The 130,144-nt window shown below is 38.9% G+C and overlaps 2 protein-coding genes across 2 annotated transcripts; both read right to left on the bottom strand.

The window, feature by feature from the left end:
• Nucleotides 1-8,530: 8,530 nt before the first annotated feature.
• On the bottom strand, nt 8,531-26,128 carry KCNMB4 (potassium calcium-activated channel subfamily M regulatory beta subunit 4). Its single transcript, XM_015626949.3, has 3 exons — nt 25,733-26,128; nt 16,536-16,663; nt 8,531-8,916 (listed from the first exon to the last, which is right to left on the bottom strand). Exons 1-3 carry the CDS (start codon nt 26,069-26,071, stop codon nt 8,748-8,750), a joined length of 636 nt encoding a protein of 211 aa, XP_015482435.1. The 5' UTR covers nt 26,072-26,128; the 3' UTR covers nt 8,531-8,747.
• Nucleotides 26,129-31,977: 5,849 nt separating this feature from the next.
• On the bottom strand, nt 31,978-114,886 carry CNOT2 (CCR4-NOT transcription complex subunit 2). The gene is made up of 15 exons (XM_015628405.3): nt 114,762-114,886; nt 67,452-67,574; nt 56,179-56,245; nt 52,717-52,864; nt 51,919-52,101; nt 49,421-49,500; nt 48,154-48,279; nt 45,511-45,635; nt 43,899-44,019; nt 43,631-43,787; nt 41,807-41,868; nt 41,661-41,710; nt 40,752-40,852; nt 40,029-40,173; nt 31,978-33,120 (listed from the first exon to the last, which is right to left on the bottom strand). Exons 2-15 carry the CDS (start codon nt 67,560-67,562, stop codon nt 33,034-33,036), a joined length of 1,563 nt encoding a protein of 520 aa, XP_015483891.1. The 5' UTR covers nt 67,563-67,574; nt 114,762-114,886; the 3' UTR covers nt 31,978-33,033.
• Nucleotides 114,887-130,144: the final 15,258 nt, after the last annotated feature.

Below are 130,144 nucleotides of genomic sequence, written 5' to 3'. Positions count from 1 at the left end.
AACGGTGGAGGTCGCCTCGTAATGGAATCCATCACAAGAGGAGCTGGGGAGCCCTGCGGCTGTTTCCACTGCTGAACATATTTCCACACAAAGCTGGAGGTAATTCTCAGAGAGACCAATAAATCTAACATAAAGAGTTTAACCCATCCAGATAAATAATGGCAGATGTTTAGGGATGGAATAGCAGGCAGAAGTATAAGTTATGCAGTGGCTGCAGTTCAAAGAAAATGAGTTCAAACTGCAAGGGCATTGTTCAGAGGAACAGTAAGGGATAAAGCAATGGGGGGAAGGAGGAAAAGGCAGGAAAAGCTGTCTCACTCCCCCTCAGATGTGTGAGTACCAACCCCAGCCAACATGGAGAACTGCATCTTTATTGTCATGCTAGCATCCAGTGGAAGCAGCAACAAGCACTGCCACTCAGCCTCACACCCTGGCCTGCACAGCCAGTTTCCCAGAGCATTTTTAGCATTCAACTGGGCTGCTGATGTGCAAAAACATTGAATTGCTCCATGAAACCTGCACCTTCCCACAGATGTCTCCAGCAAAGGACAGGAACCAGGCTAGTCTCTGAGGCAGGGTTTGAGGAACCAGGATCCCTGCAGTTCGTATCTGTCTCTGTTTCACTGTCCAGCCTTTCATAAAAAATCTAACCTCTGCATGTAGTAGTTCAGCTTCTTGTAAAAGAAATTCTTGCTTCCTGGAGTTCTGAGGAGACCTCACTTCAATTAATAACTCTACTGCCAGCCCTCTTCCTCATCCAAGGACAGAGTACATTTTAATATGATACATTTGCCAGAAATTTACTCTTGTGAAAGATGCTTCTTTTTTCTACTCTTGTGAAAAATGCTTCACTGTCAACAAGACTGCAGCTCTTATGTGGTTTGTTTTTTTTCCCTCAAATGTCATAGGGTATAAAAGGTATAGTTTAAACGAAGAGGGACAAACTATCGTAACACTTTTGGACTACAGAATGAGTATTGCTAATAGCAATGCTTGATTTGGCAGCACAGACTTCAAGGTTATTCAGCAAAGCACAGAATGTACATCAAACAAAATTAAAAGTTCATTTTAATATGTCTTTGCAAAAGAAATATAAAAGTAATAAATTTGGCTTTTCATTTTTAATGTTTACCTTTTTGTTTTAGCTATCAATAAAAGCAACCTTGAAAATGTAACATAAGAAGAGTTAGGAGTGATGGAGGAACAATAAAATGAGGAGGAATGCAAGAGAGTACAGAATGTCTTTGATCATTACAAAGCTAATTATTGAGAAAGACAGCTCAGTGTGCATGAATGCAGAATTATGATGAGTTTGGTAAACACTTACTGCACAATACATATGTATTTGTGTGCCTGGAGAGAGGTTGCTTAACAAGGAAGCAACGGAGGGAAATGAAAGCGTGTGTGCATCACTCCAACAGCAGGATGCAGGGAAGGAAGAACTTCCAATCCATCTTACTTTGAGGCACTTAGTGCTGCAATGAGCTTCCACTATGCAGCCATACATTAGTTATTCTATTCCTACCAAACAGGCTGTAAATCTGTATAGGTATTATAAACAAAACCAAGTAATTCCCACAAATTTTCAATAGAGGTCAAGGCATTATTTAAAAACTGACTTGAAATATGGAGTATTGCCTAAACCATTTTCAATCTTGCTTTGCTTGGCATAGCAAGAATTCTGTGGTCACAAGTACATGCCCTGTCAGTGGGGAAGACAGGTTACTGTTAAGTAACTTGTGTGACTGAAAATACGGCTTTTGCCCAAAAGAAGTCTGGAGTTCCCCAAACCAGATGTTGACATTGACACCAGTGAGCATTGAGATGTTCATCCCCAGAAATGTTCTGCTTGCTGCATCCAGTTGTGCAAACTTCCTTCCCCTGGCAAGAGTTTAGGCAGGGGTCCTCTGGTCATGCATGGGTTTGCAGCAGAACTGTGTTGCTTTTTGGAAACAAAAATCCACGTGATGGTTCTGATGCTGCATTGGCAGAGCTTGAAGCTGGCAGTAGAATTTGCTACTCTGCTTTACCTGGACCCAGACAAGGTGGGGCTATTTCCATTGGGCTCTGCCTGCTTCAGATCCTTCCTCAGGCACCAGAACACATTCAAATTGCTGTAAACAATGCCATGCAACACTGCTCTCAACTTCTCAGAAATTTCGGCACAAAGAAAAGAGTGGGAAATACATTGCTCTGAGCAAAACAGGTGAAAAAAAATAGGTTGAAACAGGTTAAAAAAACATGGTACCCCCACATGTCCCCATAATGTCACCTAGTGACAGCTACTGGAGAAAAGGCTACAGTTTCAGCCCCGAAACATCAGCTAAATGCCATCAAAACCCAAGGTTAGCTAGCACCAGAGTGTTTTTTAGCAGCTATCAGAAGGCTTTACAGGCAAAGTTTTCCTTGCTGAGATGTTTCCTTCCACCAAAAATTTTGATCTGTATATTTTATCTTTATTTATTACCTTATATTTTCCAAGAATGGACAAGATATTTTATTCTTCTGCTAGTATTCTTAGTTCCTTATATTTGTTGCTGAATCATCTGCCCAACAAACTGAAGCTCATAAATCTCCTGATCTGGCATATTTTTAAAAATGCAATTAATTTGCCCTTTATCTTGCCATTTAATATAATGAAAAAAGTTACTGAGATGCCTCATCCCACACCTGTGCTTGATAGCTCACTCTTCATTATTGCTTAGTGCTGACAATTCTGCAGCCCATTTTCAGTCTCCTCTCTGTTGCTGCCAGCCTGAACTAAATTAACTTTATCAATAAGATCTTGAGCTAATATTTTAAATGCTCCTTATGATGTATTGCTTCCCATATATATCCCCATTAGCAAAAAAAACCAGGGAAGTTCACAGGGCACTGTTTATGTTCAATACAACAGAATCATTTACTGCCTGTGATTCACTTGTCCAGATACTTGCAGATTCATAACATATGCTCTGTATTTTTGCTAAGGATTTAAAATTACTCCATTAAAAGCAAGAGACACTAGCTAACTCCATAATTTCCATATATTTTTCCCTTTTGTATCAGACCCATTTTTCATGATTTTTCAGAAAGAAACAGTAAGGATCGAGGCTACCTGCTGTTTAGGTGTGCTGACTGTTGTATATTTGGTCCTTCCAAACTACTCTTCCCCCTGCCTAAGAACAGATTTGCTGAAATTTTTACAGTCATTTTTAATAGTCTCAAACATTATTCTTCAGAGGGTTAGTGCAGGAAAATATAGCTCAGCCCTTTGGATTCCACGGAAGATTTCATTCTTTGCCAAACCCATGCCCCTTCCAACGCTTCCCACTTGCCTGAGGTGGGAGCTCTCTCCCTGCTGCCCCTGGGTCATGCCCCTGGGTCATGCTTCCCTCCCCACAGCCCCACAGCCTGGCAGTGCTCCTGAAATCCAGGCCCCTGGAAATTGCCAGATATTACATCCTGGAGATGCTGCTGGATGGACACAGAGGTTGGATGGAGATCGGGTGGCTGCCCCACTCCCTCTCCTGTGGGTACCATGAGACAAACCAGCCTGCTGCAAGAGGGGAAAGGAATTGGTTCTGCTGTATGGGGTCCAAATATTTGAAGTACTTTGTCCAGAAACCCTCAGTTGCTGAACAAGCAATTATGTGAAAGAGCTTACTGGTTGGGGTTTTTTTCCAACTGCTTTTAGTGAATGGCAATTGGCATGCAAATAAAAATAAGGATAGAACTTATGCTAGCTGAAACATTATGAAAAAGTTATATTATTAAAAGTAAAGTCTGACGCTCCATTAGCTCATTAAATTAAATTACAGAGTTTGCTTTTTTTCTTCTCTTAATTTAATGCAGTGTCAGAAGTAGTACTGAATTTCTGGGAGAGTTATTTTTGATTGATTGCTGTATTTGCTGTTTGGGGATTGTGTACTGTAGGTGTGTATGCAATTTTACAGCTATGCCAGCATATTTTATAATATAATTTTACAGGCAAATTACAGCTATATAGTGTAATAAGCTATTCTTTTTTTCTTTTGATAACATCTCCAGCCATGCATGCACTGCACACAGAGTGATTTTTTTGGCTTACCAGACTTCAAACCAAAGAGCTGTGAATTAAACACCGTGCAAGCAATGGCAGCGTTCGGGCTCGCGCATCAAACCAGAGCGAGGATTGCGCAGCCTCTCACGTATCAAACTTTGGGGCTGATTCATTCAGCGGGTCTGTGACCTGACAAGGCAGTATGATTAATTGCACACATATTCCCTCAGAGGTTTTCCTGCTCATGCTTTCTGCAGCAAAGATTGTTAGCTTGACAGATCAGCATAGCAGCCTCTTAAGATGCCAGAAAGGGAAGCAGTTGGTTTCTGAGTGACAATTAATGGAGCAACAGCAGCTGTTCCACACTGAGGGGAAAAAAATCCCAAATCAAACAGGCTTTGATTCTCAGAGAAAACCACACACAGGAATAAGCTGATTTTTCGATAACTCTGGCTATGGGATTTCAGTCAGGGATTGAAAGACCACATTTGCATGATATAATAGATGTCATAATTAGAAATTCATTTATGCTTCCTCTCATCTGATTATTGAAATGTAAGCCATGGCATGAGTGTTTCTCTTTTCTTATTAAACACTGTTCTAGGTGTCTCCTCTTCCGTGTGTTTTCTCTTTATACTTTGGCCATTTAGGCTAAAGTTTGCAGAAACCCTGATTTGGCTGGCAGCTCCCATGTTTGCAGTGCTGAGCAAAGATGCTTGCACAGCACTTCCCTTCTGTTCACAGGCAATCCACATCGTCCCACTGTCACCCCAGCCCCACTGCCAATTTTAAATAGTTTTCCTTTCTCAAGTAAGCCTTAGCAAATTGCATTAGACACTTCCTCAAGAATACTGAAGCCCTACCACTTTATCTATTAAAAGTATTTAAACATTGACCAGCATTTCCCCTTCCACATTTCCCAGCTGGACTCTGGCTAACACACACTTGATGGATGATTTTGTGTTGTGTGTGAAATGAGCTGAGCTGTGTGGCATACCTGCTCCTGTGACACACCTGGCTCAGCGAGAAGAGCTCCCACAAGAAAACTGCAGACAGGGAAACCAGGAAATCCAGGCAGCAGCACCAGGGCTGGGGTGGGCACAGCAGGCTGAGCCAGGGCAGCAGCAGCATGGAGAGCTCTGCACTCTCACACCTCGCAGATGTCTTTGTTCTGTCCTAGGACAAATCCCTCAAAACACACTTGGAAGTGCAAGTCTGGAAACTGAGACCTGTTCTACCCCCTCCACTGCACCTGCCAACCTGCATCCTGCAGCACCCACTGGAGCTGAGCTGAAAAAATCCTTCAAATCCAGCAGTCTGGGCTGGACCCTGTCAAAGGGCTGTGTTTATAGCAAAGATTGTGGGTAATGATCTTCTAAAATGCCCCTGGACTCTCCCATGACACCCCTCATCTGCTCAGAGTTTGAATTATGCTGTTCATTCAACAGATAAATTTTACAACTTTCTGAAATCTTGTCTCTTACTGGCAACACAGAAAGACATAAGCAAGAAAAAGGCAACAAAAAATGCTTCTTTAAAGAAGAATTCAACTTTAAAAATGAGCATAAGGAACTAACAGAGAAAGATACTGTATAAACAAATTGATTTAATTGCACTACATGAAAGAGAAGGCAGGTCTTGCTGAAGCAGAGCAGCAGACAGCATGCCAGAACAAAATTCCTCAAAGCAATGACATATAAATATTGAATAAAATGCAAAAGCCAACTCTGCAGATGGCTTTGGGAAAAGCAGCCGCTCTGGCTGCAAATATGTTTCAGAGAATACACCACAGAACCTGGAAATCTGCAAAGCCAAGGAGGAAATCAGTGAATAATCCGCTAGAGGGAAATCCCCAGCTTCCACAATCAAGTACAGGGAATGCAAAGACATTTCTAAATCAGTGAGGGATGGGATGAGACAGAAGACTGAATGTTAGGATTTTGAATTTTCCCCTTAGCGTCGCTTACTGCCATGCCAGGAATATACCTAAAGCTGGTCTTTGGACATCAGTTTAGATATTTAGCTTGGCCTGCTAATCTCCCAGAAAAATAATTTAACATTACCTTGGTAGCCATTACTTTCTTCCACAGGCCTTTGCAAAAGGCATTTCCAACAGATTTAAATATATGATTGGCAATCAAGTGAGCTGCATCCACTCAATTTCCTTCTTGCCTTTTGCTCAGAGATCCAGCTGTACAATTCCCTCACAAAAGCTTCTGGAGCAAAGCAAGAGAGGATTTTGTTAATCTGGATTTGTGAACCCCAAGCTACTGGTTTAAAATTTCATGACGAATCTGTGTCACCGTGTATTTCCTTCTCCTTTGGGAAAACAAAGGATGGATGAATATAGAAAATCAGGCTTATTCCTCTTAACTGTAAGAAGCTACCAAAGAGAAATAAATGAAGAGAATTTGGCATCACCTTACTCAGATAACCAAACCACCCCACACCAGTGGCTTTATGTGATTTGCAGAGTGGGAATAAGCAATATATATATTAAAAAATAGCAACCAAACCCCCAAATCAGACACACAATGCAGTGTTTCTGTGGGTTGCTGAGGCAAGAGAGTTGCAATATATGCAAACCAGGCCACAGCAGTGAGACATGAGTGAAACAAAACACAGTGTCCTTTGCTGGACAGCTCTTTCAGAAGTTTGCAGGCTTTCCTCTGAGAGTCTGGGAGCTCACAACCTCTCTGCACTCAATATATCCAGCACTGCTCTTTTCAGTAGGCTGAGACAGAAGGTACCAGTGTGAGCTGAACACCAGGCACCTTCAAAGTGGTGATGCTTAACACATAGAATTGGAAATTTCTCTTACAAGAGGTGTTTTTCACCTACAGGATTGGAGGTGCTTGAACATATGCAACCAATCCCAACTTTCATACAGAGTAATGTGCCAAGAAGCATCAAGTTCCTGCCCCTAAAAACGTATTTCCTTAACTTGCCTTGAAGGAACAGCTATTCCAGTGTGGACTGGGACCAGAGGACACTTCAAAAGTCACAGGGAAGCAGTGAATGACCTCCAGTCATTCTGCTGCCTTTGCCATGCATCACCTTCATCACTGGGCACCACAGTGTGTCCAAGAGTTCTTATGGAAATCAGTTCTAAAACACACAACACAATTAATCTGAAAAGGACACTGGGCAATACAAGCAGGTTTGTTATCATGCTTTTGTGCCAACTAAGCTTTCAGGCTTTCAAATCTAGCACTTTTCTCATCCTCAGGAAATTTTTCTGCTATGTGTTAAAATCACAAAAAACCCCAAGGTATTTACACATAATACTAAGAATATCAGAGATTAGCACAGTGCACAGTATGTTCAGAATTGCAGAATTGTTAATGTAGATTAAAGTGCTTTGCCAGTAATCATTCACTTTCCTGCCCGAGCCACATGGTTTTTCTTTTTTGCTGCACGCCAGCGCTGCCAAGCTGCACAGCTGGTCCCGGGGGGGGCAGCCCTGTGGGGACAATGACAAGTGCCATGAAACTGCTCTGGCCCCAGCCCCTGACTATGGCACACAAAAATGTGCTCTGGGAGACTGCCAGGAATATGGAACTCTCTGTGCTGAGCAAGTGGACTAGAGCTGGTACTCCCATCACAAACAGCAAGGAGCTGGGCAAGCAGAGAAAGCAGACCCAGCAGGACTCCAGGGCCACGCTGCCGAGTGTTTCCTGGAGCATCCCCACAAAAGAGCCTTCGTGGAGCTGCTGTGACTGGGATAGGCAGTTCAGCAGCAAACACCCACAGCCCTACAAGGAGTTGATGTCCTCCTCTGGTGGCGTGAGCCACAGCAAGAACACACAGGCTCTCCTCAGCAAGCACTCAGGCACTCCACTATTTGGGCAAGATGCTGCTAAAACATATTCATGTAAAACCATCACCTGTAAAATCCTTGCACCTGGAGCATTCGTGAAGAGGATATCTGAGAGGGGACAAGAAAAACTGTAGGGACTGAATACCACTGAGGCAATAAAGTTAGATCCAGTATTTAATCATCTTTTCCAATAATGTTTCATTTTTTTTAGAAGTAGTATTTCTGAGAGATTTCTACATTTCATCACAGTGAATGGGCAATGATGAAAGATTTTGTCTAAACAGAAAGTAAAGTTTGAATTTTAAAATTAAGTTCTACACAGCAGAAAAAAAACCCCAAATCAGCACAATATTACGTTTGCCTTACAGCTTAAAAAAAAAAAAAAAAGAAAAAAAAAGAAAAAACCCCACAAAAACGACAACCAAAAAAAACCCCACAAAAACCCCAAAAGTTAAAAGCCCACAAAAAATCAAATTTTATTATTTTGGAAATACATTCTATCTAAAGTAAATATTTTAAATATTTATTATTAAACATTAGCAAAGATCACTTTGTGGAGATGAAAGTAACATCATCAGGGAGTTTTATAAACTGTCTCAATTTCTGGGTAGCTGCTCTTCAGCACTAACAGCACACAGGATATTTGGTGCAGTGTACAGCATATTTGATGCATGTAGATTTTCTCTTGGTTTTTGGTAGAATATACTTATTGAGTGCCATAGCAGAAGAAGCATTTAGCTGGCATTTTCATGGGGAAATCTCCCAAGAACAATCCTGAGACAAGAGCAACTCCACCACAGATCAGGCCCTGGAAGGAGATGCAGCCGGGTGCCCCTGCAGGGGTGTCAGGTTGCCCCACCTGAGACCATCTTGCAGGTTTTTCTTTTCCATGAGCAGCCTTGCCACTCACAAATGCTTCTTCTTTTTTATTGCCTCTGCCCTGACAGCCAAGCTCTTGGCACAGATGGTCAGGACCACAATGAGGACTCCAACCAGGAAAGTCACCACAGGCCAGAGGAAGCAGTGCAAGAGAACAGTCTCATCATGGGTGCGCTTCAGCATCACATCATCCGGCCTGTGAAGAGGAGGAACAGAAGATGGAGAAAATAGAAATCAATATAATATCATCAATTCATCATAAGTGGGAGTCATCTAACATGGTAAGAGTAAAGGTGCTTTATTTGCCAAAGTGTTAGAAAATGGTTAAGTGGACCATTTCGTTCACTGCTTGCATATGACTTTTGCCACCAGTATTCATGCCAGATTGTGAGAGCTTTCCACTTGTAGTGTTTACAGGCTAACAAGTTCATCTGGATTAAAAAAATAAAAATAAAAAAAAAATGTTGGTGCTTTACATCTTCCAGGGAATGAGGTCATTACAGACAGCCATGAGAAATACAGTGTCACAGTGACCATGGATTGCAAAACCACTCTGGCTAACACAGTACCAGGCAGCATTTATACATTTATACAGCATTTCTACCTCAAATGTTATTGGCCCCGTGAAATGGATTTAAACAGTAATTAAAGCTTTGCTTTTAGCTTTGAGCACTGCTGTGTCCATGGGCTACATGGAGGCTCCTGAGGAAGCAAGCCCTGGCTGTGGTTTGGGTCTGGGCGGGGAGCTGGTGGCCCAGGCTAGCCCAGCTGCACTTGCAGGCAGCAGCCTGCACAAATTCTATCCCCACAAGGACTGCAGCCTGCCCCAGGGTGTCCAAGGCTCCCCACTCAGCTCCTTCCCAGCAGTGGCTGTTTTGGCAATGAGCTGTGATTTGGGGCTGCAGACAGCAGTGCCTCAGGAGACTCTGCAGCTCCTACAGGGACAGCTTAGCAAGACTCCCACGAAGGTCTGAACCTCCTTGCCTCCACCAGCAGCATCTAATACACAGTCCTGGTGGGGTCTGTGACAGGTTTATGCATTTCCAAAGGGAAACAGAGGGAGCAGGAGAATTGCAGGTGGACGCATCTCGAGACATTTGGAAATTTATCTGTGCCACGTGTCTGAAAGGTGTGCTGTCCATCTGCCTCTTCCAAGTCTGGGGTGTTGTTTGGGAAATGTGATGGCATGTTTTCCTCAGCTCTGGCTCTTTCTGCTCTCCCTTGCAGTTTGATAGTTATTAAATTAATCTTGCAGCATTTGCATTTTGCTCTTGCTTTCCCATCTACAGCCAGAGACACGCAGTCTGCTGGAAAACTATCTGTAAAGGAGAGAAACAGACTTTCTCCAACTATGAAAATATCTACAGTCTTGACTCATGTTGGTCCTCACTTATATTGATCATTCCCATTGCATGTCGCTTGGCCAGCACCAGCTGACTCAACAAACCTCACAGCCTGAAATCCTGGCAACCCAGGCTCATCCAAAATGTCCAGGGAATCAAGGTCTCCTAGCAGAGTGGCACATGGGAGCAGATACCTGTTCAATGACTGTGCTGTCTCTCTCACGATAGCTTTGTCCTGACCAGAAAGTAGCACTAAGAAATAACTCTCTGGGATAAAAAACTCTTTTTCTTCAGTGAGACATTGAATGGAGATGCTTGCAAATATAGTTTTATCCATCCTTAAGGAGCTACTGGAGCCAGACTGACAAAGCTATGTCTGATGCCAGATTTAATTACACCTGCGTTTGCATTTGGGGGTCTCTCACCCAAAATTGCTGAGTGGAGAATCCTCTGCACTGTGCCAGCCTGAAAGTCCCCAAGGCCAGCACCATGCATCTCTCTTTGTTTCTGTAGTTAGGAGCAGAATAAAACTCTGATTGTGAGCAGCTCTGCTATATAAAATTTGAAATTCAGCAGCATAAAAAGATATCAAAAGAATCTCAGGTGTATTCAGAAGTTGAATGCATGAATTCTGCATAACCAAAATCCTCCAGATATATAAGCAGGCACAGGTGCAGACTATAAATTGAATAAAGCAATATTCATTTTATGGGTGCAAACTCACTAACCTGTGCACCTGAACAGAGAAATCCTTTCACAGGAGGTCTGAGCCTGCTCCCTCACAGTTACTGTGTCATCACCTGTGAATAACACAGTGCGAATTGGCAAGGAGGCCATAAGTAGGCAACACTCAGTCTTCACAGCTCTGAACTTATTAGTGACATTGAATTTTAAGTATTGTTTTTAAAGCAGATGTTAGTTCAAAAATAAGGGACAAACAAAAACCTAGAGAACTGGATTCAATTAAAGGAAAGAAAGTGTGATTGGAGAAAGGAAGACATCCTTTTGACTGAATCTTAAATGTTTTGAAAACCATAGGTACCAAAGGTAGCAGTGATGGATGTCAAACACCCATTATAGATGTGATTGTGACTTAGCAATTTAAAAAAGTTTCCGCTGTGGAAAAGAATCAAAGACAAAGCCCTTAAGTAAGTCTTGAGCTGAGGTTTCACTTTAGATGGGTATTACTGCTATTTTTAGGTACAGCAAGAGTCCCTGCACACTGGTGTGGCCTCACCTTGATTGCTGTGGGCAGTTTTGGGTGCCACAATATAAGAAAGATGTTAAGGTGTTGGAGAGAGTCCAAAGGAGGGACATGAGGACGGTGAAGGGCCTTGAGGGGAAGCCTTGTGAGGAGTGGCTGAGGTCACTTTGTTCAGTGTGGAGAAGATTGAGGAGAGACCTCATTGTAGTTCCTCTCAAGGGGAAGAGGAGGGGCAGGCACTGATCTCTTCTCTGTGGTGTCCAGTGACAGAACCCAAGGGAATGGCCTCAGGTTGTCAGGGGAGGTTCAGGTTGGATATCAGAAAAAGGTTCTTCACCCAGAGTGTGGCTGGGCACTGGAACAGGCTCCCCAGGGAAGTGTCACAGCACCAAACCTGACTGAGTTGAAGAAGCAATTGGAGAATGCTCTTGGGCACACAGTGTTTGTGTCCCATCCACATCTTGGGGATGGTGCTGTGCAGGGTCATTAGCTGGATTCAGTGATCCCTGTCCGTGCCTTCCAATTCAGAGTGTTCTGTGATTCTGGCACTTGAAACACAGTAATGTAACTACTTTCAGTTTGCTTGGCAAAGCTAGAAGTTTTGACTTTTCATGCTACTTTTTTAAAGGAGACCTGCCTGCTCCCACAGTCTGAAGGCTTGTTGTTTTACTTGGAAATGGAAAAGAAAAGGTGCTCTGTCCCCAGGGGAAGACTTCTCATGGCAAAGGCCTGTCTTAGGAAGGCCTAAGAGCATTGGTCCCCTGGTGCTGAGTCAGTGACCTTGAAACCAAAGGAGGTACATCATGCCTAGAAACATGTTTCTTTTCCCTGTGAAAATCAGCAGATATAATTAAATTGGTTGCCTTGCTCCTGTAAGTAGTGTCTTTAAAAAATTTATAGATGCTCTGTGACTTTATATAGTACTTCAGTTCAAAGATGTTGGCAGAGGGGTTGTGCATATTCCCCCTAAGCTTGATTGTTGGCAGTCTTCTTTCTAGCAATGCTGCCATTCAGGTTTTTAGTAAATACAAAGCCTCTTGAGGGGATGCACCCAAAATCCTAACACTAATTATCTGTGCATAAAACTGCAACAGAGGCAAGAGCGAGACCTAGTGGGACAAAAGGGGGGAAACCCCCAATGATTGCAAGCCATGCTCAGGCACTCAGACCTGGTTCTTGCTGCAAACAGTGATGGCCACTGTGCTGCACCACCACTGCCCGGCAGCAGTCCCAGGGTGAAACAATAAACAAACTGAAAAAAAAATAAATCCTGGAGAAGCCTTTACCTTAACCCTGAAAACACAGCTTTCCCTTTCACTGTACAGACCAGGAAGAAGGAATTTTGTTTTCATTCGTAAAAGGTGAGACCAGGACTTATTTTTAGCAGGACTTTGATCTCGGGGCTAGACCCTTGTGGAGCTTTGAGCAGGGCTAACTGGATTAGTTGTTGTGTAATACAACACACCCCTGTAAGGTTCTGCCAGGTAGCTCAAGCAGACACCAGGTAACACAGGCCTCCATCAGAGCCTTCAGAGCAGTTACTGAACACCATGGGGAGAACTCCAGTGCAGGGATTTTCAAAAGGTCATATAGGATCAAAAAGTTACAAGCACATAAACATTTCAGTCATCACTAATGAACCACACTGTGAACCTTCTGCCACACAACAATAACTGACAGAGGTTCAGGCACAGGATAGGGAAACCTAACAAATATTTTTGTATTCAAACAATCTGTATTTAAAGATGTTTGCAATACACTGATATTTTCCCCAGGGATATTTGCATCCTTTTGCTCTGACAAGCAGTCATTTTTTCCCTTAACGTTGCAAGATGCAGAGATCCTCAGCTGGATGGCTGCCTGCAGAGGCAGCACCGTGTCTTACTGACAGTAAAGTCCTCTCCTCCTCAGGCCCAAGCACTGCTCCACAGGAGGAGGGAATTAATTTAGAAGTAACAGAGTAACAGAGCAAACCAAGATTTATGTTCCAACATTTTACAGATGAGCAGCCCTACTACCAGGGCACCCTTGGCTTACACACATAATTATTCTGAGATAAGTGGGGACCCTGCAGGGCACCCAAAAAACATACAGGTTGTCACTAATCACTTGACAGGGTTTGCTTTCCAAACCCCTGATGAATTTGTGTACGGCATTCTGCAGCAAGCACAGAGGAGGCTGAAGTATGGCTAGCTCACCTGCTGTGCCACAGCAAAGGAAACACAGAGTGTTCTTGCATGTGGCACAAACTCAGAGTTAACAAGCAATACCACCACATAAATCAGACACTAAGGAGAAATTACTTGACACAGCTTGTTCTGCCTGTCTCTGCATGGCGTGAGACAATGAGGTCTGAGCTCATGGCAATCTTAGTTTCTGTCTTTTTGTTCTTGCCATGGATGTCAATGAGAACATGAAAAACTAAATCAACAGGATCTCCCCCATCCTGCCTGTTCCCACAGGCCGGGCGCTTCAGGGCATGCAGCTGTGGCCCTTGTTTGCATGAGGTCATGATGGCAGACCCCTGGGTCACTTGGTGTGAGATCCAGAGCACCAAAACCCTGGAGCTCAGAGCCTTCTCAAACCTTTGGCAACAGCCTGAGAACTTTGTCTGAATTTGTCCTTTAGAGTCAGAAACACTGAAGGCTGGATTTTGCTGTGCTGGGTTTCCTTCACACTGGGGTATCACCATGTCAACAGACAGACACCTTCCCAGAGATCCAGAAAGGCAACTTCCCCATGCAGCTTGAACACCTTGTCCCAAAGCTCATCAGAGAAGAGTGGGACAGTAAAGTTGAGTGCCTGCAGTGGCAAAGCAAAACCTCACTCTTCAGCTAAGCACTGAGCTCCAGGATAAGCTGCACTTTGGTTCCCTAAGGCAAATGTCAGGCAGCTAATTTTGCTGGGCAGTTTCATATACAGTAAGTAAGAATGGTTGAAATTGTTGAGTCTGCTTCTCATCCCTTTTGTATAACTTTGAACTGTAAGAATGGCACCCCTTTTCTACACCTTTTCAAAGTAACCTGTTGAAACCACCAAAGTGAAAGGGAGATGTTACCTAACAGTACACTCTGCGTGCAGCAGTAGTTCTGACCATGAAGTAAATTTGATGAAGAGGAGATGATGTTCATTCATTCCCTGTATATTTACCTAAATTTTATTCTGCTGTTTCAAAAGAGGGAGTATTAATATTACAAATACCACATTCTCTAAGGAACTATTTACTACATGTTTTATACAGACTGACAGAGAACAGTTAGCTTATCTATATAGTGAAAAAAATACTGTCAGAAAATATGCACACTTCTGTTTTGAAGGGAACAGATTTCTCCCTCAGTTTGTTATGGTTTCTTTTTACTGCTTTGCAAGCTGCTTAGTCATCATTGCTCCAAAAGTATACCCAAGCAAGCACATTCCTAGTCAGCAGAACTTATCTCCCAAAGCTCATTGCTATCTCCAGAAGAAAATAGATGGTGTACACATTTTGGCTTAGACTATCTTCTGGTATCTCTGGCAGCAAGCCTCTCTTATGCTGTGTATGAATTGTTGTATGATCAGCAAAAGGCAATGTTTCAAGGCAGCCATTGTACTGGCAAGAACTTTTAGCAGTATAGGATTCAGCATCTTTAGGGAAAAAAAAAAACCTTCCTGAGTGCTGCACAATTCCTCAGTGCCAGCTTACATAAATGTCAGACACTAGGCAGCATGCAGCCTTAGAAAAGCTTTGTCTTTGCTTCACCAAAATGTAATGTGAGAATCAGCTCACACAGCTCTGGACACCTACCACCCTGCACTCCTTTACAGGAGAGAAATAAACATCTCTGGGCATCTGACCTATATCAGGTATTTACTTCGGGGTAACATATAAGGCTCCTGTATCTCTCCACTGACTAAAAAAGTTAATTTTCACTTTCCACACCAGTTTAGATGTATCCTAGCCATGACTTCTCCTGCAGACAATCCCATGTTTCTGAATCTCCTGCTCACTTGGGCAGTGGGTGCTGCAAGTCCCAATTCTCAGGAGTACAAGGAACAGGCAACACCTGCCTGCCCAGAAAAACCAAAATCATGACTCAACTCCTGGTTACCAGCTGCAAACATTAGCATCTCGTGGACCAAAGGACTCCCAAAAAGGTCCCTGACAGGTCTGATGTCATCACACAGAGTACCCTAAATTTTAACCTCTGCATGCTGTAAGCAATGCCTCTTTCCCCTCTAAAGGAAAAAAATTAGCTACAAATTCTTGGTGGTGTCCCTCTGCAAAGAGTTAACCAGGGACAACGAACTGGGCATCCTGGGCATGCTGACTGGGTCTACAGTCTCTCCAAGGAGACAACTATTATAGCCAGCCTAAGACAAACCTGAAGCCCCCAGGGTACTCAGCAGGACACCCACAAGAGAGTCAGGCATTTCTCCACCTGCCATCCGTTTTCCTCCTGTTTGTCTTTCCGAACTGAAATATCTGGTGCCAACACTCCCACGCTGAGCCCTGAACTGCACCTGCAAGTCATGAGCTATTCCCTCATTCATTTAACTTCCAAGTGTTTGTGGGATAGGACTAACCTCCTGCAGCCACATTACCTTTTATTTCCTGGTTTATCACCATCAGAAAGAGACAGGAAAAAGGACTCCCTCCCCTTTCTGTTTAGTGAAGGAAGGAAACCACACATCACCCTCACACACATGGAAGTCACATCAACACTGGCAATAAAAGTAAGAACTGAAATAGATGGGGAGATGCTTTAGGTTACAGCTTTCTACTCTGCAAGCATGCATGAAACCTGGAAGTTCTGTTGCTGTTTACTACACATATCTGACCCATTAATGCTCTATGAACACAATTACTGAGTTAGTTTGTAGTGTTTACTGATCTCCCCTTTTCCCATTGAACACAGTAGGGTTTCTTTTCTGTGAAGGAAAGGAATGCTAATATCCACACCAGAAATCTGCCATCTGAGTGTTAAAAGCCAAGATGCTTTTTGCTATAAAAATGGCATGTTTTAAAGAAAACTTTTCTCCGAGTTTTGTATTTTTACTTTAAGTGGTAAAAATATTCCTTTCCTTTCCATATAGCTTTTCATCAACAGAGCTGTCTTGCAAAGTTCTGCACCAGTGAGCTCTGTGTGATTAAACCACATTGCCCTGGAGGGGGTCTCTGTGTGTGGATATACATATGCATGCATTTATCTATATTTTCAAGCAGAACCAATGGACAGCTGTTAAGCAGATGCATAAGCACTCCTGCCTAGCCAAATGGAGATTACTCACCTCAAGTGCTGGTTAAAATAGCACGTAAATGGTTGAGAACCCACTTTCTCTTTCCAGTATTTCTGCTTGTACGTGACGTTCTCAGAGTTCTCCTGATCGTCTCTTGCACAGGGAGGGATGTATGAACACTGCCAAGACACATTGCAGAACAGAGTTACTGCTGTGCTCAGGAACACAGGACATCACTTCTCTGCGCTTTCCTCATGATACCAGCGTGACTGAAATGGACAGAGAATAATAAACAAAAGCTACAAAGAAACAGAAAAGAAATATTAGCTGATCGTCACTTCAACTGCTAATTATTCTGTGCAGGTACTGGAAAAGAATATAATAGTATTCAGAAAGAAAATAAAGGCTTTTCCATGCTTGTTTGACTCTTAAACCAAACCACCTCATAACATCTTGGGGTTTGGTATAATGAATGTGAAAATGATCATTTCATTTTGATGTATTCCTAGCCAGCTGCAGGGATTAGATTTGATTAACTTCCTATTTTCAGTGAGGCACATAATCACAAGGTTTGTTAAGAACCATGCTAATAAATAACCCAAAGAGTGCAGCAAGCTTTCCCAGATGATGGGATATCTGGCTGATGTCTGCTGAACAAAGATGGTATCCTTCCACTGTTACATCACAAGGAAAAAGAAAAACGGTTCACAGCCCTGCTTCAGTAGAAAGGTTCAGCATCTGATTCTGCTGTAGAGAAGTCAAGGAGAGTTGAGCATGCAGCTGAGCTATCTGCAGCTCTCATCCTCAGACATCTGCTTCAAAGCCCAGAGATCAAGGGAAATCCCTCCCCCAACTTGGTGCCCTTGGGACTGGGCCTTCAGAGGCTCCTCTTTGGGACACATCCACACCCCCACACCCACACCCACCTTGTTCCCAAGTCTTTGACACACCACCCTTAATTCCTAGCCACAGGAAGTTAAACAACAGAAAACAAACTGTGCACTGAATCAAGTATCAACACTATCAGTGTCCAAGCATAATCCCTCTTGTTTTTACCAGGCATACACACAGGAGATCATGGCAGGAGATGTTGAACCACACTGAATAACACAGCTGATCCTCCCATAACACAGAGGCTTTTCACCCTGCAGGACGTGGGGACCCCAAGGCTCCAGGTGCACACGCTGAATTTTAATTCCTTTAAAATTGGGAGGTGCAAACAATAAAAAGTGACTGGGAAGGTAGCTAAAATGCCTCGTACTTAGGAAGGATGAGGAAGCAGGAGATGAAGGGTGTGGGAAGCCCCTAAATTGGGGGCCTGAAGGCAGTATCAGCAAAGAGAGCGATACCCTCTCTAAGATGAGAATAAAGATCAGCATGACTGACTGTGCCTAGTGAGTGCTTCCTCTCCTTCTGCAGAGGTTTCACAGGGGCCTACCTTGCCCCCAGCTGCACATTATACCGAAGATGTACAGACCTACAAGTCCATGTTCACCATACAACAGCTTAAAGGTTTGCCATTCCAAGAGCAAGGGAGAAATCTCAGGATTTTATTCCCTGATCATGTAAAATCTGACCACTTCTGTCAGCACTTGCAAGTGCTGCCACTGTCTTGCATGCTTCAGAATGAAAAAAATCTGCAAGGTCTTCCTTGCTGCTTCCAAAGTGAAACCTACCTTTTCCACATGCAAGGATCCCCATTTTCACATGGACTCCTGTCTGGTGTTGACATGGCACAGAGCTCCCCTTATCTCCATGTGCACAGGAGCCTAAACAAGGATTGTCCCAATGCTGATGGTGAAGGACAGAAATGAGCAGCAACTCATTTCTCTACTTCAGAAACCAGAATGCAGGATTTATCACATACTGTTATTGTCTTAGGTAATACTCCTTGGTCAGCAAAATTTCAGGTTTGGTTCTCTGCTTTGGAAGCATCAAACACCCCCCTTTTTTGTCTCCACACTCCCAGTGCATAAACACATCTGTGCGGCAGCTGGGCAGAGTCAGAAAATTTGGCACAAAGACACCTGAGAGCATGGCTGGCTCTGCTGTGACCCCCTGACAGCACCAGCATGGTCCCCTCCTCCCTGCTTGGCCTGGGGTCCAGCACTTCCTCCACTCTGATGCTTTCCTTTATGGAGCATTTCCAGCTTTGGAAATGGCACCATATCCCACGAGTTGTGCACTCACTGCCTACATCTGACTGTAATCACACTCTGCTCTTCCCAAGCCCCCAGCCTGCTTTTAGGGGCTCTAGAAAGAGCTCCCAAACCAGCCACTATTTAGCCAGCACACAAAATGCAGAGCTAGACAAAACAGCTGAGTACCAATAAATATTATGTTGCCAAAACTCACTCAGCTATCTCAGAACTCCCATTCCTGTGTTACTGGCTCCAGTACACATATTTTCTCTATCCTCTGAAATGTTTCTTCCTCCTGGCTAAGCCTACTGCTGTCCTCTGCTATGAAAGTGCAATTGCCCCACCAGTCCTGGTTAAACTTTCTCTGGATCCTTCAGAGACCTTCCACCCCCACAAAACATTACTTGAATCTTTCACAAAGTTCATACCCTGGTGAACTGCTCATTAGCCCCATCCTGAGTTTCAGGCTTAGAAACAACCAGAGAGGTCTCTTTTCCCAAGAGATGTCCATCTGAAAAACAAATATCAAACTTTAACAGACCCCCAGGACATTTCATCACAGAGTGCTTCACATTTTTTCCCACCAGACCCTGTGCTGCTAGCTCAATATGAAGATATTAAAAATTGAGTTTTTCAGGGCAGGGATTTTTCTCGGTTTGGAAGATGTAAAGGGGCCCACAGACAGTTTCTCCAGTCAACACTTCTGTATTTTCTCCTGCCAAAGCAGGACAGCATATGGGAGTACTGCCAGTGCCTACAGGAGGGACACCTGGAAGTCGGGCACAACAGTGGATGCTTTCCGTAACTCAAACTTCACACCGTTCTCTGCACAAGTAATGCCAGTGGACAGAAAGTATGCTGGACACATTTCTACCTCCTCCTCTTTATCTTCATGTGGAAAACACAAAGGAGACACCCAGGGTCTTGCCATAAATTGATGTGGCCTCACTGCTTCAGCCCGTCGAGGATTAACAATCTTGAAGAGAGGAGTGGTCCCTGTCCAAATATGAATCCCAGGGGCCACCCTGAAACAGCAACAAAATGTGATGAAGGACTTGAGCCACAGAAAACACCCAAGGTGCAATCCCAGTGTGAATGTATCAGCTGCTGCACGAACACTGGAGCTTGTCTGCCTCCCCAGGATGCCAGCACAGTCCCCACCAACCCGAGGTGCTTTTTGTCCCTTTCCAATGCATGTAGAGGGGGGATCTCTCTTTACTCAGCCTCCCAAGCACACTCCTAGGGCACTTTGCTTGACTCTATCACCTTCCAAAGCAGATTCATCAGGCAGATAAAAGGGAATTATATCCACACAAATTTTGCTGCTGTGAGTTGATGGATGGATGTGAAATAACATCCACTTTGGCAATAGGCAGTTTCAGAAACATTAATTCTGTAGTACTCCTTTACAAGACATGGCAGAAAATACTGGCATCAAAACATAAACAAATGCCAACTGAAAGCAAGCTAGGACAGCAGTAAAAATGTCAGTGAACAGCTAATACATCTTTACACCAGGGTTTTGTAGGATTTGTATCTGTGTTTGCTGCTGGATGCTCCCACTTCAGTCTCCCTGCAGATACCTGGGAAGATTCCTGTTCTTTCTGAACACTTCATGAGGGCAGATATTCTTCCATATCCCAGAGAAATAACAAATTCATGAACTCTTGACCATGGTTTAAGTTCCAGGTTGCATTTTGTTCTTTTCAAAGATCAATTCTTGCCAAATTCAGTCATATTTTTAATAAAAATAGACAGACTTTGTAGACTACAAGAAAGTTTCAAAGGTGAAGAGAGATCCTGGCTCAAAGCAGAAGCAATTCAGCCTAACAGAAGACAAACCAAGGTAACTCACGAGCACAACTTCAAACTCAGTTTCCAAGTGACACGTGGAGGACCATCCTCCTGGCTCCTGGTGAGCTGTGGGACAGAGCATGTACCATTTGTTTGGTGTGGAAAAGCCCCACATGTGCTGGAGCAGAGATCCACCTGCAGCCCTGGTGGACCCCACACCACAGCAAAGGGATGCCCAGAGGAGGTTGTGGCTCTGAGGGAAGCCCACATGGGAGCAGGGTCCTGGCAGGACCTGTGATCCCGTGGGGGACCCATGTTGGAGCACTTCATAAAGAACTGCAGCCTGTGGGAAAGGACCCACACTGGAGAAGGTAATGAAGAACTGTCTCCTGTGGGAGAGACCCCACACTGGAGCAAGGAAAGAGTGTGAAGAGGAAGGTGTGCAGATGTGTGATGGACTGACCACAGCCCACATTCCCTGTCCCTCTGTGCTGGTGGGAAGGAGGAGGTAAAGAAAACCAGGAGTGAAGTTAAGCTCAGGAAGAACAGATGGGTAGGGAAAAGGCATTTTTAGATTTGATTTTATTTATGCAGTACCCTTCCCTGATTTAACTGGCAATAAAGCATATTCATTTCCCTGAGTCAAGTCCATTTTTCCCATGATGGGTGAATTTTTCCCATAAAGGGTGAGTGATCTCTCCCTGTCCTTGTCTCAACCCACAAGCCTTTCATTATATTTTTTCTCCCTGAGGAGTGATACGGCAGCTTGGGTGAGGACCTGAAGTCCAGCCAGGAACAACCCACCACACCAAGCAATATATGAGTCTCCTAACTTTGTGTGTGTCTCCGTTCACTACTGGGTTACCTTCAAGGTGTGGGAGGGAGGAAGTGCTGCCACAGCCATCCCACTGGGGCAGGACATGAGCAGGTGGACTCGTTCATCTTTAGTACAAAAGATTTCCCCCTCCCAGCTGAGTGTCCTGAGGGAATTGGAGCTGAGTTCTCTGTCTGGTTTTCATCTGCATCTGGCAGTGCAGATGATCATCATCAGCACAACCCACGGGGAGTGATCAAACCCTGACCCCTCACAGAGGCTCGAGGCAGGGAGTGGTGCCCCAGGTGAGATGAGTGGGTGATAGGGTTTATCCACGGCCCCTGGGCCCGCTTCCAGAGGAATTGCTAGGCAGTATCTGCATAGTTTGCCTGTCGCAGGTACCAGCCCAAACACAGATCTGAATGCGTCACCAGAGGCACCAGACTCTCACAAAATTATTGTGAATTTATATTTTGTTATGAAACCTCCTCATGGTTCATATTTAAGAGAGTCCAAAAACTAAACCAAATCCTATTTACAGGAACACAGAAGAGATGACTGCACATCAGCTTGTCAGGTGGAGCCATTACACAGAGAAGTGTGACAGGAGCACGGGCAGGTGTGGAATGCAGACAAGGGGCAGCAGCTGGTTTGCTCCCTTGCCTGGGGACAAAGATGTGGAGAACCAGGTCCTGCTGCACAGCTGCTAACATCTGTCTAACCAGCCACTACCCTAAGAGTTTCTTTGGCAAAACAGGGGGCAACTTCTTCCAACCCTACACTTAACTGCAGATGTCAGAAGGGAAATGCCTAAAACACCAGAAATCAGACCTTTTTATCAGCTGACAGACTCCCCTGTGGTTTTCCCCAGGCAAGGCAGAGCTGTGGCCTGGTGCCTGCACTGGCTGTATGCGCCACCGGCGTACCCGATGGCCGGAGAGTGATAGCGACAAATTGACTTTGGAATTAATCCCTCTTAAGCCTTATCTCAGAGATTATTATTGCCATCAAGGCAGCTGAAGAAAGGCTACTATCACTCCAATAAATTTCTTCCTCTGAGACAGCAATCAAAAAATAAAAATTAAAAAAAAAAATAAAATCCACAGATCACTCAGACTGAACACAAATGTAATCGTGTCCGGTGCTTTATATATACATTCCTGGATTAACTCTGACCCAGCTATATAATCTTTTAAGAGCTAAAATGAATCCTGGGCTGTACAATGATGTGATTATCTTAGAAAGCAAGAGGAGAAAAAAAATTTCTTTTTCCTGCATCTAGAAAAAGGTTTTTCCTCACTAGAACAGACATTCATATTTGTGATATGTTTATATGTCAGCCCACTCCACTACAGAAAGTAGATTTTTAATCAAATATGCTGGGTATTTTTGGGGGGAGTGAAGCTGCCAACTGATCTAGTATTTTTGTGTGTTGTAAGGAGCCAGAGCTATGGCTGTTCCACACTATTGATTTACAGGGAAAAACTGCTACCCTACAAAGAAATGCAAGGAGAAAGTAACATTTTAAAACTGTTCAAAACAAAATTGATTTTTTTTTTCCCTTTTAGCTAGTTGGAACAGATTAACATGTTATATGTACATCTAAGTGCATGAACACAAGGAAGCATAGTGCAAAAATGTGATGGGAACAGGAAGGGTTAAACAGCTCTGTAAGTGTTCGTTCCTAAACACATACAGGATCCAGAGCATTAAATCCAGCAGATTCCTACTCTGTGGCTCTGACTAATGTATTTCAGCATAAAATCCTGAAAGCTTTTAAAAACAGTGAGATTTTTAAATCAAACATGAAAGGAGAATATAACTGTTTAGATCTGCAGATGTTGAACGAGGGAAAAAATGGGAGAACCAAAGCAACAGATACAGAGTTCAGTCCCTTACAAAGGTATGTTCTCCTGATGAGACTTAACCAACTTTTCTTCTTATTTTGTATTTGTTTTACATAAGCTTCTTAAAGTAGAGAAAATAATTAGAGCACATTTTTTTCTACAGAGTTTTCCACTGAGATAAATTCAATTACTACCAAAGAATACTGTTACATCAAAAAAATGCATCCTTTCTGCTTGATCACATCTGGTAAATCAGATTTCATTCTCAGCAATCAATATCCCAGGGTAAACAGCCCACACCTAGAGATGCAAGGTGGAAGGTAAAGGGTACAGATTATATTTGTAAAAGCAGTAAAGTACCACACACTGCCAACAGCCCTGTTGTTATTAAGAGTTTTGTTATTAAGAGTTAACATAAAATTAATTGTTAAATAAAAATAGCTTTCCGAGTGACATTTTTGGACATTTCTGAAGCTCAGAGTGTTCCCCTGCAATTGCAATTCAGCCCTTGGGCAGGTGCAATCCTTCTCTTCCCACCACACTTCCAGAAATGCAGAAGAAAATAGGGTTAAGAAGCAAACCCAAAACAAAACAAAACACTTGGACTACTCAGAAAGGTATTGCTGTCACGGTCCAATTTGAAAGCTGCTGCTGAACGTGCAGATGTTGCCAGAGTTGCTGAGCCCTAGGATTCCGCTGGCAGTCAGCACTCCCCTCCCTTCTCCCAGCTCCCCTCCTTGCTGGAGATGGCCACAAGAGCCATAGGCTGTGCTCGGGGAGAGCCGCGCTGCATCCTCTGCAGAGCCACCTCCTTTTCACCCCATAGCAAAGGGGTGACTTTTCTCCTGCATTTTAGAGCTCCCCCCTGCCCACCTGCAGATGGAGAGATGTTTAGAGAAGTCCTGCAGCTCGGACCGCCAGGGCACTCCCGGCACACCTCTGCCACCGCAGCCCGCTCCACAGGGAGCCTGGCAGCAGCGCTCCCAGGAAAAGATTTGCAAAGCTCCCTCACAGTCCAGCATTTCATCTGCTCTGTGATCGGGCTCCATCCAGCACTGCAGCTTCAATCACTCATCATCTCTGAGCGGTGCCAGCAATTTAATCCAAATGCTGTCAGATTTACCATCCTGCTACTAACTCTGCTGATTTTTACCCCAACCACCTTTCCAAGCTGCCAAGGGGATAAAAGCAACCCTCAAGCCCTGACTGTGAAACTTAACCTGCCTTCCAAGGGATGGAGCACACCAGCACACGTATGACTGGGGAGATGTGAGGCTGCACATCCCAGCCGGACACCCAAGCACGCTTCTCAGCCCTGCAAACAGCGCCCTTAGCCCTTGGCACTATGGTACATCCACATCTCGGTCAAAGAGCTGAAATTTCCTTCTCCAGCACACTCCCAATTTCAAATTCTTTCAGGAGTAGGAGGATACCAACACATTTTTTTAATTCTTCAAACTGCTTAATAAGATCTCCTGCACTCAGGTCAGTGCTGTCAAGACCATCTTTACACAGCATAAAAAATCAAAGGAGAAGGCAGAATAACTGCCTTTAAAGAAAGAGAAAGCACAAGTCACACATTGCCTTCGGACTTCCCCAGCTTGCTGGAAGATGCAAATTTCACAAATTTTTCATTTGGTCCTTTTTCGTGTAGGTGATGGAGGAGTTTAAGAATCAGAACAGCACGGAGGAAACTTCTGTTCTGGTGCAGCCCCTTCCCCAGCGCCCTGCCAGCAGCGGCTCTATTACCATCTCTCCGTGCGCTTTGGGGAGCGGCACTGGGAAGTCCCCCACCCTCCGGGACGAGCAACGCAGCACTGCCCGAGCACACAGACCTCCCCGCCGGCAGCAGGAGTTTCTCCTTGTCTCCCCACGGCCGGCCCGGGGAACAGCAGCGGAACCTTGGCCGCTCTCGCTGCGCTGCCGCCCGCCAGCTGCGCTCCGGACGCGGGCGGGAGGGACCGGGAAGGGGGCTGGGCGCGGAGAAGCGTGAGAGAGTGTGAGTGTGAGTGTGTGTGTGTGTGTGTGTATCACACTAAGTATAGTATATATTACAGTGTAATACACTGTATAGTACACTATACGTTATACACAGTATGTTATACTATGCTATATAGATTCATAAATTATCCCGATTTGGAAGGCACCCACTGTGATCACCAAGACCAGCTCCTGGCCCGGCACAGGACAGCCCCAAGAGTCACACCATGTGTTTGAGAGCAAACGCTTCTTGAACTCTGTCTGCTTTGGTGCTGTGATCACTTCCCTAGGGAGCCTGTTCCAGTGGCCAACCACCCGCTGAGTGAAAAACCTTTTCCTAGTATCGAGCCTAGACTTTCCCTGAGATGCTATATATAGATATACAGATAGATAGATAGATAGATATAAACAATATCTAAATAAAGATGTACAGTGTATAGTATGTTTATAGATATACACTATAGAGAGATACTAGATACACTACTTTTTGCTGAGCAACAAGCAGAGCGGCATTTCGGACGGATGCTCCCGCACTTCACTTACCACCCCCCCACCTCCCAAAGGAGAAAACCCCTCACCGAACAGAAGGGCGGGCGCCAGGAGCGGTGAATGGGCACCACCACGGGACCACCGCCCCGCATTTCGGGAGAGGAGGGCGTCCGCGGGTCTCACCTTGGGGTTGGTGCGCAGCTGCCGCTCGTCCTCGTGGAGCAGGGCGGGTGCGGAGGAGCGGGAGGTGCGGACCAGGACCTGCAGGCAGGGGTAGCGGGCGGTGCCGCGGCAGGCGGCCCCGCAGGAGAAGGTGCAGGCGAAGCGCTCCCCCAGCTGCCGCACCGCCAGCACCGTGCAGTTGGCGGAGCCGCCGCCGCCCCGCTCCTGCAGCGCCGGGCGAAGCCAGCAACAGCCCAAACCCAAGAGGGAAAGCAAGCCGGCGGCGATGAGGAGGAAACCCAGCCGCATGCTCTTGTCCTCCGCCTCCGTGTACTCGTAAGCCGCCCGGCTCCTCGCCATCGCCCGGCTGCCGCTGGCATCCGCCGCCGGGCATCAGCCACTGCCATCGGCTAAAGCTCCCGCCGCTCCCCGCCTCCTCCGAGGCTGACTGTGCGTGTAACTAGCACGCAAAAAAAAAAAAAAAAAAAAAAAAAAAAAAAAAAAAAAAAAAAAAAAAAAAAAAAGAAAAAAAGAAAAAAAGAAAAAAAATAAATATATAAATAAATAAAATTCAAATTTAATCCCGTCTGACCTAATTCAGGGCCCTCCGGGGGTGGAAAGGGACAGCTTGCAACGGGATTATCTGACTCTGGAGATTTGCTGTGTGGAGGGCTAGTCCGGATTAATACTGGGTACCATCATGCAATGTACAGTATCTGGAAGAGGGTGGGTGGGTAGGGTCCTTTGGGTGCATTGTGGCGCCCCTGTAGGGCCACATCTCACCACTGGCTTGGTTAAGTCCTGGAGATCTTGCTTAAAGTCCTGTTCAGTACCCCTGGGCATCAAAGGCTGCAATGTCTATCTACACAGGAGAAAACTGATCTGAAATTAAAGGAATTAAATATCTACATGTGAGAAGGCAGCTTCTATTTTCACCTTATTAATTGAGAAGGGACATAATGAGAATTGGCCAAATGGTAACTTTTGTGGGGTGCAGGGTAAAGTGTTCTGGCCAGCCCCAAAAACAGCATCTGCACAGCAGGGACAGAGATAAGAGATGAACAAGATGATAGCTATCACACACAGGAATTGGTTTGAACAGGAAGTATTGACCTTTGAAGGTTCACCCTAAGAAGTGGTCTCTTCCAAGCAGCTTTGCAAGAAAAGCAGCTGATTCAAGAAAATATATTTAGCAAATAAAATTTGGTTATTACCCAGCATTTCCCACTGTGGCAACACAACAAACTCTTTGGTGCCAAAGTACCATAAGCAATACTTATATTTGTATTCTGTCGTCTTTATCACAGGCAATTAGGTAGAACAAAATGTGAGCCTCAGAGCTGATAGATGAACTTGATGACACAGCAGACAAGAAAGTATAGAAACAGAAGTTTGGGAAATAGCACTTTCCTTTTTCAATCGCTTTCCTGCTGCAATGTCAAACTTTTATAAATGAAGCTGATCCATAGGTTCTCCAAATGGACTATTGAGCAAGGTTTGGCAGGAGGGCTATTAAGAGTCCACACTGTGCCATGAATACAGATGGATGCAAATATTGTTCTTGCTTGCACAAGTGCACTACCACACTCCTCTCAGGCCAGCTGCTTTGCAGTAGCCTGCCCTGATTATCAAAGGGTTTCTGAAAAAGTAAACCAGCTCTAAGCCAGGGACTACAGGTTTTTTACTGAAACCTGCTATAGGTATTTATACTAGAAACTGAATTCCTCTTGCTTAGTCCTTGGCTCTGTCCATCCATTCCCACCATCAGGTTTTGCTTCCAGCACTTGTGGTGACAGCGGTCTCCAATGGTGGAGGCTTGTTGCATGGAGTTTTCATAACATAAAAAATAAAATTATAATCAGGTTGATTGGTGACTTACCACCTGAAAGGGAACCTCCAGCTCTGCTTTCTCAGTGTAAATGAGCTGCAGCTTCTTTCTGTCTTACCTCCTGAACAGCTGGCCTTCCATACTTGGTTCAGCTCCCTGCAATCCCTTGTACATAAAGCGCTGTCAGATGGAAATTAAGGCAACAGCTCACTGGGTGACAGAGCAACCCTGAGTCAGTCCTCCTGTGTGCATCCAATCCCCACATCATCCACAGCTGGGGAGATGCTGAAGCTGCATTTTAACTGGGAATGGTCCCAGGTAATCTCATAGATTTTGAACTGCACAAATGACTCAGTCAAAACTCAAAGTTTATCTGGATCAATTGGAAGTGAAGAATGATCATCAATGCCCGATTGTTGTAGCAGATGAAAGGGGGCCTGTTGTGAAGATTGTAGCTCTGCTGTTACCTGCTGAAGGCAGGAATGGGGATGCTGGCTCCAGGACCACAGGCTGCCCACGAACCACCAGGGCTGAGAAAGCTGGCATACAATGTCTGGATGAAAATCTCAACTGTAGGAGAACAGGTTGCTGCCTGTTCTTTTGGGCCCTTCCTTGCCCCACAGCCAAGGGACAGCCTTACCTGAGGCCTACTGCAGCTGACCCACCTGGTACAGCCAGTGCAGAGAACACCCCTGCCTTGGTCAGGCACCTGGAGGCTGGGCAGCCACCCAGGCTGCTCATCGGGCCTGGGCTCACACCTCCCTGTTTCCTTGCACAAGCCTAGTGCTGGTCCTTGGGATGTCAACTGCAGCTCTTCCAGGAAAGTGCCAGTAATTAACTGCCTTTTCCAAGAACAAGTCTATATAATAAACCATAGAATGCCTTTTAAAAACCAATACTGTGATGCCCACCAGAAAGTAAACTGGCCTTCAAGGGAAGAGAGACCTCTGGAACAACCAAACCAACCATTTCGTTGAGAATAAGCTTAGAGAACACCAAAGGGTTTCCACAGATGTTCAGGAATGTCTGCACCACAGCAGCCTTGGGACACCTGCCTTCCTTTTGCTCCGCATCAGGACTGTTTACAGCTGATGCAGGATGCTCCAGTCATGAAAACTGGCTCCTTCACTGGATTGCTTGCTAAACCAGAGGGAATTCAAAAGTGATCTTACAGAACACCATTTTGGTCGTTTCAGCAGGAAAAACATGACCTATACCCACAAATATTAGCTCATTAATATCAGGAAGATAATATGAAATGCAAATGAGAAACTGAAGCCTAGAAAAATAATACAGAAACTTGGTTAGCACTGCTAATCCAGAAGTGAGCTGAATCAGTAACAATCAAAACTATTGTTCAATGTGCTTTATTTTCAAAAAAATAAAGTTTACCTCTGACAGTGAAGCGGTGTTAACCTGGTAAAGCTACTGAAATTATTAAAGCCAAAATTTCAAAATAAGTTATCCAGCTGCATTTCCTCAGTTCTCTTAATGTAATGTAAGCTTTCAGATTTATGGAAATGAGAGCACGCATATTTATCATAGAGAAACAAAAACTTAATTCACATACCATGTATGAAAAGCATAATTGTCAATCCAGACTAACTTCTTGGTCCAATCTGCATTACCAGAATTCAACTTCTATTAGCATTAATTTTGGGCAGTGGCAAATTTTGAGGGACACAATGAAAAGGTACTTGAAAAGTAAGCACACTGCAAAATTTGGCTTTAATTGTTGTATTTAGGATTTTTAACCAAAAGCACTAACTATGCCATGCTTAGGGTGGCAGCTGTGCATTTAGAGGCTTGAGTGTGACAGATAAGCTACCCATTTTTCCTTTTGTTTCATTCAACGTTCACCCACAGAAGTATTTTCAGCTGGAAATTACCAGGAATTTCAGGGGTGAGGAGGACAGGGAGAAGTTTCTTTTAGGCGACTAGTAACTTTAAACAGTATTATTTAGGATGGGCAGCCTTCTTCCATGGTCACCTAGGAGCCACTCAGGACCAAGCTGATGGCCCCAGACCTCCGTTTCCCAGCAGTGCCTAGGTCATGCCAAAGACTGCTTCTGGTCTCCTCATGGCCAACAGAAACAGTCCCTCAAGAGTCTGCAAAAATCTTGCATCTAACTACAATACACAAATTCTTATTTGGGTATGTTCTCCCTATTTTCATGGAAACTGTAAAACAAACAGACAAGTACAAGAAGTACTGGCTTGGGTACAGATTTCAGACATGGCATGCAGCCAAGTGAAACCATCATACATCTTTGTAGTGTAGAAATGTCACAGCCATGAGGGAGTGGTGTGGTCAGTTGTGAATCCCCACACAGGTGAAGTTGACACTTCACTGAAGGTCAGTCACGTGAAAAATATTTTTACCCATGTGAGTATCTGCAGGCTTCTCAGGATTACTTGTGTCTTCAATTAGATTAATCAAGCCTATGAAGGTTCTCACATGCTTACGTATTTGTGGCAGCAGGCACTAAGGTGGAGGAGATGAGTGCTGGGTGTTTTTTTTGTTTGTTCATTTTTAAACACCCCAGTGGAGCACCCTTAACCCTTTCCTCCATGACTGGTACCCTTGATTTTTCCACAAGCAGGGTGGTCTGAGTAACAGTTGTTAAAATACAAAGTGTTTTCTGCAATACCAGGTCAAATCAGTGCAAGTTAACCCTGGAAGTTGAAGGTAGTGAATTTGCAGAGAAAGTGGAGCTAACTATTCAAAAAAGATTTGTAAACAATATGCAACAATGACTATGAGAGAGAGAGCATGTTGGACAGGCCAGAAAAAGGAACACTACTTCTTTCCAAAACCACTGGGTTTTCTACTCAGAACTTACCTTGCACATTATAGTAAAAAACGAATTATAGGGAAAAAGACCCATCTCAAATAAAGGTATTTTAAAAACAGCATTCTAGTATCTCCCTATTTATAGCATTAGTGGAATGTAAAAACATTAAATAAGCCTCAGACCTTAATTGTCAGTCTGAAAATCTATAGGGCAATTCAGTCACCAGTTTGCCATGAGTTTGTAAATGAGGACTGAGGTTTTCTTCCTTTCAGTAAAAAAAGCAGTATATTCTTTTTTTCAATGTTTAAAATTAATTTGGTATCATTAAGAAGTGGTTTCAATCTTACACCTTGTTTTCTGTCTATATCTGTTTCTCTTGCTTCAAGCCAGAGTGAAATATGAAATCAAGTCACAGATTTTAAAGTCTCCATATATGCTTATTTAATTGATAAATGAGAGCCAGACTGTTCTTCCACCTGGAAGGAGCAAAGCATCAGTTCTGTGCTCACAGGTGAGAAATTTCCCCAAATCAGGCATTTTACATTTTCAAAAGAGTAGGCCGTTGAATACAACTGTATCATCAAGTATTTTTAGGAGAATTTAGGAACATGAGAAACAATTAAATTTAATTGTGGAGGGAACAAGATCCTTTTGGAAAATTATTGTTCTGAAAATTTATGAATTTATATTTGGATAATCAAATATATGTTTGAATCTATTTTGGTCTGAGGAAAAGGAAAAACCACCATCTTTTTCAGCTGTGTTAGTTATATAGGTTATAACCATTCTCTTTGTCCAAGCTGGGAAAACTCTGCTTTAATAATAGAAAAAAATATAATCAACAGGCTTATGTTTTTATGTTTACCATCTTAAAATAGGTATTAGAAAAAGTTCAGAATTTAAGATTCGCCATACACCTGATACAGAACCACAGCAAGGCCACTAATGGTTCAATTTCCAAGCACAATTCAATACATGCAACAAGCTGCTTTTGCACTACACAGAAAAATGGGTCAAAATGTAAAAACAAAATCCCAGGATTCACTAACACGTCTTTCCTTGCTTTGGTAATTTCAGGTATTTTTTAATCATCTGCATCTCCAGAGGCAACTTAGTGAGAAGTGGCAATCGTATCTAGAAAAAAACATCCCAGCAGTTCAGGTTTTTCTTTCTCCATTCAGAACAGTTTAAGTTTTCAGAACCAGTCCATATTCACGTTTATTTGCATCTCGAAGTTTAAGTAGTAGCAATCACCAAATGAAATGTATTTCTGGTTTAAGTGGGAAAATAACATGGAACTAAGCTGTGATCAGTTCCAACCTCCTAACCCAAACTTCTCCCAAGTGACAAATTCATGAAGCATCTTTCCATCATTCGACATTGTACCCCCCCATCTTTCTAAAAATTATCTCCTATTATAGAGAGGGGATCTGAAACCAAGGTTAACCAAAGTTTTTGGCCGTGGAAACGTTACTGTGGAAAAGAATATGAAATTCTCATAAATTTACTTGTCAGCAGCAAAAAGACTCTTCAAGTGTCTTAACCACTGTACAGCTCGATAGTTTTAATACTTCAATTTTTTTCTCCATTTTTCACTGTTGAAGAAATAATTTCACAATCTCAAATCAAAGTCAACACTGCAGTGAGGAGAGCTTTTCTACTTTATTACAAAGAGAAGAAGCCTTTATGTGGTCAGAAAATACAAGATTGATCTTTTTTTTTTTTTCTCTTCCTATGAAACGCTGCTGTTCAAACAGCCAGAGTGAATTGTCTCAGTTCACTTCTTTAAGTCCCATCACATTCACTTGGGTATGGATGTCCTTGGCTGCTGAAAATCTGGCCCTTTAGTGCACAGGGCGACAAAGTAGTCCCCTGACCAGCAGTTCCAGAATGTCCCGTTTTCATATATTGCATCCATGCACACCTCCTAAAAATGAGGTACAGCAGGGCAAACATTTTCCAAAATAGATGTCATATATATAATATATACACATTCGTACATACATACCTTTATTCATGTGATGTCCAAAAATTTAAAAAAAATGTACACATTTATTACAAAATCGTAACAAAGACTGGACAGTGTTTTGCTCATTCTGGAAAGATGAAGCTCAGTAATACACAACTCTGGAAACTAACCAGAGACTGTGGCAATATCTTTCTTCTAAACAGTCAGATATTCTTGCATTAAGCTTGGCGAAAACTGCCTTTCAAAAACAGAAGGGGAAGTAAAATGAAGGAAGCAAACCTTGCTCATCTTTCCAAATGAAATACGAGAAGGATCTTCACATAAAAATGCACAAACATTTTTTATTACCAATAGTGCTACAATGAACAATGCAAATTTTGTTGTCTAATTTTTTGTCTTTTTTCTTTTTTTTTGTTTTTACATTTTGGAAAACTAAGTGGTAAACTTTTGTCAGTGTACTCGCTTGTCTTTACAGACCCAAGCTTGTCTGCTGGCAAAAAAGGAAACAGAAACAAAAATTCAGACCCTGCTCAAACTAAAGAAAAACAATTACAAATTTAGTTGTTGGGCAGCACATAATTAGTAAGGCAGGACCTCAAATGGTGACCCTTCGCATGAGCCAATTGCCAGATCCTCAAGGAATTAAAACCAGGATGCCTGAGCCACATCAGTTCTGCAGTTATGTTGAGTATTGTGCTGAGACAGCCATACCCCAAGAAAAGGGAAGTCTTTAGAAGGCTTGCTGAGCAGGGTTGTAGTTGAAGGTTGATGGCAGATGAGGCCTTTCTTCTAATTTGTCATATTCCAGGTGGAACTCCTGCAGTTGAAAAAAAAAAAAAAAAAAAGACAAACTCAAATAAAATAATGTATCATTTACCTGTCAAGAACTGGTCTACCAGCCATACTTGAAAAGCAGAAGTACAGAGGAGATCAAGTACTAACTTATCCTAAGTTAAACCACAGAACTTTGCTATCTTGAATTCTGTATTTTAAGGAGAAAAAAATCAGTAAATTACAACAATCCTAAGGCATTACACCTGCAACATGTAGGCTCTCCTACTCTTTTGAATGCTACATGACCCTCAGAACCCTTGTTATAATCTCAAACAATTTTATAGATGCTCATACACAAAACACAAATACACAATCACAGCGTGAGCTGAATTATAAACAGAAGTTGTATTTTAACATATCAGGAGTACAGAGGCTTATTCTGGATGAACCAAAGTTTGGGAATATTTTTATGTCACACTACCAGACCAAATAGCTTCATGATGCACCAGGGGAGGTTCACGTTGGACATCAGGGAAGTGTTCAAGAAACAACTGGACTTAGTGCTAAGGTCTGTTTGACATGGTGGTAATCAAAGGCTGGATTTGACCCTGGAGGACTTTTCTAACCTAAATGATTCTGTGAAAATATCCAGGTACAGAAACTCACTTCAGCCAAAATTCATCAAAATATTCCTCCAGACTTCATACTCATATTTAAGCCCCAGACCCATCAAACCTGAAATCTTGTATTTTTCAGACCCTTTCATCAGCTTAACTGCGTCTCATCCCTATTTTATCTTCATTCAAGAAACAGGATAAGCAGAAGCTTCAGAACTGTTTTTAGAGGTAATTCTTGGTAGTTCAAGAACAAGAACTTTGGATATGCACAGTAATTTATTTTACCTAACTTGGTGGAGAACCTCAGCAGAACATCATCTGTATCTGCAAAGCAAACTTAGCCTGCTATTTTCACACGGAGATGAAAACACTTGAGTAATGAAGAGATTATTTTAGAATATTCTCCAAAGTGATTAAAAAGTATAGTATTTCAGTACACATAAATCTGTGCTAAATTAATGCAAGAACAGAAATAAAATCTACGAAATCCATCTCTCAGACCTCTCTTCTTTCAATGAAAAACAAGGTCCATTTAGCATAGAAAAAACATTCAGCATGGTAAGGAAACAAAATTGTGGAAAACGTGAAGCATTCTGTACTCCCCTGAGAATACTGTCCCTAAGACTGAAAAACCCTAGCAAAACCTATGTGAGGTTACAGCCATCTGCACTGAAATATTGCACATCTGCTTCATCTCTAGTTCCTGCCTCTCTACTCCCACCAAGGATTTTTTTAGGTATTTTTGGTTTTTTTTTTTTGTTTTGTTTGTGTGGGTTTTTTTGGTTGATTGTGTTTTGGGGGTTGTATATTTATTTAGGTGGTGTGTTTGTTTGTTTGGACTTTTTTAGGTCATATATACTAAAGTGAATTGTTTCTGGCATTCCTAGTAAGAACTGCATGCCAGTTGGTGTATGTTCTCTTTTTGAGCAGATACACATATGCTGAGACTGAAGAGATGCTACTACCCCCTTGGGTAAGAAGCAAGATCAAAGGGTGTAAGTCCATACATGTACTTTGGTGTCAAAGGCTGGATTAGGTTGGGGGAATCTTAGGAGGCCTACAGGAAGGGTTGAGAGGGACTTTTTGCAAAGGCACACAGTGATAGGACAAGGGGAAGTGGCTTTAAACTGAAGAAGAGCAGCATTTAGATTGGGTATTAGAAATAAATTCTTTACTATGAAGGTAGTGAGGCACTGGAACTGGCTACCCAGAGAAGCTGTGGCTACCCCATCCCTGCAAGTGTTTAAAACCAGGTCAGATGGGGCTTTGAGCAATCTGGTCTAGTGGAAAATGCTCTTGTCCATGGTACAGCAGTTGAACTAGATGATCTTTTAATGTTTCTTCCAACCCAAACCATTCTATGATTCCATGACCTCCAGTAATTCTGCAGTCATTTTATAATAGAAAAGACACCACTCAAGCTTCCTCTGCCTTTCATGGCTGCCAAAGTTTCTGTCTTTCACATAATCATGGAAGAGCCTGCAGATTCTATCAACCAATGGTCAGCTTCCATCAGTTAACTGAACTTTCACAAGCTCTGAAATGCCTTTGAAAATACCCATGGAAAGTTGCTAATTAAACTGGTAAGATAGAGCAAGAAACCAGACAGGATCAGTATGCTAAAAAAGGGTTTTCCAAACTTAAGGTGGTTATGAGCCTCTATTGGCAGCGGGAGATGCAAACAAAGTGTCTGGAATGAATGCTCAGCGGGGCTGAGCAATCCTTTGTGTCCCACAAACTGGAAGTCCCTCCTTCAGAAGGAGTATGTTTCCCTACCAAATGTATGTGAATTCATACTTCAAACTGTAATTGACTGCTAAAATTAACAGGCTTAAAACAGTCTTCTTGATTTGAATCCCAGTGTCAGTAAAGCTAAAATTCAATATCCAGTAGCATATAAGAACACCAGAAGTTCTATCTGACAATACCTAAAAAATAATTAATTGACCAGTATTTCTGGAAACTAAAAACCAGTTACTTATTACATAGGGGCAAATACTTACGTTACAGGTAAGCTTTACGTTTTTGCTTTTGCCACTGTGGTTAGGATGTCAGCTGCAGCAGTGTTATTATTTAACATAAACAGATAGAAAAAAAAAGTAAAAATATTCTATTTATCCATTGATAAATGTGTTAAATTGCTTTCTTTTCCACATGGAGGTAACAATTAAAACTTAAATATCTTTTATTAACCAGGGATAATGAATACTGAATGTGCGTGAAAACTTACAGCATGTGTGACACTAAATCAGTTGTTCTATGCAAAGAAAATAAACACTTCTCACGTCATCCTGAAAACTTGCTTTGATAGCAAAGTTAATCAGTTTGTACATGTACAAACAGTAACAGGCAAGGATACCTAAGGTAGGAGAGGATTGCTTAGGATGATCAATAGTAGTTACAGTAAAACTCAACAAAGAAGTTAGCAGAATAGGTAGTATCCAAAGGACAAAATACTCTGGATTATGTAAATCCATGAGAGCAGAGGGTAGAAATACCATGGCTAGCTTAAAAATTCAAAATGGAACTTAAAATTAGCATTTATACTGACTTAAAGATGGAAGCAAAGACCCACTTTAGTGGCTGAGATGAAATACTATCCTACATCTTTACTGGAATAATAAATTTAACTTTCTAGTAATTATGAAACTATTTCAATTAATACTGATCTTGACAGGATAGGGAATAATTTCATCAAGACAGCAGCCCTGACAAGCAAATAAACACTTAAAAATTTAATATTCGCTCCCATAACAAAATCCTTATTTTAGAACTATAACATCAATGTAAAAAGCTTTTATAATCTTGTACTTAAATTAATTCTCCTTACTGAAAAGTAAGGAGGAGAAATTCAAGCAGCTTACTTCAGACAACTTAAGTCAGGATTTCAGTAAATGTGCAATTGGAGAAAGCACTTTTGGTGTCAGAGCTACTTCCCTTCCTCTCTCATGTCTCCTCAACAGCAGCAAACTACAGCCAAAACCTCAGTGAAAAAAAATCAATGTATTTATCTCAGCATACTTCCCACATGCCATACGATGAAGAACCGTAAACAAACATCCGTAATCCAAATTTTTCTACTTCTTAACTTTGCATTTAAGGTGAATTTAAAGTTTGTCATCCACATTTTTTCACTTTTTACTACCGTATGTCAGAATCAATTTGATTTTATTTCCTAATACTTTAGGAATTCTCATGACTCAGCTACTTTGCTGAATTTCCTTCTTCAGTCTATTATTATCTATTAAGAATATAAAAGTAGAGCCTACAGTTTAATAAAAATTTAATATATTATTTGATTTTTCTTGAAAGAAGTTATTCAGCCTTCTTTACTTTTGTTAAAACCAATCCAGAACACTAAATCTACTAGACCACAACTAGTTTATGTTTTTACAAACGTTAAGTCTTAAGATTTAGCTGTGTTATCTAAGGTAAACTGCTGTATTTCACTGCAGCAATACTTCATACTGAAGTGCAATTTAAAATAGGGACAATAAATATGTAAGCTCATAATGCAAAATACACTATGTCTGCAAAGCACAACACATTAGAGTATGTGCTGCCCTGCATTTGAGCACCTACACTAGAACAAGAACCAAATTTATAAAGCACCTTGAAAAATAACTGAATATGCACATATAAGACAGTTATTAAAATGCAAGTATTCCTGTATGCCTGCTTCAAAAAAGGACTAGTGGAACTGTTAAGCAGCAATTATTATTGTGGCCTTCTAAAGACTTGATATTCCCAGCATCCACTAATAATATAACAGTTATAATAAGAGACTACAATTTATCAGAATTCCTTTTTATCCAGCTCCTTATATGTCTAATTTCCTGAAATATTTGTTAATGCTTCTGCATTTGTTAGGAAAAAAATCCTTGGCCATACTGATCTTTGTATCCAAAGCAACACAGTGTTACCAACTATTGCTTTTCTTGTTAGGGTGGGTCTGTATTAGTCCTCCTCAGAGGAAATGTCTCCTCCAGAAATTAATACCAGAGGTAACAACATTACGACAGAATGCTAAGATCACACGACATGCACCTAAAGTTTGTATTTATTTATCAAAGGTGAAAATGTCACAGAATTATTTCTAGTATGCAACTCCTTTTCCATGCAACAAAAATCTCAATTTGCCCCAAAATCATTCTCTAGCTTCCTGTGATCAATGCTCAATTTGCCTACTCAAAGTTAAATAAAAATTTCAAAGTAATATTCCCGTTAAATTATTTTGCATTATGGAATTAAATTATTTTACATTATGGAATACACAAGCCTAGAAGAAAATATATTATTGCTTCTTGTGGACATTTGGGGGGGGGGGAGATAAAATAATCATATTCCTTGTTGCAATACCACTTCAAGTGCAAAGCTTTATAAAGTACTATCCCTCTCCTTACTAGCTATCAATTGCTTCTTAATGTTGGGAGGAATTACCTTCAGCATGCATATAAGAAGAGAATCTATGCAGATCTTGTGAAAAACCATTCAGAGAACAGCAGTTTTCCTACCTCTCCAGTATCTGAGGAATGCCCAACAGGAGGACAGAATGTACATCGCTCAAGCACTGCAGGCTGAGTTTCAGAATAGCACTCAGGATTCCAAACAGACACAATACGGTCTTAAAAAGTAATGCTAAACATCAAATAGCAGCTGCATACATTTACTACAGTTAGAAAAAGGAGACACTGAAGAGGTTACTATCCTTACAAAATGGGCACCACCCCCTCCTAGGAAAAAGAAATGTTGTGTGTCCACACAAGCAAAAACCACAATTCCATTGATATGTGAAACTACACGAGGCTCGTTGCTCAAAAACAAATGGAACACACTCAATTGACTCCAGAAAAGAAATCTATTCTTTCAAAAGGTAATTACTTCCCCTGTGATCATCTTGGGCAATAATAAAACAGCTTTTCACAGCATCTTGGGGAAACTAAGGAAGTATACCATGCAGCAAATTAATAATTCAAGTAGAAACAAAAACTTTCCTTTTGTTTGTGTTTTGTTTTTGAGGAGTGGTGCTTTTGTTTAGAAGTTTTGGAATTACCTTGCATTTAGGAAAACCCTAAAAGCAGGGCTAACCACTGAAACTGTCAGGTACAGATTCTTGGGTTTTCCTGTAGCAGCAGAAGCAAGGAGTCACACATGCAATTGGACTAAAGAACCTCCCATATCCTTCAGGGGAACTAGAATGTTAATTTCTGAGGGAGTTTGCATCAACTATGCAAAATTACTGGCTGGACGAAGTGGGGAAGGAAATAAAAAGAGCATGTATCTAGTTATGTCTAGATGGCAAAATGCTGTACAGACAGAAGGACACTAAACTTTACCCTCTTTAAAATGGATGTTTCAAAACATATCAACAGACATGTAACTATTTCATGCAATGTTCCCTAATCTCCAAGTGTATAGATACAACTTGTCCACAGAAATGAAATGCCTTTTCAGCAAACAATTCTTAAGTTGGGCTGCAGGTGAAAAGATTTCTTACTCTAGGAAACACCCTAAGCACATGGAACCACAAAGTATAGTTACAACACGCTGGAATGACATCTAATGAGTTCAAGGCCTCAAGGTTAATCTGATTTGATGTGTTGTTTTTTTAGAGAAAACAAGAGTGTGATACAGGACCTACAGATGGTCTGACATAGAACATTATTGACAGTATTAATGGACAGAACGGGACAAATAGATTATGACAGCTGGGTTGAGAAAAAGCTATAGCTTTCTGATTTTTTAATGCCTCTTGGTCTACAATGTAGAAAAAAAGCATGATGGAAATACGCCTCCTCTTTAGAAGAAGCTATTTACTTCAAAAAACTCTGATTTTCAAACAACAGAGCATGGAATTCCTAAGTATGGTTAAGGAGAGATTGTACCCAAAAACCAGAAAAGCATTCCCTGCACCCATCCCACATCCATTTTAAATTCCTAAGTGAGGTGTGGTGGCATCCTATTTAATTTTCAAAAGCAAAGTAATAAAATATTTGCAAGTATGACTTCTAAAATGCCAAATAATGCTTTCCATTCTTCAAATCTATGCTGTGGGAAAAGCTTTCAATTTTAACCAAACTCCTAAAAGAAGTCTTGTGTCCTTCTACCTCCCAAAGAAAACTGGAAATAAGAGAGTCAGCTCCTTATTTTCCACAAGCAAGCCAGTGTTTCAGACAACTTTTTCTACCAGACATCAGAAATTAAGGTAATGAATCTAAATAACAGGAGATTAAAAAGTTAGAGATTTTTGTGAAGATTTTTGTGTTGTACTCTTGTCTTCATAAAAATACATGGCTGACAGATCTAAAATATCTACACAAGGGAGAAGAGATACCTTAGCTACTTTCCTCCAGTTAAGACAGTCAAAGAAGTAATATGTTCCCCTCTCGTACGTATTGGTTTTCATTGTTGGCTCCATGCCGGGTGCCCTGGTGATCCATACTCGCTCTTCTTTGTGGTATCTCCAATCCCGGTTAAATCTTTCATTTGTAATAGAAAGGAAAAATAATTCTTAGTGTTAATTATCTGAAAACAACTTAATTAACTAACTTTAAAGGTTTCAATCAGAACTGTACAATGTATTCAAACCCAAACAAAATTTCTACGACATGGTTAAACCTGTGATTTCATACCTCTTCCGTATAGTTATTACACCTCAAACTAAAACACATGCATAACTTCAAGTCTGGTAGGTACTAACAACAAATTCTTTTTATGAGTATTTACCAGTTCTTATTTTATTGGTGACAAGTAAGTTACACATTCAATAATGACTGGCACCTGCCATTTTTTCCACATTGCTTCATCATGCAAAATACATGAGATTGGCTGTTGATTTCCACTACAGAAATGTAAAAAAAACTCTGTACAAAATGACACCAAGGTTGGAGGAGGTATTTTAAAAAAAAAGATTTACAGTTCAGGATTGACTAAGCTTCTTGCTTTCAATGTTTAGCTTGTTTGGGTGTTCTGTGTTTTGTTTTGTTTTTTAACATCTGCCATTTCATTATTGCAATAGACTAACTCATATAAGACTGACAAAATAGTTTGAACGTACAGCTCTACTGCTGCTAATAGCTGTAATACATCTCCTCCATTCATGTAATAGAGATAAAACAGGAGATCTTCTCCATATCGGCCAAGTTTTATTGCAGCCAGCTGCAAAAGATTGAAGAAAATGAGGATGAAAAATCACAATAGATAAATGTTTTTAAAACACACTACCCCACTTAAATAATACAAGGATACATCCAGAACTTCCATTCTGCTAAGTGTGTTGAAAATTATATTCTAATACAACAGGAGTAATAATTATTAAAATAATCAATTTTTCTTCACCTTTTGTTAACCTTTCCAAGTTAAAGAATACAACAGAAAAATACAGATGTAACAAACCAGCAAGACAGAATTTTCTCCCTGTATCTGTGCATTCCCATCTACTTATTTTATTTGAAAAAACCCAAAAAAACAAGTTCTGCATGTATTTTCTCCTTTCACATCCTATTAAGTTACACTACTAAAATTTCTTACGCTACTTCTCAATGATCCCTAGAAACAGTTTAAAGAAAACACATCTCAAAAAATCCCTTTTCATGTAGATACGGAATCCATCAGATAAATGAGAACACAATTCTGAACTTATCTCAAGAAGAAATACCTCCATTTAATTTGCTATTTGAATTATATCACAAAATCTTCAACTTCACACAAAGGGGAAACTCTTAAAAACATACTGTGCTTTTTAGCTATTTTTTTGCATGCCCATTCTCTTTTTGTAAGATAAAATGGGTGCTTGATGTGTCCAATCAGCCTGTTAACATACTTCTGCTTCTAGAAAGACTGAGGACATGCACAAAATGGAGTGATTTTGAACATTATCTATCTGAAAGAAAACTTAGAAAATTACTGGTAATACATTAACAAAAAACCCACCCACCCACACACACACACACACACACGTACTCACCTTATCCCTAATGTGAATGTTAGTTAAGTATTCAGATGGAACATGGAAGTCTAAAAAAGAATCGGAATTGATGCAACTATTAAGACATGTAAATGAATATAATTTGCAAATATTATTATTGAATTTAATAGGTATTTCTCTCTTACCTATGTCTTGAGGTCGACAAGGTGATGATGCCCATGGGGATGCAAATTTGGGATAAAGATTTCTGAAAGGAGAAGAAAAGCATCTATTTATAAAAATTAACCTCCAAACCAACCAAAGAAAAAAGCCCCTCCATAATCCATTTCAAATACCTAAAAGATGTCCCTAGCTGGGGTGAGAAGGAAGAAAGAAACTAAAGCAGTTATATTTATTTATTTTCTTTTTCATATGCAGAGCAAGGCTGCATTTAAACTGCCATGGGAAATTACAGGGTCAAGATTTCATTTTGAATCTATCTTTCCTTCAAGTTAGGCACCAGAGGTCCCAGTCTTTTTCAGGTATCCAGTGTTATTATGCTGGGTTTCAATTTAACTAGGAATAGTTGTCACAAAATCTGGTGGGTTCTGATTTATTAGCCTATGATTTAAAAGGGGAGGAAAAATTTATACTGACAGGTTGCTTTTTAAAACTTACCAGTAAATATTTTATTCTTCTTCAAAACAGGAGTTAGAAGGGATAATTTAAACCACTGGCAATATATACAGAATTCTAAAATTTTGTTTCTAGAAGAACAGTTATTGTCCTAAGTTTTTATGTCACACACATTTTTTTACCAACCAAACTACCACACAGGGCAGAAAAATTTGCCTTTTCGTAGGTGACATTATTTTAGTTTTTCAATCAACAATCTAGAGAGCAAGTGAAGAACATTTAACATAAGGAAAGATAACAGGCCAGCTACCAAGGTCTGCATGGATTGTTTTCAAAGCTGTTCTGCGGCATAAAGTAAAACAAGCTTTATAGTACAGGAACTGGCCGCATCCAATGTTAACCCTATCCTCTCCATCCAGGAACCTACATATACTATATACAGTAATTAAATACCAGGAATACAGATATTTACAGCATAGTTACTAAGAAAAGCAGAATAGCAAGGAGCTATTTTTCCTGTGCTTGATATCCACATTCATCATGAAAGATGGAAACTACGTATGAATGCTGTCTGGTCTTTGTTTTTTTTAATATAGTAAGTGCAAACCTTAAAATACATATACTACTCTGTCTATAAGGCTAACACTATATAAATCTGTGATAAAACAAAAAGGTGTGAGATTTTCAGCTGAAAGTCAAAGCACTAGGAATTAGTTTTTTTTCCACAACTGCAGTCACCTAAAAGACACCAGTTTTGTCCAAACTGATCCGAGTTCCTTCTGTAAGTAATGGAGAAAGAGAGGCACCCTGGGTTGGCTGTTTATTCATCTCACCTGTCTTAAGCACTTCTACCATTAGTGCAGTCACCAACTACTTTTTGAGTGGTGCACCACCAGTGCCTCTATAGCAAACTAAGATGACTAAACTAGCTCACTTGGGTGAACTGAGTCACTGGAAGTTAACTGTAAAAACTACACTTTCATTGAAATTAATCTTTAGTGCATCCTAACACTGCAGGTGTTATGTTCATCATTACACTATATAAATCTAATTTATCCCCAAACTGCTGAGAGTTAACTGCAACTATCTCCAAGGAATACTATTATTAGAAAAGGATAGTATACATTACATTTATAAACAATATACTGTCAATTCCTTGAAGAAAGTCCTAAAGAAGTTAAGAGAATAAGAAAAGCCACTAGGTTTATTGAAAGTTTGCCCTGAAGCACAATTATCTTTGTTATGAAAATTTTATTTTACAGTCATTACATTTGCAAATTTTGTTTGGCAAACTAGCTTGTGGGTTTGATAAGCAAGTGAATGAAGTGAATGGACTATGAATGACAGTGTAATAAAACCAAAAGTGAAGATAGGATTAAAACCCAGAAACTTACTCAGGAGAGTTGAGATTGAGACCTAGTGTTGTTAAATCACTTCCTAATGCAAGATGTACCATTCCTGGATCTGTCTCTGCTGCCCTGATGAATGTTAACAAGCCAATCATTCCAAACTGGTCCGTCACCATCCCTTGAGGAATGTTGGTAACCCGACCTGGGCAAGAAGAACAAATTAATTTTCTCCTTTTCAGAAATGGAGGAATCAACAAGTTTATCTAAATGACTGTCAAAACTTTTAAGGCAGAAAAAGTGGAATGACACATACCATCAGGTAACACCTGGATCCCTTTTTTCTGCTGGTTGTTGTTTTGCGTAGTGGAACTTTTATCTCCAGGAAACTTGGGCCCATCTGTGCTGGATGATGTTTTGCCTGATGTACTCAAATTCTATCAAAAATAATTTGCAGAGTTGATATGATGAAAACAAACCAAAACAGAAATACTTATTGACCGTATCTTTTCAGTCAAGCACTCTGAAGCCAGTACATCAAGTCACTCCAATAAATGGCATCAAGTTGAAGCCCCTGAGTTCTGCTGACAAACCTTATGTACTATTTACCATTTTCCCAAGTATACCTGTCATACACAATTACTATTCATAGGCTAAAAGTTTGCAGTCTAAAGGAATGAATTATTTTACACTCGAGCTGGAATAGACAGTGGATATCCCAAGTGCCTGTGACTAGACGTTCTTTTGGACTCATCAAATCATGGATTTTCCCCAGTCTTGCTCCTGCATAACACTCCATGACACAGTAACAGATAATACTCAAGCCAATTTCAGGTGCAAGCAACATACAATTAGCACATTTACAGCTATCAGGAAAGACATGTAAACACTATGTCTGATATAAACACTATGCCAGACTATGGCAAGAAAACAGACTATGCTCCAGGAAACTATATACTGACAAAATGCATTTGCCATATGTATAATTTCTTATGTTTTAATATCCTTTATAAAAAGTCTACACTTACACAGTTAATCACATTCACTCTCTCTCCTTACTGTACACGTACTAACTGTATCAGAACACCTTCTTGATGATAAAACTGCCCACAACACTTGGGGGCCAGACTTTCTCATGTCCTTTTTTTTGAACAGTTCATTTTCTAGTTCTTACATGAGTTTGTAGTCATGTCTACTACTTATTCACCAGTATTTATGCCACTGTCATTAATGTTTTATTACTTCTAATTGCAAAAAATACGATCAGAAACTAGAATATTTTGTTAAATCCTGTAGAAAATGTCCTCTGATATCCACGTTTTATTCACCTTTCATTTGCATAAAATAGCATTTTTTTATTACAAAGCTTTCAGAGTAAACAATGAAGAAAAGCTAATAATCTTGTGCTCTAAGCTATATATCTAATGCACAATAATTTTATCAATACTTAAGATATAATGTACCTCACCAGTCTACACTATAGTGATCAATGCTCTCTATTAAAAGACCTTGTTCCCGCTGAGTCCACATCTCCATGTGTGATATTGTACCACCTAATTTTTAAAGCAATTGGACAACTTTGAAGAAAAATCTTATCATGTGTAGATTACTACTACTGATGAGAGGCATCAGTAGCAAAAAAATGAGCTACAACTGATAGAAAATCGCAAACTTAAAAAAGTATTATAAATTCTCAAAAATAAGTTTTGACGTGTCCAAGCAGGGTGACTGTTTGGACCAAAAACATTGCTGAAAAATTCCATTTACATAGTTACATTTCAAATGCTGTTTATACAAAATCTCTCATTAATTTAGAGGGGTAAACTGGAAAATCTGTTATTACAAATACAATCACAGACCATTTTAAAATACAATCATCAAGAGAAGCATGAACACTGAAAATAAGAGAAGATTTAAGGCTCACTTACAGATTTATTGTCATCATTACTCGATGTTGGATCTTTGTAGCTGGAGCCTGGTAATGCTGGAAAATCTTCATTGTGTATTGAAAAGTCCTGGGACTGCTCACTTGCTGGTTTTGTTACCATTCCAACTATCATCAAAATGAAAACAAGAAAAACATTACATGACTGCTAAGCAAAAATTGTATTTTTTCGGCTGATCTTGCTTACTGTCCATTTTCATTAGGCACAAGCTGTATAGCGATGACTAAAGAAACAGGTAAAGCAAAACAAAGCATATTCATTCAAAACATCCACACATATTAGACTAAAGCCTAATTTAAGTGTGAGCTGAGAAACACTCTGGGTTAAATTCATAGGCACATCCACTGCACCTGTTTTGCACATCTAAATAATCAAATAATCTTTACAGGCATTGTTAAAGCTGCATTTAGGTAAATCCACTGATGAAGGATGTACTGCTTTTAAAAGCATAATACATTTTTTCTCTGACCCCTAAGTGCATGAAGAATTTTTTTGCATATCTCTTCAGAAGCACATATTCTCTAAGGACAACCAGCTAACTTGCAGCAGAACATGCCAACAATGAAATACTTGCCAGCAATATAAAAACGACTCCTACTTTCAGTAAGAAAACTGAAAACATTTACCCTGCAAATAAGTGCTCAGTGCTCTGACCCTGACTTAAAAAAAAGCAGCCCAGTCACATTGGAACATGGATTCTGACACGTGAACAGGAACTTTTTTTAAATGCCAATTAAAACCAAACCAAACAAGCCACCACACCACACACTCGAGGGTGACTGGACTTTGCTGAGACATAATACAACGATTTGGTAGCAAAGAACACTGCACTAGAGGAACAGAAGACAGAAGGAAGTCTAGGTCCTGTTTTTTGAAGATTCTTAGTAGATGGACAGGACTAAAATGGTTCAGATGACAACATATGACTTTCTTCAGTGTTCTGGAATTAAAGATCAAAGTTCGTTTATTTAAGAAAAAAAACCCAACACTGAGTTAATCTTGTTTCTGCTGTTCAGTCTTTTCATCCAGAGTTATTACTATTTCTTCCACTGCACGAACAAAATTGATAATGAATTAACTTTAATGGATATTCTTATTCCATCTGAAAGATATTTGAAGTATAGTTTTCCTGAATAACTAAGCATGAGAAAAGTAGGTCTCTGCTGTGTTTCAAATCTTCTCTTTCTTGTCCACAACCAAAAGTGCTCTCCATATTTTGTGCTGGATGACAACATCCAATGTATTTCACATTTTAATTTTTTGGTTGTTTCTACCTCCATACATATCTGCTGCACTAAGTAGGTGCTCAGGGTGGCTCTTCAGAGAACTTTTTTTGTGGTTTATCATGCAGTCATGCAAACAGCTATGCTAGCACCAAAATGGGGAAACGGTGTAAGCACAAGAGCAATTACAGGTATTTTAATGCTGCAGTGCCGTTTAATACTGAATTCAAGTTCCATGCTGGAAGTACATCTGTGTGGATCTCCCTTCTATCTTCTACCAGTCTTTCACATACTGTCTTCTTTTTTCAGAGCTGGAACTACATGGTCTTTAAGGTTCCTGCCAACCCAAGCCATTTTATGTTGGACAAAGTCTTACATAAGCCCCTAACTGTATTAAGTCTCCACTCATGCTTGGTGTGAGTTTTAAGTGTCTTTATGTGGGGAAGTCACTTTTTTCCTGTGTTTAATAATTCAGTTTAACTTGTTTAACTCTTTCTCACAGCTATCTTATGCGGAGGGCCCTGCTTATGCCAAATCCATGAGGCTACTTGCTCTTGATAATGTGGTATCTATTTTGTCCAACTACAGTAGGAGCTATCTCTGAAAGACACTAGCGTTTTATAGTTAGAAAACACTAGGTTATTTTTGGTTCAGAATTTGACAAGTGTCACAAAAATAACTTATGGTTATAAAAGCAGCTTTTCACAGTAGCTGATGCAACATGCGTAACAAAATCTACTAAAGCAGTAACAAAAAGAAAGTTTTGTGCCTCACGCTAAGCTTACCTGAATTTTTTCAAGACCCAAATAATAAGAATTGTATCCACCTAAAGGTTTTTCCTTTTATTATTTTTAACCTGTACAGCAAGAATTATATGACACATACTTGGAATCTGAGTGGTAATAATTGATGCTTACAGGTTATTTTTTGAAATCTGATGTTCATCATAAGCGTGACACTGAACAGTACAATAACAAATACTATCAATAAACAGCAAAAGCTTACAGTATGTTTACAGCTTATGACTTTTTACACAGTAACACACCTACTAATAAAATACTGTTCCTGCAATTTGCTACTCAGACATCAACAGCTCTTGTAAACATGCAATTTGAATAAAACCTATTACCTAAGAAATTTACAGAGTGAGCAGTCTTAGAGCAATCATACCATACAGACTAAAACCCCCAACAATCCCTGTTGACAGTAAAACTAGAACAGATGAGTTCTAATACTTATGAACAGGAGTCTCCAATCAGTTGATTTTTCATTTTTAAAAATGAGTCTTAGCAACTCACTTGTCTGGCATTTTTGAAAAGACTGTTTATTGACTTACAAAGAGCAAAAGGTGAATCAAGCAAATTTCATTTCATTCTAAGAGCTTTCAAAAGTATGGTCTTACCATAGGGTGCCCTTCCAGCTAAAGGATTTATTAATGGAGTTGGATTGCCACTTCCTTCCCTTCTGTTTCTGTCTGCTAGTGCTGGAAAATCTGAGAGGTCCAGTCCTGTCACATTTTCACTTCCATCTACAATAAAAACAGGTATTTTTATGTACTCCCTTAGGTACTTTTTTCAGAGACTTCATTATGAGCAATATAAATGTAGGTCATATTTTCATTCAAATTGATCTTTTTACTCATTCTGTAATTTTTACAAATAAGTACAGTCTTTGTGTTACAAGACTAAAGAGCACTAGTATGAAGTTCGCATTCAAACAACAACTATTCAGTAGCATTTAGTAAGGTCTACTCCTCTTGAATTAAAGACTGTACATGTAAAATACAGGTAAACTATCAAAATTACAGTTCTAGAATAGGTATTGATTTTTTTTTAAATCTGTTTTAAATTTGAAGATCAAGAAGAAATTTGAGAGAATAACCCATATTAGCAGCAGCATCAAAGAGCTCTATTGTCCTTAGGTAAGGTAAGATAAAGCCGAAGCAGCTGAAAGCCAATGCAGCGCAAGTTACATGGGAACACTTTCTGATTTGCAGCAGGAAATGCTACATAGGTGAGGCTAGAGCTGCAGCTCTATAAAAATGTCACAGTGTCCTACGGAATGCCCAAACCTTCCACTCTTGTGACATCACTGGCACCTCAGGTTCTTTCAAATATGCAGCCACATACAGAAATGTCAGCACACATCAACCTAAATTGTTCATGGACAAAGATATTTTCCCCTCTCTAGTTCATTAAATTCAGGTGAAGAAGTAATTCCCAGTGAAAAATCACAATTTAAACAACTGACTGAAAGGATCACATGATAAACCAGCTGTTCAAAAAGAGTTGGAGACTAAAAAAAAAGCTTTCCCACTGCTTTTACATATCTAATGTTTTCATAGAATATGGATAAATCTATTCTTCTCAAATACCCTTTTCAAATTCAAGAGCTGTTCTACATTTCTAACTGAGTAAGTATAATCTATAGGCATGTGACATACAGCAAATATACTACAGAACTACTTTCACTTTGTCTTCAAAAGTATTAAAATCCACTGCTATAAAGTAGCACCAATTAATCTAGTGCTGCTCTTGGAGCAGTGTTTCTGTGGAACATCTGAAAATTATTAGAAAGTTGCACTCCATCAGAAGAAAGTATTTTTAATTAGACTTACTGAAAAAAAAAACCCCGTTGCTTAAGGTCAACATTAAAGAGAGTAAACTCACCCGTTCCATTAAAAATGTTACTTGATAAGGAGTTATTCATTCCAAATGCCTGATTCCTGTTCATCCCAAATCCAGACATACTGTGAAAAAAATCCAGGAAGTCAGACAAAAGGATATACATACTTTGCACTTCTAGTGGAAGATATTACAGGGGAAAAAAACTGAAATTATTTCAAGCCTAAGCAACCCATATTAGCCTGAACTTGGTTTTTAATTATTTTCTGAAAACACTGAGCAGCAGCAACATGCACTGCTCAATCAGGTTAATTGGAAGGACTTCAAAATAGCTTAGTTTTTAAACAGCCATTGTGTATTAAGACATCTCCCAACAAACAAGTTATGACTAACATGATCATTACTCAATAATTTCATATACAAAAATGAAGCAGCATTAAATGCAGTAGTTAAAAGTCAGGCTGTAATCCATTCATTGGCAGGTGGGAAGCTGGATCATGAAAATGACCAAGTTTGTCATGACTCCTTTATAAGCTGAACGGTTAATGGTGTGCAATCATGACCATGTACAAATGGCATTAATGTGAGCAGAGGGATGGTCTCTGTGATACAAGGACACGAGCTGAAGTTTTGTATAGTCAAGCAAAAACGTTTGAAAACATCTAAATATCATATAGGACTACTGTTGTTGCACAGACACCTTCACAAATAATCCGTTTCATCCCATGGGAGCCGGAGATGTCGAGAAGCCCAAAGGTAGGCCCCCAGCTGAGTGAAATTCTGAATGTCTGCCCTGTGGGAAATCACAACATCCACTTTTCCCCTGTAACAGGATAGAAGCTGATATTTTGGAAGTTTCCATAAATAGAAATAAGAAATGGTTCCCCAGTGGAACTTTTACCTATGCAAACTTCTTACAGTTACAAATCTGAAGCATTTAACTCTCATTTGAAATACCTTCAAAAATGATTCATGTTCAAAAACCTAACCTAAAAACTTTCATTGCTCCAACTAAGCAACTATTCAGAAAATGCTTCTTGAAAGTCACATAATTCATGCACCTGACAAGTAAATGCCATAAATTCTTTTCCCCAGTAGTAATTTCAAAATTTTGTTAAACACGCCAATTAGCCATCGGGTATGTACTACTACTATACTTCCATAGGTTAATAAACTGTGGAATAAGAGCCAGTCATTATTTCAGAGGTATTTCCTTCTCAATTTGCAAAACTTGTAGCTTATTGAAAGTGAGAAATGCAAACAGTAAAAGATGAATATTTTCATCTAAATGTTCCTACACACAGGGATTCCTTTATCTACCCTACAGCTGAATGATATTTAAACATATCCAGAATCATTGTCCACTACACACAGAGTTTTTAAGTATATTACTATTTCATCTGTTTGTGATCTCAAATTTCAAAAATACTTTAAAATACCTATTTTATTTTCAAAAATACTTTAAAGTATTAAAATAATTTAAAATATTTTAAAATTATCAGCTCTACTTGCCACTAGACAGGATGGAAAAGGCAAATTCTGTATAATCAGAGGCAAGATACAAAGTCTTTTCACACTCCAAGACCACAAACTTCTATTACCAGATCACTATTTTGCTGTGCTTGAGAACAGTATCTGTATGCCTGTATCAGTGTGAAACTACTGAACTAAACAATCTGTTTAAGATTCAGGTAACTGTGACGTTAACCTTCACTTTATCTATTTTATAAAATACTAGATTGGGTTAGTGGTGGCACCTGACCACCATGAGCTTGTTTGTGCTCCGGATAATAGTCACACCTCTAAGCAAGGGCCTGAAGGAAGAAAAAGGGCTTAACTGGGAGCACAGGCATCATGAGGTAATGGAACTGAGCTTCAAAAGCAGTCAGCCATGCTAAGCTGTAACTACACACATTAAATAATTAGAACTAAGACAGTGCTTACTACAAGTTTATCAATATGAATGAAGCATAAACACAGCACTCTAACACAGTTAAAGACTAATGATTTATGATGTTAGTATGCTGCCCAGAGTTAGAAAAAGAGAAGAAGCAATTGAAAAACTTCTGGCATCCAAACGAGCACAAAATCCTTAAACAAATAGCAAGCCACTGTTCTCTGTATCATTCCAGAATTCAAAGAAGTAAAATACCAGATCCTTACTGTGTCTGAATCAGTTTACTACTCTTCCAGAGTAACATGTTTTTAAATTTTGCCTTACTTCCACCCAAAGTTCTGGATGAACAATTTTAAACCAGATGCATACACTGAAAATTCAAGCTATGTTTCAAAAATAAGCTTCGTAATTACATGAGAAACATCACATACTTCAAAGCGGATGCAACAGAAATTGAATAGTCAGAAAGAGAACTTAGGTTAAGAGCTTTATAGACCTGACAGAACATTACAAGGAACGTCAAGGTTTATTGCCCAGATATGAGTACACAACACAGATTTCAAGATTTATTCTAATGGACAAAAATTACATTTCCAGAGCAGCATGTCTATGGGTGTACAGGGATGGTCTCATTAAAGAGCCTTACCTGTTCACAGTAAAAGGTTGTCGAGAGGGTTGCTGCTTTGGCATACATATTATGCTTGGAGAGCTTCTGTTGGGGCTGCCTAACCCTGAACTGCTCATGCTGTTTGTCCTGCTGGGAATTCCAATGCCCTGACCAACCTGGGAGTGGTTCATCATATTCCTAGGATTCATAGGCAATATCCCCCTGAAAGAGAAAAATCATCCACAGAGATGAATCTGTACAACAGTATTTGGCTACTCATATAGATTACTAACGCAGGATGGACTCCAAGTTGTTGCAACTTAATTTGTGCTTAGCGACCAAATAACGTGTTTGGATTACTCTCTATAATTAATGCAGTTCTGGATTTCTTTAGAATTACCAAATGACCCATTATATGCTAATCAAGTCCTTCATCAGGTTTAGATAAATATTTAGCTATCATACATATGAAAAGATATTACTGCTCTTTTCTAATGAGCACTTCAGACCTATTATCTTTATATTCTTATGCAGTGTATGACATCAGCAGAATTTTAACTGTACAATCAAGTAACAACCTCTTACATTCTGAAGCAGAATTTGCCAGCAATTTGTCCTTTACATACAAAAATACTGTCTTACAGTAAATCCTTACTTTTTTATGGTACTATTTCCCTAACACAGGCAGTGGTCCATAGAAATCACTTCTTTTTTTTTTTCTTTTTTTTTTTTTTTTTAATTTATCAGACTGTAAAGTATGAGGCAAAATATGCAGAACATTCAACAAGAGCTCTGCAGTAAGACACAATTGCAGAAATATCGGCTATTGATAAATACCTGCTCGGAGATGGAGGCGTGTGAAGTGACATTGTTGGTACCCCTGTTGTTGGCGTTACGTGGCTCGGTAACTGAGTGCCTTGTGATAAGCTGCGATTTAACTGAGGGGTATTGTTGCTCATTCCCCTCATTGGAAGGCCTAGTGCACCTATTGAAAAAAAATTCAGAGGGGTGGAGATATAGAGCAATCAGGAACAAGGTCTTCTCCATCAGGTATAGATGGAAACAGTTTATGCCGACAACGTACAAAAAAGTGTAAAGACTGAAGGAAAGTGCAGTGTAAAAATTAAGTCCTTGTTTGGATAGCAGAAACTCTATTACCAAATTTAGCCCCATTTCTGTTTTATTTTGGAAAGGCTCGTTAAGGAATTTCTCTGAAGTCACTTAGAAAATTTTGTTTCCTTCGAGACATATACTGTAAATGAAAGGTCAAATTTTGAGTTTTTCAGAAAGAACATAAAAATCTACAAATTATCTCAAAAGAAGGCAGCATTTTAGGAAAATCAGTAACTGCATTCAAGAAATATGCTAATTACTTTTGAATAAATAAGTATGCATTTGACCAGTATTTAGAACACTGATTTGTCTTGCTAAAAATTAAGCAAATCTGTTACAAAAAAGAAAGTGATGGATCTTTAATTAAACAGTAACACTGTTTTTAGGACAATGAAAGCAACATTTGAGGCCAATTCTCTCTTTACAGTTTAAGTTGCTTCTTTACAGCAACAATACTTCAGTGTCTGTGATCAAGTTTGACCTTATCAAAAAAGAAAGCAAGCATAATTTTAACAGCTCTCTATTAGCATTTAAAAACATACAGAATGGTTTTAACAATGTGATCAGAAGTATTTTCCACACAAACAATTGTGTGTGACGGAATAAAGCAAGTACTTCAGTGAGGTAAAAAATTAAATTACTGTAACTGAGAACAGCAGAAAATCACCAGTTACTGCCCTGTTTCAAAATGTCTAAAATCTTTATTAAGCTTTTCATCATTCTCACATCACTTTTCTGGGCTTAATAAGTTTCTGAATTATGTTCAAAGACAAGACAACGTCATTTAGTGCAATAAAGCAATAATAAAAAACTTAGCATATAAAAAATTATGGCTGTGACAGTTCCCACTGCTTTGGCAGAAGGCTACTGTGACAGAACTCAAAACCTCATCTTGCAGACCAAACAAAAGAAAATTCTGATGGATCAGCACTCTCCCATGGTAGAACACCCCAGCAGAACTTGCCAATGTATAATGTGGTTAAATACTAAGAATGCAAAGAACAGACACAGCATATGTTCAAATCATTATCATGGACAAGGTCTGAAGAAATCTCCAGTCATTCAGCTTTTACACTGTAAGAACTGCAGTCTGTGTCCTACCCTATGGTTTGTAAATCCAGGGAGTTTTCAATAAAATTCAAATGTGTAAAACTTGAATTTATCTCTATACATTCAGATTAAGAGGTAGCCTGACTTGCTACAACAAGCATCCTAACATTTCATTAAAAGTTGATTACATCAAAGTGTTCACTATAAATATTTTGGCAATTTGCTGCATCAGAATAATTTCAGTGAGTATAAATATGTATTGTAAATAATATTTCATGTTGATTAACAGTTACATGGGATTTTAAAAATAAAGTGGTAAAGAAAAAATACATACACTTCCAAACTAGATATAGCACACCAAAAAACAATTAGGATATTCAATTTAATTTTGTGTAAGCATTTGTTTTAGCAAAGCCAGTTTCAGACTGATAGTTATTTCTTCTTATTGGCTTTCTTTAAATGAGGGTTGTTACAGTGAAGTAGAACCATATTCCTGGCAAGGAGGGGAAGTTGATATACTCGCTGTAAGAAGAAAGAAAAAATCCCAACCCCTTTTTTCTTACACTTTCTTTTTCCACTTTTCTAATTGAGACCAGATCTACATGGGCTATGTTGGAGGCAGACCAATGAAATGGCCAATTTCCTTCCTACTGGTCAAGTTTAAGTTACATTAATGCTGTAACATAGTATCGTGCTTAATGACTGACAGCTACCAATCATTAAAAGTACATAGGCACTATCACCTTTGTTTTTCCTAAAGAGTATTTTAATCATAAGCATCACTTCAACAAAAAAGTCTCTTCCCCTTTTTCTCAAAACCTGGTAGAAACTGATACCTGATAATATTCACATTCAAGGTTTTAGGCATGTCTCCATGTTACAGAGATTACATCCTAGGCACAGCAACCAACTGAATGAAAAACCAAGTTGACTAAAAAATTACATTAAGAAATTAACAAAAAATAACTTTGATAAACAGAATGAATAAACTATTTTAGTATCTGTATACAGTGAAATATGAAAGGTTCGACAGTGGCAGAATCATCACATAAAAGAGCCAAATGTGACTCTCGGACTGGCTAGAAGCTGCTCATATAAATCTCAGTAGCATAATAAAATGGCAGTTTACATTACAGGGTCACTCATCAACAGCCACTGAGACAGGCAAAAAAAAAGCTTCCAAAAGAACCACTGCCACCAAAAAAAAACAAACCAAAGAAAACCCCCAAAACTCCACTGTATTTTTTAAACCATTTGAAGAAAGCCAAAAGAAGTTGGGAAAGCTATGCATCTAGCAAACACAGCTTTTAGTTTGTCTAGCTAAAGTCCAGACTCTCTAAAGTACTCTGAAGACACTTCTTCTTGGAATCTGAGTCAGATGCACTTAGCAAGAGAGCACTAAACATTTAAAAGCATACAGTGACACAGGAGAGATGATATTCACAACCAGTTTTACTTGTGGAACTGTATCTAACTCAAGATATTCTGAGTCACTGCCTGAGTGCACCTCTCAGTTACCAGGAGGTGCAGTTCTCAATACTGGCCATAAGTTAGGTGGTCCTTAAGTTAGCATTACATCGTGACCACTGCCCTATCGCTCTTCTATTGCGACGCTGCCCATATGACTGGCAGACACATGAAATCGTCAAGCTACCAGAAAGAAAAAAACAGTGATGCAGAAAGAATAATTTTAATGGCATAGCTCTTTGCCAAATGCAAGTTGCCAAGCACATACACAAGATTTCTTGTGCTCCTGTAGAACGTGAAGTATCAGTTATATTTAAAGTATAATTTCCTTCTCTTCCTTACATAGTTTTCTGAACTAGGCTCATTTTGGCTCAGCTTTCTTCCTTTAGGTTTTCCTTCAGAGAGTCTGTTAAATCACAGAAAAATTTTATAGTATGATTGTATTTAGATATTTAGCAGTTATAAAGTGACAATATGACATTTTGCACACTAAACACTGCAAGAAAGCATACTAAGCAAAGCAAAAATGTATCTTAAAATAATTGTACATAAGGAGACATACTGTCATTTTTACTATCACCAGAAAACAAAGCCACCTGCATGTTCCAGAATGTCAAACTGTAATATATTTAGCATAAAATAAATGTTATTAATAAAAACAATTCTTACTTTGTTGCCCGTATAAACTTGCCCCAAACTGAGACAGCTGACCTGATGTTGATGGTGATGCCAGCATCTAAAACGTAAGAAAGAAGAATAAGAGGTCATTAAAGACACAAAGATACCGCGCTATCTTGCTCTGGAACAACAGTATGTTATGCCAAGAAAACCAAAACAACTGAAAACTCATTCAAAGTCATGAAAAATTTTAGGAACTCCCCAAAATATCTGCACAGTAACACCTCTAACAGTATATTATACATCAATAAAAATGTATTTATACAGGTAAAGACCTGTATAAACACAAAATTGCAACAAAGAGCACACAAGATCTAAAAGCTTTCAGGCTTTTTACCCTTGCAGCTAGAAGACCCATTGTTACAGAAGAAAGAAATGACTTAAATGACAGGTCCTTTTCCTCTGTAAAACATGCCTCATACAACCAGATCCCTTCCTGCTCAGCAAATGAGAGTTTTGTATCATGATTTACAGTATGAGTGGATAGGTAGCAGCAGGTATATACAAACAAATATGAACTTCAAGTAAGATTCCAATGTTAAAATTATAATATACTGCCCTAAAAGCTGGCTTCGTGCTTGTACACAGATATTAACAGGACGTACAAATGTCAGAAGCAGTATTTCCTCCTCTACCATGCCCACCCACTTTAGAGAACTTACATATTACCAAGTATTTCCATTAAAACCTTCTTTATCAACTTTCAGACAACACACCAGAAATGTGAAAAATTATAGTGACTCTTGGGAAGAGTAAGAACTTAAAAAACCCCAAAAATGAAACAAAAAACCAAAAACACCACAAAACCCCACAAAAAACCAAAAGACAAACCCACAAAATAACTTCACCATCAACCTCAACTAAAAAAGATGGCGATTTGGGTTTGCATACCCCAGAAAGAAGGTAACTAATGTAGGCACTTGACACCAGATTTCCAGTCATTGTTCTAAAAGAGAATATACTGTTCTCCATGCTTCTGAAGAAATGTAAAGTATTAATAAATTTGAGAAACAGGACATATAATCTAAACACTTGGGAAAAAAACCCTTTGCAATCTTAAGGGAAGTTAAATATTGGAACATCCAACCTTGTACACACTTTTTGTTGATTAGCTGTTCACCAACACTAGGTATAGCTGATTGTCCCCTGGGAGCAAGAAGAGTTATTAGTTGACCTAATCCCTCCATCCACAAGAGAACATCCTACTTCTACTTAGTGACACATGGGCAAATAGCTGCTTGTTGAGTGAATTAGTCTGTACCCGGACTGAATTTTAGGATGGTTTCAAGGAAAGGAATGTCTAGATTCTGAAACATAAGGCAATTTCAAGGATTTTCAACTTGAGAGTAAAGAACTCAAATCAACTTTATATATATAACTTCTTATATAATTATATATATAATATATATTATATATATATATAATTTTTATATATTTACATTATTTATACAATATAACTTTACTGTGATAAACTGCAAATTGCTTTATTTATATCACTTAGGCAGACATACAATTCAAACAAACCTTATAAAATGAATTTGATAGTCGTCTATACTGGGGCAGATGGTAGAAATGAAAAAGAAGACATGCAGGGTAAGTCACTAAGTATCAAAAGTAGCACTCATATCCTTAAATCACAAAGTATTTATGGGGTTTTTTAGTTTTTTTTTTAATATATACAGAAGACATCAAAAAAGAAATTACAGCAGGAAATCACTGTAGACCATCAGAAAATATATCAGAATCTAACTCAGTCTACATTTCACTCACACATATTAAGAACAAAGTGCAGGTATTTGATAGTAAGCAACTACAGGAACTAACATCCACACTAGTGTACAAAGAGGTTTGAAATAGCAAGACATTATCTTTTTTAGTGAAAAACTCACTGTGAATAAAAACCCGCTTTAAATAACAGCCAGTGGCTTCAGCTCAGCATTCATACAACCAGGTTCACAGGCCATATCTGCATCAGCAAGTGATGCAGCAAGAGAGAAGCACATTTGTAAAAAAGAAAGTTGGTTCTGGGAGCCTACCAGCTACTGTATGCTTTCTTAACTATAACACTTGATGCCATGGACTAGATGCCCACTAGTGAGTGATACATGTCTGATGAAGTGCTGAAACATCTCTTCCAACCTGTTTTCATTCAGAAGGAATAAAATTCACTCACATCAATATTGTCTGCAACATGGAACAAAGCCTGCTGAAGTGGGGACACTTGCAAGAGAAGATTTAAAAGCACACTTTCCCCCCCCCACCAAAATAACAAATTATGTTAATTAAACACTGACAAAACAAGATGACACAGTAGGTTTTAAGAAAGGAAACACAAAATAAAATGGTGAGGTTAAAGAAACGAATATTCAAGTTTGACAAGTTGGAAAATCCTAGAACATGTTTCTGGGTGTAATAAATTGTAATTCTATGGGAAAAAATGGGAGGCAGAATGTTATTCTGAGACAATGATAAAGGCACACAAGTTCAAAAATAGAAGTCAACACACCAGACACTGTGCTAGAAACATCAGTCAAAAAGTACTACCAGCTTTAGGACAGGTAAGCAAAACAGTTAAGCCAAAAAAGAATACCCCATAAATATGGATGTTCGGGGAACTAAGAAATTACTGTGATGGTATATGATACAATAAGCAGAAAATGTTACCGAACTCAGTATACAATCTTTTATTTATAATGTTAATTTGGCGTAAAAAAACCCATAATTAGAAAACCCCGAAGAGGCAATAGATTACTTAAAAGAGAGCAAAAGGAATCCCACTTCTTGTACAATGAGTACTACTTGATTTTTTAAATTCAGCTAAAAGCAATAGCAAATAATATTTATTCAACACTGCTTATTAGAAAGGTTTTCTTCTGAAACATTGCAAAGTAGGTCACATCTATTGTGCTGCTTACTTTTACATGAAAAGTTAATTGCAAAATGACTTGTAGAGAAACCTTTATAGAAAACCCTAATAAAGGCCAGGTGTTAAATTCAGAAAGTCTGATAATTTAATGTCATAACATACTTAGAACATCAAAGATAACAAGCCTCAAGAAAAAAAAATCAATAAAAAATTCTGTAGATCTGTTGCAGGCAGATTAAATGAAGCCTTTCTCAATACCAGGAGATACACTGTAGGGGAATCTCACTTATTCCATCCCTACTTCATTAATCACCCTTTTTATGTCATATCTAAGTAAGGAACAGTTTAAAACTGTCTTTTTTTTATTATTTCCATACAATTTAGATCAACAACAGAAGTTAAATTCCTCAAAACCTTATCCTATATTACCGGAACCTTGACTTGCATTCAAAGTCTCTGAGTCACTATTATAGTCTACTCAAACTTGGTCTAGCAATGATAATGAAGATTCAAGATGAATGGTTTTGTAATACTAAAAACATTTCTTCTGTCATTTTGCAATCATTATTTCAATCTGACTGGGCTACCTGCTACATGACACAGAAAATATAACAACTCTCCTAAGAGCATACTTGCAACTGTGACTGGATGTCACTTGAATTTCTTTTTGTCTATAACAGCCAAAAGTCATAACCTTAATAAAAACCAAAGCAGTCTAAGTCTTAAGGTGACTAAAGCCTCTTCCAGTTGTTAAGACCTATTAAGCTTTACCCAATTATGTTAGAATCTTAGGGAAAAAACACTCATTACAGTAATAACAACCTAAATCAATTTGCTAGAGGTTAACAGCCACAAAACCCAGCATGGGATTTCTGCTTCTATTCTGAAGTTGTATCACTGAACAAGGCAGATTTTTTTTTCAACTAGCTTTCCCTATGTTGTTATTAGGAGACAGAGGAGGCCTAAGATTTGCCCCCCATGGGACAGGGGAACTACTGAGCAAAGAGACCTTGTGTAACATGAAAGCTGCGTTTTATTTTGCCAGGATACAAAAAAGACCAACACTCAGTACTGGCAGGCTGAAAGGCTGAGTTCATGACACTCGACTTAAGACATGGACATCATTTTACTTATGAGTGTCAAACAGTGACAGCACAATTTTAATCATGGAAGATTATGCATTTAAACTCAAACCAACTGATGATGCAAGCAGATGGCCCAATTTTTCTGGACTGGTCCACACCAAGAATCAATAAGCTGCAAGGGGCTATCAATTTCCTATCCCTAGTGCTGAGACATTTTACTGTAACTGCTTTCATTACTCTTGATCAGTTTACTACAGTAAGTTCATTTGAAAGCGTCAACAAATCTCAAAAAAAAAACCCCAGCACCAGAAAATGCTTAAATTTGCCAGAACTGTGAAGAAAACACTGCACTTTACAATCCTCTTGAGAGAGTGGAGAACATAGGCTGCAGCAAGCAGGTGTTGGGAGGGAGGTCCAGCAGCACCGCTGGCTGAACAGGTTCCTGCCTCCCGGTGCACTGCAGCATCCTGCCTGCTCCAAGCAAAGCCCCAGCTCAGCGTGGGGACAGCAGCCTGCCACCATCACTGCCAAGGTACCACACGTCAGCAGGGTGGCACCAAGAAAATTCAGTAAAGCAATTCTGTGAAGGCTGCTACATAATGTAGTTACAGCCCAAAGCTACTTTCTTGAACATGAGGGAAGCTGTAGCTAAAATATATTGATTTAGCACTACAGTCAACTCCTAGAAGCAAAATGTGGTAGAATAAGCAAGTTTGTGAGGAATACCTGGCCTGATAAATGATGGGTTTCACACAGATGCAAGCATCAGCATTATTTTGTATTTACATTACTTTATTTCTGGTATCTCCCATCTGTGCTGCACTATTTAATAACATCTGACCCACAGCCTAAAAAGAAGTGTTATATTGATGTAAAAAAACAGTAGTAAAACAAATAAAAAAAACCCAGCTAAAAATACATATTTTTCTAGACTCTGACAGTTTTTTAGTAGTGCTATTAGTCTTCCTCTTTACATCACCTTTTAATACAGCACTCACAAAATCACCATGTTGCAAGAAAGTATTTCCAAATCTCAGTATCATAAATCAATGAAAACCTTGTATACATATATAAATAAAGGGTATTATCTGCCAGTGAAAATTATTACTGAGGTAAATAATTTGTGCAATATAAACCCAAACACAGTACTGTAAAATAAATGAAATTTTATTCAGTTTATCAGATTTAGTAATTTCTGGTTTGTTATGATCTTCTGCCTCCAGCAGCACTTGGAGAGCACAAGGAGGTAGGACCACACTGCTGATGGCAGCAATATCTCAAGATCTTAGAGACAAGATGCTGCTTTTGAATGACAATGACATTATTACTGTGAGGTCAATATGGCCTACCCAAGTAAAAACAAATTCTCCCTGTGTAGAGACATGGTTTGACAGTACAGTTTATCAATGAGCCAAATGACTACTGAAAGCTCATTGAAAGATGCTACAAAAAATGCCAAAGCAATTAAGAACTAGGACAACAAAGTGAATAATTTACACCAACTAAATAACCAGATGCATACAAGTAACCAAAAACCAAACAAAATGCCCAACACTAAGCTCATAAACCATCAATATAACAAAGCACCATGTTCAATGAACTGAGTTACTGGGTAAGAAACCATAACCTACCTTCCCGTTCTAGCAAATGCACATGATTTTATGAATGGAATTAATCTAGTGAAAGGCACCACTTCAAAAGCTAGAGCTAACATAGAAAAACTACTATATATTGTGAAGTAGAGATGCAGTAAAATAAAGCTTCTAGATGAAGTGAAGATGAAGCAAAGTATAGAACACCTACCACAGTCATTCAATTATTCTATAAAAAGCCTAAATACCAACACAATCATAGTGAAAATTATACTACAGTCATTAATGGCAAAATCAATTTTCTTGTGACATAATTTCAAATTGTAAAGGGATGTGAAGTAACATATATTCAGATATATATATTTTTAGATACGTACTTGCATACTGTGTGAAATGGTATAAAAACACACTTTTGTCCCTAAACAAAATTAATTTATCGTGCATTGTTTAATTTGATAAATCCGTTCAGGTACAAACTTATAGGTGATATAGTAATGGGCGCATTTTGTATTTAAAACTTTTTGTTTTTTCAGCATACTGTATGACTTTCTTATGAAAATGCACATTATAGGCAGAATGATGATAGGCTCTGAAAGGTAACTGCACTAAAACAAAGTTCCTTCAACTGAAAGAACTTAAGAGACAAAAGTGTGTTTTTATACTATTTCACACAGTATGCAATCCCTGCAAATCCTTCCAACCATTTTGCCACATTTGCCACTACCAATGGCATTGCAATTTTCATACATATAAAGTTTGGTTGTTTCCATTAGGGCTTTTGTTTTTTTTTATTTTTCTTCTGTTGGTTGGTTGAGGCTTTTTTTTAAAAAAAACCTTACTATGTACTCAGTAATACATGCAAGGAATGTTCAATCAGTGTTTGGGAAGGTGAAAAGTAACTCTGTTGCTTTGTAACTCACACTTGGTAGAGTGAAGCCTAAATCATGTTTTTCACAAAGCAAGCAGGGCAAACCAGCTCACTATTCAGTCAAATCTACTAGAATGTTTATGTGCAAAGTAATGCATGTGAAAATATTAATTTGCCATTTATAATGAAGACAACAATATATTTATTTCTCAAAATAAACTTCAGGGTTTTTTCTCACTTCACAAAACTATTCAGACAATTACAAGTAAGGTTAATGTACAGTATTCTCTGTTCAGCCAACCAGCATTAGTGTGAATGCTATAACTGCTCCTAACACAAAGGGGTTTCATAGGAATTCTTAAATACATGCAACTCCATATGAGGCATCTGAAGTAAAATTATGACTAAGGCAAGAAAGATACCTTAGAAAACAAGATACCATAGATTTCCTCAGAATCTTGAAATAATAGCATTTAAAAGTCAGCAATTCATCTAGATCAATGAGGTCCAGCAGCATTAAAGTCTAAGTTGTCACCAGAGAACTGATTAAACTCTTACACACTCAGTTTCCAAAACTTAGTAAGATTCTGTATCTCAACCACAATGACCTTCAGCATTTTCTCTCTTGTAAAAGTACCATCTCCTTATAAGGCCAAGTATTTCAAAACACAGTAAAAATAAAGGTTCTAGAAATCAGTTTAATAAAATCACAGTAAAAAGGCCTATGACCACCCTTTGCTGTATCAGCATTAACAACATCTGCCTTTGTGTAACCATCTCATGACAGAGGAACCCCTGAATTTCATCCATTATAGACATGCTTCAGCTTTCAGAAGAAAACTCTGGAAAGCAGGCTCTCAGAATCAACAACTCATTTTTCTGTACTCAGTATCTAAACCTGAGGACTTCCTAGTGATAGGGAGCTAGATAAACAATTGCAATGAGACAAATCCAATCTTCAAACTAGATCTCATCCGCCACAATTAAAAGTACAAATCAGAAGTATTACTACTACCTTATTGCAAGCATTTTTCTATCTGTTGAGAACTGGAAAAGAAAATGAACAGCAAAGGACTAGGCCAAGATTTGAAAAAAAAGTTAATTGAAAAAATCTCCTAACTTTTCTGATTGGGTAGACCTTAATTAAAACACATGTGTGTCTACTGTCATATTTATGGCTACAGTTCAGAGCAACAAAAGCTGCCCTACTCTTATACTCTCATGTACACATTTTCAGTGGATTGGGCTAGGTTAGTCAAACCCTGTGGAGCCCTTCTTACATTCTCATACATGAGAAATCAATGCAGTTCAAACTGAATCAGTTCAATCTTTCCTCAAAGCTCATCTGCATTTTTGTTTTGTTCATTTAACAACTGTAGTTTCAGAAGTACATGAGGGCCTTGAGTTATCAATTTCTACCACTCTCACTCTATCCAAATAAAAATACATGTATCCATGTCCTGAAAATTATTTTGCTGAGTGCACAGACGGCTCAATTAAGTTGATGAAATTAGCCACAAGTAAGCTCTGCAATTGTTTTGTGGGCACCCAGCGCATCATCTTGTCAATTTATATTACAAAGATCTCACTTGTTGCCAGCAAAAACTTATACTATTTTCTTAACCTGTTCTGTGTTCTTAAAGTACTAGAAAACACCTAATTTCTCTGCCAAAGGACTATTGACCTGGTTATAAGGCACTGACCAAGTGAAGAAAAACTCAGAGACAGCATTCGTGCATATACTCTGCTCCTCTCTTCCCTACTTAGCTCAGCAAGCATGACTCAAGTCAAAGCAACTTATTTAGTAAAAAAGAAGCATAAAATAGCTTGAGAAAGATGTAATTTCATTTAAGGAACCATAATTGCGGGCCTAAAATAACTTATCCAATCTGTATGATCTTGGAAGCACTTGTGCCATGTGAGTAACATGCAACTTTTCCATTTCTATTACCATATTAGCCCTGTTTATCTACAACTGCTTTCTCTAGTGAACAAAAATCAGGTAATTTAAATTAAAACTTTAAGCTCTTTGCTACACTGAGGCTGAAATAAAAGTAACACATCCAAAATTATTTGCTACTAGCTCTTTGCCCATGTTAAAAGTCTTTGAAATTTAAGACAGTATTTGGCTTGACTTTACTGTAAAAATAAAGTGAAAAGTAAGTTTTGAAGTTTATACAAATACAATTGCATTAATAGCCCTTACTCTGAATTTTAGGATTTCACCATTCCCTATGTTCCTCAGCTTGGAGTATACATACATATGAGCAGCAACAGTTCCTTGGAAAGTAGTAACTTCCAGGATCAGAATCAGTAAAACTTCAACAAAATGAAAAACAGAAATACCTAGCTATATCCAGTATAAGGGTAAATACTAAACAAGCTTAAGCCCTTCCTGAGAAACAGTATTTAAGGAGGCCATTCAGAGGCTTCCACCAAAACCATTCTATTTCAGTTTGAAGAACTAACTCTAGCAGATACATGAAGCATAAATGAAGGAATTGCTTTGCATTGCTCTGCATTCATACATACACTGGAGAGAAAAAAATTAACATTTCAGTAATTTTTTCACAGGTCAGCTGCAAAACCCTGCAACATTAATTTTATCAGTAAAGACATAAACAAAGCGGAAAATGAAAAAAGAGGAATAATGTAAATTGAAATAAAACTGCACCTTGTTTAGATAATAAGAGTGATTTGCTTCTTCCCCAAATTTCTTCTACCTTTATTTTATTCCCATAGTAGATGTGAATACAGAAAGATTCAAAGTGCTTCAAGATCTAGAATGCTGGAATTTTCACCCCAGGTATTCACAAAACTGTATCTAGGTTTTGAACATTAGTCTTTATAAGCTTACTTAGAAAAACTTCTGAGCAATTTTATTTTAGCCTGTCAATACTGTTATCTAAACAACAGAGTCAATAAATTTATTTTACTTTCATATACAACATTCTTAGCTGAATTCTAGTTGAAAGACTACTTGAAAACATGGTTATTTTCAACAGGAAAAGGCTTACAAAGTGGTGAAAAAGTTGGAAACTAAGAGAATGTAGCAACCATTCCAATCCTCCTTACCTACTGTGAGCTAAATGAAACAGCAAATAGAACATGCAACACACAATATGCATTTAGCTATACATAAGTGATCAATAATGTACAGTCATTATTACCACCACAAATTTATTTTGATAAATTTATAAAAAAATTAGAATAGCATATAATAGTTTAAAATTTCATAAGCAAAAACTCAGAAAATCATAATGGCCAATAGTGAAGCTACAGGAGCTCAGAAAATCTTAAAAATAATTTGGAAATAAAATTTTAAAAAGCTTTTGCAAATCCATTCTTCTATTTTCCTGTCAAAATGACATCATTCTTCTGCCAACAACAGCAGACTTCTATGCCCCATTTTGGCCACTTCTCCCACAGGCTTTCAAGATTTCTCATTTGTCATTCCTGGTGTCTGGAACACCCACCTTCCTTCTCTTGATGTGCCATTCTAAGTTCCACTTCTCCAACTCTGCCTACAGAAAAAGTAGGCAACTAAAACATTCACTGTGTCAACAATGTACCAAGCCATCAGTTTTCACTGCATACATTGTGCAGCATAGCATTTATCTCACTTTACCTTTCTCACTACACCATAATGATTTTTCTGCCAGTGCATCAAATCTAAAAGTGAGGATTTAACATACAAAAATCACTTTCTGTTGTTTCTGAGAATGCTAGCTGCACCTCTCAGTGACCAGAGACAGGATGTATATTCAACATCACAAATATTCCACTGTGCCTATGTGCATCTGCGGTACATATACACATGTAATCAACATAAAGAGAAAAGAGCAGCCCATTTAGTTTTTTGTTTGCACAGTACTGCATTTTAATCCTTTGCTGGTTCACCTGAAATTTCTTATCAATTTATGAAACTAAACTGGAAAGCTGCATTTATGCTTTTTGTTGTTGCTGTTGTTCATTTGGTTTTTGTTTTCCTTCATTTTGTTTGACAAGGCCTTCTATTCTCTAAACCTATTTCCTTCTCTTTGAAAATCTAAATTGAAATTTAGCTAAGAGTCTGTAGGAAATGCTTATGTTGATACAGGTCAAGGTTTACCAAGACTATGTTCACAACTGCTATTAAGTATACTTCTGGACAGTCTTGGAGGCAGACTTTAAGCCCTTGCACCTTTTTTAAGATTTGATCAGATTTTTTTTTTATTAGAAAGAATACGTTGCCCCCACATATTAAATGCAAGCCTGCCATGAGATGGTGTTACTGACCTGCAGGTGACGTGAACTTCAAGTCACACTTTCAAGTCCTCCATGTAATTCTCCACGCGACTCCATATAAAAGTAAAATATTTTACTGCCTAATATATTTATCTTTGTTAAGAAGCTGCAGAGCTTCAGTAATGTCAATGCAGCTCTAACATACAATTTGTCATTACCAAGGGGAAAAAATGTTTAGGAATTACTAGTTTCATAACTTTATGGCATTCCAAATAGGAGAAATACGTAACTTAAAATATTTCAGCAAATTGCACAAAGCATTTTCAGAAACTAAAAATAGCTGGAGATACCAAAATAAAACCTGTAGACACTGCATGGAAGCACAAGATATAATCAATAACTCAACTGAAATTACAAATACAATGCTTTAAGATGAAAAAAACCCAACAACACTGGCAAGCATATGGCTGAAGTTTACACAAATAAATTCACTGAAACTAAAGCACTTGGCACTGGAAACAGCCATGTACAGCTTAAAGCTAAAAGAAACCGTTCCTCACTTAATTTCAAATATGTGAAATGTATCTCAATATTGAAAGGAGAAAAAATAAGCTTATTCAACTTACATCTTTTTCTGACCGATGTGGGAACATCGATGATTGGCTGTAGTACATGTTCTCATCATGGTAGTCACCATCAACCCCCTCTACAAACTTCTTCCTTGAAGCACCAAACATGCTGTTTGTCACCTAAATAAGAAGAAAACTCATTATATACCATATATGGTTTGGTTTGCTACATAGCTGGTATATATTTTAAATATATATGGAAGGATTGTTAAAAACCCGTTTCCGAATATCTGAAAATTCCTCTTAAAAATACTTTCTGTATATTGCCACTGTAATGACTCTTTCGAGAGGGATTTTCATGTGACATAAACTCATTTTCCAGAAACAACTGAGGAGGGGAAAGGAGACATGGTTTCATTTTTTGGAAGGGTGTTGTTATGTTTATTTTTTTGAGTTCCATGACCTTACACCCAAGCTTATTTTAAACTACAACATGTCAGAAAATAAAAGAGCCAACTTCCCTAGTTTTCCTCTCCTCAGGTAAACATTTTCAGCCTAGAAGGAAATAATTAAGAATATTCTTTAGAGCTCAGTCACCTTAAAAGAAATAACAAAAATAAAAGGGAAGGGAAAAAAAATCTGCGAAATCTTCCATGTCTCATTACCAGAACTTGGAAAACCAGCTTCCTACTTGACCCCACTCATCAGATCCATGATTAAGAGAAGGTTGAACTTAACAACACTCAACAACCTCATCACAGACTGGCAAAGTTACTTCAGACAGCCAATAAAAACCCACCAGATTTTATTTTACCCTTACTCCCAGAAGATGCACACGGAGCTGCTAAGTCAGGAAACTGAAACCAGAGAAACAGCAGCCACACAGCTGGTCACAGAACCTTTCTTCATTAGAATATTTAATCCTGCAGCAAGGTCATACAATGTCACTACAGCATCCGCTGCACACAGTGCATACTACTACACCTGACACTCATTTAATCATCTGACTATGAAGCTACATCCCAGCACAGTGTACACTAACCAAACCCTGTTCTAATCAAACAGGTTAATGTTTGAACAAGTGAAATGGCACATGCAGGTCAGCACAGAGCAACTTGCCCAGTTTCTTGTACCGTATGGAGACTGGAGAGAGTGAAATCAACAGGGTGATAATCAACCCTTAGCTACTGCCCTACATAACTTATCTTCACAGGGATCTCTGTCATCTTGAAAGGTAAGGAAGCTAAGGTACACTTAGCTTGTGAAATGCTCTGAACCGTAAGATTTACTTTCTTCACTACAGCATTAGATAAATTTTAAAAAAATAGGAAAAAACATTTAAAAAAAATTTTTAAAAGAAGAGTCAGTTTGCACTACCTTAGGCTCATGCTTGAAACTGAAATTTCAAAATATTTACTTTGGTAGGCTGCAAGAAGAGTTACTTTCAGCCAGAAATGCTCTTGATAAAAATCCCCGTTGACACAAAATTACTGTGATATTCCTCACAGTGTGGTTTATTCAAATTTCACCTTTACTGACAAAGATTTCCAGGCAGTGTTTAAATAACATAGCTATTCCTAGACTGGTAACAATTAAACCCCGTGATTTCGAATTCATAGTACTTTTGATTAACGGTAGTCAACACCTGGGATGCATTTAATATATCTACAGTCCACTGAATAATCTCAAAACATTTGGCTAAACAAAATTCTATTGCACTACTCCTACAAGAGGATTTTAGATATTCAGACTACTGATATTCCAGAACAAACATAAAATCTGTTACAGATATGTGAAAGATGGCATGTATATACCTTTCCCAAATGAAATTTGTCTTTCATGTTTTTTACGAAATATGTGCAAATGTAAGGTCCCCAAGTGCTAGAATGCAATCAGCTGACTTTCACACTTACAGTGAAGCTTTCATTACACTGTAAGCATATTCCACTGTGTTAATCCCCTTACAATGCAATTATCACCTACCAGATGGGATGGAGCATTTAACAGGCTAAGGGGATTATCTTGTCCTTTGCTCTGCCTGAGTAAAGTGCAGAGAGATGAGCAGTTGCCTTTAACTGCAGTAAAAAGGATAGTGAAATGCTTTGGCGAAGCTATCCTCAGCAATGAAGAGGAGATGGAGTCTCACCCCACTACTGCTCTTAAGAAGCAGAAAAGCAGCTTCTCACAAGTCCCAAATAATTCTTTGGTGTTCCTTTAACAATACCTGGGATAAGAAAAGGATTATTTTTTTGCCACATAACCTTCTCTTGTGATACATCATCAGAACAACAACTGAATTATGATAGAAAGCAAGTCACTGATGCATACATGGTACTGTACCAATGTAATACGCAACCCTGAGCTACAATACAGGAGCTATATAAGGGGAAAAGGCTATTCTGTCTTTGACCCTGCAGATTTTGATCATATTTCTGCTAAGGTTTACACGTGGCTTGCTATATATGCACTGCAAAGATTTGAGTCAGTGGGTCACAGCTCTCAAAATATGTATCTATAGCTGCTGCAAGGAAGTTAGCATGTCCAAATATAGTCTTTCTAATGAAAAGCTGAAGGATATTTAAAATTCTCCGCTAAATTCAAACTTTCTAAAAGATTATTTTCTATACTGATAATCATATATGACAGTGGCTCAAAAAACTAATCAAAACTATTCCTCAAAGACTGATGAAGTACAATTATATTAATATGGAGTCTGACAAGAGCATGGTTATAAAAAAAGAAATTAGTAAAACTTTTAGTAAAATAATCATATATATAATGATACTTTTATTGGAAATCCATATTTCTACATGACACCTAGCAGAACTGTGCTGATGAACTCCAGAGAACAGAGCAAGCTGCAGCTGTAGGGGAAGAGGGGAAGGCTGAGGAGCCTGCAGTGTTCCTGTCCACACCCCCGCTGCATCACTGCACCCAACTACCCTGAAGACCTCTGAAGACTTTTTGCAGACACTGACATTTCCTCACCACAGCATTTTGTATGTGATTTTGTGTTGTTCAGCAGTGCAAAGTGAAGCAGTCACATGCAGTGCTCAAGTAGTCTGAACTCCCACTGAGGGAGGTGATCATGACACTGGAGGGCATTCTGGCAACTGCCTGCACTCCTAACAGGACTCCACTCCACTAGAAAGAGTTATCACTTGTTTGTAGGGTGAACTGCAGCACAGACCACAACAGAGAAATGTGGTGGTACAATTCACACCGCTATCCAGCCCTGTCACAAAACTAACAGCACAGTAACATGAGAAAGACCAGGAACTGGGATTAGAGACTTAAGATGCAGCTGCTGTAGCCAGGTTGCTTACTTTGTGCTCATTCTGAAGCTAAAACCAGCAGCCAATTTATCTACTTCCCAATAGTCACTGGTGACAGTAAACAGCTGGCAGACTTCTGGATCAGAGCACTTATCCCCATGCAGACTTTTATATTACAGCAGGTTTATGCAATGACAATGTCATACTGTTGCCAGGTTAGCAGCAGGCACCTTTTGATCCATGCTAACTTATTCCACTACTCACTAACACACTCATTAGTCACTCATGCTACAGGCATATGCACAGATATTGGAACAACACTGTTGTGGTACTCTTCGTAAGAAGGTGTGAGAATAACTGGGTCTGTGCCAAAAGCAGGCAGATCTGCAGATGGAACTCAGCTGCTTATTTCCTAGGACAAGAAGCTACCAGGAAACCTCAGACACAGACTACAGCTCTCTTTTCACAGACTGACAGATCACTGCCCAATCAGCTATGAAAGTAAATACAGCAAAGTTCATGAAGCCCTTACAAATAGATTTTAATAGATTTTAAAACCCTTTGGGAACTAACAGTGACTTGAGGTTTTAGACTGGTGAGGCAAAGAAAGGAAGAAATCAGCTCTTATTTAAGTTCCTCTTTCATATACATACACACACACACACATATACATGCCCACTGTCTCACAGAAGTGGCATGCTAGTTGCATGGCAATTTTATTACGCAAAGAATTCTTGTCTCTCAGACTAATGTCATGCAGATCCCTCTCCTAATCCTCTAATTACTCTTCCTGTTCTACTGTGGGAACTCAGTTCTCTGTTGCACAAGGCACACTGGCAGCATAACCATTCATTAAAAATGTAAAAACAGTGCACTTGGGTCAATCCATTCTTTAGCATAATGTTGCAGAAGTACTTACAACTCCCACTGGTAGACCCATGCAAAATATTATTAGAAATTATTCATGGTGATAGAGGAAAGAAAGGGAAGAAACTACACGTTAGGATGGAGTTCAGAGAACTAACCAGACAGGTGGCCACAAACCATGTCCACTTCTGAGGAAGTGAACACATGTGCTTCTTTCAAAGCAAGAGCTGCATCTGGGTCAGGGCAACCCTTGGTATCAACACAGGCTGGGGGACAGATTGAGAGCAGCCCTGCCAAGAAGGACTAGGGTGTGTTGATGAATGAGAGGCTGGACATGACCCAGCAGTGTGCACTCACAGACCAGAACGCCAATTGCATCTTGGCTATCCAAAGCAGCATGGCCAGCAAGTTGAGGGAGGGGATTCTGCCCCTCTGCTCTGGTGATGCCCCCTTCTGGAATGCTGCAACCAGCTCTGGGGTTCCCATCATGGGAAGGACATCGCCCTAAGGGGTGATGAATCAATCATAAGATGATTACAGGGATGGAGCTCTCCTATGAGGAAAGGCTGAGAGAAATGAAATTATTCAGCCTGGAAAAGAGAAGGTTTGGGGTTATTTTAATTGTGGCCTTCCAGTACCTGAAGGGAGCCTACACAAAATACGGGTCATGTAGTGACAGGACAAGAGGGAATGGCTTTAAACTGACAGCAAGTAGGTTTAGACTAATGTTAAGAAGAAATTCCTTACTGTGAGGGTAATGAGGCACTGGCATAGGCTGCCCAGAGAAGCTGTCGATGCCTCATCCCCAAAGTTTTCAGGCTGGATGGGCCTGTGAGCAACCTGGTCTAGTGGAAAGTATCTCTGCCATGGCAGGGGTCTGGAAATAGAAAATCTTTAAGGTCCCTTCTAGTCTAGGCCATTCTATGATTCTATGTATAAAACTCACAACTTCAAGCTAACTTTCATCAAGCAAAATGCAATCAGAAACTTCATAAGATCTATAAATTCTTCTGTCGAACATTTCCTAACAACCACTACAGAACTAGAAGCACTGTACAAATGTTACAAACTTGAATGATCTAATAACCAGTTTGCTGTGGTCATTAACCACTATCCTTCAGCTGAGAAAATAATACAAAACAACAATCAATACTTATTTAAAAAAAGATTTAAAGATAAGTATTTTTAATTATGAGAAACACTGCAGTATAGTATAACTCAGCACACAAAAATGTCTCACCAATAACTGCAAATATCTCACTCAAACTGAATTTGTATGGAAAATTTTTTTAAAATTTTGTCTTAAGCTGCAAGAAAATATTCAGAATTTATTTATAAAGTTTATTTTAACAGTACAGTTCAAAAGTACTTATAAAGTGTAGTTTAACTGCCTAAAGCAAATTATACTATTAAAAATGAAAACTAATTATATTTTTTGTTTTGCCATATTACTATATGCAGTGCCCAAGGATTAACACAGGCCATTAACATAGCCAAATCTAAACTAAGATGATACTATAAATCTCACAGGGGAATGAATACTTTTAATTTTCCATAGAGTAGGAAAACCAACATTGAAGTACAACTGATTAAACTCAATGTCTTTGTGAGAGATTAAAACCATACACAGTGATACAAGTCGGAAAAAAACCCAACATAAACAGTTTAGGAATTCTAGCAATATCTTCCCTTTCCTGCCTCACCAGTGACTACAATGTTTGTCAACAGGCATGCTACCATTACATGGTAGCAATTAAAAGAAGCTTCTACCCATTTATATACTATTATATACCCATTTATATACTATTGCTTCTGATGTTGCTGCCTAGGTCTTAATAAGCAAAGGCAGTAATTTACTCCTTTGCTTTTCTGTCACAAATCACAGATGAAAACATACTTGCACATTGGAAGTATCTACAAATGTGACCCTTAATGAGCCTTTCAGTGAGAATTAAGTGTCTCTCAAAATGCCTATCAAAAATCACATGAACCACCAAGTGAGCCTGCAATTTAAGTCAAAATACAGAAACTGGAATTCCATCAGCTGGTTTGCTAGCATAAATTCAATTTACAGCAAAAACTACTACTGTTTACAGTCCTATTTCTCAGTTTCAAAGATGATTCCTATTTAACTTTAAAGTGGAACTGATATACAATAGAATATATATTACCAAATTTGCAACAAATGAAAAAAAACCTTTCAAATCCACACCTTCAGTGATAAGTTAAAGCTATTAAATAAAAATATGAAAGTACACTGGTATAAATAGATTTCATTTTCTACATTAAAGACAAAACAAAACTAGAAGTTGAGATCCTTTGTTCTCTCATTTCATAATCACAGTTTGTCCACTTCTTCAAGGTGAATGATAACCTCTACCAGTACACTGTATTATGATACCATAGTCCCTCAAACAACAACTCTGTAGTACCAAAAGAACATCATCATGGCAAACAGAGTATTTCACTACATTTCTCTTTTTGTTAAAAAGTTGGGTTTTTTTCCTTGATTAGCTCAATACTGGCACCATTTTGTACCTACTGCAAGAATACAATAGTATAACAGGTATTTTGTTCATGCTTTGTTTCTGTGTGACCTGCTCTGGGTGACCCTGCCTTGGCAGGGGGTTGGACTAGATGATTCCTAGAAATCCCTTCCAACCCTAATGATTCTGTGACCTTTAACAACTGGCTTCATATTCCTTTTAAGTTATATAAGTCTATAAGTATTCTATGAAGTGTAATAATGCTTTCAAAAGCTACACTAAAACCATGAATCTATGCTGCATGCAAACTATATCCAAGAAATACAGTCCCTAACATCAAACAAGCTACAGAAATTCTCCTACAAGATCAACATGGTAACTGTTTTTAACCATCTTTAACTATTATGAAATAAACATTTTAAAACACTCCTGAAATAGAACAGCAAAGGAGGAGTTTGAAAAACTATTCATACCTCGGCATGCCTTTTTCGTTGCTTTGTGGCATAAATAAAATAAATAAAAAGCCACTTTACCCAATTAGAAATTCTGGATCTAGTCAGATACCCTCTGAAGACTTCCTTAACAGAGCATATACATTTGTAAAGCCAAGCTTTAAAAGATCAGAAAATTCCTACTATACTAAGTTCTTCAGAAATAACAAAATCCTACCATTCCCTCCAGGCCCCAGAGAAAGAAGTTGGAATTTGGCATTTTTGATCCTCAGAGCAAACTGATAAAAATGCAACTTCTGTGCTCAGCAAAATTCTGTTACAGCAAACTGTGCATATGGCCAAACTCAGAAGATCCATGTGCAGTCTGAAAGCTAAAAGGATCAGGTAAATGGGGAAATGAATCCAAGAAGTAAAATCACACTAAGCACATGCACACTTATGTAGTACTTAGAAATTTGACAGATTCTATAAATCCCTCATGAAAGCAAAAAAGGAAATTGCGACCAAAGCCAATAGTTGAAAGAAGTTTGTACTTCCTACTCAAAAAATTCATTTTTGTAAGAAATAAGTCATAGAACTGGTTAGAAGTAACTTCAGCTGAAAACTCACAGGGGTGCCAAGACGAGGCAAAACAGATACAGGGAATAAGAAGCCTGAAAAAAATGTGTTGGAGCTTGTACTGGCAACACAAAATGGGATTTTAACAGGGACAGACCATTCTCACCTCAGAGTACTGGTCCTCTTTTCAGCTAGTACTCCTCCTTTGCTAGAATGCACCAAAACAGGGCAGTTGTTTAATACGTGTTTCACAACACGTGTATGGGCATGTAGCAGAGAAAAGATTCTTAAGGGACATAAATGCACTCCCCTATGAAGAGAGCTAAGCAGGTTAAGTGATAATCAGACAGCCCATAAGCCAGGTTTGGAATTCCAGCATCTTAACTCACTGAATCCCCAGATAGGTCAAATATGTTTAAAAATACAATGAAATACAGCATGACTTTTCATAAAAAGCTTAGAACAGTTCTGGAATTAAAAAAAAAAAACACTTTTAAGACTTTTCATTTATTGCTGGTATTTAAGAGTCATCACATACTCAAAAAAGACATTTTTAATAGTAATTATAATAAAATTTAACTAAGTAAGATTAAGTAGTTTGGACTCCAGCTTCACAATTAAGAGACCTGCAGTGCTAAAGTATTTACTCTATTAAGTGTTACAACTTTGATATCAGCATGACATACTTTGCCACCTCTGATGTTTGGTATCATTCACAGCTGCTCAACAATATTTCCTACAAACAGCAGTCAACTCAGACGATGCACAAATGAACCAACACTGCTTAAACTGGAAAACAAACCAGGTCCTTGTCTACTCCAAGCCAGCACTACAATCTGACTTCTGAAGCAGAGATAACTGCTCCCAGTATAAAAGAAATGATACAAAGGTTTCACTGTAAGAAACATCTCAAAAAACCTTTAATGTTGATGAGTCCTCTAAGAAGCTATCAAAACAAAAGAAGACCCCTGGTGGAGTAACATGCAAACATTTACACTGAAATCAGAATTTGCCAAATCAGAATTTTTTACAAGGAAAGTTAGTGGTAAGAGAAGAGGAAACAACACTCTCAGATTTTAGGGAAGCTGTATCCCTCCAGGAAAACAAAAGTGAAAATGGCCTGCATCAAGGACCCTGTCAGGGCAGGAGGTGGTAGCATGGGGATGGGAGCAGATTAGCTGGAAACACGAAGGTCAGCTTGGCCTCACAGACAAGGGAAGATGGCTGCAAGGACAGTGTTGATACACCTGTTGATGAGGAAGTACCATGACCACATGCCTGCTCTGTTGCTGGGAGAGTGGGTTTTTTCCCATTTCTCTTAAATTTTGCTGTGGTTCCTTACATTACACCTAAGCCAAGCTGACAGAGATGGAGGCACTTAGCAGATGAAATTATCTCTGTAGTCATTACCTTACATACTGTTCAAGCAATATTTAACACTTTCAACACAACCAAATGAGTTGAAACCAAAAACGCCCATTGATAAGCTATCTAGGTCTGTAGTCCTAAAAAATATTAAAGTCTTATTAGATGATCTATGTCACATTATCTATTAGGTTTTCTGCACCTGTTCACTGGACAATGTTTTTTGTTGGTTCATTTACTGTTTAAAAACTTTTGCACTGTATCAGACATGGAGATAATAAAGGCTCGTAAACCAAATGGATAAAACAGATTCTGAAGTGTTAATTCAATTTTGGTTCATAATCACACGATCTAGGTGTTTTCATCATGTCAAATCTCATTTATTGTATGAGAAGAATAAAATATTAAAAAGTGAAGAACAGGGCTCCTTTGACTTTTTATTTGCTTTCAGCTAAAACTCCCAGCCAGGAGGCTAGATTTCTGCATCGATACTTCAGCTAAAAGGGAAACCATTGCTCCAGCTGGGACATTTCCATGATGATTTTGAACAGACTTCTCTTTCCAAGAATACTGACTTTTTTTTCTTTTTTTTTTTTTTTTTAAGCACAGCACTAATTCCACTAACTTTTTGAAACAGCTGCACTGCCTTCCTATTTCTTCCTGTATAGAGTCAAAAGTTTCATGTTTGGTTAATCTAAAATGCTGTCTTTTAAATAAGCCCTGTTTTCTTGAGCATTTCCTGTTGTTAAGCACTTTACAGTGAGATGTACAGTATAATTAACAGAGTAACAACAGAATACATCTTTCTTTCATTACTCTGATGGAGTTTGTTGACATTAAATAAATCAATACTAGATGCATTTGGGGGTGGGGGCAGGTGTGTTGCTGTTTTGGGAGGAAGGGGGTTTTTTTGTACAGGGAGCACAAGGTAGATAAATCTTTTAACTGAGTAAGAGAGCAGCTACTTTTTATCTTCTATCAGTACATTCACACATACAGTATTTAATGTAAGCTGCTAACAATTTGTATGAAGCACCTCAAGAAAGAGGTAATAACATTATTTTTAACTCAAGTTGAATTTTTAAAAAAACAGGCTTCACTTTGGTTTGGGCTTTCTTTTTTGTTCTCCCAAAGGTATTTTAAAAATAGAAATAGCTGACAATATTCTGGCCAAAAAATTTATTCTGCACATTTTTTATTCAGCACATCAAACATCTTGTCTTACCTTAAAATACAACTGGAAAATTCAAAACAGTAAGTATGTTTAATATATTGAATCCTTGAAGGAAAAAAAAAAGTATTTATGAACTGCCACAACCTCCTGGCAGCATACTTGCCTCTCAGTGACTCTCCTTCTCCAGACTAATGTTACGGTCTGCAAAAGCAGAAACATTTCTCAGGAGCACAGACAGGTTAAAGTTTAATTAATTTATGGGTTTTTGGAGTGTCCTCCTAAAATGTATGTATGAGTCTCTGACTCTTCAGGCCAAATGCAAAAATCCAAATCAAAATTACAGACTTTTACCCTTTGGTTATTTATTTATTGTGGTTTTTATTAAATGAAACTCTTCAGATGCTTCCTAAATATTTGAGGGCCTGTTTCTTGTAACCTTTTGATTACACAGCCACACTGTGTCGTGATTACAGCTGTACCAGGTTCAGACACAAAATAAAGTATGACAAAACAACTTTGAATGTTTTTACATCGTATCTGAAGTACAAGGCCAAATCAGTCTTGAAAAAAATTGCTGATCCAGTAAAAGTACTGGAATTATTTAGGACTTTAAATTTCTGAACTGCAATTCCTCATTATTTTTCATTATTTAAGTGTTAAGTGATACTACTCCACAGTGGAAAAGATAAATTATAGACTGAGCTCCCTAGCACGCTGTCACAAATACAATCAACAAGTAAAATTAAGGAAGTGGTAAATGCACCTATCATGCCTTTCCACTGTACTAATCTTCCACATGTTTAATTTACATCTCTCCAATCACTCTGTTGTCCATTAAAGCTGTCAAAAACTGAATTAGACTATCAATGTATCCTCTGATTTATGCACATGGACTTTAGTCAGATTCCTATATTGTAAAAAAACTGGCTTTATGCTCTAAACTTTGTTCAAATGTCAGAAACTGAAATAACATACCCATTTTAAATGAAAAGCAACTCCTCTTGGAATGGACAGACTTTACGCCACAACATTTTGAAACTGAGCTACCTCAAATTGGCAGCCTAAGCTCAGACTGCAAATGTTGCTGAGACCTGGCCCAAGCCCCAGACATGGGATGGTCCCCTCCATCTCATACCTTCCACAGAGCTCCTCAGAAAACAGCTGTATATAGAGCTGCACAGCAATGTTTAGTGCCTCAACAACTTGGAGTAAAACAAGCAACAGGGCATTGCTTCCTGTTATTCTGGTCTCAATTTAAAAAGAACTTTTACTGAAATTGGGACTACTCAATCTTCAGTTAATATATACACTTTGCTCACAGTTCCAACTTCTGATTTCACGAGATTCAGAAGTTATCCTGACCAACAGCATTACTTCACTTTCATCTAAACTTACAATAGCAAAATACTCGAATGAATTTTAGTCTCAACATATTTTACCAGTATTGCAGACGGGGAAAGCAGAAAATTTAAATCACTACACCACAATCTGATGCCAAATTCTTTGAAGTACTGTCGGGGTCAGCCAAGTCCTGAAAGAAGTTCTTGCTTCTTGAGTGATGCAATCCCTTTCCTGCCCTCCCCCAGCCTGCACAGTTTTGAAGCAGGATCTTAGAAGTTTTGTTTCAAAAAGAAACAGCGCTCCAGAATTTCCTTTTTCAGGAAAGATATAAACTGATTTATTTACTATTTTTTTTCAAAATCTAAACGAATACAGTGAAGTCATGAATATGTCTTTCTCTTGGCATCAGGCTAGTCTGATATGGAGGATATGGAGGGTGAAACATTTCATCATGGACCTATATACCAGATAACTGGAGGCAGCTACATGTTGCCTAAGTCTATAGTTATTCTTAATTTAAACAAAATACCACCCAGATACTGCAGCTCTTTAAGTGAAGCATACAGTAACTAGCTCTCAAAAACTGCAAATGCCAAAAGCGTTTACAAACACTGAAGTATTCTTTGTGTTTGATCTCCTTCAATACTGCCATTTTTTTAAATATTGTTTATTTATCTCTGTGATGCCATAAGTTTTTCTGTTAAATATATTCCTTGCAGCTTTTTTTAACCCTTCCCACCTTTTTAAAAGGGAACTTACCAAAATGCTTATTGTGATGAACAATAAGGCAGCATACATAAACAGCCTATAGAGCAAGCATGGTGCACAATTTGTAACTCCCAAGCCCTAGCCACACACAAAAAAATGTCTTCCTAGCTCTGTCCAGAATTTATCTTCAAACTAGTTCAGAAATTGCAATACTATTAATGTATACAGGTAAACATAATAGAGCCAGAAACATGTGTTTCATATAGCGACTGGATATATATCATGTAGCAGAAGCTTTTTGCTTATTAACAGAGAAAGACCTTGACAAGACTGTATCGCCCACATCTAAGTGAAATGCAGGAAAAGAATCAATCACAAACACATGATTTTTTAAAAAGAATCTGAACTTAAACAACTATCAAACAAATTCTAATGCATACAAACCATCTGCCTCCAATACTGGAGACTCCTGGAAAGGAAGATCTACTAAGGACATGAATTTTTTTAGGCAACTGCAAATAAAGTCTTTATGATTCAATAAATTAAACACCTAACAAAAGCTTTGAGAGCAGAACAAGGAAAAACAGATATACTACAGATAACTGGTAGACTGATATTTACTTAAGTCTCAAAGCATTCTTTGAACATAAAGTTGTATAGGATACTTTAAAACTAGTTTAAAAGTGACAGTAAATCAGTTACAGGAAGGTGGAATACAAAAATATAATCATGATCCACTACAGGCTGCAACCACAAAATTTTAATGATAAGCAAGATTTTTGGATTTTGAAGTGACAGAGAGAAACCTGCACATTCAGTGGATAATTATTACATTAAGAATATAATTTTACTACTAAGGCTTTGAACAGGAAGATTTTAATTAATGTTTTATAATGAAAGATTCACTACAGTGTGAATCACCACTGAGCAGAATTTTCACAAGGCGCAGTTTCACAGCAGTGACATCTACTGCCACAGTCCTGCTCTTGGGTGGCTCCTTGTGTTTTTAGCCAGCTGGGTTCTTGGTCCAGCTGTGCTGTGTGGTTACAGCCATGGTTACACTGTGTCATAGCAGGTGTATTTACAGTATCTTAACAGCCAATAAACTGTATCTGAAGATCAAGGCAAGCGCCCTGTTGTCCATATTCAGTTTATCAAAAGGATGAATTCTTATATGATGGAAAACACTATTAAGCAAGTATACTAAGTTACTAATCATCTGTGATGGTAAAATTGAACTAGGGTGACCAATGAAGTTGCCATCCTAAATTTTGCCATCATGCCTGTTCCACAGGGGCTGCTGAAAGCTACAAACACAAGTAGCAACTGAGCTACCACCAAATTACTTCTGGTAGGTTATACTAGAATTCACACAGGATTTCCATCCCTAGAGCAAGTACAGACATCTCTGGGACAGGAGCAAGAGCACAGTTCAGTCAAACATGCACCACCGCACTTTCCCTGCACAGGATGCCAGTTGGCACCCAGCATGGTTTCCTTTATTGGCTCAATTGTCTTTTCACTGGGAAAGAATGACAACAAAACCCTAATAAACCCACAGGTACTAAAAGATCTTAACTACTGTTAACTTCTCACATAATGTCAAAATTAGCCTCCAGTCTAAAATTTCAATTGAAAAGAACAAAATATTGACCAATGCCTGTTAACTAATGATTGAAAAATACTAAAGGAAAATAATCTGTCAGCAAGCTATTAGGAGCATACAGAGAAAAGATGCATGATCTGAAGCACCTTTTTTGGTTAAAAAAGAAATTTTCTAAACTTTAGATTAAATGTTTAGATAACTAGTCTGGGCCTGCATAGCCCTAGTTTAGCAGATAAAATTAAGTTGTAAATTTTCTTCTAAAAAGGACGTACAAGTTTCTACATTTCGGGTTATTTATGAAGAATTAATTTTACAAAGACTTTCACTATACTATGGTTTTGTGCACTTGGAAAGTATTCTCTGAATCCTTTGTGTATTCATTTCTATAGGATTCCTGTGAAGTCTGTAGTCAGATTAACTGACAAAAGATTGCAGTGAAAGCCTTTAGGTTTTCTACTTTCTGTGTAGAAAGTGCATCCTTGGTTAGTTCTATTTTTCTCCTTTTCTTACTGTTTTCCAGTTTAACAGCCTTCTTTCTTAAAATGTTGATAAATTTCAGAGGAAAAATTACTTAAAATATCACTTATTTATAGTGATTCAACAAACAAGGAAGAAAAGCTGCAAGTTAGCCTGGTGAGGAGAAAGACCAGAGCCACTCTGGGAGCTTTGTGACTTCCAATACTTATCTAATCTGCACTGCATTGATGTTTCTGAATTTCTTCTCAAGAGCAAAGTACGCATGCGGTTCTCTATAGTAATTTTCCATTCCTTTTCTGTAAAGTTTATTAAATTTTGTAACTGGCCTTGCACTTCAACATAAAGCAGAACTTTACCCGTTTGCTCCCTTGTCCCATATATATTTATAGGGACAAATGTGTCTTCTGAATCACGGGCCCTGAAATACAACTTTCTCATTCTTGTTCAAACCAACAAAGGATTTAACACAAAAAAAAAAAAAATCTACAACTGAAAATGTTCTTCAAAAGTAATCCCTCAGTTCTAAGTCATGTTGTAAAATACCTACTTCTAAATGAAACAAAACCATACAGTCTTGGATGAGAGGCTTCTGTAAAATTCCTTTGTATAAAAAGTGCTATACTGGAAATGAGAGACAACATGGATATAGAAGTGCTCAACCAAAGGTTTCTTTTACAAGGCAGACTCATTTGAATGATTCAGAAAGAACAAAGCTGAAGATTACTCTCAATAATTAAATAACTTTTCATCTGTGGATCCAGTTTTTCAAAACAGGTCTGTCTGGTACTGCTTTATTAAGTATCAGATCTAGTCCAAATTTAAATAAGCTGAATCACATCCCATGGGGCTCTCAAGCTCTGTTAGTCCTTATTCCTCCTACCCTGGTACCTGTATGGGTCTCAAGCACTACAGGCTTTAAGAACCGATCCTACTGCCTGATTCAGTATATATATATATATAGCAATTAAATCAGGACAACTTTTGTCATCCTGATACCAACGATATCGAGAAACACAACTTTTCAGACTCCTGGTTACCAGTCTGCACACACCATTGCTGCACTTTAAACGCTGGCTCTCACCCGCACAGGGAACTGCAATTCCACACCACAGGCTTCTCTGGTCACAGCTACTTTTAAGCACTACATAGAGACAGAGGAAAAACACACTGCCACAAAAATTATTTTTAGAAACTACTGGCCACAGTCCCTAATGGCAAACTACCGACCCAGCCTTGCTCTAGGAAAGCCAAAACAATCTGGAGACTATCTTGGATGCAAAAGGAGCACACTGATAAAATACCCTGAGGAACAAGAAACCAACCCATGCCAAGTATAACTTTTTCCCTACCATTTGGGATTCTGGGACAAGAGCTAGGAGCCCACAGAAGAAAGTTCACACTCGCATTTAAATCCTCAAACTGAATTCTAACTGAGCATAACAAACAATACATGACAGCAGAAAGGAAAAGTTCTTCAAAATCACTTCTGAGACTTTCCATAGTGTATCATTAAATTCAAACACTTATTGCCAAAATGTAAAGCAGAGTAATCACAAAAGTAAGATGTTCTTGAGGTTTACTGACTCTTCTGCTCAGCTTAATGAATCCTAAGCATGTCATGACGTGTTCCTGGGAACGTGACCATGCTACTTTCAAATGCAATTTGGCAAAACCCCAAAGCTAACTCATCTGTTTTTAACTTAATGCTTTATCATACTCATTTTTTCCCCAATAATTTGTCAGCTTTTACTAACCCACAGAGTCCAGTTCACCCAAATTCCTCCCTAATTCAGAAGAATGTAACAAATTTTACATTTAAAATGGCATAATACCTAATTTAGAAACGTCACCTCCTTCCTACCCTATGTTTAGTCCATAAATACAAAAACTAGCTACACTACATAGCACCACAGCAGTTTGAGACTTGCAATAAAAAACAAAGCCACTGAAATTTTACTTACTGATGTTAAAATAAAAACCAAAACAGTCCTGATATTGAACCTTTAATCTTCAAAGATGATTTTATTGAATTAAATGCAATGCCATCCCGAAGTATTTCATATCATTATTAACAACATACATTTCTGTATGAGCAAAACCAAGGGTGTTTTTCATGGATCTTTTTAGCCTTTGCCATTTCAGCTGAAGGAACACCAGGGATTCCAGAGAATGTTTATGTGTAAAGCAGACTGTTAATATGAAGGTTATTGGTTGGGGTTTTTTAAGGGGATAGATAAAACATGTTTCTTATTCATATTCCAAAATGCAGATCTCAACCATTCACTGTGTGGTAGAGCTGCTGGAAATTTACAGTCACAGAACCTTGACTAATTTTTGTTAAGATTACAGACTGCAGTAAATGATACTGAAGTGTAACAACTGTTGCTCTATGTTTCTATACACTAAATGTACTAAAACACTAGTCCATAAAAACCACTGCCAAACCACTTTATAAATTAGTAATGCTCAAAATTGGGAAGACTATCCCTTTCGGGAACACTTTACAAATCTTAAAGAAAAGCATTTGCAGAAATTTTAAAAGTACATGTAAAATAGACTTTTTAAAACTTCTCTTGGCCACTCAAATGAATATACACAACATTCCACGTCACTTTTTAATAAAAAACTCAAAAAGGTAGGGAGCACATTAATATACTTCAAAGCCAGTTCCTTCAACACCTCATTGTTGAATCTACTAAATATTTTAAAAACCAAATTCTTGTATTTTGAGAGCTAATCCCACTCCCTTAGAGTAAGGTTCTCCTCAAAGAACCTTAAGCACACTGAAAATCTCAACCTACCTACACACTGTACTTTTGCCCATTAATTTTTTGTGTCTGCTCAGGTAAGCAAATTTTGACTGATGACTGCTTCCTGTAAATTAAGTAGATTGATAAAACATTATTAGTAAAATATATTGTTATCTTCTAACCTTTTTACAATTCCTACTGTTCCACAAACAGGAAAAAAATCCATTTGAGAATATTTTATACACTGAAAATAAAATGAAAGTAAACTAAAAAGGTTGAGTAGTTTTAAAGCAAAACCTAAATGCCATAAAAAACAATCACCACACTCAAACTAAAGCAGGAATCATTAACTAGAAAAATTTAATTTTAAAGACAAAATTATTACTTGCTTGAAGATTTAGGAAAAAGATGGATCAGCAGTAAGTGCTGAGGTCCTTTTCACAGAAAAAAAATATAACATTAAAGGCTGCAGAGATTTAAATCTACAATATCTAGAGACCCTTTCTCCAAACAGAAAGCCATACAGATGCCTTGATCCTGTACAGACAAGTTATTCTAGTAATACAGATTTGCCTCGTAAGAAAACCACATAAGAAATCACAAATGCCCCTGAAGTTATTTTTAACTGTGTGCAACTTATTTTCTGCTAACCCCAACAGAACCTGAATACTGACAAGCCTTTCTATTATCCACCTTACAGGGAACTTCTCCTCCTTACAAAACGACAGAAATGCACCCCCAAAAGAAAACTTAGTTGATTGAGAAAATAATGGAAAGAAAAATAAAAAATAATTTCAAACAAACAAACAAAACATCACCAAAAAGCAATTGGGAAAGCAGATAGTGACCTTTCAGGGTCTTGAAGAAGGAACCTGCTATTGTACACAATCACAAAGTTGTGATTTTTTTTTCACCAGAAAGCCAAAGAGCATATCCACCCTGTAAGAGTGATGCACAGAAGAGGCATAACACAACAGTGTGGCTCCTGCAGCTGAACAGTAGAACTCCATCAAACATTTTGCATCATTCCTTCTCACAATACTTTCCCTCAGTAAAGTGGCAACATTTCAAAGACCATTCGCTATTCTGCAAAATTTTTTAAGCCATTCAAACGAAACACTGCAGTGAAATTATCCCCTAAGTACTGACAACTGTAGGGGACCTATTCAAGGAAGCTACCACCAAACACAGCCTAGAAGAAAGCCTGAAGAAAGCAACCAAGTTGTCCAGGTCCACAGCAGTCAGCCCTGTGGTCCCTGAGCAATTCAAGTGCAGTCCCAGGTCCAGTGCACCATGCAACACAACCCAGCTTGGCAATGGTGGGGCAGCGGGAGGAAGCAAAGCAGGACAGGCTGTTGTCTCCAACATATAGCACACTCGGCCTCATCGCATTTGGCAAAGAAACAGCAGCACAGCAGGCAAAGTGCTGTCTTCCTCCCTCCACCTACAAAAGCTGCAAAGTCAATGTACATCACCAAAAAAGCCTGCAGAAAGTTTCAGATGCCCCTGGTTCTGCAAACGAACCTGGCCTCCCAAGTTATGTAACCAGATAATCTGGAGACACTCTCCCTTCACCAGCACTAGTAAAGAGCAGTACAGCTGCACAAAGCAAGTAGGACTTGGCACTGCTGGATACAAGGATGTGTCTGACAGCTGGGCCTTTGTCTGAAAAAATGGAGGTGGTATCAAATACTGTGGAAAACCTATCAGATTCTTTTTTGGGGGAAGATATTTCTACAACAATTTCATTGGCTATAACAAAGTACAAATTATACCACTTAAATCTTACAGGAACAGTTCCTCCTGCCTGGAAAAGGACTGGATCCTTCAGGAGCTTCAACATTTAGGACATAAAACTTCAAGCTTCCACAACTCCCTTCTGCGTAGATCCTAAATTCACTTCACACTCTCTAATGCAGCTTTCTTTACTTGCCTTAAGATGTTATGATTTCAATTCTAGAATTCCTATACTTAACAATATTGAGCATTTCTTCTAACACTGTAAGCATTAAGACTATATTAGATTTACTTTTTTACATTAAGTTCAGACCTGCTACACATGGAATTGCTCCTGTCAACGAGTCTTATAAACCTACTGATGGAAGCATGCACCATAGCTGGCATGCAAATAATAATAAAGTTGTAAGAGCAATTAAAGAGAAAGGCTTATGTTATTTTCCTGAACAGATACAGCAAACAATCACAGCATAAGCAACTGGTATCAAGGGGGTATTATCCCTAAAGTGTCATAATTTCAACACAAAACTAAATTAGTCTTACAGAAAGGTAAAGGGCTTGGATTGCAAAGCCTCTCTAGGCAGTCACAGAAGGAGTTGGGTTTCAGTGAGCTCCTCCTTCTCCACACTTTACAGCATCAAACAACTACACTGAAGTAGCCTTTTGTTCAGTTCCAATGGAAGAAAGGCATCTCACACCATTACAGTGTGAATGTTACCAGACTAATTAAAACAGTACTGCTGAAATTCCACAACACTCCAGTCTCACCATCCCTAGGATAGGGATTGATAAAGCATGAGTGGGACTCTACTCCAAGTACCAAAATAGATAAGCCTTGAGAGCACTATAGCCAAAGTAAATAGGAAATAAATACCTTTTGAATAAAAAAAATCTTCATTATTTTGTTACATATGTAAATCATATTATATTAGGAAGACGAGCTGCTTATCCAAATATTAGTCTATTTCACCTAGACAAACACAAACTCTAGTTTCATTAAAATCATCCTAATTTTGCCTGATTTTCTGTGTTTTATAGGAAATGAGAATTCTTCAGTCCAAAGGCTGTGCATCAAACTGTATTACCTTTTCCAACTTAGATATTAACTTGATTAAAAATTTTGCAGGAAATGTGAGATTCTCCCTAGCAAAGAAATACCTCATACTCAAGAGGAACAGCTGCTGCCATATCCTTCATGGTAGTTTCTGGTTCCTGAGCTTTTAGTTCTCTAGAAGGTAGCCAGTATCTACTGCTAACACTATGGCTCTCAAACCCATGAGAGCCTTTATACAACCTTCCTGAGGTGCCTATCCCCAGCATCTCAATATGCCTATCCAAATTCTCTCCAGCTTCCTAGAAACCCTTTTATTCAAAGCATTATAACAATCTTGTCCATTACATTTTCCTGTCACTTCCCTTTTGAACAGTTCCAGTTCTTCCTCTCTGCATTTCTGCTCCAAATTGCTAGAATCATTCCTATGCAGTCCTTGTAACAGTTAACATACTTCTTGTGCAGTGTTCCATGTGAGGTCCTAACATCACTGAATGCAGCCACTGTATTTCACTAGTGTTTGGACACAGGCATTCCTATGAATACATCCCAGAACAGTGTCAGCTCCCCTCTTTCCCTCCACAATATACTGCAGGTTTGAACATCTTACTGCTCAGTGCAAGCACTGCCTCCTTTCCTGCTGAGCAGTACTCCTCATCATATATTTTTACTGCTTGGCATTTCTCTATTTGTCTTTTCATGCAAAGTGCATACATTTACTTTCTATTCTATCAGCCAATAATTCAGAGAAAGTACTGAAAAGTACTAGGCTCAAGAAAAAACATAAGAAACCTGGAATTTCTCTACAGTTTCACAGCGAAATATTCATACTACAGTTTTCCAAACAACTTATAAAAGCTTCAGTCTATGACACAACTCCTTAACTAAGTTATGTAGACCACACCAGTTTATGCCAAAAGCTCTTTTTGAAATATACAGGATCTACTGCTTCTCTACTCAAATATTCGCTCCACCACTGGAGAATGCACAATTGTTTCAGCAGTTTGGTTTGGTACAAATAAGCTTCTAAAATAAAAAAAGCTTTCTAAATAAGCTTCAAGAGTAACACCCTGACTCCAACTGCAACTGAAGTTTTGGCTTTAGCTTTACAAACCATAACCAAGCGACTCACCCTCCATTTTAACAAACACAGAAAAAACATTGCTAGGTGTTTAAAAATCTTAACAGTAACATTATAAAAAGAAACAAAGAAACAAACAAAAAACCAACCGCAAAAAAAGACAACACACACTGAAAACCATCTTATTTTATAAGGAAGTAAGACAGAGTAGAGGTCATAGAAAAAAATATAATAAAAATCTATAAAAATAAAAAGAAAAAATGGCTATTAACATTAGATTTGATAGAACAAAAAATTAAAACATTTTCCCAAAGAACAGCTTCTCTTCCTCCCTCCTCCATTTGATTTTCAGAAAAACTATGCAGTATTCACACTGACAAGCCCCACTTTGAATCTCAGACCATACAGTTTGGACAACTGTCTCAATACAAAGAAATCTCAGTAAAAAACCCCACATTATAAGGCCCAGAAAAACTGAAGTGTTTCTTCAAGCATTCAAACTTTAATACAGATTAATGCAAAGCCAAAACAAAGATGCTTTTGACATTAAAACCTTAGTTCACACAGAGAAAAGACAACAGGAAGTATTTCACTATTGGAAAGATTTCATTATTTAATTTTCAAATTCCCATAAAAATTCTAGTCAAAACAGTTTATACTGAAGAACATTAAAATATGCATGTCATTTTGCAAACTTTCCTCTACACTAAACTCAAGATACATGCTTTTTATAGTCTGCTTCTATTTGAGATACATTAGTTTAATATTTGCATTTTGAATACTGCCTACATTTTTCCCTGTAGAAGAATTACTTCAAAATATGTTTTCTCAGCGTATATGTATATGTAAATATACATATACGTATAAATATGTAGCTTCAGACTCAATAGTCTTGACTGATGGACAATTTCATTATTTTTAATTTTGATTTGCATTTGCCATAGTTGAATATAAATTTTATTCCACCACTGTTCTTTAAATTCAAATATTCTTATACTACTTTGACTTAAAACACCTGAAAAATCTTCATCTGATCAGTGATGCTAATCCCAATTACTTCAGGTCATTTTCAGGAACAAACTATCCAGAGAATTTTTTTTCCCCTTACAGAAAAATAGCACTGTTCTCCTGTGTGTACTAATACATAAATTAAAAAAAACCAAAACCAACAAGGTTTCTCTAGGTAATAAGGCCCTTTTGTGTGCTCCACCAAACCAACCAAGTCTGCAGTACAGGTTCTTTGCCAGTAATTGAAGAACTCAGAAACAGCTGCATTAAGAATCCTGCTTTCAAAAGCAACACCTAGGTTTGCCTTACCAACAGGAAAGAGAAGTGTCAGGGAAGGAGTTGCACCTGAAGTGATCTCAAGCCACTGCCTATAAAAGATGTCTGAAGAGGCAGCTGAATCAGATTTCCAACTTGTTAGTAGTAGTTAAACATAAGTGAGGTGGACCTAGTCACTGCATCTAGTGGAACATACCTCACATTTCCTCTGACCTTACTGACTGGAACAAAGCCAATAATACTAAATTTGTCACACCAGAGTTCTAACGGCTTACGCTGAAGAGAATACAATAATTTTATTTGTCACACAGATATGCAAACAGCTTCTAAAATGAATAACAACCACATACAATAAACTGAAAGTTTACCACTTACTGTATTTATCTGCAGCTCATTTATTAATTTTCTCCCATATTCTATTTCAACTGCATCTTACAGTCACCTAAGACAGCTCTACATTGACATTAGCATCTCAGGATGCAGCACTTGTAGCCTAAAGTAGAACAGGCATCAATGAACCGCACTTAGGACAATCAAAAATTATTTATAAACTGCTCAAACATGCAGAGCTTTGGCAAGAGCACAAAATAACTACACAAAAGACATTTAACAGAAAACAAATATTAAGCACAAAAGAACAGTCATCTTGAATGATCTTTTACTACAGATACTACCACTATTAACTTGAATGGAAGACAGCTCTCAAAGCAGAACCACCATTACTCTGCAGAGAAGTTTACCTCCAAGACTTGAGAGTCACATTTAGCAAGTACAGATGCAAGAAATATCCAAGTTAATCTTCTAACTATCCAGGTAAAATCAAGTAGGGAAAAAGAAATACTTGGAGCTTGTTCTAGCATCCGTTTCCCCTTTAACCACTTCATGATATAAAATCACCATTGTCTTTCTTTGCATACGTAAATCCAAATTACAACAACAGTTTCCATTCAGAAAGAGTCAGCATCTGATAACTATGAAGTAACATAGCTTTGACATATTAATGGAGCGATAATCCTAAACCATGCACATTTCTGTATACTTTTCTGTCAAGTATACTTGTAAACAAAAGTGAACCACTTAACTTGGTACCTTACAACACATACTTGTTCACTTGCACCACACAGACAACCTAACAATCCCAACAGAACAAAGATTCTCATTTCAACAAACTTAGGGGACAAGGGCATAACAATCCACAGATAGAGATATAAAGATATAAACAAAACACACGCACATCTTTACATGCAGATCTCAATAAAAAGATCTCCCAAGAGACTACAGATTTCAAAAGCTTTACCAATTGGTAGGATTTTTAAAAACTTTTTTTAATATAAAACTCTTATAATGTAAGCTTTTTTTTTATCCTTCTTGTCCTGAAAAGATCACAAAGAGCAATGGAAGAATATTCAAGTTCATAAAGCCTAAGACAATATTCAGTTTCTGGCTAACCATACTCACATTCAATTGGATTTCTCAACCACTCCTTTCAAAATTCTTCATTAGCCTGTATGTCTTCACAACTTAAAATTTCAATTCCTCCACATATTGCACCTCTGACAAGATAACAAAAATCAACACCTCTGATCTGTGCACAAACACGTCTTTCTCACTATTGGAAGAGCATATACACTGAAGATTTCATCTGGGGAGGAATAGGACAGGCAAAATTTCTGGGCACTGGGCCTGAAGTTTAGTCTTCCACTGAGACAAAAAGAAAAATTAAAGGATGCTTCAAGTCAAAAATACAGTTTCTGGAGTCCCAGTTAAGAGAACCCTGTTTTATTCCCATGATCACCATCTATCTTAGTGCTGTAAAGAAGCCAATCAATCAGGTACTTTACTGTTAGCAGATATGCATCACTAAAAAAAATAAAGGTACTTCCTCTGTGACACTCGCTTTCATATTTCCATTGCAGTGTCTTCAAATCAAGAGAGACACCAATTAATTTCCTGAATGGCCAAGAGAACAGCAAGTCACAAAGCCTGAAGGAAAAGGGAGAGAAGATGAATGCTTCAGTATAAAATTATTTCATCTTTCTCCTCCTTTTTGATATTATACAAACAGGCTGTAAAAAATCCTTTCTCTCTGTAGTGTGATGAAATCTGATACAGCAAAATTCCACAGTGACTCCAAAAAGATAGTGACAAACTGTGGGATACGTATGACTGTAAGACTTGTGGTTAAGAGCATCAAGAACAGGAGAGAGAGAGTAGGTTTGTTATGAGTTTGGGTTGATTGTTTGGTTTGGGGTTTTTTTCACTTTAGAGAAAGGCAACTGCAAGGAGGGTGGACTAAGTGGGCAATATGAACCTGCTGAGACACCTACATGGACAGCAACAGAGAGAATACAAAGGGGTCACTAGAGTTGGAGGCAAAGCTTATAAAGCCTTCAACTGTGACTATTTTTCTTCATGTCTGAAAAGAGAGCAAGGAAAAGCTGAAGCCAAAGTCTCCAAGCAGTGTAAAAGTCGCCTTATTTGGGAAAAAAAACCTCTGAAAAATAAGAGGCAAAAGAAAGGATGCTGTCAGCTAGAAAAACCTGACAACATGAGAGACCATCTGTTTTCAGGTCAAACAGCATAGGCAGATCCTCTAAAACAGATATGAGTGCTCTGGCAGAACACAGGTATATTGCTACCCTATATTAAAATTTCTCTAGTTGTGTCAAGACAGTCAGAAATAAAGGCAACACCAAAAACATCCCCCCAGAAGGCTAGACCTCTTGATCTCTCTTTCCTACAGCCAGGGAAACAGAAATCAGATATGAAGCAGAGCTGTGCTTCAGCCATACCTGCAGGTAAGACCAATCTAGCTACCACCCAGCATCTGTGAGGTTGTAGGATTCTTCCCTCTTCCATTTCTAATACACAGGCCATCACTATGCCTTCAGCTAAATCCTCAAAGCAAAGCCATTATCATACTAACACCTACAGATTGTAAACCCTCTCTGATAGACAAAGATGACTGCAGACCTGTATTGTATTATATAGTTATTTCATTCCCAGATAATGTGGGAAAGAGATCCACTACTGTCCCCCACAAGTCCACAGCCTGGAGCACATGCCTTGATAGGCTAACTAAGTATCCATCTCATCTGCTGTTTAGAAGCTTTTACACCTTGCCACCATCTTTTGACCGTGCCCTACAATACACAGAGCTTGAAGAGACCACAAAGCCACTACCACAGATGCCAACGCCAAGTAGAGCAAGTAGATTTAAAGGCCAGAAACTCTAACTAAAAAACTGCGCAGCTCAGGGGAAAACAAAAATAGCCAAGTGTTGTCAGCAAACGGGAAGGCACCAAGAATACTCCAGCTAAAGACCCGTTACAAATAGAAGAGGTCTCTAATTCAAATAGCTGTGAGCAAACAAGTGTGAACACCTAGATGACTCATGCCTCAAAGCCAAGGCAATCTTCACATCTGTTAAAAACCTGCAAAAATATTTCCTTTGTTTGTTTAGTATAGTTAAAGGAGCATTACATTCAATTAGATGTTTAGCAAATAAGTTGACAGGTTAACTAAGTATTTGTCCAACTGTTGTATGCAGGATCCAAGCTCCAGCTTAAGAGCACATAGGTTTTGGCATAACTTGTCCAGAAACAGAACCAAGACAGTCCCAGCAGCAGCAATCCAGTCCCTGGACATTGGGAGTTCAGCACACATCAACAGCATTCATCTGAGCACATATGCAATATTCCTGCTTTTTTGTTTGGAGTTGGTCACTATACACCATTGCAGCTAAGCTAATTCATACATTGAAACTGCATTTCATTCTATTTTATCTAATAGATTCTGACTTCTCCAATTCTTCTCCCATTTAATTCTTCAAGCATCATATATTTATGTGGATCTATAAGCACACACCTGTGCTAGTCTAGCCCAGTCAGGCACTGATGAAGATCCATTCTGTTTAATTTATTTGAACAACACAGACATGAGTGCATTTTTTTTCTCCGATTGCTCTGTTTAACTCAACACCACAGTTGTATCCCATGTGCATTCAAGAATTTCATCCACTGATGTTTAAGTGGTTATTAAGATAACTCCAAAATGTCCTTATTCTTAGGTTGTTAGTAGAGCAACTTTACAGTAATGCAGTAGTAACAGAGCAAAATAGAAGTGCAATTCATGATAAACAGCTATATTTGTCCTAAGTAGGACTCAGGAACACAAAGACAAGGTGATATGCCTTCACCCTTAATATACACATAGTCTGTAGAGAATCAAGAGCACATGACTTCACTAAATACCCCTCATGGGCTTTATTAAACCATCAAACAGTGGTTTATATTCTTGTCAGCCCTGCTAACAAACAAATGCAAATCAAGGACAGCTAACTTAAAATATCATTAGCCTTTTTGCTTGTTTGGCTTGAGAGCACTTTGCAGATCACTGGTTTCATTCTTATAGACCCTTTGTGGTTCATCCATGGATGCTGTGCTCTTCTCATGCACTCCCACCTGCCCAGACCAACCAGTGTACAAGAGCAACAAACAAGGGCAACAACCCTGCCCCTGAAGAGAAAGCACAAGGTTCTCCAGAAGAAGAGCAGCAAGATACCTCTGCTGACCAGCAAAGGTTTCTGCAGCTATTTGTCAATCAGCAAGTGATATGCAAGCGGGAAAAAAGTGTATTTGAATAAATAAAAAGATCTTAGGGTAAAGTATTCAAAAAGCATTATTGGAAAATCTCAACTTAAAACATATCAGCAGTGTCCTTTCAATCACTCTTTTACTTTTTTTTTTACAGAATACACTCTTAAGTGGAAATGCTATATACACAATGAGCCTCACTGAAGTCAAACAGAAATCATGACTTACATCAAGCTATGTTTTGTTTGGGATTGGGACCAATCCCTTCCCCAAAGCAAGTGCTTTTACACTTAATGCTTAAAAGGGAATTTTACTGATACCAACAGGGCCCAGACTATTTTAAATTAGGATCTGAAAATTAAGTTGTAATCATATCCCTTTGTTTGTAAGGGAGGAAATAGGGTTGCAGAAGAGACTTTCACCTTTCCCTTCATTTTTTCCTCCTCTTGTTTTAAAGAGACAGCAAGGGAGAAAAAATCAAGGAGAAAAATACAAAAAAAGGCACCATGATATATAACTGCCCTGTAATAACATATCCTTAATATGGGAATTTTGAAAAAAGTTGTGTTTCACATGAACTATCACAGCACTGTCTCTTGTAAGTGAATGTTTAACTGAAAAGTGTCTTTGGCCAGGTATACTTACAATTTAGACTTTCTGATTATATTTAGACACTGGTTAACAGGTAAAACAATTTAGTCTTTGCAGAGGACTTGTAATTCTCCATCAAAAAAATAAAAAAATCTAACTGCACTTAAAATGAAAAATAAGCCTATAATTACTCCTTCCAGGGCCCATCAAGATTTTACACTCATTTAATAAAATGGAGCAAAGCAGTACTGACAAGCAAACTGCACATCTCTTCCAGCTGATCAGTGTCCAGGTTATTTTGCCTTTGATTAGAAAACACCTTTTTATTCCTGATTGCTAAATTCAAAGTACCTAGAAACAACATGAAGTTTATTCATTTCATCTCTCATAAAACTGCTCAGTTCTGAAGTCAGTGAACAATTCAGCCTTTTGCTCTTTACAATGGAATAGCTAAATAGCAAACTTCTCTTTGATGTATTGCACGTGATCATATGAGAACTCTTAGAGTCTAATTATTGCTTCAGTATTGTCTATACTACCCCACATGCAATTTCTTGATAGGCCAGAACAGTAATTCCACTCTCTAGTTCATAAGGCACTAGTAACATTCCAATGACAGCTAAAGAAAAAAACCAACTTTTTAATGTAAGCACAGCTACATCTGAAAGCACAATGACCTTGTAATTAAAATTGTGGCATTACACAGGCCTTCTTATAAATGGAGCTATACTGAGCACTCCTTTATTTTATATTAAGAACCATTCTTTTAAGGTTAGATACACTAGAATATTTAAGACTAAGTCAAATTTCATTATGACAAATGTTACTATGTATGCTAAATCCTTCTCCTGCAGTTTTTAATTAAACATTTAGAAATGAGCACCCAGAGATTATCTTGACTGTTTGTAATTAAGATTAAAAGGTATGTACCACCCAAAAGCACCCAAATAATGCTCCAAAGTCAAGGCTAGAGATTATGATATTTACACAGATTTAAATATAAAAACGTATAGTATTTTCAGGAAGTTTTCCCAATACTTTCATCCTCAGCTACCTCACATTCCAATAACTTCTTCCTACTTATTTGTCAGCATTTTGTCCCTTAAAAATAGCTGCAATACAATAACCAAATAAGTATTCAAAACTCTTCCATGGCATATCAATTAAAAAATAACGCTGGTATAATCTCTGTTCTTATACGTATCTGGACCCTGAGTATGTTTTAAGTTACAGTACCAAAAAGTACTGCAACTTAAATAGTATGCAAAACTATTTTTGAAAGTTCAACACACTCTTAAAACAAACAAAAAAAACCAGAACAAATTGAAAGATTTGAAAAAAGCATAATGTAACAGTTCATGTTTAATTAAGAATATGGTTAAATAATATGTTTATTTTTGAGACTGCTTTTAGTTGAATTGAACATTCTTATATTCATTTTTGCTCACTTTGATAAGAGCATAAAGAGCAACTGAGACCAGGGAGGAAACCTCAAAGATCTCAGACAGTACCATTTAAACACCAAGAGCAACGGACTGGTAATACTGTAAGCCCCTAAAACTGGGAAAGAGATTTAACATGATAGGAGTTGTTTTTTTCTTCCTTTGCATATTATCAAAGAGTCTCTAAAGCCAAAGTTCTGCACTGGATTTTTTTTAGTACTGGACAGATCTTAACCAGCTGAGTGTAGAAGCACAAACAAAAGTTTCGGGGAATTATTAGAATATTTTGCAGCTACGCAGAAGAGCAAATTCCAGGTTTATAGTCTTTACTGAAAGGCATGAGTTCCCTCCTTCATTCCCTCACTATGGATAGAATGCAAAGAATGCAGCTTCTGTCTCCATTTAAAGTTTGAGAAGAGAGACAAACAGAACTTACTATAAAAACTGCTATTCTTAGCAAAATAAATTCTGTAAGTCCATTATAATGGATACTCAGCCTACAGCAGCCAAGAGCTCAACTTAGGACTTGCTGCTACGGAGGTTTGGCTCCTGGAAACAGACACACTTGAAGATGAAAATTAATTTCATTGTTAGGAAAGTATTAGAAAATTACCTTTGGATAAGACATGCATACAGACAAAAACTGAACAAAATCAAACTAAAAAAACACTGAGAGTCATGTAAGATGGCAGATTTGAAGATTTTCCTCCATAAAGTTTAATTCTGCCATAACTCATTTTGCAAATTCATCCCAACTGAACTATTCTATTTTGGGTTAGTAGTTTACTAAGTGATGTTTGTAAAAAGCTGAACTTATTCTGGGAATGATATGCAAAAGAAGTATACTTGCTACAGACAGTTACAAAAAAGGGCATCCTATATAGAAAGAATCTTGGACTTCACTTCAACTCAGCCAATTTCCAATGGATACTCTGTGAAATATCACATTAGTCACACCATGAGCAGACTGAAAACATGTTAGTTCAATGATATGTTTAAATTAATTGCTGAGCCAATCTTGCTCCATCTATAAAATAGTCCCAGTTATGACCTCCAAAGCCTAATTCTGTGAGAACCCCCAAGAACAGTACTAGCTTCCTAGATCATGCTTAAGATGGAAAAAAACACAGCAAAGTACCTGAAGTATCTCCTTAGAAACTTGCACCTCTTTTCCTGATGTAGCAGCTCTCTTTAATTCAGCTGCCTTGCTGGAAAACAGAGATAATTGTTATAGCCTAAGGCAGTGCTTGCAAGCCTGTCTAGCATGGAATAGTTTAAAATTTACTTTCCCCTTACTTTCCTCATTTATCAGAGCAGGCTCTGTCAAGCAACTTCTCCATTGGTTCTCACAGCAACTCTCTAGCCAGCTTACTGACTGGGTGGATCTTCTGGGTTTGTTTAGCTGCTCATTTTCCTGTCATACAGGTACCTGTGCTGGCACACTGTTGTTCACCAGGAAGCATTTATGAAGGCAGGGAAAAATGGAAGCACAAAGCTTTTTGTACTGGTAATGATCATAAATAGCTTGCTCAGACATGGCTGCACCAAAGCCATTGCTCTGCAATGGAAGACATTGTCAGAAGGCTGACACCACAGACTATGTTTTATACCAGGTGCTCCCCAAGCTGCTCTGTTGCTCTCCCTTCCCACATGCACAGGGGAGAGAAAGTAAGATGGAAAACAACTCTAGAGTTTCAGTTTACTAACGCAAAACCAAAAGTTTACACGTGCACAAGTAAAGAGGAAAAAAATGGTTAATTCTCCACTTCCATCAGCAAGCCACTTCCTGGGAAGCAGGGTTTCAGCACCTGTAGCAACTGCTGCAGAAGGCAAACTTTGTAAAATAACAAATACCATCGCCCCCCTTCCTCCTCTTTGTCTTAGCTTTTACATCTGAGCTGACTTCATATGGTATGAAATATCTCTTGATTATTTTGGGTCAGCTGTTTTTTGCCCACCCCCAGCCTACTGATGTGGGGGAAATGTTGGAGATACAGCGCTGATGTTGTGCCAGAGCTGCTCAGCTGTAGCCAAAACACTGGTGTGTTATCAGCCCCTTTGCAGCCACTGATACAAAGCACAGCACTGTGAGAGCTGCTGTGGGAAAGTGAATTCATCTCAGCCAAACCCAATACAAGTGCCTGTAGAAAGTACCTTTTGCAGACTATGAATGGTTAGAAGCCAGCATTCTCAAGATATGACAGGTAAGCAAAAATAATTCTAAAAGAGCTTACTCCACTCTGCCCTTGGAATCATGAGCTGCAAGACCAGCTCCATGGAATCAGAGAAATCACATAAATGAAGAACATATTAATAACAATAATTCCACTTTATAAACCCTTAAATAGCTTTCAGGGGACACCCTTCTTACAGTCTTTAATGGCATCTGTTTATCAACAGCTAGTACCTCCCAGGACACTGAAAGCCAAATCAGAAGATTCCAAATCTGTTCTCCTGCTCCTAATTTAGCCACAACAGTGGAATCCCTGGCTCAGGACATTTGCTTTTCACAGCAAACTTATGGCAAGTTCCTTGAAGTTAACTGAGGAAACCTAGACTTAATACCTATGTAATATCTGTGTTAACCCTTTAACAGAGACCTTATTAATGGGTTAACAGAGACATTACAGACAAAACCTTACTTACAAAGTCCATCAGGTCATTTTAAGCATCCTAATAATCCAAACTGTTCACTTAACAAAGGAGTACTTTGAAACAAATAGAAGACACTACTCTCTGTCTCCTATCTGGACACAAGCTAAAGGTATTTTTAAATGGGCATCATGCTTTTAATTTTGGTGTATTTCCTATAAGAAGGTTCTGTAAGGAAGATGTTCACTTGAGAACTGCTTACTTAATTCTACAAAAAAGAAAATGTACCATATCCATTACCTAAGGCTGTATAATCCATCAAAAAAAATCTGTATGTAAAAACCTAACTGTCCAATTTTGGAATATATATCTGATGGCATATCAGGTTGGAGATTGCAACTCACATTTGCAAATTAAGGGTTAACATATACTTTTCACTAAAGAAGCAAAATCAGCAAAAATAGAAAAAAAAATCCAAAAAACTCAAAACTTCTCTGTAAGAGGATGAAGACACATGCACACACAAAAGGAATCTTCACAACTAAATTTATTAACTGCTAACTAAATATTGAGAAACTATTGGTTTAAATACTGAAATTAAGTTCAGCAAGGCTGACACGTAATACAACAGAAATTTCACCTTTTAAAGGAATTGACCCTTGAAGAATCTTGAAAACCACATGAAACCTAAGTTAAAAGTTTTAAATAAAGTATGAAAGAGTGTCATATTTTCTAACTGGTTTAGTTAGATAAAAGCCCAAATGAAAGAAGTTGTATCAGTAGTTTACTCCTTTGAAGCATACCATGATTAACATGTGTCAGTTACGTGATGTAAAAGGGAATAACGTATGTCTGCTGCCCTATTGGATGCTCCCTTAACCATTTATGCATCGCTTTTCAGAAAATTTGATTTTTTCCATTACATTTATTAATGATCCAAGACTCCTTTTTTAAAACAAAATCAAGTACCTCTTTATATGCAAGTCCACCAGTTTATGTAAGTCCATCAGTATCAAGCATATTTTTACAGTTAGAAAGCTTAACAGACATTTTAAAGAACAAAAACATCAGAAAGATAAATTACCACTGACAAAACTCATAATGTAATATAATATAATTCTTGAATACATTACATACTTGGAAAAAAAACCCCAATAAAAGAATAAAAATAAAATAATAAACAATAAAATAAAAACACAATAAAAAAAAGCACTGAAAAAACCTGGAAAACAATGTAGCCTGATTTTGAACTTTCTTAGGACACACAAACTGGTGGCAAATAGTACAGCTCATATTTTTAGGAGGTTTTTGCAAGCAAAGTCTGCACCTTGAGTTAACTTCATACTGACAGCATGGTGGCTCAGTAGGGACCTTCTCACAATAGATCTCAAGAGAAGTGCACAATTAGAGAGGACACTGAGTCATTGAGCAAAAATTATATATTGCATACTTTTTATTCTGAATGTTCTACTCCTAATCCAATTTATACCATTCTGATTAATTTTTTTTTTAAAAAAGCATGAAACTGAAACACATTTTTTTAGTCAGAATTGGTAAACATTCATATATGCATCTGAAAGAGGAAGCACGCATTGCAAAAGCAACACTGCACATCCTTATAAAATTATACAGACAAAAAATTATCTCTCAACCAAAAGAATCTAAATAAATTTTCTGAAGTACAAACTCTGGTTTTGCCAGACAAAGAAGGTTGAAGAGAAAGGATCCCAGAGGCATTGTGCCTAAAGAGCAGGCAGTAAGCAGCCTGTGAAGAGCCTGTAAACAAACCATAATTCAATACAGGCCCTTCACCAAGAAGGACAAGCACCATAACACAGGAAGGATGACAGAGTGGGGGAGACGAAAATACAAGTCAAGAACTGATCCCTAACAGGAAAATATGCTAACCATATTCTCATTTGACGTCTCGATAATCACTACTCACACAGGCACATCAGAGGCAGTCTTCAAAAAATGTGCAATCCTATAGAGATCCTACTGACTATACACTGTTGCACAGGGTTTGGTTTTGGGTTTTTGCAGGGTTTTTCTAAGATCATTCAAAGGTTTCTCAATCATTATTATACTGTAATTGCTATAATGATACCAGGTTTATTAGGATTCTTATGCTTTAGCACAGGTCTAACAGCTCTACTGCCTATTCACATAGAAGATTCTTACCAAAATCTTGGGTTACACACAGAGAAGAAGACCTGCATAGTAACAAAAAAAATACCCATCTGGAAACTGAAGCATAAAAAGGGAAGTTCTATTTCAGCAACTCACATGCTTTAAGTCCATCCTAGTGAAAATCCCTGATTATTTGCAGCATATCTGCACAACATTAAGACTGGCTGCATGTGTATTGCCACAAGCACAGTCTGAAAAGGAAGACAAGGGTACAGCACCATTTACAACGTCTCCTGTTTTACACATTGCCATAACACGCACTCTTTCAGTTACACACGTTCATTAACAGAGCAAATGCTCCCTTCTGTATGCACGCATTTTCAAGTTCTTGTGCTTCTTCACCTGGATTTGCAGAGGCCAACATGCCTACCTGTTAGCCAGCTGAAGCCAGAAGACTCAACAGCAATAAATCAATAAACTAAGTGGAGAAAGATATGTGGGATAGATCTGGATCTTATAGCTGACACCCAAGGACTTACAGCTGAGTCTGAGTATTAGGGCTCACTTGTAAAACACAAAAGTGGAGAAAATGAGTCATATATTGCTTAAATAAACATCTTTACTATTTTCACAGTAGGTTTTAATGCAGGTGAACACACGAAATAAAACTAAAATCTTCACCTCACCTGAGAACATTCACTCATTTTGTAACACTTTCACTTTTAATTGCTTCACCCTTTTTCTCATGACATAATCCTCCTATATCCTTACAGAGAAAGTATTTTCATTTACAACACAAACAATAGCATTCATTCCTTAACTATGAAGTTATAGCTAACTGCTTTCCAATCCATTTCTAAAAATATCAAAAACTTTCCTATGGACATAACTTATCTCCCTAAGTGACACTTCCTTTCAGAAAATAAAATAAAATAAAAATCAAATATTTTTTAAGCATTTAACTCCAGAGCCATTTTCAAAAGATATCTTGGGCAGATAGCCCCCTATGAAAACTGTATATTTTAAAGTTGGGAATTCTGAACAAAATCCTGTAATTTTAAGTTTAAGCAAACATTTCTAAACTAAGGATTTTCAAGAAATTTTCTATAGCTCATCTTATGCTTCATGTTCAGAACAGCACAATAAATTGCATGCACACAAAATGCACTTTAATATAGACCTTGTTTAAAATCACCTTCAAATACACTACTTTGGAAGAAGAAAAAGCTATGAAAACATCAATTCAGTCTTACTAAATTAAGACCAACTTAAAATGTTAGAGAAAGCACAGGCAGTAATATTGTATTGTATAACAGTAGTCATTATGACCCCATATTCATTCACTTGGCCAAATTACAGAATGCATAAGCCTTTCAGAACCAAACACAACCTTTAACCATCTTATAGGCCAACTGATCAAATTTATTATTTTTTAGAGCAGCTAAGACAGTTCAATGTTTTTCAACAGAAAAATACCCCCCTCCAGCTGGAAACATTTTAAAATCTAGTATGTTGGGATGCTCTAGCACTTGAATGCTGTGTAACAGTGACAAGTACAGTATGTTCTCTTCTTAGGAAGCCACTGTGTACCACCCCAATGAAGACCTGCTCAAATCTGCTTCAGCTGCAAGGCTGTGCACCACCCTGCTCACGTGCTACACTGAGATCGTGCAGTGCAGGCTCTCTGCTGTTCTACAACACATTTCCCCTTCCCCACAGGACTGCTGTGCCATGGTGTGGATGTAAGCTTAGCCACGAGATAGCTAAGGACCAGTCATCCTAGGACTGAGAAATGCCTGTCATTGTCTTAAATACCACTTGGGTGCTATCAGGAGAATAGCTATAACACAGGGGAGGAGGAAACCAGAAGAGGAACTGAAGTTCGGAACAGAAACAGAAAAAGAAATTGGAGAAAGAAAGAGATGTGTAAGATGCTGATGGGTAGGCAGAGAATCCCAAAGACCCAGACACTACAGCATGCAGAGCCGCAGATCCTGCACCCATCCCTTCTGGATTTTCCCATTCTTTTGGCCAATGGACCAGGGACCACTGTCAAGATCCACCTCTGCTAATTAATGACACAGAGACTATAGAAAGAAAACATGTCCAGCTAAGATGTTTAAATGCCACATATGTAAAGCAATTTCATTTCTGTCCATTAAGGTTTGTATTTATTATTTTTTTTAAATAATGCTGAAGGAGCCACACACAGATTTGCACAAGTGCCTTCTGCTTGAAATATTTCATGAGTCCATGGAGAAGCATTAACTATTTACAGCTGCAAATTAAATGAAGGTATTTCTGTTATGAAATACTAAGCCAGTATCTCAGTTTCTCTATTTGTAATGTATGGCTGTCACTTCAGTGAGGCAATATAAAAATGTAACTTTTCAAAAACATATTATAAAGCACTTTCATGAAATTGTAATGAAGAAACTGGAGAGAAAACAATCCTGTATTTGCCTAAAATTTTGGATAGCATGATCTGAACAATGGGATTAAAAAAGAAAAACCTCCGTGTGAGAACACCATAAAACCTCTCTAATCAATGAGATTAGAGTGCTCTGGGGAAAACACTATTTGATCAGAAAAACTTTGTAACTGACATGCAGATGGAACTTGAGTTAAGATGGGAAGGAAAACCTTCATTCCAGAATTCCTTGAATTCAGATTCCCTTGAGTTAGCAATTTTAATGGCCACTGAAGCAGGGTTTTATGTACTGAGGGAGGGGTTTGTTTGCAAGAAAACCTCTAACAGTCATTTAAACAGTGACCTATATCCCTCTCAGTTTATGAACTGAAAATGAGACAAGTCTAACATTGCAATACAAAAACAAAGTATCAGTAAGAACAATGAGGTGATCCAAAACTTCACTTTTCCATCTTAAATTGCAGGGGAAGAAATGAAACCCAGTGAAAAGAAGTGATGAAAGAGTAAGAAAAGCACAAAAAAACCCCAAACAAAAACAAACAAATCATAAGCATACCTAAGGCAAAAAGAGAGGCAATCTGGGAGTACAGGAGACAAAAAAAGGCTACCTGGAGTATCCTGCATTTACCTAAACCCCTGTCTTCACACAAAACTTTACTCCTCACCATAATGTGCCTGTACTAACACTGGGAAGCCTTCATGACTGGATGGAACCAAGCTCTCCAGGTTTATGTACTAACCCAACTCAAAGCTTCTCACACAAAATGAAAAAAAATTTAAACTTCTACTAGCTAAGACTGTAAATCATATTTCACATTAAAGCAGCAATATGTGAAGAATATGACCATCTCAGCAGTGTTGCATAGATTTCTATCACTTCAAACCTCAAATTTAGATTAGATTCTCATAATGGATGTGTAATTACAAGGTATCACTAGGAGTCCAGTTCTTACTCAAGGGACACGTTTTTATCTGTAACTTTGCCATTTATAATTCTGATTTTTTTCCCATTTTACTTTGCCAGTTTGGCAGTTTCCACAGAAGTCAGACTGCTGACAGGCGCAGGACCTGGTGATATTTCCCAGGAACGACAAGGCCTTGCAGTGGAACCCATTCTATTAGCAGCTGTCTGTCTTGTTCTAAGACAGCACCCCTACCACCATGGGACTCTCACCTCTGAGAGGAAAATAAAGAAGAGAGAGAAAAAAATGAAATAATTACACTGTGGGCAAAACTGTGGAAATTGCATTCATACAGAAGAAACACACCACGAAAGGGAACTTTCTTTTGCAAACCAAGACAAAATTTGGTATGTCTTCTGGGTTTGACACTACAAAGCATGAGGGCAACTGATTAAGCAAGACCATTTTCACTTTTTTTCCTGCTTCAGCATTAGTTTAATGACAACTGAATTATTTTGAATGGTCTTCATACATAACAATCTCAGAAGCTTACCTTCTAGGCAAAATGTGTCATTCTCTTGTGATGTTACGCACTTCTTGCTTTTCCAGTAAAAACAGTAACAGATACTTTAAAGTGTCACTACAATTATTAGTGACTGAAAGTTTTCACAGAAAACTTTTGATGTTCACCACCAAAATATTAATATCTCAGAAAGATCAAAACATACACACACAATTTTGTAGCATGCCATGGCAAGGGCAACATTAGAGGGATGTGAGCTCATTCTGACCCTGTGTTAATCAATAAAATAACTATCCATTCTATAAGCTGCAAGTCGAAAAGGCAGATATTGAATAAACCTCACATAAAACTTCAAAGTTTTGCTTAATTAGACAGGAAAGGGAGGTTATGCCATCTTCCACAAAACTCTGAAGCTTTTCATAAATATCAAGTTATATGATGAATGAGGGATAAACACACTAACTTTACAATGATAAATTATATTAACAGGACAACTAAGTGTTTCAAGTAAAGTGTAAGGATTCTCCACACAAAAATAAATGGCACATTATTTTCATTAAACTCCTCTCACTTAACAATCCCTCAGGAACCTGGTGATACCAACATTTTCCTGACACAGCCCTACTCAAACCAGGCCAAGACAGCTCAGTGCAGGACCTACTTCACATTAGCAGTCTTCTCTTAACAGTGAACAAACAGATGACAGACAGCTGTGGTGAGCAAACTCTGGGATACACTCTTAAAAAAAAAAAACTGTGCACAAAAATGCTGAAATACACAACCAATGCATTATTCTTGCATTTGGCTCCCTGGACACTTACTCCAGAAAAAGAGGAAATAATACCAGACAGAGCAGAAAAACATATTTGCTATAACAATACTGCATTTCTTCTCTACAAGCACAGTATGAAGTGACAGGCTAGGCCTGGGCTGACACACCAGGATCAGAACAACATGGCATGGTCTGCACACAGGCCTCTTCCTTCACCCACCTTCTCCTTGCCTATCAGAGGCGCATGCCTGCTCCACCGGGGCTGGGGAACAGTCTCAGCCTTTCTACACATAGAACAAAACCTACACTTCTAGAAATATCACATAACTACCTGAATATGCATATGTGCTGTTGGGCCTCAGGATGGACAGAAGTAACTCACACTTTGCCAAGGGTAATCCTAACACTGAAGCTTGGGCTTCTGGTGTCATAAATATCAAGCTTTATATTTTCAGTCTTTCCAGATTACTCCCATAGTTGACAAGAAAGTCGGAGGGTGGACAGCACTCCCCCTGCCCCAAAGTTATATCCACCTAGCCAAAGTTATATCTACCTAGCCTAGACATTGCTAGAAAATTAAATAATTTGAATTGTTCAGATCAAACAATCATTAAAAGCATCTAAAAACATCTCATTTATTGTTAAAGATGCAACCAAATCAAGAGATTACCTGTTTGTTTCATTTTACAAGTATCTATTTCTTCAGATCCCTTTGCATTCATTCTCCACTGAAGTATCAGACCTCTCAGGGGAAGAGAAGGACCTTGTAAAGTGAAGCATTTGGGATATCAGTAAACAATACTGTAGAAAATTAACTTTTAGAGGGACACCAACAGAATAAAGAATGGTTGCCTCTGTTTAGGCCTCAGACTTTGAGATGAACTTTCAATCCTCTCCTCTGAAATTTCAGCTGTGCCCTTAATGTGAAAGCATAGCACCTACTTCAAGAAGTAGTGAAAAATGAAAACCAAGTTCCTCAGATAAAGTTGTAATTCTTGATAAATTTGATTTCTGTCCCTTAAATTATTTACATATGACACGTTTGCTCTGTACAGGTGTCATCCTATCAGCAAGACATGATGCACTTTATCATTTAATTTAACATGTTATTTGCAGCCCAAATTCAAAAAGCATGAGAAAAGCCACATTAAAGAGATCAAAACATTGCTAAGACTACAGCAAGAGGTGTACAGAAACGAACAGAATAGTGTAATTTGATCATAAACGTCACCCTTCTTTTCAAGCTGATTTCAAGTTTGCCCTCAAAGCTGCACTAATATGATTAACATCTCATTTTCATGTCTGAAGCATCCACAGACTTTCAGAACTCTTACAGTTCCACTGCAGTCAATTTAAGTGAGGGCTCTGAGAAAGCACACATACCTGTAAGCAGGAATCCACAGAGCTGCTTTAGGGAAACAAATGTCTACTGAACTATACAGTACCTTTCCAACTGTTGTTTTGCTCAGATAGGCAAAGGAGTAACATACTTCACCATGCAAACAAGATATCTGATATTCCTAAAACTACTACACGACTCCCAAAACAAAGCTACTCTTTGCCCATAAGACACTGACAGAGAAAGTATTTCAGATGTAAATACCCACAATCAAAAATTATGTAGGCTGTGTTCCACTTCATACCAGTGGGGATGAAGCCTCTAGGTGCTAACAATACAAGATGTGTTACATAAGACTATGCACTTATTTTTAGAATCACATTACAAAATTAAGTACTGCACTGGAATCTGTTGCAGAGCCACGGACAGTTACATCAATATGCACAAAGAACAATTGCTCAGTTGGAGCAGAATACTAGATTTGATCCAGACTGAAGTTCTCTCCTGACAGTCACAAAAATACTGAACCATCTGAGCCTATAAAATTTAATTTACATTCAGTAGATAAAGAAAAAAACAAACCAAAACACAAAAAAACACTATTAATCATACAAATCTTTGCTATGAGCAGCAGAATTAATAAAAATTAGTTTCTTAAATATTTGTTCTGTTTCTTAACACTTAAACCATGATAACCCTTAACTTCCTTCTTTTACACATCTCTTTGTAACTTTCCCCCCATATCCGGGAAAAGAGTTGTGGTACAGACACTGAAAGTCTGCATGTGTTTACAGGATGCTTAACCAGCTGCCATCCTACCAAATACATACCAGATCATGTCTGACTATTTCTTTTCCAAGAGGGTGCACTAATTTGAAATTCCTTTCTTCACCTAGACACGATTTTATGAGGTCTGTAAGACCATAATTCGAATCTTAACTTCTCCTTCTGATTTCAGTTTCCATATAGAAGCAAATTTATATAAATTCAGTTAAATGCTTAACTTTTCAGTTAACTCAAAAGCTGTGTTACCTATTTATTTTAGATTTTTATGTTTCTTGTATTTTATTTTTTTATGTTTCTTGCAATTTTTATGTTTGTAAAAACATAAAATAATCCATGAAGCACATTCTACTATCAACTATATCTACTATCTACTAGATATCAACATATCTACTATCTGTTTATTCATTTACTACCAGTGTTTAGTCATTTTCAGCCTCTGTTACTCTTCTCCAGGCTCCCTCCTAAGTAGCATTAACACCAGGGCCTGTGAAGTACCTTTAGTCTACTAAGTTTTAAAATACACTGCTCAAAATGGTTTTGCTTTAATAATTGGACTCAGCAGAAGCAGGTATTTATTACTATAGAAGAGGCCAGCAGCTGTACACTGGAACACATAGTTAAGGAGGAGTTAAAGATGCTGCTCTTAGTGAGCCACTCCTGGTTACCAACCAGCTCTACATCTGGTCATCCTAGTTTTCAAGACTTTGATGATCTCTTGCTATAAAACCTAATTCAGATTAAAAACTGAATCTACCCTGTGCACCATAAAAGAACAGCCAGTTGCTTTAAAAAAAACCAAACATTTAAACTAGTTGCATGTCTTTCATAGACAATAAAAGATTAAGATCATATCTAATATTAAAGGTTTGCAATTCCTAATTAAAATACTAATACCAATGAAACTACTACTTGCCATCAACCATATCCTGCTGGTATTCACAACATACACTGACCTAAGGTAAGCTCAGAAGACCACCAAATTCCTGAAAATGAAATTTTATCCTTGTAAGAAATTTTGGTAGTCCCTGCTCCATCATAGATGTCTCACAACATTTATGCTCTTGCCTAACTAAACTTCCAGGAAATTGGGGGAAACAAAACATGTATTTATTGACCAAAACATATCATCCTAAAAATGCCAAAGTTTCCAAAAACAAAACACACACAAAAGAAAACCCAAAAAAACCAACCAAACAAAGAAAATTAACTCCATACCACAATAGCAAACGAACCTGAATTCCTGAATTTACTTTTACTTCCACCATAAAATAAAAATTGATACTGACTTACTGTCATGTGTAATGCTGATCTTAATCAATTTGATCTGACTGGAAATGTGCAACCACATCCAGAAAATAAGCCAATAAATTAAGATTTCAACATAAAATACCTTTCTATCTTACAATGGTGATTTTGACATGTTAAGAAAAGTACACCACACAGCAAAGTATCAAGACATACAGTACCAACACTGCAATAAATAAACATCTCATTAAAATTATTTTTTGTGTAAAACCATTTTACAGTTGGACACAGCATCACAAGGTACTTTAACATTCAGAATTGCTCATCACCTTGTCAGTCTTTCAAAAGTTGACATTGCTTACAGCTGATTTCTATTTGAAAACCTTTCAGATTTCCACTTCTCCACATCACAACACACGGTACAAACATTCAAGAGATGACCTTCTTCCATACATTTTTTTTAGCCTGCTCAGTCATTACATAAAATACCTGCTTCACACGTTTTCCTGTTTTAAAACTTTTCCAAAAAATAAATACTTATATGCAACAAGTACTTTCTCACAAACCTCATCACTACTGAATGGTAAAAGACTTCAAGCATATACCCAAACAAGTCCCCTACACAGCAGTGCAACAGAAGGAACATTGGCAGACATTTTTTCCATCATTACAATTCTCTGGCAACATTTCCTTTGCAAGAATAGTTTTCAAAATTCAAATAAAAAACGCTTACAGGGAATAGTCATTCTGCCCCAAACAATGCAATTTTCATAAGCTGGAAGGGGAAAAATACTTACTATTCCATTGAAGCTCAAAGCAAAAACTCACACAGTCATATAGACTGCAAGACAAGTACACAGTCCACTGACACAAGCATTAGTTGCTCATTTTACACCAAAACAGGCGTTTCCTACAACCCTCTGACAGAAAAGATATGATATTACAATATCATTATCTGTGTTACAAAGACAGCTTCAGAAAAACTTGTTTGCCAAGATATTGCCTACAAATCTAAATATTAACATCTTAAAAATAGTTGGCCATCTCTTTTTGGTGCCTGAAAACTCCCTGCTATTGTTTCCAAATGCACACGTATTTAGAGTGCAATGAAAATATTGTGGACATGCCATTCTGAAACACATAAGGACAAACAAGACAATTGCCACCTACTGAACTTGGTACAGAGCCATCTTTTTGGAGGGTTAAACATTGTTTTGGCTAACTATATGTAGTAACTGCTACTGGTACATGGTTCCACAGAAGCCATGAACCAGGCAAGTGAAACACAGGAACCCATTATCCTCCTACCACAGAGTAGAACTTGACCATGAATTGGTTAAATGACTTACCCAGAGTAACCCACCACTTCAGTAGGTAACTCACACAGAAACACAGTCCAATTCAGCCCAATGGATTACTCTCTGCTCAGCAACAGCAATGGAAAGTAAGAGTTTCCATTTGATCTACCACAAATACAGCAGCATTTTATACCAGTTTTCAGTTTAAATAAACTACACCTTATGATGAATAAATTGACTTCAGTGACCTATATTCAAACATCATTGATCAATCTCAAGCACAAAAAAATCTGAAAGCAGGATTTTAAAAATGCTTCTGAAGTTTAGTAAACAAAAAACAAACAAACAAAAAAAAAAAAATAAAAAAAAAATCAGGAAAAAATTCCAAGTGACATGGGGTAAAAAATAATTCCTAAAAAATATCCCCCCATAAATTATCCCAAATCAAAAGGAAAACAGGAAGAAGCAATGGTTTACTTAGTACCGAATTTCAAGATTAACAACTCTTGCACTGCAATTTAACAAGGGAAGGATGTGTCTCAAAAAAGTCTTCATTATAATCAAATCTTAACCTACCAGCATAATTTGAAAGGAATCCTCCTAGGAAATATGTAGAGTTGTGAAATTATACATATTAGCACTGCAAAAAGCAATCAGATGGCAGAGTAACCAAGTCAGGGGAAAAAATAATCCACATTTTTCTGTAATGCTACTGATAACCAGTGCTACAGCAAGACAAGTTAAGGGTTTCTCAGTAACCCCTTTAGGCAAGAACCACTTACACCTTGACTTAGAGCCTATTACACAGACCAGAAGATGAGCTAGTGCACACCACCACAACAAAAATATTCTGTTCTATGAAGTATTAAAAATGAAAGATAAAATATATATTATAAGCAATATGAACATTTTATGGCTGGGTTTTTGGTTAGGTTTTTTTGTTCCATTTTTGCATATACAAACACAAAAATATCTTCAATCCTGTGTAAGAATCTCCTGTTGATTAGCACAGACCATGCTTGGTATATACACACCTGCTCTAAAACCAAAATAATTCCACAAGGACAATTTCAAATATCCTACTGTGTAGCATTTTCATTTGACACAATTCTTCCTACGCTATTATAATGCTCAATAAAAGCATAGTTAGCTGTCAAAATACACCATCCATCCTGAAAACTCATGCACAAAGTTCACTGTCAGCATGTAAGCAGGTGCTTTTAAGTCAAAACAGACTACACACAAACTTTCAGGTATTCATATGCTTTTCCAGGTCAAGAGACCAACAAACCCAGCACCTATGTGCTAAAGCACGTCTGTAAAGGAAAAAAAAAAACAAAAAACAAGGGGGGAAAATAGGCCAATTCTACTCAAAAAAGACAACTGAAACAAGCTGTATTGAACTGTTCAGTGCAATGCAACTGAGATATAAAAATAAATTTCAAGCAAATATATAAATATATTAGCAGTTTTCTTCTGTATAGTAAAATGCTGACATACATTTTTTTACTTATTTATGTCTCCAAAGCTCAGATAAATTGAAGTTAACCTAACTTCAACTTCTATGCTTTTGTCAATACTTGAAATTTACATACATACTGTACTAACAGTAATTTAAAATGAGAAAAACTGTATCATTTACAGAGCAATCATTTAAATCTGTAGTAAAAACATTGATTTCACTTCCTAAAAGTACTGTACTTCCACAGAAACTGGTAAAGGTCTTTCTATTTAAGCTAACATTTATAAGCACACACAACAAATGTGGCAAATATTCTGCCAAGAATTAAAGAATTTTTCTTTTTTTTCTTTTTTAAATAACACATTTTTTAAGGTGTCTTTTATTCAAGCACATTATAGCTTTAAGAGAAGACAATTTTAAAAAGTTAGATACAGGGGTTTACTTCCTTCAGAATAAAATTCTGTACCTGGTGCACTTTCTATACTATCTCATAGGAAAACAAGCCATTCAGTATTTCTCATCAGTTTCCAGATAAAGTCAGAAAGTCAGGTGATAGAAACCTCTGTTTTAATTCAACTATGGTGCATTTTTAAGTTCTATTCACTTCTTGAGGTCATAAAAAGGAGGTGGAAGATATTTTTGAATAAAGAAACTTATGATACACAGCCCCTTCAAAACCATAATGAGGTTACAACTTAGCAATTACTACACAACAGACCTTGCATCAACATGAATATTAGAGTAATTTTTAAGAAAACTACAACAGAGGCTAAAAAAGCAATAATGTTCCTGATTTCAGAGTTAATCTTTATCTAGACAGAAATGCATTCAGAAATATAAAAAAATAAACAGAAATACTTTCTGAGATCTACCAGTCCGCTGCAGGCACATAAAATTTTCATGTGAAACAACTGAGGTAAAGACCAAGATTTCCAGGTGGAAACATCCACTTAAGGGACAATTTTTTAGCATCAAACTTCAGGACACACCAACTGTCCTATTTTTTCCACTAAATAACAATTATCTAAAATTTGGTTCTTTTAAAGAAAATTCAAATCAATTTTTTATTATAAATTTCTGGGGTTTCTTTATTTTCAGTTTAGCCAAGGGCTTTTCTCTCATTTCTTGATGGAACTGACACACAAATAGGTTGCAATAACAATGACTACTTTGACAGCAATATTAAGTTTCTAGAAGAGATATGTAGACAAGGTTTATCTACTACTACACTCTTAGCTTTATCAACAACTTCCTGAAAATAAAACGGAAATACACTTGCAAGTCAAGTCAGTCAGCTCTTGATAAGTGAGTATTCAAATCCCTTTCTAAAATCAGAAGCAGTCAACGCCTTGAAGTTTAGCATACCAGCTGAATACTCAACATCAACAACAGTGGAAGTTGGGGGCAAAAAGAAGAGAAAAGCAAGCATGGGACAGATACATCATGCTCAAGATCACAAAACTCGATCCTGTGAGCTATGTTCTATTAATGTCTTTGTAAGAGAACTCAAAGTACATCAACACATACACAACCATTCTTCCAGGTCCAAAATAAGATGCCTTTGCAATATAAACTTCTACAATTATTTTGCTCTTGCAGGTCTTCACAAGTCTTAACAGTCTGAAACAAATCCAACTTTCCCAAAACATAAAGTTTTCCAATAACAGATATGACAGCAGGTTTGATCATCTTAATCTATCTTTCCCCAGCTGAAAAGTTAAGACTAGCAGCCAGTCACCAGCAGCAGATGTTGCTGCTGTGCAGGCACACAGGAGCGTCTCCTTCACACATTCAAGTCACACACACATATATATTTATGAAAGATACACAGAAAGTTCTCCTCCTCCCCTGGGGATAGAACAGTGCAAAGTTGGAAACAACTTTTTCTCTGATAAAAGAGACAGCAGAAATTAAACATGCTTGTGTTAGATGTGAGCAAGCACCAGAAGCAACTAACACCTTATACAAGCATATTTTCATTTTCCCACATTACAGAGCTTCCAAAACAGTTACCTGTAACTTCACGAAGAAAAAAACAGCCTAAAACCGAGAATACCCACTAACTGGTACCTTGTTTTCGCCAGGAACATACATATACTAACTAGACTGCTAACACTGGCCCTCGTATCTTTCCCCACCACCCTACTATCCCCACTCTTATCCCTAACCTGTGACCCTGTGCCACCTCCTCTCCCAGTACGGTCAGTTTCACGCCAGACCTTGTCATTGCCTCTCAGGCGGGCAGGGGAAGGCTGGTTCCTTCCTCTGGCGACCGCGCTCTATCTCCTTTCAAGTTTGTTTTACAAACACGTCCGAGGGAAAGCCAGAACCTGTTTACACACCGCCTTAACCGCCGCCAGGAGGAGAGTGAAACAGGCGCCCGCAAAAATAAAAAAAAAAAATAATTTAAAATTCAACCGAAAGCTAGCCAGCAGCACCCCCGTCTCACCCCCTTTCTCCGCCCGGGGCCCGCGGCGCAGGCCGCACGGCCGCTCGGCGGAGCGCGGGGCCGGCGTAGCCCCGGCCGTGGGCGGCAGGTTCCGCTGCCCCGGCGCCGGGCTCGGGGAAGGCGGCGGGAGGGCGGCCGTGCGGCCCCGCAGGGCCGGGCTCAGTGGGACGGGGAAGGCCCGGTAGCAGCCGCCGGGGCGGCGGCGGGAAGAAGCCGTTCGGGCGGGCCGAGCGGGCCGCAGGGCGAGCTGCCAACGGCGGCCGCAAGGATGCGGGGCCCCGACACCGCCGGGCCGCGGCCTCGCCCGGCCCCAGAGCGGCGCCCAGGGGCCGCCGCCGCCCGCGGCCGCGGAGGAGGGCGGGGGGCGGCAGGCCGGGCCGGGCCTGCGGCTGCGCCCCCGGCTCGGGCGCCGCGCGTCCCCCCCGCTCCCCCTCGGAGACAAAAGCAAACGGAAACCCGGTAAGGCGGCCCCAGGCCCACCGAGCCCCGCCGAGGGCCGCGCCGCCGCCCGGGCCTCCCACATCGGGCCGCGGCCGGGACGGCGGCAAGGCCCGGGTCGGCGGCGGGGCCGGGAAGGGGCGGCCGGGGCCGGACTCACCGCATGAATTTTCTTGTCCCGCGAATCCAAGATGGCTGAGTATCCAGCACGGAGGATGCTGGGGGAGCAACCTTTACCCTCTGACCCGGCCGCCGCCGTGACCCCGCCGCCGCTCGGCCCGGCCGCCAGCGCCGAGGGGCGGGGGCAGCGCCGCTGCACCGCCCGCAACGGCCCGGCCCTGCGGAGGGGCTGAGGGGGACGGGGAGGAAGGGGAGGAGGAAGGAGCAACGAGGCTCTCTCGGCTACGCTCCCTCCGCCTCCCGCGGGAGACGCGGCCCAGTGCTGGGGGCAGGGCCCGCAGGCCGCGGGGCTGCTGGATGCTGCCGCTCTCCGCCGGCCCCACTGAGACGCTGCTGGCTGGGGACGCGCCCGGCTGCGATCCCGTTCTGTGAGGGGAGAGGGCGGCGCGCAGGCCCGGAGCGCCGGGCCAGATCGGGGCGTGGGGGTGAGCAGGGTCAGGGCGCAGCGGGGCTCCCCGATCCTCCCCTCACCCCTGCACCCCCGGGGCTGCCGGGGGCCTGTGGAGACCTACCCCGCGTGGACGCGCTCCCTTGGGAAGCGCTCCAGCTTCCAGAGGGGATATCCCATCCCCCGTGGCCCTGCTCTGTCAACGCCTTTTGGGTTGCAGAGCGCAGGAGGAGCGGCCTGGCCTCTCTGCAGGCTGTGTGTTATCCTGTGGAGGTTTCAGGTCAGGAACGACCCAACAATGGGGTAAATTGTCTGAAAGTTCCTGTTTTGTCTGCTGTGTGGTAGCAGTGGAGAGACAGGTCCTGCCATCCGCTTTGTCTTAATAAAGTGGAAAAGCATTTACAAGATGACACAAGTGGACTTTCTAATTTATTGACCCTCAAAACATGTATGTTATAGTAATGGCTTAAACGCAGCAAGCACTGCTGCACAAAACACTCATGCAAATAATCCCCTTGAATTCAATGAGACTGTCGATATAAAATTAAGCCTGTGCACAAGTGTTTACAGGATGAAGGCAAACACCTTTTGTGAACTGGCTTCTCTGCTCTGTCAAGAAAAACAGTGGCACTGACACTGATTGTAAAATCATCATAAAGTTTAAATTTTCAAGCAACGAGATGAGCAGAATTAGCAGGTTTTTTCCAATAGTTTCACATGTATGCTTTATTCTCAGGTTTGATTTAGAATTACTGAAGAATTCTGTAGGTTATACAGCACTAATGTCTTATAGAAACATTGGTACTACAGTAACATGTCTCTCAACATAAATATGCTTTGAAGATAGAAGAGCAGTCTTCCTTTTAAGCCAGGAGACCAGTTTCTTAATGCCACCAGCTTTAATTGTGTGATGAGTATGGCTGCCATGTCATTGAAATGAATGTGTATATGTACCATCTAGGAAAGCACTGCAGTTTATTATTCTAATCATAAACCTTTTTTTTTCTTTTGTGACTCAAACATTCATGTATTTGCTAGGATCAAATCATTAAAAAGTACCAAAAGTGACATGCTATTTTGAAGATGAACTTCTGGACTACTTTTGTTGTTCAGTCTGAAAAATCAAACATTTCCTCTTACCACAAATCAAATATAAAAGCAGTACTTTTAGACTGAAAAATACAGGCAATGTTATTAATCTTCAGTGATATTAAGTAAGTGTTTAGGTAGTCTGATTCTTTTATATCTGTTTATAAACATTTTGCTTCATTGTGTTTCATTTCACACTTCAGTGGTCTGAGTTTCTTTTTCAAAAGCTGATTTTCATTCAATTTTCCAAAAGAGAAACCCAACAGTACCCAACAGTATGATGCAAGTAAACTTAGGAACCTCATATGTCATTCCATCTACATGGACTGATCTCTCTGTCCATTACAAAATTACAGTTTACATGCAAATCAATTAGCATTTACAGGACAAGAAGCCTGAATAGCTCAACAGAGCTAGGTAATGAGAAAAAAAAGTGTGTTATCTTGGGTTACACTGGTTAGCTTACTATAAACCTCACCAGCACTCACAATATGTGTAAATTGTGATTTAAATTCTGTTAATTGAAAAAATTTAACCTGTCCTTCTGCCTAAGACTGTGTTTAGTTGAGGAAGTTCATTACTCAAGCTGTAGTAGTTGTGTATTCTACTTCCTCTTTTGTTTTCTTAAAGAAAGTGAAAGCATTTAGTATTTTAATGTGTTAAAATAACATTCAAGGCCACCAATAAAGAAGGTGTATTGTCAAGTATGTGTACATGCATTTGCTGCTTTTAGTCTTGACTCAATACATTTTGCTACAAAGGTGAGGCCTGTTTCCCATAGTTGCATCTGTTTAATTAAAGTGCCCTGAGCTCATTTAACACAAGGACTGCTAATTTGTGTGGACAGACATAATCCATTTTGTACCGTGGATGGCACAGTTTTACCTCCTTCTTTAAGTCTTTGTCTACAAACTGATATGCATCTGTTATTTTTATTCTAATTTAATCATTGATCTCTTTGTTTTGACTTATTTCACAGGCTAGGCTGATACAAATTCATCTGAAATCAGTGTAAGAATGCCTGTAGGAGTCAATCTGAAAACTTTTGTCTATAGCAGCACAGGTGAAGGAGCTATAAGGCATGCTTACAGAAAACCTGTCCTGCATGTGACCATGTTTGCAGGCCCCAGCAGTCAACAGTCTATGTGGTGCCATTGACATAGCCTTCTACCTGCTGTTCCTGAGAGCTGGGCCCTGAATGTGTGTGTTCTGAAACAGTTTCTGAAACAGTCACAGCACTTGTCTACCAGCCATTTGGACTTCACTGGCTAAATGCTTCTGCTAATGTCTACAGAAGGCTAAAGGCCTGCAGCACTTTGCTGGAAAGTTTGGGAAGAGGTCATCCAGAGTTAGGTGTGCTTAGAATTCCCAAATGCTTTATGGATCTCAGTGTTCATTCAGAATTCTCTGCAGTTTTTCTGAGGCCTAGCTCCAGAGAGTTTGTAGGTTCGGTGACTCAAAGTGTCACCAACAGATGTGGGCAAGGCAGTCACAGAAGTCAGGAAAATTGCCCAGAGTGTGTGTAGGGCAGGGTTAGAATGTTCCACTTCACCAAAACATGAAATTAAATTAATCATAGCAAGACCACCATCCTTAGTTATGGGTGGAAGCAGAACATGGTGAATTACCAACCTTATAAGTAGTTTCTAAATAGAACAAAAAAGTTAATTGCAACACATCAGGGTTTTTTCTTTCTCCCACCTACTATATTCTTCAGGAAAAACAAATACGGTGCAATCACCTAGAGCAAGAGTTGGCAGCTTTTCAGCAGTGGTGAAACAGGTTGTATTTTTCTTTCCCAGATTAGGGATTCTTCACCTTGGAAGAAACAGCTTGAACCAGAAGGCACTGCCCCTTGATTGCAAAGTGCATTTGATCAGCTTAAACAGTGAAATACCACTTTGGCAGAAGACAGAGCAGGTTTTCTGTTTTCTGCTGGATTTACAAATGTGAGTGTGAGACTCACATTTCAAGCTGCAATTTGAAGCTGCAGCTTCTCCCTAATGTCTTTCTTACAGAATGACGTTCAAAAGGCTCTCCATTACTTTTTTTTGGAAGGTTGTAGGGGTTACAGCACATCTCTGCATTAATCTTTGCCCTAGAAGAACGTAGCAGATTTTTTTCATTTGTATAGCCTATTTGATTTTTTAAATATTTCTAAAACAGAAGTGTAAAGGTGTGTCAAAATGTACACCAAATCTAATATTAGAGATCTTACCATAAAGAGGTGTTGACAACACATGTTTTTTCAAGAATAAAAGCACTGAGACCTCACATTTTCTTTGTGTATTTTCTCATAGTTTTTAACTGTTACACTGAAATTGAACATTAAATATAGAGATTTGTGCAGATTTGGTTAGTTAGTTAGTTTTGCAAGTTAGTCACCAGTTGATAGCGTATTTAGGAAAGGTAGGGGAAGTATCAGCTGTTTCCATGGCACTGTCCTTATCTATCCTTTCACTCCTACAGGGGATTTCCAGGGATGGCTGCTGGCAAGGGAAGCCCTAGAAGTGCAGCTCAATTACTATTTTAGCGTTAAAATGCATCACAAGGTATCCACACAGATGGCTTCTCATCTGCTGGATTTGTAGTTTCCAGGAGGGAATATTGGGAGCAGAAGTATCTTTATCTCAGTCTTTCATATTTTTACTACCAGGAAACCCTTTCTCAGCCTTCTGCTCTAGTGCCTTCAGTGTCTGATTTAGTGCTAATTATAACAGAGTATCAGGGGGAAAAAAATACCAAGTTTAAAAAGAAGTCTGCCAATTCTGGAAAATAATATGACCCCAAAGAGGAGATAAAATGTAGCATTTTCTCAAAATAAGATGCTTCACATTGCTGTATAGCAAGTAAGAAGTCTGCCAGAGTGCTAGTAAATGAGAGGATAAATCAAGAATTAAAGATAGCAGTTTCAAGTGTTTGTTCAGACAAAGAGAAGAATAATGATGCAGATGGAAATACGTTTTCTGGGAGAGAGAAGCACTAGAGACACAAGCAAGTACTAGAGTAGGTGCTGACTGACATTCCTGAACAACATTGTCCCCAGAGAGATGGGAGTTATGACAGTGGTGAAAGAGAAACCCTTCTTATCTTAGTACTCAAGATTGCAGTCAGCTGGTGGTCACTGGAGAGATGCCTGGTCAGAAGTGCTATTTCCCTTTTGAAAGTATTGAATCATGGAATCATAGAATTGCTTAAGTTGGAAAAGACCTTTAAGATCAGAAAGTCTAATTGTTAACCCAGTACTGCCAGGTTCATCACTAACCCGTGTCCCCAAGTGCCACCTCCTCACATTCTTTGAACACTTCCATGGATGATAATGTCATGATAATTTCCCTGGGCAATCTGATCCAATGCTTGACCAGACTGTCAGCAAAGAAATTTTTCATAATACCCAATCTAAATCTCCTCTGTTGCAACTCAAGGCCATTTCCTCTTGTCCTGGTGCATGTTACTTGGGAGAAGAGACCAATCTCCGCCTGGCTACAAACTCCTTCCAGGTAGTCGTAGAGAGGAGTGAGTCTCCCTTAAGCATGCTTTTATCCAGGTGAAACAACCCCAGCTCTATAAACTGCTGCTCATCAGACCCAGACCCTTCACCTGTTCTGTTGCCCTTCTCTAGACTTGCTCCAGAGCCTTAAGGTCCTTCTTGCAGTGAGGGGCCCAGAACTGAACACAAGATTCAGGGTGTGTCTTCACCAGTGACAAGCCCTGGTCCTGCTGGCCTTATTATTGCTTATACAGGCCAGGATGCCGTTGGCCTTCTTGGCCACCCGGGCATACACTGGCTCATGCTCAGCCAGCTGTTGATCCAGGACCTTTTCTGATTAACAGCTTTCCATCTGCTCTGCTCCCAGCCTGCACCTCTGCATGGGGTTGTTGTGACCCAGGTGCAGGACCTGGCATTTTGCTTTGTTGAATCTCATGCAATTGGCCTTAGCCCATTGATCCAGCCTGTCCAAATTCCTCTACAGACCCTTCCTACCCTTCAGCAGATCAACACTCCCACCCAGCATAGTGTCATTCAACTTACTGAAACTGCATTCAATCCCCTCCTTCAGACCATTAATGAAGATATTAAACAGAACTGGCCCCAGTACTGAGCCCTAGGGAGCATCACTTGTGATCATGTCAAAAGACAGGCAATGTTTTATTTCAGGTGTTGGGGTCTCCCTGGCATCCTGACTTTCCCATGTGACTAACTGTTATAGTTACAATGAATAGGAGCCACATAGGACATTCTCTCCATTAAGTTGCAGTGTCTATTGATAAAAACATAAACTTAAGTGTTTATGATCATAATTAAAAGTTAAGCTGGGAATAAAGAGTTATTGCAGCAGTCCTTTCAAAAATGATGGCCAAATATATTACCAGCAGCCTGAGGAAAGCCATCAGAGTATCTAAGGCAAAAGAATGATTAGTTTCCCTTATGACAGGTCTCGGCTGGGGAAGAGAACAGCCTGGGGGGCTGGAAAGTGCTGAATTCTAGTTCTTGCTTTTTGACAGTTTTTCAAGATTGACAGTCAGGCCTATTTCCAAAAAATGTGCTCTCCTCTAAGTAAGTGTCAATAAACACAACAAATGTACTCTAACTACACCAGCTGACGATAATCTGCCATCCCACCAGAAGCCAGAGGACTCTGGTATCACAGTCCCACTGGGCAGCTTGGTGAGCCCATGGCCCCTACCCTGTTCAAGTGAGTAGTGAGCATGAAGCTACAGAAGACCCCAAGGGACTGCTGCCTGGACAGCCCAAATTAGCCAACTCATTTCTTTATTAGAAGATTGGTCATGGTTGGGGAAAGGTTCCTGAGCCCCCCAGTGGTGCTCTTAAGTACATCTTAAGTGTCTCATGCTGGCCCCACAGCCTGCAGATAGTTTCAGTATGGAGTATGGACAGACCCAGGGTACTTGTCTGCAGAAGTATTTGTCTGGGCTTTGTGCTTTCTTGAAAAGGAGAGTCAGCTATGAAGCTACTTTGAAAGCTTTGCTGGGATGCTGATCATCACATTGGATGACTCTGAACATCAGCAGTCTGGTGTATCTTGTGTGAAGGCTGTGAAAGCCAGTGAAGGCTGAAACCCAGATCCTAAGTCTAGAGCTGTTGCTTACCTCCTTAGCTAATTCAACCAGCACCATGTTGCTAGGCTGATGAGAGAGGGAACTTTCTGCATCAAAGCTGATCTCTGTCTGCAGCCAGCACTAGTCTAGCTAACATAAGCCCAAACCCTGGCATTTCTGGGAAACTCCAGTAGCCGTTACCATCACAGGGCTGTGACTGAGCCTTTCCAGCTGAGCAGCACCACTCAATCATGGATTATAGTGGTCTCTAATGGAGAAACAGCAGCTACTTTTGACCTCTTATTCACCTTCATTACTCTGCCCAAGAAAATATATAAATATGTGCACATCAGAACCCTCCAAAAGTTTCCTGGGTCTAGTTTTGCCGCATTGGTTGCTGGTGCTTTCTAAAACTATCCCAAACACCTTGGATACCAGTGTCACCCTGAAAACTAAAGCCTTCTGATAATGTTTTCATAGTTCTAGTTACTTTCTCATGAAAATTCTATAAATATAGGTTGTTTATCACATTCCTTCTAAGAAATGTCTTTTGATGGACATTTTGCATGCATGGGAAGGTGGTAACTTAATTGTCCAGTCCCTGATCATTGTCGAGAATCCATAAATACTGGAGTCAGAGAATTAAGGTTACTTCTTTCCTGTTCTAACACTGAGAAGTGTTCATGTGAATCATTTCATGTCCTTCAGCAACATACCAACATGGTTCCCTACTCTGGTCCCATTCAGGACCATGAATTCAGCCTTTCATTTCCTATGAAGCCAAATGTGAAGTCTCATGATACAGAAATTCAGCTGTAAATATTGTATGCATAAATATCTGAACCTCTCACACTTCTTCCCACTCCAATCCTGCTCATGATTTTCAGTACTCTTAGTGGAAGAACTGCTTACATCCGAGAGCAAGGAGTTGCTCTGCACGTGGAGATCAACTCACCAAGGCAGTTTGCTGCTTCCTCAATCAGACAGGTCTTAGCAGAAGTAAGCAGAATTTTAAATTCAGAGGCCTGCCATGTTCCCATCACCACCAGCAGAGCCCAGGGTTCCTATTGCAGCCATGCTCCTTGCCTAGCTCTGCTTCTTGCTTGGGTTGGCACTGAAGAAAATGGCAGTATCTTCAGAGATGAAGATCCAAAGAGATCCTCTCTTTCTCCCTCTGTCTCTCCTTCTCTTTCTCTCTCTCAATTTATCTCTTTCTCTCATGTTGCTGTCTTTTAGAGATCACTTGCACAGTGGTATAAATATTCTTGCAATAAGCAGCAAATCCTTCTAGTACAAGAGACTAACCTCATTCCAGCTGTAGCTCCTGAGAAAACAAACTTCTGTGCCTACTGGGGACCCCTACAGATTTTTCTACAGGCCTGAAACACAAGGCTCATATTGTGTAAAACTTATGGTTGTGATATCTGCATCCAGGATGTTTCATTATGGTTTGTGATAGCTGGAAATGGAAACATTAAAGCCCTATTTCTGCAGCAGTTTCTCAGGCAAAATGTGGCAATACCTACCTGTGGAAGGTGGTGCATGCCTGGGCACAGGTGCTTTCCCTTCTAACCATCCAATGGAGTAAGGCTGGTTCCCACTGGTGCCTGAAAGGACACAGTATCACATACTGGCAGGAGTCATGTATGTCATGTACACAGATATATTTTATATTTTATATTTTATATTTTATATTTTATATTTTATGTTTTATGTTTTATATTTTATGTTTTATATTTTCTTTTGATGTGAAGTCAGATGAACTGGAAAGCTAGGGATACAATTCATCTCACCACCTTTAGATGTCTGAGAAGGAGCTAAAGGTGATCCAAGCTATTAATCCAGTCTCCTTGCAAGTCAGTGGGGAGAGAGGGGAATTTTTACTCCTTCTGCTACCTCCTGCAGGTGGGTGTCCCTGCTGGGGTCTGGCATAGGTCGGATGTGAGGCACTTGGATGGCTGGTGCTAGCTGGGAGAAATTGTACAGTCTGTTTCCTCAAATAAAAAGCCTAAATATTACTTTTTCTGTATATTCAGGAAGTGTTTCCTAAAAAGTAAGTTTGTGCATGAATACAAAGAACTGTGGCTCAGGCCTACGTTTGGAAAGTATGCACAAAGGTCTCTCTTTTGTACACTATAAGGTAAAATATATGGTGAAATACTATATTGGCATAAGAAAATCAGAAATATTCTCTTGATTGAAAGATTGAATGTAGTAGAAAGATCCTAGATATAAAATAATGTAATCCTGATGTGTGTTCCTAAAAAAAATTTCTAAAGGACCCTGCCTTTTTTAGGACTGGAAAATTCATCTGCAGGAAAACGATTTCTTAACATGAAATTGTTATTAACTTCCTAAAATGTAGGCATCAACTCAAACATCCACTGCTTTCATATTGATTAAGTTATGTCTGGTTTTTTAGCATGAGGGCATATTTATTTTAAATTACAAGCTCCAGAGATCAAGGTTCTAGTGTTATAAATACATAGCTGGACAATCTTTTCTGAGTGTTTACTGTCAAAACAGACAAGACAGAAATGGAGATGATGAAAAAGGACTGAAGTGGCTTGCTAAAAGTCATGTAACAGTATCGTCTCCCAAGCTCCAGTGAGGAGGTAAAGCTGGTCACTGGAACTTCAGATGGACTAGATTACCCTACAGTTTGCTTGGCCTTTTCAGCTCAAGTGTTCCCTTGGGAGAAAAACAATATGACAAATCACAGTTATATTCAAATGTATCAAATAATGAGAAATTAATATAATGAGGAAGAATTTAATTCTTTTTTAGTATTGTTAGAATGGCTAAAGATTTTGTGAGGAATTTTGTGGTTGCTGCATCCTTGTTAAAAATCTGCACAAGCACCCAGGTAAACCACTAGACAGAGGCTGATAAATATGATTTTTTTTTTTTTTAAGTGTACAAATATGAGATAATTTGAGATGTCTTCAGTGGACCAGATATACTCTGGCCCTGTGCCACATTCCCCACTCAGTCTCTTCTTCTTTATTGAGGACACTTATGGATATTTCTCATGCTCAACCAGTGAAAGGATAGTTGGTACTCTGACCCCTGAAACCAGTTGAGATTTGGTCAGAAAATAAATCTGACTTCATCATTCCGAATATAATTTCTCAAAGACAACGGCCTTTCTTCTGTTTGTTCATATTTACTTAGAAAAATGTAAACAGAATAGTTCTGTGGCAGCTGGGCTTGTGCCAAATGAAGAGCCCATCTTCATGCCAGACCATGTACTGTCCCATTCTTCAGCCATCGACAAAAAATCAGGAAAAACTTTGAACAGGCTCTGTGTGGGTCAGTAAGTCCATTCTGGGGTGGACTGGAGTGTGCAGTGATCCAGCAGTGTATAGATCTATAGATCCAGCATGAGCATGATGACATCACAGCCTGAGGGTAGATAGCTGTGTCTTGGGTTGGGGCTTTTTTTCCACAGCTAGTCACATTGCAAACTGACAAAAAGCTGCTTAGCCAAGGAACCCTAATAATCACATCTCTGTGCTCAGCTAACAAAGTTGTGTTGTTTTCAGGGAGGATGAGCTGTGGGAGAGGCCTCGCATCTGTCTGCAAAACATCAACTGGACCTACCCTGAGAGCACTGCCTTGCATTGCTCTGCTGTGCAGGGAAGCACTAGGAAGTTTGGTCTTCGTGCTTCTTCTCCCTTTTCTTGTGTGAAGTGCATTGAGTCAGCCATCATAACAACCTTTGGGGTGATTGAGGTGGCACTGCTCTCTCCTCTGGTGCAGATGTGGGGTTCACTGTCCCATCAGCCATTGAAGCAGTATCTGTATCCATCAATTCCAGCTGCTGAACAAAGTAATAAAAGGGAATGAATTATAGGACACTCATTGCCCAAATCATCTGGGTGCGAGCTGTGACTGAAACACTGATTGCTAGGCATTAACCTCTGCTGGCTTGTCTCTTCATGAGTGAATTCACATTTCCTAAGGAGTTTTATAGATGCCCTTGCAATTCCCATAGGCTTTCATAAGCAGGATTTGGGGAGACAAGATTCAATACTATTATTGGTATTGTTATTGGTACTATAATTGTTATAGTTGCTAATTACCTGTGGAAGATTTGTGTTTAACTGAACACAGGTTGCAGTGTGTTAGGTCAGGACCTGCCCTGAAAGGTTCCCTGAAAGCAACCAGCTGCCATGGAGCCAAGGTTATAATTTTTCAGCAAAGCCTCACCTAGATCACTTAGCCCTGCCCCCAGAAGTCTGCATTTCTCCAGATGGTTGCTCTGTTGCAAGTGTCCATCCTGAGCTTTTCCATAGAAGATGTTCCTGATGCTATAGATAAAATTAAGTTGGAGGAAGGAATTAACCCTACTCATAAAAATGTATCTTTACATGTTTTTTTTTACCACCACTGAGCATTTTCATAAGTTTAATCATATCTAAGGCATTAAAGAATTTATAATTTGTAACATATAATTAAAATCCCTGTGGATTTATTATATAGCAATAATTTGTACAAATTAAGCTGGAAAAGTTCAAACAATGGTGTCTTTGTTTACAGTGTTATCAAATATTTTACAATTTATGGCAGTTTGGGGAAAAGAAAAGCTATTGAATTAGTTTAGAATAATTCCTCATTTGTATTCTCCAAACTGGGCAAACAGTCTTTCATTTCTTTATAAGAGCATTGAGGCTTTACCCACCCAGAGCAAGGAAAATAACTAAGAATTGTGTTTTAAGGGCTGTGTCACATGCATGTGTGTCTTGTGTGTGAATACTGTACTGTTACAGCTCTCTGGAGAAAAAAGAGAATTTGTGGATCCTACTTTCTAAACCCATCTCCTGGGATGGAAACAAAAGCTCACTAGTCATCCTTGATGCTGCACACCACATTTCTTTCTTTTTCTTTTGGGTTTCTTGAGAAAAAGAGATGTTCAGTTATAATTTTCACACAAACATTCCCAGCCTGAAATTCTGGTATAACAATTAACTGGAAAAAATTGGTAAAATCAAAATATTAAAAATGCATTCTGATTTCTCTTGTCTGCAAGATATAGCTGGCATTTGCACTCATTGGCCAACAGACATACTTCTCAAGTCCAAGTTCTTGTTTATTTTAGACTGTGAACTTTTCCAGAGGGGATGTACCCTGATTATTGTATGTCAGTGGTGGAAGTATTGAAACACTACTTTTACACTAAGCTAAAATTGCCAGAAAAAATAAATCTACTTCACATACAGAATGAACCAAAATGCCATAACAAAAATGTCAGAGATACTCACCTCCCATATCAGTTCTACTGTAGATACATTACTGTTTTGTTTATAGCTTACATATAAAAATATTTTCCTGTTTACCTCCTCAACAGAGTGACCTGAAGTGATTTTCTTTTCGTGTCTTATAAAAGAAACATTTTTTCATCCATTGGTACTCTCTAAATTATAAATTCAACATTGAATTATTCTAAATCTACCTTTCAAAATGTAATTCTGATCTTGCATGAAATGGCTGGAGAGTGTCATAAGCTCACACAAAAGTCCATGCTGGACATGCACTGCATGTCTAGGTGCTGTGTGCCAGCACTGACCTGTGCAGTTGCCAGCCTCTCCTGGCCTGGGTAACCCACAGCACTGCCTCTGCCATTGAACCCTGTGTCAGTGTAGATAGTAAAGGTTTATGATATATAGATCTCTATATCATGATCTACTAACTGTGTGTGGGATGCTCCCGTACAGCTGTGATGAACATCACTGGAGCAGTGATAACCGCTGAATACACACGACTAGTTTGGTTTGTGTTGTCCCAGAATGCAAATGTTGTGGAAACACTAATTATGAATTAAATATGTTCAACTGAATTTCATTTTAAGCAGCATAAGAAATTTAGCATATAAATCTCTGCTTGATTTCCCTATTGCATTTTAGTGTTATTTGGGATTTAGGTCAATAAACTTTTATTGTTCATGACGCCATTCGTCATACCTCCTCCCCCTTCGTCTGGGATTCCCTTCTAGGTTGCTCTCTTCATCTTATCAGGGACTCTTTATTCTCTCCCTCTGGCCTTTGATGATTTCTCTAGCTCCATTTGGCTCGCAAGTGGAAAAGGGCATTCTTGCCCATAAACCTCTTTTAGACAGAGGCTCTCTATGTCTCAAATTTTGGCAAGCACTTTGCTAGCCTGGATGCTTCCTTGGACCTTTGTTTTGTGTTCCCTGCTTGGTGTAGTTCTGCGTTCTAACCTTGCCTCCATCCAGCACTTTCTTTAGCATCCCCCCCTTCTCTTCTCAGTGTGAAGTCTTAGTGACCTTTTTAGCTCCTATTTACTCTTTTGCATGACAGGATTTTTATGAGCCTTTAGCTATGATGCTGCTCTCAGAGGGAAGGTATAGTACACAGATTTCTTCAGTGCCATCCAAGCACACCGATATGTCAGGGGTTGTACTCGTCCCCCACCATGCCAAAACAAGCCTTTGCATCTGGGAACCCCACCTCAGAGGCAAATGTTTCTTTCCAACAATGACACATTGTGGAGGATCACCTCCTAGGCCAGGATTGTGGCAACCATGACTATTCTTCATGAAATCTCTCACTGTGAAAGGCTGGTGGCTGGAGTGCAGCTTCAGGCTCACGAGGATGCTGCCTGTCATGTACTCCAGCTGTCCTCAGCCTTGGCCTTGCTGACAGTCATGCTTTGGTGTCACACATGAAGTTGTGTCATAGAAGTGAGAAGGACTGCAGCTAAAAAAAGTGCTTGGATTAGAAAAAAATCTGGCATTGCTATTAGTGGCTCCCCACACACGAGTTTGGCAACCCTAGATGTGCAATACTTAGAGGAGCACAATTCTCTTCCAGTTATGCTCCTCTTTAACCATTCCTCTTGCAAAAGGAGACTGGAAAAAGACAGAATAAAAAAGACATAATACACAGTAGGTGGCTCCTTTACTTCTTTCTGTCTGAAAGAACTGTGACAGGAGGATTTGGTCTATATAACTGTAGCCTTGCCCAATAACATAGCAGTTTTTTTCCTGGAAGTGCATTTTGTGCACCTTGGTTTCAAACTCTAATGACCCTCCTAGTCAGATGGAAATACGGCATTCATGTTTAAAAGGCAGATAAAAGCTTTTGCTTTCCTGAAACAACCTTCTAATTATGAACAAACTGGGTGACATTTTTCCTTGAAAGATGCATTTATGTAGGTGTTTTGGTTTGAAAGAAGAAAAATGTTCAAAAACCTGATCAAAATTCAGACACCAATCATACTAGTCATCTTCTAGTGTGAAGAATTCAAACAGGATTTCTAATTTGATGACTCTGAAATGCAAAAAATCTGACAGCCTGAAAACCCTCCAAGAGACAAAACCCCTGCCCAAACCTTCCTTGCAAATAATTGCTTCCTCTTTGTTCGTTTAAGAACTCAATCCAACAGTTTCTCACATGCAGCCATTAAACTCCTATTTAAAAATTCTGGGATAATCTGCTTCTGGCCTGGAGTGACACAAACATGCTTCTCTGTCCATGTGGTCCATGCATTACTAACCTCAGTCTAACATCTTTAGCCAAGCACATTGGCACCAAGAACTTGCAGGTGTGATGCTGCTGACCCCGGTGCTGCTGCTCCTGGGATGAAATCAGCCAGATCCCTGGCATGGCTCTGCTGATTTTCATCTGTCCATTGGCATCCAGCCCACTGGCAAGGGCTTGTGCCAGCCTTAGCCACCAACCAGTGTCATAATATAGGCATAGATATCTTTGTCTCCATCGCAGGCACCGCTGCATGCAGGCAGCTGGCCCAGGGGGTTGTTTGAGCACAGAGGCATTGCAGAACACCTGGTACCCCACAATAAATAGTAGCTGTTCGGGTTACAAAGGCCTTTGCTCACTCTCCTGAGTTTCCTTCCAGCAGAGTTACCTAGCTAGTGGCTACTGAGCCCTGAAGGAAGCTGGGGGCAGCTGGAGAGCTATTGGCAGGGCACTGGTCCCAGCTCTGCAGGTGGCAGCCAGTGGAGCCAGGGCCATATCCCACTGGCATGCCAAGGCCATGGCAAGCTGGTATGTTACACTGCTTCCTTACGAGCCAGTCAGTGTGAAATACAGAAAGCATTTGCTAAATTGATCCTTTGAAAGCAGCAGGAGGCTTTGGGATGTTATAGGTAAAAAAAACCCCACTATTACTGTGTGTAAATCTGGTTTTATAAAAGAGAAAGGGGTTATTGTAGCCTTGCAGTCAATGAAAAACCTGAAAAAGGCCATAAGGTCTTGATCACCGTTGTCCATCCTGCAGCTGTTCAGACACACCTCTTCGGAAGCATAAAAATACACTAGTAAATGCCTCACTGTGCCCCTCCTCTAACAGAAAACAAGTTCCTTAATAACAAAATACTTCTAGTAAGATACAGAAAATTCATATGTAAGACTGTTGTACTGGAAGATGCATAAGATGTATCTGTATATTTTTTCAGACATTCAGTAAAACTGTTAAGATCAGTCCAAGTTATCCAGACTTACCCATCTTCAGCTGATGGACAATCAACATAAGTGCACATGTTTGTCTTCTGAAATGTTTTTGTCCTGTGTTGTCAGTACTTGGAAATAACTTGCAAAATACAGCTTGAGAATGTTAGAGTGGTTTCTGATTGGTTCAGAAACAGGATAATGGCCAACTTGTCAGATAACTTCTTTGCCATGAATAATTTAGTCTTAATCAGCTGAAGTTATAATGTATTAAATCTTTCACTAATCAATCTCACTTAGCATATGGGGAATCAAGATAAATTCATCCTTTTGATTAGAAAATCAAAAGCCTTTATATGCATAGTGGTTGATAAGAGGTCTCATAAAAGCACA

Source organism: Parus major, chromosome 1A, assembly GCF_001522545.3.
Source record: "Parus major isolate Abel chromosome 1A, Parus_major1.1, whole genome shotgun sequence".
Taxonomy (NCBI): Eukaryota; Metazoa; Chordata; class Aves; order Passeriformes; family Paridae; genus Parus; species Parus major.
Note: the sequence above shows the minus strand (reverse complement) of the source record. Positions and strands in the feature narration are given on the sequence as shown.

What these genes read in the sequence shown, in the direction of transcription:
- KCNMB4 (XM_015626949.3), bottom strand. Translation starts at nt 26,071, where the DNA reads ATGGCGAGGAGCCGGGCGGCTTACGAGTACACGGAGGCGGAGGACAAG. An exon ending in AGCTGCGCACCAACCCCAAG is followed by an intron (nt 16,664 to 25,732) that starts GTGAGACCCGCG and finishes GTGTCTTGGCAG; the next exon opens with TGTTCATACATCCCTCCCTG. An exon ending in TATTTTAACCAGCACTTGAG is followed by an intron (nt 8,917 to 16,535) that starts GTGAGTAATCTC and finishes TCCTCTTCACAG; the next exon opens with GCCGGATGATGTGATGCTGA.
- CNOT2 (XM_015628405.3), bottom strand. Translation starts at nt 67,562, where the DNA reads ATGTTTGGTGCTTCAAGGAAGAAGTTTGTAGAGGGGGTTGATGGTGAC. An exon ending in AAGTTTATACGGGCAACAAA is followed by an intron (nt 52,865 to 56,178) that starts GTAAGAATTGTT and finishes TTTTTTCAATAG; the next exon opens with GTGCACTAGGCCTTCCAATG. An exon ending in GTAATGATGACAATAAATCT is followed by an intron (nt 44,020 to 45,510) that starts GTAAGTGAGCCT and finishes TATTTTTGATAG; the next exon opens with AATTTGAGTACATCAGGCAA.